This window comes from Pararge aegeria, chromosome 1 (genome assembly GCF_905163445.1).
Source record: "Pararge aegeria chromosome 1, ilParAegt1.1, whole genome shotgun sequence".
Classification (NCBI taxonomy): Eukaryota; Metazoa; Arthropoda; class Insecta; order Lepidoptera; family Nymphalidae; genus Pararge; species Pararge aegeria.
In genome coordinates, this window is record NC_053180.1 from 7225245 (window position 1) to 7357340 (window position 132096).

At 35.1% G+C, this 132096-nt stretch overlaps 1 protein-coding gene across 1 annotated transcript; it reads right to left on the reverse strand.

Moving 5' to 3' along the window:
* Positions 1-8236: 8236 nt before the first annotated feature.
* On the reverse strand, positions 8237-105246 carry LOC120626420 (transcription factor AP-2-epsilon). The gene is made up of 11 exons (XM_039893945.1): positions 105048-105246; positions 78024-78143; positions 29260-29403; positions 27671-27823; positions 22847-22963; positions 21386-21440; positions 19064-19253; positions 12697-12815; positions 12023-12165; positions 10878-11045; positions 8237-10203 (listed from the first exon to the last, which is right to left on the reverse strand). The coding sequence occupies exons 2-11, from the start codon at positions 78081-78083 to the stop codon at positions 10096-10098; spliced, it is 1257 nt and encodes a 418-aa protein (XP_039749879.1). The 5' UTR covers positions 78084-78143; positions 105048-105246; the 3' UTR covers positions 8237-10095.
* Positions 105247-132096: the final 26850 nt, after the last annotated feature.

Genomic DNA, 132096 nt, shown 5'->3' on the forward strand with positions numbered 1-132096 from the left:
TCGGTGAAACTAATGAAAAGTTAATTTTGAGTTTGTACCAAGAAATAGTTGTTATTAGCTAGTTAGCTCTTTAACCGAAGGCAGCACAGACAACACATGCATATATATCTAACACGGATATTTTTTGTACATTATACTTTAATTTTATTACTTACTATATATTTACATAAAAATCTACAATAAGGACTGAAAACAAACATTAAAAAACATTTAACACTCAAAGGACGGGGGACTTTGGGAGGAAGAACGTCATAGAGGGGATAGGTAAGTTTGGGACAGTTAAAAATAATATGAGTTATAGTGCCCTCATCCAAGCCACACTCACAGATGGAGTTGTCCCTTATCCGGAGTTTGGCCAGATGTACAGGTGTGCTAGCATGACCAAGACGCAATCGGGAAATTGTGGATGAAGTCCAGCGATTTGTACTTCGAGAGTGACAAAACCAGGGTTGTCTTGGTATGTTTTGTTGGATGGTAGCGTAAAACTTACCCTTAACCAATTTGGAATCATTCCAAAAAATTTTCCAGGCTGTTTCCATATATGTTTTGGCAAGAGTACATAGGTCCTGCGATGAATTTTTAGAAATGATCTAGAGAACCTGACTCAACAGCTGTTTTGGCACATGAGTCAGCAGTCTCGTTTCCTGGAATACCTGAGTGGCTTGGAATCCAAACCAGTAAGATGAATAGTCCTTTTTGATTGCAAGAGAGCAGAGCCTTCCGGATTTTTAAGATAATGGGAAATCGTGATTTGCTGCGAAAGGGGTTTTCTTTAATAGACATTAAACAGCTTAAAGAGTCAGTCAGAATAACCGTCTGTTGTACGTTATGGGACAGTGCAAACAGGATTGCTTCCAAAAGAGCAATGGCCTCTCCGGTAAACACAGAAGACTCGGGAGGGCATTTAAATTTTAAAACAATTCTGTAAACAGGAACCCAACATGCAGCACCAACACAACCTTCTGGAGACAGCTTTGAAGCATCAGTATATATAATAAGATGATTTGACCAATTTTGACTAATATGCTTTTCTAGTTTGATATTGGTATCTGGGGATCCTTTACTCAGACCTAGATCTGTGATGATGGAAGGGTTGTATATTAATGCTTTAAATGGGGTTGAATATAGTGGGTTGATTGTGAAAGATGTCAGGGGATTAGGAAGGCTGGTATACTTTAGGAAACTATCTAGCAAGTAGGAAGACGAGTTACGGGAGCAAGGTGCGTGTGATAGTTGACTTAGTCGGTGCCAAAGAGGATGGGATGACAGCTGTAACATCTTGCTGATAAAGCGGTCACATAGATATTGTCGACGGATGGATAGAGGAGGGTCAACGCATTCTACCTGCAAAGCATTAGTGGGGGAGGATTTCATTGCACCTAGAATAATTCTAAGGCATCTATACTGAATTTTATTCAACTTTTCAGCAGCTGATTTATTAAAAGGCTCTAAAACAAACATACAGTAATCCATGTGGCTACGTACTAAGGCATTATATAATAATTTTAAAGTATAGGGGTGAGCACCCCACCAAACTCCCGCTATTGCTCGTAGTACATTGATGCCTTTTTCACATTTTTTGATAATGTGTTCAGAATGAGCAATTCCATTCAGTCGTGTGTCTAAATAAACACCTAAAAATTTAGCTTTAACTGCAAGATTGATTGCTTGACCTTCAAATGAGATGTTGAGGTTCGGGAGGTATCTCTTCCTTGTATATACCACTGCCTGACATTTGCCCACTGATAGGGACAAGCCATGGTCAGACAGCCACTGGCCTAGATAATACAAAGCAGAATTGATACGACAGGATACTTCCTCTATACTGCCTGAGCTGTGATAGAGGACAATATCATCAGCATATTGTAAAATGGTACAAAAACTAGAAACAGACAATTCGAGGTCGTGGGTATATATGCTATAGAGCAGAGGACTGAGAACAGAGCCTTGAGGGAGGCCTTTCCAGATTAATCTGGGGGGAAGAGAATTATTCTGATGCTTTACCAGAACATATCTGCAAAACAGCAGATTACATATGAAATGAACCATCCTCGAGGGAACACTCAGCTTAAGTAGTTTCTGCCTGAGCACCGGAAGTAGGACATTATCATATGCAGAAGCAATATCAAGAAAAGCACCCACAAGGTACTCTCCTTTTGTAAAGGCTAATCTTATATCTGTTGTTAATACACTGAGACTGTCTGTTGTACTCATACCCTTCCGAAACCCAAATTGGGAGGAGGGGAGAATATTTCTACTTTCCATTAACCATTCCAGTCGGTTTTTAAGGAGATGTTCTGTAACTTTAGCTAAAGTAGATGACAAAGCTATGGGTCTATATGAATTTGAATTAAGGGGATTTTTATAAGGTTTAAGGATAGGAATAACAATTTGAGATTTCCAGGAGTTTGGGATAGAACCAGTTTCCAAACATTTATTGATTATTTTAAGGTAATAAATTTTAGCTTTGTCATTTAAGTTAACCAGGAATGAATATGGAACGCCATCTTCCCCTGGAGCTGTATCTTTTAGACCATTGAGAGCAATTTGAAGCTCAGAAAAGGAAAAGGGGGCATCCATTTCATCCGTAGCTGGAGCTGGCGTAGTAGTTAGAAATGAGTCCACATAGGGAACATAAGGTGGAGCTAATTTGTCTGCAAAGTTGTTAAGCCAGTCAGAAGGATTATTTGAGGAAGGATCAACGTGGCTCAGGGAGCGACGGAATCTCCTCATATTTTCCCACACAATGGTGGAGGGTGAACGAGGGCTAAGCGATTCACAGAACTGCGTCCAACTTGCTCTTTTCTTTTTGAAGACTAATCTTTTAATTTTAGCATCTAGTTTTTAGTAACTATTAAAGTTATCCTGAGTCATGCAGGCTGAGTATAATTCTTCTGCAGCAGATCTTTTACCAAATAAATCGCTGCATTCATCATCCCACCAAGGAGAGGAAAGCAGCGGATTTTTCACAGGGTGTTTTTTTGGAATATGGGAATCGGCCGAAGATATAAGAGATTTTAAAAAGAGATCATAGCATACCAGAATGTTTCCATCACTTTCCAAATCGGGCAGAGTGTCTACAATGCAATCAACTGATAGGGCATAATCTTCCCAATTTGCTTTTTTAAGTTTATACTTTAAAAGGGGATCATAGTTAGGGGTAGGTAAGGATTTATTATTTAATGTAACAATTATAGGAAAATGATCACTGCCACAGGTTGACTGTAGCACGTTCCAAGTCAGGCGCGATGCTAGGTTAGCCGAACATAGGGTGAGATCAACCGCTGATTTAGGGTTCTGATTGGGGTATACCCTTCGAGTAGGAGAACCGTCATTGAGGATGCAAAGACTGACATCATCAAGTAAATCAATCAGCAATGGAGAAAACCCGTCACTAGCATGGCACCCCCACATCGTGTGGTGGGTGTTAAAATCACCCATGGCTATGATAGGGCTGGGAAGGGACGACAAGATTGCTTGTAATTCGGGAATAATAGAAGATGAGGGATGAGGAATATACAGAGATACAAAAGATATGTCTAGGGTACGGACAGCAACAGCATTGATCTGTTGACTGTGGGAAGGAAGAGCGATTTGGGTGTAGGGGAGGGAGTGCCGTAGAAATACAGCACTGCCTGCATACCCATCACTCCTGTCATCCCTCAAACAGGAGAAGCCCGGCACCCGTAATCGTGAACCAGGCCTCAACCATGTCTCCGAGATGGCAAGAATGGTGGGATTATGAAGGTTAATCAGAGAGATTAACTCATGTTTCTTGGGACGTAAACTTTTACAGTTCCACTGTAGCAGGGTTATTGGGCCCATTTTGGAGTAGTTTAAAAAGTTGGCTTAAGTTTTTGGCAACGTTGGGCGGTAAGGGAATTTCACTACATGGAGCGACAATACTAAGTAGAAATTCGGAGATAAACTCAAGCATTTTACCTTGGGAGGGAGGGTTCTCAACATTGTTGTTGAGAGCGCATCCATTAGGAAGGGATGTTGAGTAATCACCGACAATAGTCTGAACAGCTTTTTTATCGTAGCCCTTTGCTAGAGGAGCTCGGGGACGAGGAGAGCGGAAAACTGTTTGCCGGTAGGAGGTTTTGGTGGAAGTTACATTAGTAGGAGTAAACATTTCTTTTGTTATCTCAGCATAGGACCTGCGGACAGGAGGAAACTGAGATGATGCTTCAATGTAAGATTTATTATTCTGAGACATGACCATTTTGATAGATTGCTGCCTGGAGAATTCTGGGCAGTCTTTATCAGTAGCAAAATGACTACCAGAGCAGTGTAAACATGTAGATAATTCCTTGATGACCAAACATGAGTCACCTGTATGGGGCTGAGCACATCTGTAGCATCTGGGCTTAGATCTGCAGATTGTTTTAATGTGGCCAAAACGGCAGCAGTTCTGGCACTGTATTGTTGGAAGTTTATATGTTTCAACTGGCAGTGAGGTGTGGTATGAATATACCTTAGCAGGAAGCATTTGCCCCCTGAAGGTTAGGACAACAGATTGGGTAGGCACCCAAGTGATGACACCCTCTGTGACAGATTTTCTGTTCAGTCGCCTTGATTTCAGAACCTCACCACAGCCAGGCGGGAGCTCTAGCGAATCAACAAGCTCGTCCATCGACCAGTCCACGGGAACTCCTTTCACCAGCCCCATTCTGGTTATGTTGTATGTGGGAATTATAGCTCTATATTTGCATAACTTCAAAACTGGACTAACCAGAAAGTTGTTGGCAGCTTGGGCAGAAGTAAACTCTACAGTAATTTTGTTGCGGCCTATATTTTTGACGCCGTCGTGGATAATTGAACCAATTTTGTGTTTGTGCAAGAATTGACCGAAATTTATAGCCCGTAATGACGCTCCAGAGGATGGGTCCTCCACTTCCCGTGAGACTTGGACGATAAAAGGCCCATTATCATCGTCAGAGTATGACTTGGCGCCTTCGGTGAAGGAAGGATGTATGTAAAGGCTTTGAACGGATGGGTTTACCTGAGTAGGATCAGTTATAGTTTTTTTGGCCGTATATACGTTGGTATCCTCTCCTTGTCGTTTGCGAGACGAGGCTGATGCCCCCGGGTCGGGCGGCTCAGGAGGTGTATCTAGATCCATTTTACTGGAAACACTATAACTACAGACACATAATAAATATTTAACCAACACTAAATACCGTTAGATTTATACGAATATCACCAATGACAACTATTTCTGCTGCTGTGTAAATTCACATAAAACACCGAAATTACACCGGAATCTCACTAACACGTGTGCACAAATTGACAGGCCAAGTTACAGTTCAATATAAACAACACCAAATCCTTTTCAAGACGAGTTTACAATAAAATCAAAGAAAAATTTGAAAAAACCGCGTCCGCCATGTACGAAGTTTCCCGCCGAACCTCGTCAACAGCTGTTAGTGAAGTGTGTTAATTGTCAAGTGTCACTTTTAACTGTCATTTTTTATTTTATTTTTTGTTTTACGGCTCCAGGCTTCTTGAGTTATGGCCCATCGCACTATGTTTAATGTCACGTCCACCTCGCCAAGTGCAAGCAAGTGCGAAGAGGTGCCGCTCGCCTCTACTCGTGCCCGCACACTCGCTTCACCTCGCCCAAGGAGGCGGTTCTTTGGAAATGATCGAAGTACGGCGGTTAGTGGTGAGTGCGAGCGGCCCTTCCAAATGCTCAATTTGACACGCTCGTGTTAAAATTTTGTAATTATAATGTATCTACATGGTATAACCACTTACATCAGTCAGACCAATAATGAAAAAGTATTCCTACCTACTTTAATTTACTTGTTTCAACATAATGTTGATAAACTGAAGGTTATAGAAAAGGGAATAGAAGTGGGAAGTAAAGGAAACAAAAATATCATGTCGATTTTTAAATATATTTGAATAATTTCAGTAACGTACATATTTACAAAAATTGTGTTAAAAATAATTTAATTTTTTAATTCGGATGTACCTATGTTGATACAATGTTGTTCTAAGTTATGGTAAGTACCTGTTTGTTTCCTGAATTAATTTATTGTTTGAGAATTAAAACGGTGTTAAAATAAACGGCGACTTTTTGATTTTAATTCGTGATCATGCAATCTGTTTTCAGCTTTAAGGTCATGCCATAGTTTAAGTTTGTAATGACACTCGCTGACTAGTATCGAAACATTTTAATCTTAATTTTGAAGGTCTAGTCTGCACGTACATTTTACGAACAAATTATGTCCATTTTACGTTAAAATGTTTCGATACTCCTTGGAGGAGAGTATGCAAGTGTAAAACTATTATATTGTTAGAATATAGCAGGTACTCGAATGGTTTTAGGCACCCAGACAGTAGTTTCTCAGGCCTAGGCTTAGGTGTTGATAAAGTCATTCATAAATAATAATTATTTCCATCATTACTTTTATAAAAAATACATTTGACTCAGTTACCAGTCTCGGCCACACACAAATGCAATTAAATTTAAAACTAATTGGCACACTTTCACAATGAATCACTAGCAAAACTATTCCTAAATATAAATTACGAACTAAAGAGGTTTCCGTGTTAAAACTAAGTTAAGATTGAATGTGAAAAGGCTAGTCTTTAATTGCTATATTAACTTTATATACAAATTTCAACAAACTTGATATGTGTCCCTTATTGCGGTGATGAAAAAATCTTCTAGCTTTTACTATTTAAACTCCTGACACAGTTCCTTAGATTTTCAATTTTAAAAAAAAACCCAATCCAAAATGTTTAGATGCCAGACTGAACTTTGCAGTGCTATACTTATCTAAAGTTAAGAATAAGAAAAGGATAGCTATATTTTTTTCAATCTGGCATCTAAATCTCATCCATCTGAAGATTTTGGATTAGATTGATTAATTTCGGAAGTAGTCTCTGTTCGCTTTATCATCATATGGAGGCCCATTTCTACTGAAGCCAGTAAGGGTTCTTTTTCGCATAGTTAGAGCACGAAAGCTTTATCCAGACGGCATCTGTCGTCGTCGGACCTATGTAAGACTATCCCTTGCTCTGTTTTACTATCAAGCATTTTAAATTGGCCTGCGAAAATTTTACCAATTTATGCGATCTCATCGGTCGGTTTTTCCAACGGATGTTTGCCTAATTTTGTGTCAGGAGCTTAAACACTGATAAAAGTATTTTTAGTTTTGATTTATTGTATAATAAATAAACTTTTGTCGTAACGTAAAGGAAAATATTTGATTAAATGCAAACAATACTATGGTCACTCACTGCAGTGTTTGCATAAAGGGAAGAACAAACTAATGCGTCTAATTTGCGTACGCGGTGGCGTACAACCGCGATGACCAGTCACAAGGCGGTCCGTTTATATAAATCTTGTGATTGGTCATTCAGGATACCAATTTTCACACCACCAAAGTTGCAAGTTGGACGTCTTAGTTTAGCCTACGCTTAAATAATCACCTATCTATAGACCTATATTTACAAAATTCTCACAATCTCGAGTATTTCATAATTGCACTTTATTTTAAATGAGTTATGTGTATCCATAAAATAACATTTACAAACTTCATTTACATTAGGAAGTTCATTTATCATCAACGTATGACTTAGGAGTTAAACGAAAGATAAAACGAACGAGCTATGACATTATAATTACATATGTTACAGTTACACAAAGAAAAAAAAAAATATTATCTGTAATAGTTTTATCTGTATAGTGGAAAAAATCTTGCTGTACCTACATTTATGTAACTTTTTATGGTACTACGCCACTCTTTTCCACGAGACTACGCGTTTTGTGTCAAAACAAACAATTATTTTGTATGCAAAACAAAAAAAAAATATCCGTATCCTGTACCTATTGGTAAAGGTATTCTGGGGGTATATTTATGATTTATTCCAGGTCTCAACGCATGTTGAGCCTATTAAAAAAAATGAGTTGTTTAAGCATAAATTAAATCAATATTTACAGTTGACCTGTATTGTCCTGTATTGGTGTTTACATTCAACACGCGTGTCGTCGCGAGGATTTTTTTCCAAAGAATACAAACATTAATGTGATTCTTAATCTTAACCATATTTCTGAATAAATGGTTATCGGAAAAAATTCTAAGCAGAATAAAAATTACAAAGTTAACTCTCACACCAATTTGCAGTATGATGTTCTTAGCTATTTATTAAGATTTTGGGATAAAATAAAATATTCTATAATCTAAGTAATCTCTACCTATATTTATATACTCTATTTATTTGTTATGTTTTATTTTGTGTAAGCAATTAAAAATGGCTAAACAAAGAAGCGTTTTAGGTATTTCAGTTTGCAAAGTTCTAAAAAATCGAATCCAGTTATGTCACGCTCTGTCACGAACTTCCAAATGTAAATAAGTACCTATTTGTACTGTATAATTTATATGTATCAATCCGCATGGCTAGCATGGGCAAGATACATTTTCTCTTCGGAGAAAGGACAAAATGTATATCTCCCAAAAGATTTATCACTCTCGTACGTGTGGAAATAATATGGTGAATATAATATAATTTCTCTTTTCCTCTGTTGTCGTGCTTTGGTAAGTGGACAAGTACATTTTATCCCCTGTGAGTGGATATAATTGAAGCGGAGGATACATTTTTGTCTCCTGCCTATGCTAGCTGTGTTGTATGGCAGAATTTTATTATTTACCTTGTAGCTCAAACAGTTGAAAATTCAGTGGTGTGTTTATAGATTCAACATCAGACAAACAAATTTTGTTCAGCTCTCGCACAACAAAACCCATCCCATTATACGTGTTGAGACGAATCAAATCGTAGTATTACTTACTAATATCCTAGAAAAGCGAAGGAATTAAAATCCATTTATTTTTAATAAGGGGATGATCTCAATAAGTTCTTTTAAAGGTTCTAGTTAAATATTTTTAACTATATTCTTTATAGTTCTTCTTCTCAATATTGACAACAATGAACAAATTGTCTAAGTTGACAGTTGTCAGAAAAGCACGATCACTTGGCCGGACGGCCAAAGTATCTTGCGTTATTAACTTAACGTATCATTATTATTAACGTATTGTTTGTAGGTGGTAAACTAAAAAGAAATGGCAAAGTTGTTAATATTATTTTTGCACCCCATAAATCACTTGAAAAAAATGAAAACCGACTTCAATAAATATATTATTTGTAAATATTCACAACTTCTAAAGCATTTGTAAGATGAAAGGTATTTTAATTTAAGGAAGTTTGCTTGGTTGAAGGTTGTTATTTAGATTTTTTTTTTTACAAATACTGCCACAAACCGAAACGTCACAGTTTACCTCGGGTGACTTTAGCCATAAAAGACTGATTTAATTTGACTTAACACGTACCGCGTGGCGTGGTCTCGAGTAGAGTGTTTTACAAAATATTTGTTTTGCTAAAGGGTTCATACACACAGATCACGTCTCAGAAACGTCACCGATCCCTCAAAAATTTTAAGGAATTCGCTGTCAGTTACACGTTTCCCAGTACGTCACGGCACGGCTCATACAAATTTTAACTGCCCAGTCACGTGACGAAGACCTGAATGATGTGTGTCCATGATCCTTAGAGGTTCATCGACACAAATCAGTATTGGATATTGGATAGAAGCAGGCGTTACTTCAGTCAAATCTCTAACAAAAGAAAGTAGTAGGGCATTCATTGATATTGCAATACACACGGTTAGAGCAACGCTGGCTAAGTGTCTACACTGATGGACTGCATTTTCGCAATTTTGCAGCTAGGGCGTGTTGTGTGTCTACACTAAGACTCGATCACTTATTATTATGACCTTTGTGGCTAAGATGCGCATAACGCGATAATTGTCTCTACCCATTATCCCATAGAATCCCATCCCATAGAAATAGGATGAGAAAATAGTAGAAATAGTTATCTCGTTGCGCGCATTCTAGCCACAGGTCACAATGTTGACTGATCGGTAACGTCACTGATGTGTTTGACTCCGGGGAATAATCAACAATCTCTATGTCATAGAACCTAGAAAATAGTGCCATTATAAAAAATGCAAGTTATTACTTAATTTATTATATCTCATAACTTTCGCGTTGCCTTGCGACGGACCACGCGGAGGTAGTGCATTTGTTACTTCTTGATGTCCGGATCCATTTTCGTCTTGTCCATCGACGATGACACCATGCCGCTTTGCGGGTACAATTTGTCTAAATGCTTTAATGACTCGTTGAGGAAATTCTGTAACAAGATTTTAGCTTTAGACACTGTTCGATATTGGATTGAGTCACTCCGCGGGAGTCCTTCGATTCAAAAGTAGTAAGTTTAAAATATAATAATTAGTAATAAAAGTAGGCTTAATGTATGTTTGAAACGTCAGGTCTGTATGTTTGTAGTGGCTCTACCACCGGTCCGGATGGTTGATTCTACCTAAAAGAAGCCGGCAAGAATCTCAGCACAACTGCTGAGTTTCTTGCCGGCTTCTTGGAAAATTGCAATTTTCCAACATTTGAATAGTTCTCAACATTTCGAAGTTCAGCTTCGAAGCTCTGGCTAACTGTAATCCTCATATTAAAGTATGCGAAGAGCTGACAACATTTGCTATTAAATGTCTTTCTTTTTATCAAATTTTGAGTTTTGTATGACTAAAGTTATGTAAAGTTAGTTAATAGGGCAGCTGGTCTAAGATGTCAACAACGCTTACGACAGGCGTAAATCTTTGCTGACAAACGTCCCACGTCAACGTTTTTTTTTTTTTTGCAAAAGTGACGTTTGACAGCAATGGTCGCTAGATTTACGCCCATCGCAAACTTGTTGTGAGATACGTAATCACCCTGTGGGACAAAAAACTTACGATTCGTAACAAGATACGATTACTGCGTTAGTAATCGTAGGTAGTGAGGGGGTCGTATTACCTGTATGGCGGTGAGCGCAGCGACGATGGCGGGCCCACCGAAGCCGTGCGAGATGAGCGAGAAGTGCGTGAGGTGTCGCTGGATGGCAGGTTCCAGCAAATGCGGCGGTCGAGTGTTGCACAGCGGCGACCGGTCCTGGTTCAGCAGATCCATTACCTCCTTCACCACCTGGACAAGGAGGTATTTATTTTAAAGGTGCTGGAACGGTGACCGTGCAATGTTTAACGTAGCGTTGTAAGGCTGCCTGTACATAGTCCATATTTACCAATCCTTCAACTCTACAATACACCCTGCAATAATCGCTACGTTGGTGATCGCAGTAGATGGTATTCTAATAGCACAGAGGACGTTGCTGACCGCTCTCCGTTGTATTGCCTAACAGGCCTGTTACGCCACTCGTGGGAACAGGATGGCTGGTGGCAGTAGTGTGTTGCAGCGGGGCGGACAACAGTGGGTAAGACAAAATTGTCAACTCAAGAATAATTGTAATTAGTACGTGTGTGTGCGTGTGAATGTGAATATATTTTTTTTAATGCCCAATAAATTAAAGCTTAATTTGCTGTTCTCCGCGAAAAGGAGGAGGATTTGAACAGTGTTATTTTTAATATTATAAATATAGATTTCTTTATATTTTATACGACACACTAAATATAAAAACAAAGTCAAATATATTTATATACAAATAGGCACAAAGACGGTATTTTGATGCGTACATTACATGTAAAATATGACATTTAGTTACCGCAATATACGCACGTTTCGCTCCGACATCGGAACATCTTGGGAGATATTGACTTTACAAGCCATCGTTTACTGTAAAGTATAGAGAGTACATTGCAGAAGATCTGTTAGGTGTGGAGTGTAAAATATCGCATACAGATTCTCATGCTATTACAGCAAATTAAGCTTAATATTCATATTCATTGTTTATCTTATATAATGTCATTCCGCAAAGTAATGCCTGATTCTATCCAATGTTTTTATATTATTATCTAGGACTTTAATCTTTTTTCTTTCGATAGACTACAGCCGTATCTTTGACCTTATAATACCGAACATAATTTCTATAAGAGAGAAAGCATTACCTAGCCCTGGGACATTGGTTAAGCAGATGATGATGACGTTTAGCACAACCCAGCTCTTACCTGCTTGGTGGCCTGCAGCAAGTCCCGGCGCCGTCGGGCATCGTGTTCCGCGTACTGCCGCGCGAGGTACTCCGCCAGGGCTCGCGCTGGGAACTCTGTTTCACACACGTAGCCGAAGTCTCGGGCTAAGTGCACTGCTTCAGCTGTGGAAAATAAACAATATATTTTGGTTATGTAACTATCTCATTCGTTGATTAATAAAATGAAGCAATTCTTGTATAATTTTATATATTTAAATATATTTATTTTATTTATTTATTTAAGTACATATACATTAGTAATACATTTAACCCACTTACAGCCAAGGTTATACAAATTAATTTATATACACGTAAAATTTTTACTTAAAAAGAATAATAGGCCATATGTTTGGGTGAATATTTGACTCCTAACTAGAAATCTGTGTTTAGGATATCATAATAAATCAACCACGAACTTTCGGCTTATAAGTACTTATACAAAAAATACACATAGTATTTTTTGTTGTAGATATAAATGGTCACTTATGAATAGACATTGGGATCACTCTTAATTAACATCGTTAAAGTTGTCATTTCAAATATTACTACCTACTTTATAGATTTATATGTATTTTTAATAGACGGCGTTCTTTAGATACCCTTCTTTTACTGTGCCATCAAATACAGTGTAAAATCGTAATATGTTTAACATACCTTCTACTAGCGAGGTAAGTAAGGTAACGTTGGCAGCTTTCCGTCTACCAGCTGGCAGGTTGAGACCGATTTTTTCTAATTTTTCCCGCAACAGTCGACCACCATTTTTGCTTTTAGCTCTGAAACAAAAACAAATCTTACAATGTTGTTACTAAAGCAGTTTTATGTCAAATATTTTAAATATGAAATTTTAACATTAGTATAATTAATTGGCGTTCATTATTTCCCCTTCGACTGCTCATTCGGAGAATAACAACCAAACAAAGGCATTGTTGGCTCAACAAATAGGTGAGTAGATATATAAAGAACTGTCAATTAGCTACGGTGTGGAACGGGTTAAGAATAACGGCCATTTTGTTTATTTGACAACTGATTAGTTAAGCATAATCACATAACCTAACGAGCGAGCAAAACGGGGATAGCAAACAACTGATAATTTGTATGTTTTTTGAATGGCGTTTTTAATTTTCTCTCATGTTGCCTCGTTAATAAAATTTCTTTGCAATCAAGACTCAATTTACGATGCATTGCGTAAGTATTTTGATAATTAAAAAGGACCCAGAAATAACGGATTGCTTATATTATGTTTATGTTAAGTTTTGACGGCCGATTGGAGCAGCCCACTGAGTCTAAGGCCGTGGGTTCGATTCTCACTACTGTATGTGTTTGTGTGGTGAACATTAATATTTTTCAGCGCACACACACTGTATATTAGAAGTATTTATATACATAATTCATAAAAATATTCGTCAGTCATTAGTATCCATAACACAAGCCACGCTTTATTTGGGATTAGATGGCGATGTGAGTATTGAAGAAGTATATTCATATTTACTTATTACGCTAAATGTAATTCAGGTATTGGACACCTATACGAGTATATGGATGTAACACAAGTCACGCAAAAAGGAAATAAAGCAATTTTTTTTTATATACCTACTATTTTTTTAATTTTTTTTGATTTGATAATTCATTCAAGAATTTAGCAAATTCAGTCATTATTTATGTAAGCATCTATTTTTTTTTATTTTAGGATCCAACCCACACATCAATTGATTGATTTCATCAATTGAGCCCCCGAAAATTTCACTCGCCAAAAATTTATCAAAACGCAGCATAAGCAGTTTCACTTCAAAAATAATAATTTAGAAGGTCAAAATATTATGTATTTAGTATTGCATTCAATCAATAAAGAGAAGCGTTTACGCGCTCCTGCTACCGACCGTCAGATCAAGCCACAGATAAGTTATCGATTACTGCTTGATTTTAATTCGTTTCTTGATTGACGTATAGAAAGTTTGGAATAACTTGATCATTTATAAAAAAATTAAGCCACCCACAATTCTACTACAAAAGAAATAGGGCTTAAATTAGAGTTACAATTTATAAATCTGTATTTATTTTTACGGTCTGTTTATTACTGAAATGAATTAAAATTGTTCGGTATCTAAAACTCTATAAAAACATATTTCTGAAACAAAAGCTATATAAAACAATTTTAGATTAAGTGTAACAAGCTAAAGCAGATTTGGTATTCCAAGTTTTCATTATGAGAATAATAACATATTTAAATTAAATCTATACGAGTGTTCCAAAGACTTTATTCTGAATTTAAAACATTCATTACCTACTATAATTTGGGAAGTAAAAAAAAATATTTCAGCATATCAAGTGACAAGCAATGTGTCAAAATTTCTTCTTGTATTAAGGTTGAGCATCGATTCAATAATGATTGATGGATGGCTGGATATGATGATATGGATATTGGTCATTAAATGAGTTATAATTGAAAATAATATTAATATCAATACTTAGTAACTTTTTTCGAATAAAATCATGGAATTAAGCTTTATACGATTTCTCCACGAGGGAGACCATTAAAAATTTTAAGCACTCGCCTAAAAGGGGATTTTGTTCATAATAAGCCCAATTTCGCAAACCGACGTCTGGTTGAAGCTCCCCTCGGTAACTTCGGTATGCGGATTCCCTTAGATGTAGGGGGTTTGATTTATAAATTGTTCATTAAAAGTTTTAGAGCCAACTCTATCAGAAAATCATTCCAGGAAAACCGCATTCTAAACGTTACTAGTTCTGGTGGGTAATAGAGTGATGGTGAATATACCACCTGGTGAGACTTTTTCTATTTCCAAATCGGCCATTTGGGACCAATAGGAATGGTGTTCCACCAACACCGTCACAAGATCTACCTTATTAACATTGCTTAAATAAGTTTTAATTTCATATCTATTGATATGTTAGGTTTCGGAATTATAATCCTTTTTTTAATAAATGACGTCAAAACAATACTGCTATAAGCGATGGTAGTAAGCTCCCAAGAAATGGTGACGGTATCAGTAACCCACGGAATATATTTTATTAGATAGTTGATAAAACAAGAATTCAAAGATTCGATTGAAGAACTCGAGTACAAACAGACAGAACACATTTTTATCTCTTTAACGTTTTAAATAACGGGTCTCAGTAAACTTGGCGAAAAATCCCACGAAACTACTTCTATGGTCACTTTTGTTCACTGATATTTTCACACGTCCGCTTAGCCATCGACAAAAGAATCTCAAATCATCCAAAGCTAACGAGCCAAACAATGATTTGAATTTGGAATCAATGGAAAACTAAATCGGATGAATCGACAGATTGAAAACTAATGGGCACCGAATAATCGGATATCGAGTATCGAATACTGTCCGATTAAAGATATCAATCATGTAATGTACTTACCCACTCATATTTGATTTCTTTTATAATAATTACATTGAGAAAGTTACCGTTTGCTTTGTTAATGTGCATTCAAGTTGCAACGTAGATTTATCTATGAAAAATATATAAATAAAATTCCGTGCCATAAGGTCGGAATAGTTAGGCAGTGTTGGGTCCACTTTGACAGCACCATTCAAATGTCTTAGAGTGAAAAAACAGCGTTACCACTCGAACGTTATACTATGTTTAATTGACAAGGGGCGAGAGATTTAAAATTCAAAAATAATGAATGAGCCCATCTTATTCAATTCATAAATATACAATACCTCTAAAAAGCTTCAACATTCAAAATATAATGCACTAGGTACCTATGTATGTTATGAGTCCAATGACCCCTGTCCAATACCTATTGATTGAAAACCAATACATATATCTGCGTGTTGAGGCGATAGCTGTACCTACATCCATCAATAACACGTGGTTCATTACGTCTATATGAGAGTTCCATTAGAAATTAGAATACCACAATCAAGCTGTATTGTGCGGTTAAAACAAAGAAACGAATAGCTTTTATAATATATCTCGAAGTAGTGGATCGTATTTTTATTTAAATGTTACAGAACAGACGACTGGCGCAGTGGGCAGCGACCATGCTTTCTGAGCCCAAGCCCGTGGGTTCCATTCACGTTAGTGTGATGTTTTTCAGTGTCTTGGTGTTTATCTTTATATTATAAGTATTTATGTATATTATTCATAAAATTATTCATCATCTTAGTACCCATAACAGAAGCGACGCTTACTTTAGGGCTAGATGGATGTGTCTGTATTGTCGTAGAAAATTAATTTGTTTATTTATTATATTGTTTATTTATTTATTTCACGATGTAGTGGATTGTATTTTATTTAAACTCTTTATTTGCACTTGAAGTTAGGAATATGAATTTTACAGTAGGTAACTCTGTCTTAGAGGCTACCAACACCCCAAAAGCGTACTTCTGAATATTGGCAAGCCGCACTTGAATACAAAATGCCAATTGTCCCCACACCTATTTAATTTATCGCTTTAGATTTACTGATACCTACTTATTAGCTACCTAGTCTAGTTTATAGTACATATCACTGATAGTAATCCTAGCTCGGAATGCCGTATCTAAATGACCATACGATACTCATTACAATTTCTTTTGTAGAATAATTGGATTTTTAAGACGTGATCGGGCCACTGCTAAAATAAATTAGCACTCGTTGATATAAAAACGGGTATGAAAAGTACTTAATTATTGATACTGGTGTGTAATAGGTTTTTTTCTAGAAATTCACACTTCACGCCTATACCAGCTTAGGCTGATTAGTCTAGTGAGGCACAGTCGAAAAGGTGTTTGTATTTTCTTTGAGCAGAGTTTTTGGTACTATGTTTTTTAACTATTTCTTATGCAAAGTAAGATTCAATGGAATGACTACATTTCAGCTTACACAAGATCCAAAGAAATTATATGGTAAAGAGGGGCACTTTAACAACCCCTATTTATTTTTTAATCTTATCTGTCATAGTTTAATTTATAATCATTAAAAAAAATATTATGAAATATTGTTTTTTATCTGTCATTCCGAATTAAAAATTGTAATGATAGATAATCATCAAGACCGAGATAACATAGACAGAGTGTTTCTATGCTCTCTGGCCCAGATTTCTCTAGCAGTTTCCTACATACGCATGCATTAGAAGTGCTTAGATATCAAATAACATAGGATAAACGTGTAATGACTTACGGGAAATTTGAGTTTTTTACGACCCGATACGTTACCGCACGTAAAAAATGTCATATACCTAACCGCAGATTAAAACGGTCAGATTCTATAAAACTCAAGCAAGTAAGTAGACTTGACTGTATACTGTTTACCACATACCTACCTACCGTATAGAGTTGGGCGCAAAAAAATGTAATAAATACACGAGTTGTAGGGCTGTCGCAACCACATTATGTTTTATTGTTGTCTGTAAGGTCTTAAAATTTAACTACAACTATAGAATGTGAGACGATGGGACTAATCTAAAGACAGCCGTTTATTTATCTCGAATCTCTTATACCTATATAATAATAAAATGTTTGCGGGGAATTAATGTTTAGGTACTAACCTGACTACTATTAAAAATTTGCCTGAGGTTTTATGGTTGAAGAACTAGAGGTGATTAATATTGATGCCATCATCATCATCACTAACCTAATTAATGCCTTCCCCTTTTTTGGAAGAGTGGGATGTAGAGCTAGAACTACCACGCGTCTTAAATACTGGTTTACGAGGCTATAGAAATCCAAACATAAAAACTATTAATTCAAATTATAACAATGTGCCAACCCTAACGACGTAAAACGGGAGTAGGTAATTTCTAAATGATCGGCGAGATGAATGAGTAATATAAAAGCTGCCGTTTTCTAACGCGTAATTATAAAAAATGGTTCGCTTAGAATATTGTAACATTTAAACTGGTTACGCGATCTAAATAAGTGCAACGTAACCACAGAGAATAGGTACCTGCCTACTTTAAAAACCTAGTGTGGTGTGGTTAAAGCTTTCAAAGTGCTTGCTAATTTTTTAAACGGACCAACTAACCACTGAATCTTTAAGTAAAATAATTTGAGTTGGAATCAGTAGTACTAGTAGAGGTATTTGTGACACAAATTGAACTGTTATTTCTGCCGCCAAGCAGAACTTATTGTTGCAATGCTGTGTTTTGGTCTGAAGAGTGTGGCTGCCGACCTACTTACGGGTACCTACATGATGCTTAAAATCTACACCTCAAGTTAATGGGCACGGGGTGCAAGTAGGTTATATTCCTAGCGCTCCCTGAGAAGTGTTGCTCAATTTACTCTCTTTATAGGCGAATGTTTGTCATTTACTGTCAACTACTATAAAAAAAAAAACAGAAAAAGGAGCTTTTTCCCTTCACAAACTTCAAAAATAGGTACCCTAATAAATACCTAGCGCTGCAAAATGAAAAAAACTTTTACCTGAAAAGCTACGTTACGTCATTTATCAAGTCATATTAAATCCATTACCCTAATCTGTTTCTACGCGGTACGGTTTTGTCGGTAGGGTAGAAACTAGCCACGGCCGAAACCTCCCACCAGACCTAACCATGTTTTCTGGTCAGGTCTGATGGGAGGTTAATATTTATAAATTCTTTATAAATCCACTTGGGGTTGGGAGTTTTTCTTTTATTCTACTACAGGTCACCTTGGTTGAAATCTCACCTGGTGGTAAGTCATACCCCTTATCGCTTCTACGCGACATCGCACCGCAACACTAAATCGCTTAGCGGCACGTCTTTGTCGATAAGGTGGTAACGAGCCACGGCCAAAGCCTTCCACAAGACAGAAAGAGGGAGTGATTAAAAACGCTCTGTACTTTGGCTACCGTCAATTTAAATAATCCGGTTTTTTAGGTATACATTATTAGTATCACTGTTCATTGAACTTTCTTTAATTTACCTTCGGAGCACGCGTCCTAATTTTGAACTGATGCAATTAGAGACTCCGGTAGCGACAACCATCCCTGTTCTTTAGACACCGTCATTTTAAAAAAGCTGGTTTCTCAACTATACTTTATTAGTATCACTTTTCATTGAATTTTCGTCACATTAACTTACCTTCTGAGCACGCCTCCTAATAATGATGCATTTAAACACTCCGGTGGCGATAACCGCCTCTGTACTTCCGCCACTGTCACTTTGTATTTGCTGGTTGAAGACAGAAGAGATAGTCTTCCAGGCACAGAGCAGAACACGTCGTTTGGCGCGCACGTACCCGCGCCTCCCAATCCGTCTCGACCTTTCATCGCTGTTGAAAAATATAGAGTTACGACTTTTTTTTCTTGTAAATCTTGAACAGATTTATAAATGGCAGTCAATATTGCGCTATTTAATTCGCACAATATTCCCACTCACGTATTATGTGCGAAAGAGATAGGTACCGCCTTTTATAAATGTATTTTTAATGGCGCGGGTAATACCTGGGCACTTCTAAATTAAACGCCTCTAACTTACGTTAGTAAGATAGGAAAATAAGTACCTACACTTATAAATTTACAGAGGCCCTACATTCACATAATATTCCTACACCCGTATATACTGCGAAATCTCATATTGCCTTGTATAAATCTATTGTAGGTTATAATAGCGTGGGTTATTCTTCAAAATTAAAGACGTTTGAATTATGTTTCAGTAATTTAATAAAGTGTAAAATAATTTATAGTCAATTATGTCATTTAAATATGAATTTATAGTTATCGAGATACATCCATGAACAGTAAAGATACATCTATGGTTTGTTCGTAAAGTAACACGTGCTTTTGTCCCAATAATAAAAATTAAAAACATCTAGGACGATTGGAAGTCGCGGCAGTCACTAGGAGCGCCAAAAATACGGGTGTTTTTCAATTCCCGCTGTTGAATATTAACAATAGCTCTTGACTACACACTACAGCCACGCCCCAAACATGCGCGCAGCGTGAACTCATTGGCATTACAATATTTTTTCTATGCCCGACCTAATACAATAAACATTACTGTGTCATTAGCTGTGCACCATGCTGGCTAGTTAACACCGCGCCTTTCGAAAATTTTAAAAAGGAATATTAGCACGGGCAACTTTTTTATATAACATTGTTAGCGGCCAGTGACATTATTCTGTTAGAAAAGTATTTTATTCGAAATCAGATATTTTTGTGAAATAAATAAAGATTTGGTATTTACCAAAAAATGTGTATTTATTATACTTATTACTTACACATACAAACAGCGCCATTTGTTACCTCTCGCGAGATTCATTAGGTAAGTATACTTAAATAATAATTATATAGGTATATTTGTATTTATGAATTTGTAGTAGAAAAATATACGGGTGTAGGAATATTGTGTGACACACGCTGACGCTTCTGGAAATATATAAATGTAGGTACTTATTTTAATATCTTACCCATTTAAGTCAGAGGCCTTTAATTTAGAAGTCCGTACCTATAACCCACGCCATTAAAGAATAAATATTCATAAAAAGGTGCTACCTATCTCTTTCAAACATAATACGAATTCAAATAGACATACCTATATTTTTAGTTGCTTTTAAATTTAATAATAATAGCATCACAATTATATTGGTCGGGTCGGGTTGGGTTGGAATATCACAAGATATTCTCTAATCGAAATAAATAAAATCACATCGTAACAGATAAATATCAATTAGAAAGAGCTTTTTGAGTGATTAGAAAAATGAAAAACAAAACAACTGCAAACTAAAGTGTTTCACTTCAATTATGCGTCACAATAAAACGAGCTACTATCTAAACAAGTCGCATCTCATTTCCGTATCCGACCTACGCTATTTAAATATCGGATGATTGATCGATACTTTTATTTCTCTGAATCGATTTATTCGTTCGTATGAGATGAGAGGTTCTTTTTTGAAAAATCGATACACCTATCCGATAACTGAACGGGGCCTAATTATTGCTTATCTGTCAGGTCATCGTTAAGAAAATGATAAGTTAATAACGTGTTTTGATTTGTGATTGTCTCAGTACCATCTAAAGTGTTCATACGGACGGTAAGAATGCGAGTGACAGACATTGTACAAGTGTAATTATAGAAGATAAAACGATTTTGCCGCTTGTGTTTTTAAATTGTTTAGATAGCAAGACCTCTTTGTATTTGTAATACCTGTACTAAAAGCTGCAGGGTTTTTCAGAACTAGGCCCATGTACCGTAGCATCTGATAGTAACCCCGTCATCTTACTTTAAAGCAGCTTGGGGTGTCTAAGCCGTATATCATCTTTAACCAACCGTGGGACTTAATAATGATGCAGCCACCTCAAGCCTAAAAGGACTATATTTCTATGTCCAAGGACCATATTGCTTGATCATTCTCACCAGCTTTAACTACACACGGCCTGCACTGTACGTATAAAAAAAACTCACTTTTTAATAATGGAAGGTCTGTCATGAACCCTGTCGTGTCATCCATGCCTGCATTCTGAAAAGAAAACAAATTTAGTTGTGGGCATTATTATTAGAGGTCAGTGAAATGACCGCGTAATGCATTTTTTTTTTTAAAAGTTTGTTTATTTGTGAGTGCTAATCTCAGCAATTCCAAGGGATTTTCATTTAACATAGCTTTACCCCGCGTGAGGTCTATTACTGAAAACTTTTACCCCCTTGTTAATAAACGTGGAGTAGTTATTACGTAGAGTGGTTAAGTCATTATTTTAGTGTCCACTTCATACTAAAGTAGGCACGCTTGTTCATCACTACGCTTCATACTAAAGTTACAACAGGTCCTTTTCCTATTTTTGAACGACAAAACTGTTTAAATATTGTGACTTTAAGCCACGTTTAGGTATTAACAACGGGATTAAGGCTTGATTTGCCAGTATCCCAGATAACTTGGCTAGTAGCCGACTTAATCAAAAGTTATCACACCATTGATCAGTCAATTTGCATGAAAGTTTAATAAATTAGAGGTAAATTTTTTGCAGGCCTTCATGGATCTGGAGGCTTTTTGGATCATTGGTGGACACTGAAAAATTAAATAAGAGAACTGGCGGAGAATTACTTATCTAAATATACTAGAATAAGTACATTGTTAAGTCTCAAGGTACTACAGCCTGTTCACAATATTTGTAGTGGATAAATGATATAACATTGTTTAGATTGTCAATAATTTAGATTAGTTTAGATATTCCTGTGATGGATTTACATAAAATTCCTGTGAAATTATTTTGACGAACATTATAAAATAAAGTATTTTAGAGTTTTTTTAATTGAGCATTTCTTTTTATGTTTACCTACACATACAATATGGACAAACAAACACGCCCGTAGCTCTGATGGTTACTGTGGGAAAAAATCCTAAGCACACGAGAAAACAGAAACTGGACGGTAGAAAGAAGATATTCTAAAAAGAAAGCTCACAAAAAAATTCAACGTCCCGGATCGTATCTGACGTAGGGATTTTAATTTATCAAGCTTATTATGAAATTCCGATTCGCCGGCAGACATATTTGTCGATATTCGATATCGATGAAAAAGTTGATGGGTGCTGTATTAACTTAAGTATTTAATAAAGTCGTTGCAATGTTTTTAAACTGAGAATACTGACGCGCTTATTGAATAATCGTGAAAATGAGTAGGCACGTATTGGTACAATATCGTAATAAAACATTACTGCTCTATAGTGAAGAAGATACTGTACATGCGTCTGACTACGGTCGCTTAAAGCAGTCTAAATCTAATATTGTTATGTTATATTTTTGAACAGGAGTAGACCAATGAAAAATGTTATAAAAAATCTGCGGCACAATATTTCGATCTTCTAAGGTTAATTCATACAGCGACGAACTCTGGGGAACGCTAGTGTCTTATATAGTCTGTCTAGCTGACCTGCGTGTCGTCTGTGGAGTGGAGCGCGTGGTGGAGTGCCAATTCGTGCTGCTCCCGAGCGCCGTAGTCCGCCCGCCTGTCACCGCCCGCTCCGTAGCTGAACCCACCGTGTGATAACTGCACAAAAGAGCAATTCATTAATTTTAGTAGTAGTAGGACTTTTTGTGACAAGAGCTCGTTCAGGAAGTACTACCGCCGCGCTTATATGCCGTTATGCAGCATTGTTGGATTGATTTGTTCCGGTCTGAAGGACGTGGTTGCCAGTGTAGTTACGGGCACATCGGGCTAAAGCTAAGGCACTAACGCCTCAGGTTGATGAATAATACAGGGCAGCACGTTGCACAACGTGTTTCAGGCCTGACCTGCGAAGTCGCTTGTAAAAAATAAATTGTGCTATGTGTTGTGTGATTGTCTGTGTTTTTTTTAAAGCTAAACGTATAATTACATTTAGCTTTACAAAAACACAGACAATCCATTTTAGTGAGGGCACTAGAAAGGATTGTCTGTGATTTTTGTCTTAAATCTGTTATAGCTTATGAGAAGACTTAGTAGTGTTCTTCATACAGCATCCTATACTTATATACTATTTCTGTAGGAGATTTTATAACGGCCTATCAAATCATAAGACATGTTTCCGTTATAAGTGTGTGCCACCAACAGCCCTCGGCATGCATGTACGCAGAGAAATACCAACATACATGCTGCTGGAATCAGTGGCGTGCACTGGGTTTCTTAACAGGGTATGCATACAGTAGGAAAATTGCATAAAACGGCAGAAATTCCCCTCCAACACGACTTATATAAATTAATTTGGGTATGCACTGCTTTTGTGCATGTATTAAGTGCACGCCACTGGCTGGAATGCATATGCTTGAATGTGAAAACTCCTCGGCAGCCTGATGTCCTTGGCTTGTGATACGAGCTTAGATTGTCATACAGCATACTTACCGCGTAGGTTTTAATATAACAACTAATACCCTTAACTGGTTAGCCCGCTTCCATCATAGACGGCAGCATTACTTAGCACCACGTGAAATTCAGTCTAAAGGGCTAACTTGTAGTGAAGTAAAAATTTGATATTAATTAAATGGATCAATAACCAATAATTAAATGGAGTCTTAAAAAAACTTGTGTGTTCTTATGTACACGCGTTAGAAGTTATACTAAATAAAAATCTTTTTAGAAATTTTACCCTTCGCCTTATTCTACGTTTGTAGAAAAAATTAAACAATAGAAAAAAGAAATTTCATACATTGAAAGTTTATTATAACGCACTATCTAGTTAAACAAAGTTTATTTAAATATCACAAATAATATTTCTACATAATTAAAGATGTGGACATAATAAACATAATTAAATTTGGAACACTAATAGACAGTTAGTTATCGGAAAACCAATTTCACTAAATATTAAAATTCGAGATTTTTGTACAATTAAACCAATTATATCACCGGAATGAGCCCGCAGACTTTGACAATTCAAAGTGTACACTGTCAAACCTTATAGCTAACTTCAGGGTGGTTTTTGTGACGGTGTGCGCGCGCAACGTAAAAATTTACCCTCATAATTTTTCCCTAACGCGCCAAAAGAGGTATAACTTCAAAAAATGCCGCGACAGCAATTATTATAACAGACTTTAAAAAAGGATTATCAATAAATATACTACGAAAGTACACACATCACCATATAGCCCCAAAGTAAGCATAGCTAGTGAAATGGGATTATGGAACTATGATAACTGATGAATATTTTTATGAATATAATATACATAAATAATTATAATATACAGATAAACACTCGGACACTGAAATACATTCATGTTCATCACACAAACATTTTCCAATTGTGGGAATCGACCCACGGGCTTGGACTCAGAAAGCAGAGTCGCTACCCACTGCGCCATTCCGCTGTTATAATTTACACATTTTTTTTGTTCTAATAGACACTGTTCTTTTTCTTCTAGTGCCATTTCATTGGTTAGCAAACATAAGAGCTAACTGAATTTTATCAACCTCTGCTCTAAACAGTGTTTAAGTGCTTACTGTTTAGATCACCATTGACTGACACCAGTGCATAACACTTATAAGCACATTCCTATCAATAAGCAACGCAGTTTGTCTACTATTCTACTGTCTACTACAAATAGCGTTGGTAGTAGCTATATAGTATTACGTATCATTGAAAAGGGGAACATTAACAATAGGCATAGTAAACTTTCAAAAGCTAACGGCAACTTCTGTGGGGTGAAACGAGATTTTGTTGTGTATTGAGAAAGTAAATTTTCACTAATAGTTGCACAGATATTAAAAGCCTTTCTATAAAATCAAAGTATTTATTGAATTAGAAAATATTTCAAAACTCTATAGTTTAATACAAAGTAAAGTTACGAGATTTTCCGGAAATTCCCGGCTTTCCGCTGTCCGCTCTTTTATACGAGCTATTGAAAACTAATCTTCTTAAGTGATCGTTTCTTGTAAAAAGGCATTTTTCAGTGAAAAGAAAATAATGTCAATATGTAGGAAACCACTTTTAGAAAGTTTATTATACGAGTAGCTACCGAAAATATAGAGCGGAATTCTAAATATTCGGGACATTTTGATTAAGGAAACAGTAGGGTAACATTTTTTTTAATGTTTCGGTACCTACCCAATGAAATTATATTTCAGCATTCTCATCATCCTCTGTATACTAGTGTTATTTATTCCACTGCAAATTATCCCGCGAGTGTAATCTTCCCTGTTAGAGCTATGGCCGACATATTAAACCCCTAATAGGTTCCGGTACGATGGAACCTATTAGGGGTCGGATAGGAACGCTTAATCGCTTAGCGGCTTGTTGAGGCCGGAGCCTCCCAGACCAAACCAAAGAAATTCAGGAATTATTAAATTTCCAAATAGTCCCTGTCGGGTATCAAACCTGTTCCAGTTTTCCACTTATATGAGCGCAGACCTTTCCACTGCGCCAAGAAGGTCACCATAAATTTTATTATTACTAAGGAAAGAGCGATGTAGAACTGGAGGGTCTCCACGCTATTTCATTTGGATTGGCGGGCTTTTACAATTTTTATCACACGAGCTTTAGCACGCGTTCTTCGTCCAAAAAGGTTTTAATATTTTTTGTCCGATCCGAATCCCAGCACGGACCTAGAACTTTTCAAAGTTAGAGGTGCTGGCGTTCTCGCATTTTAAGTATTTAAAACATCACTTGCTTCAACGGTGAAGGAAAACATCATGAGGAAACCTGCATAGTGATGAAAGAGTTCTCTATAGTGTTCTTAATGGCACGTGGAGTCCACTAATCCGCACTGGGCCAGCGTGGTGGACAAAGCCTGTAGTGCCCACTACAAAGCCCACTGCCCACTTCAATTTAATAGAAAATGAATCAGTTATTTCTGTTTATTTTCAATAACTTTATTTAACGGAAATTAAAAAAGGCATTATAAAAGTTTAATTTGTGCCAAATTATTCTCAGATACTTACTCGTAGTTCATAACATTGTTCCCGCTAGAATCTCGATTGAAACAGGATCGAAGGGATATTTTAATAACATAATTATTTAGGGATGGAGGGTTGTCGAAGTATGTGAAGACTTCGGCAAAGGCACGCAGCAGGGTGAATAGCTCACGAACGATGCAGTCTTAAATCTTAATCGATATTAAGATTATGGACAACTATGATGTATTCGTAATGCTGCAGAGAATTTGTACTTTTGAAATAAGAATACAAAAACTATTGCTCAATGGTACACAGCTTGTTTTTTTTTATTATTCTGTTGGCCGCGTTCTTCTTTTACGCAATGAATATTCAAAAGTAAGCTAAACTAATAAATGTAAATATAAAATACTAGTTGTTCACCGCTGTTAATATATTGTAGATTACTACTATAAGTTAGGCTAAATTTAAATTGGTAGTCTTAATAATAATAAAAAAAAACAGCAAAAACTTTTATCCCCTATTTTACCACCCTTAAGAGCGATTTTCTAAAATAATTTATGTAGATTTTATAATTTAAAGCTGATAACTCAAGATTTTGTAATTAAAAGATTTAGGTTATTATATACATCGATTATTTTCCTAGGATAAATGGTATGTTACAATATAATATGTTACGTCTTTTCAACTGACTCTTTGCATAAAATCAAGTCAATTGGTTGCTTAGTTATGGCGTGAAAGAAATACAAACGTAGGCGCCCGAGGAACCGTTACATGTATATCGGATGAGCCTTGGGATTTTTTTTATTTCACTACAAGTTAGCCCTTGACTGCAATCTTAACACAAGAAATGATGCAGTCTACATTGGCAGCGAGCTAACCTGTTAGGGATATTAAACACATACTCCTAATCGGTTTCTACAAGTACTGAAACGCTAAAACGTTTAGCGTTACGTCTTTGTCGGTAGGGTGGTAACGGCCGTAGCCTCCTACAATACAAAAAGGTTAGAAGATCCTGGGGTTTTCAAATAAGAGGCTAGCGAGTGGGTATTAGGGGGTAAGAATTCCACATAACCCAAGATTTTTACCCAGGTTGGGTATCTCACCAGAAGAATACCTCCGTAATAAAAAAAGGCAGGCATTTCCGCATTTGCATCTTAATGGGCAAATAATATTTCTGCGATGAACAAGAATGTTTTTTAGTTTCATGGTCTGAGTGTTTGTCTATATAATAAGTATTTAAGTATTTATTCATAAATATGATTTATCAGTTATTTCAGTACCCATACCACAAGCTACGCTTACTTCGGAGCTAAATGGCGATGTGTCATGTGTGTATTGTCGTAATATATGTATATATTATTTTTATTTATCTAAAAATAGTGTACTTACATGGTGCGAGTGTATGTCGTGGTGGTCACGGTGGTGCCGTAGATGTGCGTGCGGCTCGTGGTGTCCGTGGTGACGAGGCAACAGCTGCTGGGGGGCATAGTGCTGCGCGTATTCCGGCCCACCACTGCCACCACTGTATTCCATGCCATGGCCCTGGGGAAGTAAATAGTACATCGATACAAAAATATCTACAATATCATTGACAATCCCTACTAATATTATAAATGTCAATGTAAGTTTGTGTGTTACGCTTACACGCAAAAACTACTTAACCGATCCTCATGTAACTTTGTACACATATTCTTGGAAGTGTTAGTGTTGGATACTTTTTATATAACCGACATTAAGCTCGGATCCGTTGGGAGAGAGAATGAGTGTTTGACGATTTAACACCATAACTCCGACAAATTATAACCGACTTTAATAATTATTTTTGTACTGTAGAGGTTATAATATGTGTTTAATTTCGCCCAAACTGTGATTAGAGATAGAGGACAGAACTCCTCACCGGACAGCAGCAAACCCCTAATTTAAGGCTTAGCGATACTGAATACTTTATTTTTTTTTAGATCTACAACTAAAATGAATGCCACATCAAAAAACAAAATCAAAAGCAGACGAAGTCGCGGGAAACAGCTAGTAATCAACAATAGCCGCAGTCCAATGGACTAAAGGCCTCTTCCAAGGGGATTTGCCCATAATCATCACGGCTGGTGAGCGCAGTCGATGGTAGTAGTAGTACAGAGAGCGCTGTTATAGGTTGTTACAGGTTGAGGGCAAAATGGAATTTGTTGTCTTACTTTTTGAGTCGTAACATAGTATTCACCATAAACTAAGCGTTGTTATTTACAAGTTTGTTTTATTTATTAAACTATCTTTCAAGACTGATTGAAACAATAAATTTACGCTACGTACTTTTTTTTCTGTTACCAACCAAAGTTAGATCTTCCATTTTGCCCGTCCTTCCCCTACTCGGTTATATTCCCTTAGCCGCCTCATACGACACCCGCAGAAAGGAGGTGGATTCTGATCCGCTGTAACCTCATGGCATATAGGTACTATACTAATAATACTAATCTCTGAAACTTTTTAATTAAACTTCCATTACAAGTCGCCTCTTGACTGCAATGTCTGCAATGTGACTGATAAGTAGTTACTAGTTAGTGATATTGCCGTTTGGAAGGTAGTGGGCTAAATTAAACCTATACCTCTAAATTCTAATTAGTTCCTACGCGGGATTGTACCGGATTGCTAAATCGGTTGAAGGAACGTTTTAGTCAGAATGGTGGCCACTAGCCACGAGAGCTTTTTATGACCGAGCTCGTCCAGATAAGTACTAGCGCCATGCCTATTTCTGCCGCCAAGCAGCATTGTTTAGTTCCGGTTTGAAGAACTTGGTCGCCGGTGTATTTACAGATGGTTGATGGACCCTCTTCGTAGGACGTATTCCTTGCATACCTTTGCAAAGTGTTGATTTGTTTTTAAGCGATGGTTTTCCACGTGGGCCATCTGCTTAGTCTGACAATTATAAATCAAGTGAAAAAAGGCAGACCGAAGTACTAGGCTATCATAATTCCCTAAGATGTTACCTGTTGCTGGTGGTGCGGACTAGCAGGATGTGCTGAGGGCGCGAAGGGCGGCGGGAAGTAGGGCGGCTGGAAATCGGCGAGCGAGGGCTGCGCGCCGCGGAACCCTCCGCCGCCCAACCCCAGCCCGCCGCCGCCGAGGCGCTCCTGGGGTACAAAACACCTCCGTTAACATCACTAGATCAGATAGTATGACTGCAGACACGGGTTGTTCGCGAATGAATAAAATAAGTTACTTCATTTCGCAAAATAAATCTTCTTTCATGCTTCTCTTGGGTTGTCTGGAGGAGATCGCTTAAAGCGATAAGACCGCCTTTGCGCATCTTATATATATATATTTTTTATTGTTTTGTTATTTCTTGTTTTCGCTTTTAATTTGTGCAATAAAGACTTTATCTATCTATCTATCTACTTCTTTTAATTTCTAATTCAGCCTGCCCAGGTACACACAAGAACTTTATGCCAAGAATAAATTCTTCGTCCGAAAGTCGTCGTCGAATATAATTGACGTGTCCGCATGCCAAAGCACAGAAACAGGAAGAGTGGGAAATTTACCTCCGATTTATATTACATGTATATTATTTGTATATTTTTTCACACGTGTGTGTGTGACTAAATATACAAATAATATACATGTTATACACAAATACTACATTTTGTCTTTTCCCTTGGAGAATGTCGAAGCTAGCCGTGAACAGAGAAAAGAGAAAGAAAGGATTGTGAAAATCCATACCAATGACCTGTGTCCAAATTGGATATACTTATTGGAATTAAGAGTGTGTGTATATACAAATTTTATCCTCTGTTTTCTTTATGCCTTTATCCCACGTAATTTTAGCACAACATGTTTTCTTTATATTTGAAGACAGACTTGTTGTTTTAGTTTAAAGTATAAATTAATACTAAGCATAAATTAAAATGTTTAATAATCCATTTTACTACGGTATTATCGCTAGAGCTTTTCAACGGCACAATAAAAATTAATCAAGAATAATTAAATTGCGTCTAACGCCTACGAGCCTACGAGCGTCCATTAGCTGCATTTGATTGATGTTATTGACTAATTATCAAATCAACAGCTTCATTTCTGTGCTGAGACTGTTTCTGATCATTTTGCCATTGTGTTGTACAAATTAAACGTCGAATTACCTAATGGGTAATAGAGACCGCGTAGAGGTATTTCAACGGGTTAATTACGACTGAGATAATTTTGTACACTTCCTTTATCATTTGAATAGCTACATAGGATATCATTTATTTATTTGCTACTTAACAGTTTATTTGGAGATATGGATAAACCAGTCTGTTTGAGTAAATCCTTGCATTAGTTAGTAGCCAATTAATTGAGGAGCGCATGTTATGTTTAACTATCTGGAATTAAGCTCTCATCTTTTGTTTATCCAGGTGAAACCGCAGCGAATATCTTGTGAAATTGATCCAGTTCATGATAAAATCGTCTCACTCCGTGTATTTGGATATTGCCGGCAATATGTGTATCTAAATAGATACACATATTTGTGATTAATGATAGTATAAGCTCAAAAGGTATATCAATTACTTTATAATGATACAATATAATGTAATTGCTTGCGCACGCGATGTTTGAATTATTATAAATTCGAACGCCTAAAATTCTTATGACTTGCATTTGTTTTATTAAATTGAATTACGTTGTTAAAGTTGAATTTCTTTATTAACATACTTCAAGAAAACCTGATAGGATAAAAGTGAGTCCATACCATGTAACAAACGCCATGAAACAAAGTTGCTCAACATTTTTTTTAAAAGTGGATGCAATAACATTTTATTTTTCGTTCTTCGTCCGCGTTTATTACGGTTTTTATAAATCCTGAAAACCCATTTGTTTTTCCGAGAAAAAGTAGCCTCTACCACTGACCATCTTTTCAACTAATTGTGTGCAATAAATCAAGATAATTTGTCGCTTAGAAAGGGCGTGTAGGAAGGACAAATCAACGAATAAATAAATAAACAAACACTTTCGTTTTTATAATATTATTTGTCCACATTTAAAAAATAGTGTTAAATAACACATATAATTAAATTTCTCAATATTTTAATGTGTACTTCAAGTAGCCGATAGTATAAATAAACCTGTGTGAAAGACATTAAATTAATTATATTTGGAACGATACGATTACAGCGCAACGATGTATGCGTTGCTCTCTATATGCTGTTAAAAAAGTAGCTCGCAATTTAAAAAAGATTTATGCTCTCAACCATCAACGCCTTAATTTATATTAGACCCAACATTATGTGTAATAAACAAAGTATCGAATTTAGATCGATTGCCAAATATCCAGTTACGGACATTTTTTACAAGACAGTCTTGCGACAAGACAATCTTGATTTATATCTATATGAATGTATTACTGCGGTACTAACTTGCAGTTTATTTAATTTAATTTGCAATTTATGGTTGCTTTTGATTTGTTACTATTTTTCAATATCTATACAGTTTAAGTAGCATAGCACGTTAATTTACGATAAAATTTCTGAACGATATTTTTTTATATTACCTTTAACGGCCTAGTTAGAGTCCAGTGGCGAGGAATCCTAGCACGCAACACTAATTTTTCCTCGTCATGCGCGTTTTGAGTTACTAAAATATCACTTGCTTCAACGGTGAACGAAAACATGGTGAGGAAACTTGCATGCCTTAGAGTTCTCCACAAAGTTCTCAAAAGCGCGTGAAGTCTTCCAATCCGCACTACGCCTAAACCCTTCTCATTGTGGAAGTGGATCTGTGCTGTAGTGGGCCCGTAATGGGTTAATATGATGATAATGATGACATATTAAGATAAACCAACTTATGTCTCATTATATCTTGTCGATTTTTATTTACTTCACAATTACTTCGCGAGTAACTCAACTAACTTTAACGTAACTTTTTTTTTTATTTCCGGTTTTGAAGCTATATTATTTTGTTCAAATTAAGGTATTTGGCCGTCCATATTGAAAATTTCAGATTTACGTTTGCGTTTTACGTTACCTTAAATGTAAGTGTTTTCAAGAAAATTTATGCTAAGCTATTCGATTTTTTTTCTCTCATCAAAGTCGAAAATTAAAGTCAAAAAAATATTTATTCAAGTAGGCCCCATAGGTGACACTTTTGATGCGTACATTATATGAGAATTACACGGTAGTGAGATGATGGCGATAACCATATTCGTAAACTTAAAACTAAAGCTAAGAGGGTTTTTTAATCGAGATTGGGAACTTGTTTCTAATATCTGTAATAGGTGGTATACTTTGTCTTCTTGTTTTGCTTCATTCCTTTAGTGAATTGCATTGTTGTCCAACAGATTACAATGCAATTCACTAAAGTCGAGTAGCTTGGATAAGGTCGGAAGAAGATTGGGATATTATTTAATATGATAATATTTTCACAATCCTACTATCCTACTAATATTATAAATGTAAATGTGTGGATGTTTTTTACTCAAGCACGCAAAAACGCCAGAACGGATTTGGATGAAATTTGGCATGCACGTAGCCTTTGACATATAAAAAAACATAGGCCACCTTTTATCCCGGGAAATAAGAGAATTCCTGCGGAAATAAAAAACCTTAATTCACGCGAACGCCAACGCGGGTATCAGGTTTAAATCATAGGTTTTGAATGAAGTATTTATTACTTTTATGTTAAACCGAATATTATAGTAACTAGAATGTAGTTTTATTTAAACCAAAAAAAATGTTTGCGTTACACTTCAATATACCGTGCGCATGTTTTGAAAACGTCTCAAGTTTGCGTCTCTATTAATTACTGTCGATCCAGTTTTTTTATATAATTTATGCGATAGCCACCGGACGTACGGTGAAAACTAAGAAGGCTGTGACATTGCGGTGAGATTTGTTGCCGAAATAATCAATGAGATGTTGATTAGAGATTATGCACAGACATTTTTTTATCCATGAATCTAATAGTACCTAAGTATTGGTTGCGTCACGTAAAAAGCTTTGACGATCGATCGTAGACAATTATTTAAATTGCACGCGAATATATTAGTTCCTACTACCTACAGAGATTATAAGTTACTATCTTTTGCCCGGGGCTTGGCACACGCTAAGTTCATGTTTTATACATATTTGAAACATTAATTATGGAGTGAATTTTCAAAATTCCTTTAGTGGACGCCTATGTTATATAATAATAAAAAATAAATATACTACGTCAATACACACATCGCCACCTAACCCCCAAAGTAAGCGTAGCTTTTGTTATGGTTACTCAGTTGACTGATGACTATTTTTATGAATAATATACATAAATAAATAGCAATATACATATAAACACCCAGACACGGCAAACTGCGCCAATCGGCCGTCGCGCCAATATGCTAATTTCTTAATCAGTTTTTTTAGTAGAGCTGTAAAATGACAGAAGACACAGATATTTTAAACTATCACGAATAGGTGCCGAAAAGTAAACTTGATTTTATTCCAGGTATACAACGGGTTCCCCGGGCGTCTAAAAAAGCCAACAAGAGGGACATGCCGAGGTCGTTTTTAGTTTGGGTATACCCCCTTAAGGCTTAAATTATTGTATTTCTAGGTTTATATTTTAGTTTACTTTAATTTTAATTTGACATTGTAAATTAATTTCAAAAATTTTTGATACCTTAATTTTCTGACATTTTGTATAAATTGGAAAAATAATTTTATAATTAAGGTGTTATTATAATTTGCATGCCATAGAATGGCAGATTGTAGCACGTAACGTTATGTTTTATTTTAAGACCAAATTTGTTAACCTGCAATCACGCAAATAAAGATTTGAATTTGAATTTGAAGAAGAGGGGAGTCCCACATTACCTCTTTTCTGCCCAAGGGCCGGAGGTAGCAATAAAGCTTTTCCACCAAGCCAATAAAAAAAGCCCCTTACTGCAAGCGATTATGTAATTTTAAATGGTAGCGGGATGCTATTGGTAATGCTTAATCGATTGCCGGCGCATATTTGACGGTAGGGTTATAACTAGCCAACCACTAGACTGGCCCAGATAACCCGTGACTTCAACGCCAACCACCATAACTCTCCATTCCAGGTCGTCGGAAACCACTTTACGAAATAGAAATATTATCATAGTGATACCACGCGATATGTAGAAAATAAAGTGAATTACTATAATTAATGTTGTAAAATTGAATTTATGGACAAAACCAATGACATAATTTCGAAATTACAAACGCACATTAAATATATATATTACTTCATTAACCTTTTGAATGATATTGCATATCAATTTTTACTATTAATTATGTTTAATCTGTGCCAATGCGCCAGTGTCCAGTAATTAGATAGATTGAAAATTTATAAAATAGATAGATTGAGTTGAGTACCACGTATACAATATGTAAAGGTATGTTTTATAAACACAATGCGTCTGACAGATAAACGTGGCATACCTTCGGAATGATTATGCGGCGTTTTGCCATACAGCAGCGTTCACATGACTTTATTCCACGCTTATTATTTTGTAATGCCCAATATTTATATATGTAACTAAAACATCGATGTGTCGCAATATGTTTAAATGCAATACGCACAAGGTAAGCATATAGAAAAGTCCTAATATACTTTATAGGATTACTTAAAAGCTTGTGTATTTTTTATTGCTCCTACTTTGTTGTAGTTTTCACCACCATGCCACTATCATATTTGTATGTACGCATTGAATGTGCCTTCTGTACTTCTGTTATACAATATTTTTTTATTTTTTTATTTATTAGCCTTTCAATGAAAACAACCAGTACTATTACACATCATAGTATTGCCGTATTCTTATATCACATAAACCAATGAAGTTTCCACAATTTATTAATAATAATAATTTTGAGTTAATTTTTGTTCTGTTCTTGGATAAAAAATGGTAGTCTATTGTGATCGACATTGAATACTTAATACATTTCCTGAGTTGCGTGATAAAAGATAAGACTACAATGGACAATCGTCAATACGGCGTTAAATGAAGCATTTAAATGTGTAGTCTTCGAAATAGTCTTTGCGACGTGTCTTAATTATATTTTTTACTTTCTAAAATGTACCTTAATTCAAACCAGAGCACTTACACAACTAGTGTTATATGACTTGTTTAGAAATTACGTTCTTTTATAAGTTCGTCGTTTTTAATCGTTGATTACTTAATTATAATAATTACACTGTTATAAACAAAAAAAATAAATGCTATTAGCAAAAAAAATAACTCAGGCTGAGTTGCCTGTTACAGACTGACCGGATATACAAGAAAAAACAAAATGTTTTAAATAAGAATAAGAATTTTTAAGCGGACCTTCAACATTATTGTTGGAAATCATTTTTTAGTTTCCGCGGAACATAAGCAGTATCGATAAAGAGTAAACAGAACTTGAATAGGCTACAGGGCTACGATACAGGCTTGCCTTCTGTTTATAAAAGTTTATCGTTTTGTCATTGATCGACCAATCAGACCCAGAAATGTAACTCTTTCTCTTCTTAATCTTGCACTTTTGGCAGAGTGATCGGGGCTGCTGAGATGAATTCCATGGTGTTAGGCATCATTAGATTGCACGGCTTTCCGCGCGAGTCTTTTCCACTTTTGGCGGTTAGTAGCTTGTCGAAAGCATTCCACCACAGTTTTCTGGGTCAACGATTTTACCGTATCGGTCCAACGAGTAGGTGACCGCCCTCTTGCCCTTTCTCCTTCAACCTGTCCATGCACCACCAATCGTTCAATCGACCCCTCATTCCTTAAGATGTGGTCAACAAACTTGAATATACGTAACTGCACCCTCGACGAAAGTCGTTTCTTGATATCCAGTTCTTTTGAAATGAAATTGTTGATGCGGAATGCAGTAAACATATACTATAAATTATGCCATAGTGAGGTTTGTAAGTCCTTCCTTCTAGCCCTAACTAAGCAATAAATTGACTTTGATTTTTGGTACAGAGCTAGTTAGGCGGACGGAGAGTAACTTAGGCTACTTTTTATTTCAGGAAATAAAAACGATAACCATTTTTTTTTTTAAACTCGGACGAAGAATGTGGGCATCAGAGAGTAATAATACCAGAATAGAATTTAAAAAAAGGTTCATACTGCGGGCATACTGCGTGTGCCCAAGTCGCGTTTCATTGCCCGTAGAGCGGCGCCTACGAGAGCTGGTTGCGTAGCAAGCTAGAATATAATAAACTACCGGATGACATATTAGAGATGTCTCTCGATAACTTCAAAGTTTTTACGGAACGGAAGCCTATAAAAGTATCTATCTCAGAAAATATTCGTCAGGTTTTAAAATATTTTTTTCTCATTTTATAGCCCAGTTCAGGAGAAAGGTTATAAATTACTTTAATCTTTTATTTTAATTTTTAAATGCATTTCTCGATATTTTAACATTGAGTTACTACACTTTAACTTTTGCATATTTACCCCCTAATAGTAGGGGATTATTTATTTTATTTATTATCGAAAGCATTATTGAATGCTGCTTGGTTATGTACAGTAATGTTAATTACAGTACCTCACAAGCGGTCGCCCCATATTTTTTATTAGCTTGTTTAATGATATCCCTCCATAAAATAATAGAATTCTAAAAAAACACTATTATTTAAGGAATAAAAAGTATTAGAAAACAGCATCAGGCAAAAGCAGCAGGCAAATATAACATATTCAAACAATATCGATGTTTGAGTTGTCACCTCGTTTAAATAGGTAAATCAGTCATATCCCAACTTGCAATAAGTATGTGTCTTGTTATTGATCGATACGTAATTAGTAAGTATGACATTTAACCGGTTTATCAATAAAACGGATTGAAAATTTTAACTATTTCATTAAGTCCTCTGTTTTTTGAGTTTATGAGCAGTATGCAAACACAGTTCACTGATTTAACTATCGAACTTTTACACGTTTATGATGATTTTAAGGCGCGTGCTCGATCTTACTAAATACTGTAGCATCTCAATAGGTAGGCATTATACAAAAGCGATCGACGTTCTATCGATATTTCAAAAGTCATTTCATTTACTGTTATACATCTTTACTTTTAAATCAATCAATCAATCGAGGAATGCGTAATAGGTGTATCTCTATTACAATGCAATATAAATTGATCGGTATGTACGTCTCATTAACATACGAAATGGGCCAAGACCATTCGTTAGCGGTGTGTAAATCGGTGTTCTGTGATAAAGTAATGATGTCTACATTTAATTTATGATAGCTTATTACTTTGTAATTGTGTGTATGATACAGCATTATTTCACAGGTGTTAATGAAAATAATAGTACAAATAGAAATAATGAACCATCTGGCTATCAAGCACTATTTATGCTGGTCCATACACTGTGTCAAGATGATACTCGAATCACAGAACAACAATCGTCTTGTTCTTCGCAAGAATAACTTTACATTTATCGCCCACATTGCGTTCCGCCAGATAGTAAGTAGGAAGGTAAGGTACCTATTACTATTTTTATATATATTTATATATTATTATTATTATTATTATATTATTCCTTTGAAACTCAAAAGTAATTTAATTTGCGAATATAAATTGCTACGTCATCTTTATATATTATACTAGCTGTTGCCCGCGACTTCGTCTGCGTTTTTTTGTTTTTCGAAATACATGTGGCATTGAATTTAGGTGTAATTCTACTGTAAATTTTAAGTTGTGTATTCTTATATTAAAAAAAAGTAAGTAAGTAATTATTTAAATCGGTTATCATTTGACGGCGTTATGGTGTAAAATCGTCAAAAACTTTCATCCCCTCTCCCAAAGGAACCGAGCTTAATGTCGGGATAAAAAGTATCCTATATTACTTCTAACACTTCCAAGAATATGTGTACAAAATTTCATGAGGATCGGTTAAGTAGTTTTGCGTGAAAGCGTAACAAATAAACATACATTGACATTTATAATATTAGTAGGGATAGGGATATATCTTAAGATATAAACTTATTAATGAAAAATATCCCGTTTCAGGCCAAAGCTGAATTTTATAAGCTTAGGCTTAGAATACCTATGTTTGTGATTATTTGCACACTTATTTCTTTTCTGCGTAATTTTTTTTGATCGGATCGAAGTTATATAGTATATTTACATTGATTTAGTGTTTTTAATAGTAAGAATATTTCCTAAACTGTAATTACTATGCCACTTAAGGCAAAGGAAAAGAAGACATGGAGAGAGCTGGGGGAGGCCTACGCCAAAGAGGCAACTGCTACCGTAACCGTACCTAACGGAAAAACTTAAATAACAGATACCTAACTACAACTATATACATATTATTTCTAAGTAATTTAAATTTGTTAGTATAGATGCTATAAGTTAGTGCATGCTTTTAAGGATTGTATTTGTGTTTAATGTTTAGAAATAAGCTGTGAATCAAAATGAAGGAATAAATAAATTAATAAAAATGTTATATAATGACAATATGTAATACTAACATTAATATTAATCTTAACCAAAGCTAAATCATAATTATGGTATTAGAATAAATGGCTTTTTATTTTTATTTTATTTATTTATTTAATTACTACGCCACTTATTTTTTTTCTTGGAGTCAGATATTTTTTTAAACTTAAGGTAACCTAGGTTAATTTTTCGTTTGCACGTTATTCGCATTCAAACAGCATTAATTTATGAATATTATAATTCTTTACAACACTACGTGTGTAGCTATTTTCCATTTAACTGATTCCAACTGAGTTAAAGATTTGTTACACATATCAGGGTAGATATAGATTCCATCTTCTCATTAATGTCCAATCACGTTTATGAACAGTTTTATATTAGTCTACACTTTATTGCTTTTGCGAATCTAAATTCTTAATTAAGAGCCGTGTTTGATACCGTTAAGGACTATATTAAAGAGCTGAATGATTTATAAAAACTCCTCATTAACAGTAGATTTGATCAATTCATCATTTTTATATTACGTTTATTTTATAAATAAATGGCACTTGTCAATTTTATGGGATCGTTTGCATATATAACAAACATTGATCGTATTAATGTAATTTACTACTTCTTCTGTATATTTTGAATGATTTCTTGTGTTGAACTTTTTATGTTGAATATCTGTAAACCTTATACCATATAACACCTTTTTTCCCTTATTTAAAACTACTCTAATAAGTTTTAAGCGAATCGTAGGTATAGTTGGTATTCATCGTTTGGCTTTTTATATTTTTTCCGATTTTTTTTCAACAACAAGTTGGCTCATGAGTGCAATCCCACCTGATGTTAAGTGAAAATGCAGTCTAAGATAGTAGCGGGCTAACCTGTTAGGGAGTATGCCAGTTATATTGAAACCATACCCTTAATCGGTTTCTAAGCGACGTCGTATACGTATAATTTTATATGAATGATGCCGTAAATAATGTTATAAAATTAAATACATCTTATTACCTGCACCTCAATCACGCTGGATAGATCCACGTACGCCACCGCCACTGTTTCGATGTCACCACACAAAATAATTGTTTTTTGCTTATACACACTCAAACTTTATCTTATCATTTAATCGAAACTCACTGTAATTATTCATAAACCGTTTGATTATTATTAAAAAGAATTTTCCGCACAACACTTGTGAAAGGCGAACTTTTTAAAAAGGAAATAAAATTAATAATAATCTGTACAAATATGATCGATACAAAAATTTTAATATAACATACAATCTGTATTCGAAAATTCGATAATTACTGGCCCCTTAAAAGGCGGACGATTCCGGCAACGATCAGTAAGTGATTACTTCTTAAATTACCACCTTTCGTTCAAGGCGCGCGTCGACCTACTCAGACTACCGGATTTGATTTTATAACAACAATTTACTCTCATTGAATAATCGATTAAATTATAAAGCATTTTAACACACGTGTCCACTACATGTCCCAATTAAAAAATATTAAAACAAGTAAATTGGTAAAGCCAATATGTATTTTTATTACAGAATAGGTTTATTTATCGATAAAGGCAATTAGACGTCGGAACATCTCTAATGTTTATTAAAAAAATTATTATGCAAATAACGTCATAAAATTGATTCTGCACGGCTATTAGGGCCATTACTCTAGAATGGAGAGTAAAATATATTTTATTTTAAAACAGTTTAGGCGTTACTGTGGTTCAGACGGAAGGTTTTTTATTGTATTCATTAAACTCGTGCGTATTTCTCTTAATTGACTTTTTTATTGTGATTACTCGGTTACTATATACCGTTACAATGTCGAGTGATTAAAGATGCTTAGATAAAGCATATCCAGTATGATAATTTTATAATAACAAAAGAAGGCTTTGTTCTATATGCACCTACGTCTTATAGAATTTTTAAACTTTTCCATAAGATAAAATCGTTTATAACTAACATAGTTAGTTAATTGATGACGTTTGCGTGTCTCGTGATTTAAGTCATTGGTTTAATTTATTGATTTTTTATAAACGCATTAAGGAATATTGTAGTTTAAGATTTGTTTGGAGTTAACATTAATATTTACTTATGAAATATTTTTTTACACTTAGGCGTAGTTTACATTACGCACATAAGCAATAACTGACGACTAAAATACGTTAATATCGTGGAGTAATATAAATCCTTGAATGACAATTTATCCATTAATTGTTTATTTATCCACAGAACTGTGGCCGGGTTTAAATAGTTGTAAAACCTATACTAATGTTTTAATCTGAAAGTGTGTCTGTTTGTTTGTATGTTAATTATATTCGTCTCAACAATTACAATGATTTTTATGAAATTTCGCAGGTATAAGTAGCTTCAGTGGCGTGCATAGAGGGTATGCAGATGATATAAAATAAAGAAAATCTCCAGTACGAGCTATAAATACTTATGGGTAGGCTTTTATATAACTCTTACAATTAAGTAATCCTTAAGTTTTTTATATCTATTACTGGAAATTTTCTTCATTTTATATTATCTGCATACCCTGTGCATACTATGCACGCCACTGGGTAGCTTACACCTTGGACTTGGATATAGTATACTCTTTATCCCGCAACAACACCAGGATTTCGTTTCCGGAATGATAAAGAAGACTTTGAAGCACAGCTGCATAGCCGAACTGATAACTTGGATCCTGAAGGTCTAATAATAAGTATCACGTGGCGCAAATCTTACCCTTACTGAAAACGTACAATTTTAATATTGGAAAACATACGCGTCTTACGGGATTAAAAAAAAAAACGGAAAAAGTGCTGGAAAATTAGCAACAGCTAATTTTATATAGTAACATTAATAATCGCGACAGTAATGTTTACGTTAATTCTCACTACGTATGACCTTGCAACGATCGCGCGCGTCGCGTGTTCACGTCTGACTGCCGAGGGCGGTCCGCCCTGAGGGTATGGGCTTACTACGAGCTCTCGATTGACCCTCTTTTAAATGACGTTACTATTTGACTTTATGCGATTCTTTTTCTTTTTAGTGTTCCGTACCCGGAACGTGCAAACGAAATAAGCAAGCCTCTATCTGTCCGTCTGTCAGCGGGTATCTCATGAACCGTAATAATAATGACATTATTCAAGCTTTATCCGTAATCAGTAAACATTGAACATTAACCGAAAAATTTATAAATCAAATGAAATTATATATATATAATATATATCATTTCATTTGATTTATAAATTTTTCAATGTCCAAAATATTTAAAATACAATAAAATCAAAGTTAAAAATTAAATTTACAAAAAACTAAAATAAAAATAAAAATATTCCTTAGTGTTTAAACACACTATACCGAAAATACGCGACCGAAGTTCCATGGCTGATTTTACGTTCCAACGCATTCGGCTGATATGACACACGATAAGAGCCGAAATTACGCGGCAGAAATTCAGTTGTGTAACTTTGTGTGGTGGGTATTCAGTGTCTCAAGCGTTGTCGTGGCGTCGTGCCGTGTTATCTACACAGTACGCAAAACGAAGTGATCTTCTTAAGGTTCCGTTGTTATTTTTGAGGTGCGAAACCCGAAAAATGGACTATTTTACAGCTATTATGCTCGACCGAAGTTCGGCTGTACGTTATAACGCGACGTGATTTCGGTTTGGTGTGTCATCAGTTAATAAAATACATTGCAGGCGTAGTCACGCTGAGCTTCGGTCGCGTATTTTCGGTATAGTGTGTTTAAACACTTAAAGCTGTCTCTGCGGCATTGAATTTAGAATACACAGAATCCTGATTCAGCCATTATTGTATGCAGTGCATTGTGTCCAACAACTCGCAGAATGTTGCCATCTCACAACACTCACACGCTTTTTTCCCATTTTCCCATTTTATGGTGAACGCTTAGAACATTAGAGGTAAAATAATTACTGTAAATTGCTAAGTGGTATAGTGAAAGTAACTCCCGAACCTGTGGTAGACTAAAAGACAGTTTTCCGTTTCAAAAGAGTAAGCAAATTTGTAATAAATGCTTACTATTTTGCATTTTTCAATAAAGAAATAAAATGAATGGATTTTCAAACAAAAAACGTGTTATATTTATTATTTTTATCTCGATCTTAATAATTCTGATACTATGTAGTGTTCTATATTGCCCCTTGGTATAGAAATAATGGATATACACTATTGAAGGAATTTAGTATCTTCATGTGATCTAACGTTAGGAGAAATATGGAGATACGTAAAATAATAAAGTTATATGCTCTATAAAATACTAGTGATGGCACCCGAAGATCCTGGAATAGCGACTTCTACCGGGAAAACGTAGCTTTGGTAAGAAGGAGCCACTAGATATAGACATTCGTTTTCGGAATTTGGAAAATCCTGAAGAGATGTATGTTCTGCAGGACGTCCATCGGTTAATATGATGATGCCTTCATAATTACATTAAAAAAAAAACCGTTTATTAATATCGCGTGAGTTACTATCGAGAACCCGTATTAGGACTAAACCCCACCCCGAGGCGATCGCTAATTAATAGGCAGTGCGAACGCACTCCGATTGGTGATCATTCAAGTGTGCATTGAACTTTACGCTCAATACACCTCGATCGCATAGTACAACTCTTGCAAAATAACCCTTAACGTGAAAGACTTAAGTACTACCGAATGCAGGGGGGGTTGCGAAAATAAAGATGTGCACTTGACCAAGCGGAAAATTGAATATTAACAAAGTGGCTGGTTGTTACAGAGCGATGAATGTATGTAATCGCATGTCTGTGATTAAATAATAAAGAGCGTAATTAAATGAGGCGAATTGTATATTCAAAAGAGTCCAATATGTAATTTGGAAAATGTACTTTATATATTTGATTTATTCGCAATTGTGTGATATCCGGATTACACTTTGTACACTCAGTAAAATTCGATATTTAGTATGATAAAAATGATAAAAAAATTCCAACGGTACCGCATTGGTCAAGTGGTTATAATTAATGATTATAGATTAGACGATCCATTGTTCGATTCCAGGGTTGCTTGGAATTACCGCAATTGTCGTGCTCTACCCTCGTGCCTGGGAGAGCACGTTAAACCATCGATCTCTGTTATAATTACTAATAATAAATAAATAAAAAAAATATACTAGGATACAATATACACATCGTCATCTAGATCCAAAGTAAGCGTAGCTTGTGTTATGGTTACTAAGATGACTGATGAATATTTTAATGAATAATATGCTTAAATACTAACAATCACACAAACTTTTCCAGTGGTGGGAATCGAACCCACGGCCTCGGACTCAGAAAGCAGGGTCGCTGCCCACTGCGCCAATCGACTGTCAACGATTAACAACGATACGATAATCTCAAAGATCACCAACCCAATGCGTAGAGCTAAGAGCGTAGTAGCTCGAGGTCTTTCTCTCTCTAAGAGAGTTGGAGGCCCTGCCCTGCATTGGGACTTTTATACTAGGCTGAGGTTGATTTATATTTTAAGGATAACATTGGTCTTCCAATGAAATTTTCATTTCAATTCGGTGTTTGATTCATAAATCATTAAAATCGGATATACATAACGTGTAAATAAATAAATATACTACGACAATACACACATCACCATCTAGCCCAAAAGTAACCTTAGCTTGTGTTATGAGAACTAAGATGACTGACAGATATTTTTATGAGTAATATACATAAATACTTAGAATATACATATAAACACCCAGACACTGAAAAATATTCACGCTCATCACGCAAACATTTTCCAGTAGTGGGATTCGAACCCACGCCCTTGGACTCAGAAAGCAGGGTCGCTGCAAACTGCGCTAATCGGCCGTCAAATGTAAATACATAACAAAATTAACCAAAAACCAGCTTCCTTAATATAATAGTTTTCAAAAAACTCAAATGATGAAATGACGCGTCTACGAAATACGAGTCTTTCGTATATCAGACTTAGCCAGATCGCAGTGTGGCCGGGTTCAGCTAATTCGAAATACAAAAATCTATATTTGTTACTTACTCGGCCCAATATTCTTAATGCCAGTTGCGTATGGCAAACGAATTTCCTGACACGTTCACTTTTGTTAAATATCCGTTATTAGTCACCCTTCTGTAGATGTGCACTTCGCCTCGGGGCAAAGAGGCTATATATACATTATGCGTATAGGTATGTTCTAATAAATATGAGGAAGGGATCATTAATAGACTTTACCCGACTTTAAAAACAGAAGGGCCTTTCTAGTACTATAGATTTATCTAATTCTAAGGTTGTCTGGTTGGACCGTCTGCTTGGTCAGTCAATAATTTTTACTTTGAAAAAGAGTTCAATACTAAACTATAACTGCCCTTTGTATACTCCTTCCTTAGTGAATATGTTTGTCTTATATATGTCTTTATATTTTAAAAATAAAGAGTAAAAATATATAATATATAGAAAATATTTTGAAGGGCAATCTATAACAATTTCTATTACAATTGCAATAAATTCAGCATAATGTTACATTTGTAAACCAATATTTCAAATAAATTTAATTATATAATGTAACGTACAAACAGTTTGGGCGCCGCCATTTTTAAAAATTAAATAATTTTAACCGATACTGAACCCAAAACAGCATTTTTTCTCCAATCGTGTCTGTCTATCTGTCTCGGGCTGCGAATCACGCTGAAACTACTGACTGAATTTAAATGAAACTTGCACGATTTTAGTTCATACTACGAGGTAGGACATAGGATACTTTTTTCCCGACATTCGGCTCAGTTCTTTCAGGAGAGGGGATGAGGGGAAGTGTTTGTAGTGAAAAAAAAACCTTTATGATATCTGTTTCATTGAGGTAGGTGAAGCGTAGCAGTACGCTGTGTCTCTTTATTTATAAATAATTCGAAGAACTAAAGGAAAAGAAAGTAATAATAATATTTTAGTATTTAAAAATGCCTTATTATTAATTATTTATGAGACTGTACTATACATGTGCCAGCAATGTATCAGTAGTCTGACATATGGTATAGTGTATATGGTAAAATAAAATTTGAGTTTATAAAACTATAATGAATATAAAGATTAAGAACGTTAATAAAACTTATCCAAAGATTAGAATAACTTTGTAGCTAACGTTAATTCTGTTCCAATAATAAATGAAAGAGCTGCCCAATTAATAAAGCACAATGCAAAAATGTAAATGAATGGAATAATAAAATTCGTTGTGCCCGTAGTTTCTTTTCGAATATACGCTCGCCAATTGGTCCTATCGCCCGAGGCTTAATGGCGGGGCGCCTATATTGCTAGCCTCTCGTCCGGAAATATGGAATTTTATTTGTCTAATCACGTTCCGATTCGACTAAAAAACATTTTGTGTTTTGTATTTTTTACTTTGCATACACATTTTTTGATTAATTTTATTATGTTTTCACAAAATATATTTTACGTTCGTACCTTTCTTTATCATAATTCAAAAAAAATAAGTTTTATTCATGTAGACCTTATAACTGGCACTTATGAAGCGTTCATACATTTAACATGCTACACTAATGTTAGTGATGGTGAGAACTGCATTCGTTAACTTAAAACTAAAGCTGGGTTCCAAACGCGCCCTGGTCTAAGAAGAGCCCACAACAAACTTAGCCGATTTTTTTTTTTTTTATCACCATCTCACAGTCTAGTTAATGTTGATCTATGAAGTTAGAGCAATTCATACCCAAGCTTTTTTATCATACCTGTAATCCTTAATATTATAATAGGACTTTTCTATTTACATTAAATGTGTGTGTATAATGATCTGTTCATCGGACAATCTCATATACTTAATCAATTTACGATTACGTAGGTATATCGACAGTCGACTCAAAACTAACAACAAATCTATCCACTACTTATATATATAGCATAGCATGTTTACTGCGATCTCAAATAGCTAAGTGTGACATTATTCTCCAACTAATTAAATCTTTCTGTAACTGTAGGAAGGCTTTTTTTTCACTACAAGTTAGTCCTTTACTGCAATGTGGTAGCGAATGATACAATCTAAAATGGTAGCAGGCAAACCCGTCAGGGGTAGATTAAAAACATACCCCTAATCGGTTTCTTCGCGGCAGCGTGCCAACGCATACATATAAATTGGCTAACTAACACGGCCGAAGCCTTCCCATGGAAAAATTCTGTTTTTTTTTGCCAAATTGCATTAGCCGGGAATCGAACCTAGGATTTACAGCAATAAAACGACTGCGCTCACTACTGTACCAGAGACCAATTCAGCTGAGCTACTATGAATTTAAAATCATTTTAGTGCCATACGCTAGTATTGTAAGAAAGACTTAAAGATATTCAGGCGTTGAGGTATTGATGACGAGTTTAGAATTACTTTAAAAATGCCTTACGGTCCAGCTTCGTAAATGATTCAATAATACTTATGAGCAAATGTGTTCATAAATTGATATTAACCAAGAACTATGACAGATAATCGCTTAATATTTCAGGAATTACAATTGGTAGAGTCAAATCCACTTTCTTTAAATGTCTTTCCGTATTATTATGTTGTTTAGTCGGTATCTATGAGTTTTGTACCTCATTTATTGCAAAGCAGGTAAGTTTAAGTGATAAATCATGCAAAACGACGGTGAAAGGCTGTTTCATTCCCTTTTGTGTGTTATCAGTAGTCAACACGTACAATGGTAGCTAGGTCCAAGGGTCCTTGGGTCACTGGGATAATCGTGCACGCACGTGCGCTTAGCTCCAGTCCATTATTGCTCATATACATAAGTACTAATTTGATGGGAATGGAAGGCTTATAACTTTATATCTTACTCTCCGTTAATGCTAAAATAACTTAGGTTAGGATATAACATAGTCGTAAGTAGTGCACTACTTTGACTGCAGCCTGACTTGATTTGTCGGTTAAAACTACTATACTTTAAAGCCATTACCCAAATTGGTTTCTGCGCGTTTTTGCATCCCGTGGCAGCATGTCTTTTTCGGTTATATGCCACAGTACACTACAAAGATAAATTCTCCAACACAACCAGAACAGATGAATTCGTTATACCCAAAATTTTCTTTGCCCAGAACCTTCCAATAGCGGTTATCACTGCGCCAGGGAGGTCAAGGGCAAAAAGAAGGGAAGAATAAGGGAGGTCAGAATACCTAGATATAAAATAACCAGAAACTTTTAACTAAAATTATTATCATAATATTTACGTATTGGCAAAATGTATTTGCTAAAGACTGATTGTGGTCAAGCACAAATCTGTAAATTGAAATAAATATAAAACCGACGCGACGTATACATATAAAAACGTCATATATATGTATGACAGCAGCTTCAGTGTTTTTACCACAGTAGATATATAATATATAAGCACAAAAATATATATTGTACATCTAGGTACCTGCGGATAATATGATTTGAGGTTAAAGTTCAGATCGTAACTGTTAAAGCTGGCCGCAAACTATCACCTGAGCCAAAAGTTTACTTGGACTTTAATTTGTATAAGCTTGTAAATTCTATACTTGTGAGCTTTTGTTTTCATCTTTAAAATCAACACTTCTAAACAAAATATATAAGCGTCAGTTTGAAAAAAGGTTGAAAGGTTGTTTAGTAAGGTTCTCACAGCGCAATCAATTGAGCTGGCTAAGCAACGGTGGCTAAATCGGCGCCTTGCAACTTTGCCTCAGATAACTTTCTGTTTTCCTGATTATTATCACATGTCAATAATTAATCATAACCTAATAGTCTGATAGAAGCGTGGGTAACAGGCCAATGCAAGGATGGCAGGGTTTAGTATGGCCACGCACAATATATGCTTCAGTGTCTATAAAGACGCCAGTTCTATAAAGACGCCTAGTAGTTTGTCGCTAATTCTATAAGTAAATAGTATAGTAGTTCGAACGAATGAATGGTCGCATAACTGAGCCCTTCGGCAATCCAGAAGTCCTTAATTAAAACGACTAGCAATTCGGTATGTTACTATACTTTATCGAAATATACAATAATCAAGTAGGTATGTTACCATACTTTATCGAAATAAAGATGCTAATGTGCGGTCATCCTTAATTAAAAGACGCTACTGCCTACTTGATCTGTGAACTTTAGAGATTAAAATAAATTATTTTTTTTTAAATCTATCTACTTAAAATTGAAATGCTATTAGTTATTATATTGTTATGGTGCATATTGTAAAAAAATATTAATAGGAATATTTATATGGTAACAGTAGTTTATTTCTATTCACTCCGGGCAAAGGTTAATAGCTGCAGGCACGTATTGTTATAGATGTAGTTTTATTTTTAATTTTTGTCTGGTTTTACCAAAAATATATTGAGATCAGGAAATTTAGGTATACAGGAAAAATAATAAGAAACACGTCTATAGTTCCTTTTTTATAGTAATAATCGACGGAACATCTTGGTGTTCCACGATAAGTGGAAAATCATCGTCTATAAACGGATCAACACTTCGCAGGGCGGAGTCGTGGGTTTTAAGCTTTATGTGCCTGTTATTACACCGGAGCCAACGCCCGTCAGACCGGAATACAGTATTGCAACAATACTGCTTCGCGGCAGAAATAAGCATGGTGACAGTTCTTCCCCGGACGAGCTTCTGTCTTAATTAAAAAGACTAACCTTCTGAAAAAAACGTGCCTCCAACCGATCCGGTACAATTCCGTTGTATCGCATTGGTTAACTAATTAGAGGTATGGGTTTAATCTACCCCTAAAAGGTTAGCCCACTGCTATATTAATTCCATTACAGTGAAATATTAAAAAGGTAAAATTTTAACGAAACGTAGGCTGTACAGTGTGATACTTTGGCCTGTTTTTCATTAAGGAAAAAATAATTAAACACCTACCTAGAGTAAAAGTAAGAAAGAGTTTAGTTTAGCAATTCGGTGTTGTCCTCAGAACAATATCGTCGAATGAGGAAACTTAATATCATGAGTTTGACGGACGTTACTCATCGGGAGCATTTGCTTGGTAAAATTATTGTAAGCGAGCATTCGCTGCGCGAGGTTTTTCAAATTCTTTTGCGAATTAATAATTCTTGACGCAAACCAGGCATGCGTTCGCGGCAGGTGTTTGGACAAACGTGTCACGCAGGTATCTAGTATCTATTCACCAAACTGTTCTGTTTGCGAGAAAAATATGCCCTTGCACAAAGAAACGTTCGCGCAACAAATGCTCGGACAAGAACAGCAAACGCTTGCGGTGCGTGTTCAAATTTGTATTGACTATTTGCAACGATGGTGAAAATATTCGTTACTAAATGGGATTGTAGGTATATATTCTAGTAGTTAGATTACTAATAGGAACATAATTAAACAAATACAATACTAGTACGCCGCAGTATTTGTTACTGCGTTTACTGGTATGGCTGCGGTATCTTTTCGGAGAATTCAAGGAAATATTTTATTAGACTTAACTGAGTAACTATTCTTTTTCTAAACCCATTTAGTTTTTTTAATTATCAAAATGTTTCGCAAAGCAAATATTACATCCTACACGTATGTACTATAAAATAATGCCGATTGCAAAAAAAAAGTTAATTATAAAAAAGAAAGTACAAAGATGCCGGTTTGTGCCCGTTATGTTCTTGGAAGAGATTGATTCTGTAAGGCCATTGTGGTCAGATATTCTTGCTATTATTAACCAACAGCTCTACCATAGAGCAACAAACCGTTTTCAATCATATGCCTTTGGGATATGATTGAGATCACGTTGCATGGCAACCGGTTAGTTGAAGTCATTTCGTTCAGAGAAGGTTGACCACAGAGCTAATATTATACAAATATGAGCGCGAAACTATACATTATTTCCTTTATTATTCTATAAAATTATGGGAATTACTTCGCCATTGGTTAGAAAATAAAGGAATTTAAGGTAGGATGTTTGATCAACATGATTTTGTAGTTATTTATTTCTTGGTACTTCAATAAACTGCTATTTGATAATACAACAAATTGTTACTCTAATAAATAGTTTCTTATTATTAATTTATTTTCTTTATATAGGTATATTAATATTAGATTCATTGAGTATAATATGCAATCAAAGCAGAGAAAATCAAAATGAGAAATGTAGTAGTTACTAGATAGGTGACATTCACTTCGACCTCCTCCTGGAGGTTCGAAGTGCATCCGCTGAAGCGGGCCTCATTACAAGATAGATACTAGATAGGTAGACCAGGTCAGGGATGTTTTTTTTACCTGACCGTAGAAAATTTAGAAATTATAAATTCCCAAAAATTGCCTCGGCCGGGGATAGAACCCGTCCCGGGTTATATAAGACCACATCGCTCACCCCTGCGCTATGGAGGTCATCAAAATAAAAGATTAGGTAAAAAATTATTCACGCTTGTATTCCCCTTTAGTAGTTATAGAGATTTAAGTAACTTTGAAGTGTTTGATGATCGTAGGTTAATTTACCTCAAGTAACTTTCTATAGAAACGAGCCTACTGTATGTTTAATAATCATAAACATTATATATGCAAAGCGTACCCACACCGTTTAAACCGTAATAAAATGCAAAATCATATTATTATGAAAGGTATGCAATGATATTAGTTAGGGTTGTCGAGTCACTCGGCTTTGGAATTTCCGTTTCTTTATTTTTTCGATAGAATTTGTCTATCACCATCATCAACACTATCAACTCATTCAAATTCAAAATTCATTTATTTCAAGTAGGCCTAATTAATAAGCACTTTTGAACGTCAATTCAGTCTGTTTATAGTGTCTCTACCAGCCCATGCCGCTTTGCCGTGTGGTGACGGCAGGTTAGAATACAGCTGTCACCACCCCTCCTCCTCCCGCGACTAAGGAAATATAACCGATTACGGGCAGCAGCAGTCCTCTGTGCTACTACTACCTTTTACAACAATAATTACTAAACTTACCTACAATTTTTTAATAACTTTTAGGAAACAATACAGCTGCTTTACACCACATGTATATTAATGTTTCATCATTTCGTAAGTACACTTTTAAATGATAGCACCAATCCTAAAAAAAAATTCACTTTCCAAAAATAACCTATTTGTAGCCCTAATTTCACTAATACACAGCAACCAGTGGCGTGCTCGTGCAGCGGGTTTTTCACCAGAGTATGCATAAAGAAGGAAGGTGCCATAAAATGGGAAAATCCTACGCATTCATGAGTCATACGAAAATTTCAGGGTATGCAGTGCTTTTGTGCATGTATAGCGTGTACGCCACTGACAGTAACCGATTCCGATCGGTCGAATTACAATTGCACCGTCCCACTTTACTATAGTTAATTATTATTACTAAATCAATCCAATTAAAGAGACAAGTACGCGAGTCGTGAACAACCATAATAGGATACGAGTTAATACTTTAACATCGCTCCTATTCATGACGTGAAAGTGCATGAGTAAAATTTGAGAGATTGAGTGTCACTTGACACTTCTAGTTATCTTATTCACTTTTTGTCATAAAAATTGTTCGTGAAATTAATAACACATGTAATTGGGTAGGCGCAGTGCATTAGTAGACTGTACTTATTGTTCTAGATTCATTTTCACGTCTAGTCAGGTGACATCTCGAAAATAAATAAGTATAGGTAATTCGTTAATTGATAAAACGAGTTCTTTAGAGTCAGGATCGAATGGACGTTGAACCTTTGAACTAACGTTGCTTGGCGACAAAATTATTGTTTACTAGCTGCGCGACTTCGTTTGCATGGATTAAGGTTTTTTTTGTTCCGGCGGGAACTTTCTTGTTTCCCGGGATAAAAGGTAGCCTATATTATTTTCCATGTCAAAGGCTACATGCATGCCAAATTTCATCCAAATCCGTTCAGCCGTTTTTGTGTTGAGTAACAAACATCCATACTTTCACATTTAAAATATTAGTTGGATTTGTCCTACTAAGGAATGAATTATCATTAAAAATTATATCAAGTTAAAAAATTATAATTTTGCGTTAAATTTAAAGCTTATGAAACGGGAAAGCAATTTTTTAAAGTTCTCACTGTGCATTTACACGTTAAAGGAAGTTCGTCACCCCGTTCTGCGTTACCCTTTCTTGTGGATTCGTGATGGGGCCTGCTATACATTATTGAGTCAAACTTGCGGGAGTGTGGTGACTACGCAAGTGTATCCCGAATACTCTGGCCTTTAGGTTCTTCGAAGGACACGCAGAGTTTTTAATAGGTTCAAGCCTTACATAACCACTGCGTTCCCCCCAACGAAGTGGCATGCGTTAGACATTATTTTCGAGCACCGACAGTCCCTTTCCATCCATCCGACCTGCAGGATTTTTAAAGCAATATTCATAACAATTGAACTGTACTATAACCGGTGATAAATATAATTAAAACATTAATTTCTAATTAGAAATTTTGAAGCACCTGCTCAAATTAATTATTGCTAACCTTAATTTGATCTTCATTTGAAATTCTATTTTCTGCTTCTTGAATTCCAACCACAATTGATTGAATTGATACCGCTGTCGAACCGCGCCCCTGACACTCGATATAGGATTTTACGAACAAACTAATAATTTCATTTCCCGTTACCACACAGTACAGATACAGATTAAATGGGTTACTGATGTTAGACGAAAAAAAAAAGTCACCGTGTACTAGGACGTAGCTTAAAATTCTTTACAACATAATCTTCACAATGCTTAATAGTGCTAATATATTAACAAAGTAGTAAACAACACATTCAACTGTTTGATATATGGGTTTATAAATCCAACATATTTTCCTGTCGTAAAAAAACTTGTTTTCCCAAATGTCTATTGCAAGTTCTCTTGTAATGGTGCGGGGTCGAACGAGATTGAGGCGAGCTATTTATCAAATACGTGCCTATGTGTTAAAAATACAATGGTAATACAAAATGAAGTGGCCATATATTATTGTTAGTTGCCTGATAGTCTAATGTAAAAGGTACTATTTGTTCTCGATTTAGTTTCGCATTTCAAATTATCCATAACTTTAGAAAGGAACGTTGTTTGCGATTTGGTTGATTTATAGTAAAACTTTTATGATCTAAGCTAGAAAGCAGATTTAAGGTTCTTTGACAGTGTGAATCGATCTTCTAATTCACAAAAAAATAAGTTTTCGGTGTCCTAATTAGCATATAATTTTTAACAATGTACAAATTGCTCTTATACAGATAATAGATTGTTATTCTTATTAAGTAAGCAATTAAATAACGAAGATCAATGTTTAATTATATAGGTAAATTTTATCTGTCCACCAGTCTATCAGTACTCTTTCTGGTTGTCCGCCTAAAACGACTACTCCTTCGGACCTTCCGGATACCACTAACAACTCATACTACAAACCTATAAAACCATTATATCTTGTTTCTCCATAATACAATAGGTACTTATCACACCCGTTATAAGATAGATTACGTCAATATTTAAAAAAAATTAACGTGTTTAATAGCGTGTCATAATAATCATCGGCTTCTGACGCATGGTCATTTTTGGAAATAGATCTTTTGTAGATTCCAAACTTCACAGTCATCCGTCGATTGTGTCTAACGACTCAACATCTATTCTTAAATTAAAAAAAAGTGTGAGCCGTCACGGGACGCCTGGCAGATGTGAAACATCGAAATTGTTTTCTGTAAGTTATTGCAGATATTGCATAATGAAAAGATAAAGCATTACAAATTGGTTCCACAAATAAAATAAAAAATCAACCAAATGGATAACCACTCCTTTTGTAAGTCGTTTAATAATGACTGTTTTATTACAGAATTAATATTCATTTTTATCGTTACATACGAAATACAAAAATTCAATCATATAGCGTGGCGAAGTGTCGCCACGCCAAAAATCAGGTTTCCCCTTCGCCTATAGATGTTTCACATCAAAAATGACATCGAGAAACCATAGTAACGGCCAGACTAACTGTTTTGAAACGTATTACAAACTATAGGCGTGCACGCGTGGGTGGTATCCAGCGTAACTCGACCTTTCCTTACTAATGCACTGTATGACAAGTGATCTAGAACCATTGTTACGAAATGTGTGATAGACGATTTTAGTTGTCTATATGATGTGCGCGATAAAATCTTGTGATCGAAAGTCACTATGCCAGGTACTGTTTATTATTATAAGTATATTTGTGTTTGGTATTTTTTTTTGTAGTTTTAATTCTCAAACTTATTTCCTATAAACATAGCAACACTTTGCAGTATATATATGCAAGGATCACAACTTACAAATAGTATCCGCAGTGTCCCCATCAATGTGAGGCTTGGGTTTTAAGCCCACATAAGCTCAAGTCCCATGTAATTATACCGGCAACCACGCCCTTCATACCGGAACACAGAAATGCTGCTTTGCGGCTGAAATAAGCATGGTAGTAAAAACAACTTCTCCGGAAGCGCTCTGTCACGAAAATCTGTACTGCAACAGACACTCTATTTGTAGGTACGTAAAAATTGTATTGATAGTCCATTGTTGCAAATTGTTATATAGGAAATGAGATGTGCTCGCGGTTACATACTTTTTTATTTTCCGACCGATATATGAACAAAATACACCGAAACCTTATCACAGCACATCACCGAAAATCATTTGTAAATTGATTTAGCCATTGTAGCGTGCACAAATGTACAGTCAAACACACAAAATTTCTATAAAGTGGATCTTAATAATGTGTTTTAGGTAGTATCGAATCAAGATGCGACGTCAAAAAACTGGATCCTGATTGGTGGAGAAATAAAAGTTACATTGACGGAGTGATTTAGCACTCATGACGAATACGTTTGACTTTAATCTTAACAGTTGTATTTAAAGGCGTCTATCTGTGGCCACAAAAGTATTTCATACGCATTGTCGACTTCAATATGCGACGTCAAAAAACTGGATCCTGATTGGTGGAGAAATAAAAGTTACATTGACGGAGTGATTTAGCACTCATGACGAATATTTGTGACGTTAATCTTATCAGTTGTATTTAAAAGGCGTCTATGTGTGGCCACAAAAGTATTTCATACGCATTGTCGACTTAAAGACATACATAATCAAGGTCCTCGCTTGATAACATATTTCAAAACAGGTTATAAGTAACCAAAGCTTAACATAGGACATAAGTTACTTTACGAGCAAAAAAAAACTGTCCCATCAACTTACGCTTGACACATATTCGAGACGACAGGGCGTTCAACTCTGACCGGCAGAAATTTTTTTGGTAGTTGCGTAAAGGCTACTTGTAGGCAGTCAGATTGTAGGGCTTACGTAAATCTTTTATGGATCGATGAAAATTTTGTTGAGAGGCCATTTTAGCAATTTATGTTTCCTTCTTCATTTCGGATATTCTTTTTCGAAAAATGTTATAGAGTAGCTAAGTACGTCGTTTCCCTCGACATTAAGTTCACTTCAATAATACCGTCATCATCAGTTCATATGAAGGAAAAACAGCGTGAGGAATCCTGCATGAGAGTTAGCCATAATGTACTTACTCAAAGACGCGTGACGTTCACCAATCCTATAGTGGTGGATTACGGCCTAAACCCTGATTGTGGGGGGAGACCCTGTAGTGGGTCGGTAATTGGTTGATATGATGAAGTTGAAGTTAAAATGTTTTGATACTCGAAAACGTGTCAACCACGACGGTTGCGAATGGATATATCTTGCACTTACTTTTACAGGTTATATTCAGTCAAGCAATATCAGGGGAAAACTATTAACGCTATATTATTATTCTTTTAGAATTACTATTAAATAGAAAAATAAAAATAATTAAGACAAAGAAATTCTAGGTAAGTCATATAAAACTGTCACATTAAAATTACTCGTAATATTTAAAAAATCTGAATTGGAACCTTACTATAAACTATAAATCCTTCTAACTATGTCACGCGTTAGAAAGTGTGAATTCCGTTAAATCCCTATGGCGAAAAATAATGAAATGTGTTTTTAAGCGCGGTGGCACAAAAGCCATAAACTGTACACGTTCGCAAGGTGTTAACAAAAAACTTAGCTTATCTTGACGTGGGTAGGCCGAATAAAGTCAAGATAAATGTCGTTATATGGTAAGGTAAGGTAGGCACACGTTGAAAAAAAAAAATAGTAGAAGCTGTTACGAACTGGGCTTTCGTTACCGATTGATTTTTTTATAAGAATTAGTTGAAAGAGCAGATAACCTACGTACGCATAGTAGTACATAGAAACGATGGAGAACAAAAAAAAAGTTATAAAACAAGTTACTTGATTTAAATAATAGATGTTAAGTTTAAATAAGAACAGATTCGTTTTGAAGCAGTTGATTGTAGGTATACCAAATCGAAAATCAAGTCATTTTATTTATAATTACAAGGGTTTCAATAATATTTAAGTCGGGGAAAAAATGGATTTTATTCAAAAAGTAGTAGTCACACAGCTTTTCACTTCGATTACGAGGAAATGTTACAGATGTTGCAAGTTTTTTTAATATTTTACATAAAAACCTTGCGCATTTTTGTCTCTTTTGCCATCATATTGTGGTTTTACCATTTTTATGCGCTAGTGCAGCAGAAATGGAATTGGACTCCGTTTACACTTTGCATAAACCAGAAGTTTTAACTTCCGAGGCATTTCCGACTTTATGCGAGGCGTATTTTATATTATCAGAAATAGTATGGAGTGCCAAGAAGGACCCAAGTTAAACTTTTGTCCCGTTTTGTCGAGGTACGTCTACACGTAGCTTTAACAGTCAATTAATATGGAAAAAGCTTCAAGATAATTTTGCTTTGTGAGTAAGCGAGATAGGAGGCATGAAATTCAAGATTTTCGATACAGGTGCGTGCGGAATTCTTTTAAGATAAGGTTGCCAACCACCATACTGGATATAAGCTTTTAAAAACAAGAAACAATATCAATTAACATTGTTGGTTACCGCGTAAGATCTTAGAAAATATAAGAGTAGAATGATTTATAACCAACGCCCCTTTTTTTGTCTAACGTGAACATCTCAAAACACTTTAAGGTATTTATTTAAGAGTAGTTAGTTGCTAGACCAAGCTTTTTCATTTAAATGATTAGAGCTTAAAAAAATAGAAACAATATTTTTTTAAAGAAATTTGTAGCATCGTATATATATATAATTTGTTATTATGGCATAAGTTTATTTATAAGACTGACTGATCTTAAACCATTTGACCATTAGATGGATCGGAAATGAAATTTGGCATACAGATAGGTATTAAAACGTAGACATCTGCTTATAGATACGTATATAGAACTTAAAGTAAGCTGCGGCAAAAGGTAGTCCAATATGAGACATATACAAATCTGATGGATCTTACCAGTATATCAACATTTATATATAAATGTTTGGCAAAAAAGGTGTGGTATAAATATACATACGTTTGGCAGCCCTGCCCTAAAATATTTGTTGAAAGTTCCCAGTCAACAATGAGTCACTTTTAAATATTTTTATATACTAAAATTATATGCTTAACATGCTTTTTTATGTTTAATTATAATTTTGACTTGATTATTACGTTGTTCTTTTATTGCGGAGTGGAATTTTGAAATATTTGTAAGATTTGTTACTTAAGTATAAAAGTGCTTGTAATTTATATAGTTAGTAGCACTAAGTCCGCTGGTAACTTATGAAACAGTGTTGTGACTTTTAAATGACTGATTCATAGCCAATCCTTAAAAAAGAAAGACATGAATTTTGGTCAATTTACTTATCCAAATTACCGATATAAAGAATGCATATCACCTATGATAGCCTAGTATGAGGGGGGACCGAATGCGGCATATGTCTATTTAAATGCAGTCAGAGTTGCAAGCTTTATTATGAACTAGCTGGAGCCCGCGACTTCGTCCGCGATTATTTTTGGTTTTAAAGCATCTCGTAGGAACTGTTTATTTGGGCGATGTGTGGCATTCAATTAAGCTACAGAAATTTATAAGTTCTTATTTTTAAAAGAGCTATTTCTATTAAGTGTATCCCTAAAAATAACTGTTTTGATTAGGTTAGATTATGTGTTGTGTGATTAAAAACTAACTACTAACCTTACATTTTTTAAACTCGCGATTACTTCTAAATTAAATGTCCAATCGGAATGAATTAAAAAGTATTTTACTGCTACATAAATACCCTTGACGGTAAAACTATTTATTTAAATAAGAATAATAAACTATTTATTTTAATACGATACTAATGTGAAGCACTTTTTTCCATCGGCTATTTAAGAAATTTTTCGAACACAAAACTTCAGTATGATAGTTTACACCCTCCAAAACTTTTTTGTAGGTAATAATGAATACTTTAATCATAACTGTATTCTGATCCGCTGTCACCACATGGCAAACACAAAAAAAAAAATCTATGTAATTCGTTTTTACAAGATATTAGTTATGAATTTAAATAACGATATTATAAACTGTTAAAAAGTATACTGAGACTGTGTGCTCAACTTTGCCCCGTAAGCTGCGAGACCATTCGACCCAGATTCGGCCACCTTTGTGCTCAGTATCGCGGCAAATCCACTTCGATACTTGTTGCACACATATTATACTTACACATTGGTTATATGCTGCTTCAGTCACAATGAACAAACTCGTCGACTCGGCGAAAGGTTTTGAATACTCTTTTTAGAAATACTCTACATTTGATTCGTAGAAGACTTTAAATGATATCAACATTTCAATTTGCAACAATATGTACATATACCTGCGTGGGTTAGTGTTTTTTTTCAAGTTTGATTCACGACATTCACATTTTCAGGTGTTAAAAAAATGGCCTACAATTCAAAAATGAACACCAAGCTTAATTTTATGTCTAACTCGTTAATAACTGAGCTTCAGCGTGTTCATATAGCTAAGTTGAATATTGTTGCACAGTCTGGTCACCATACATTAAAATTTATATTAAGAGGATTGAAAGAGTACAAGAACGATTTTTGCGACTGCTCTCTTATAGATTCAATAGAAATCTTCATAATTATACAGATAGGCTTATTTATTTTAAAAAGCAAAGTCTTGAACATAGACGACAGCTGTTGTCAATGACATTCTTATTTAATTTGTTTAACAATGGCGTTGATTGTCCTGAACTGATACACAGATTTGCGATCAGAACACCGCGCACAAACACACCTCGGGTTCCTTGTAATTTGTTGTATCACAGGCCTTATAGAACGAAGTTGGGTAAATATTCTCCCTTACCAAGAATATCCGACATTTATAACGATTACGTAAAAAAACAAAAAGAAATAGACTTATTTCATAATAAATTCACTGACTTTAGGCGTAAAATTATTGACACTTTTAATTGTTCTATCTGACATTTCAAGATAAAAATAAAATAAAATAAATACTTGACTTCTTATGTTATCAAATATTCAAAATTTATAAGCTTAAACTTGGACATTGATGTAATTTTTTTTTTTTAAATTTAATTCTTAGCTTAATATGATTTTTAATTTTAATTCTATTTATATTTTTAACATTATTAATTATTAAAATATTTTTAGACATTTATTTTGTAATGCAATTATATATAAAATGTAATTAATTTTGAAATTATTTGTAAACGTTGTGAAAACCTGTAATAAGCTGAACATTCACTTAGCTCGCAACGTAAAAACTTGGACATGAAAAAATGTATTAGCGGTTGGTTTTCCTAAATAAATAAATAAATAAATAAATATACTCATTGAAGTATATCAATGGTTATAAATATCAGTATCTATGAGAGCTGTCCTATGGTGTCGATACCCATTGTTCTTAGTTCGATACATCAGGTGGAAAGCTCCCTTAATGTATGTAAACAATATAGATTCACTTTGTACAGTGTACACACTATTAACAGACATTCATTACAATGATATCCATTTGTATCGTATATCGGACGGCCGACTGGTGCAGTGGGCAGTGACCCTGCTTTCTGAGTCCAAGGCTGTGGGTGCGGTTCCCATAACTGCAAAATGTTTGTATGATGGACATGAACGTTCTTCAGTGTCTGAATGTTTATTTGTATATTATAAGTATTTATGTGCATAATTAAAAAAATATATATACATCAGTCGTCGTACGTATAACACAAGCTACACATACTTTGGGGCTAGATGGCGATGTTTATATTGTCGTAGTGTATTTATTACTTAATTATTTATCAAGGAAAGAAATGTAAAACTATAATATAAAATTCGAATGATACAGGGCAATGTTTAAACCCCTTTACACGCAAAAAAAATAAAAATTAATATTTAGCAAAATCAGTCTATTAAGCGTACAATAAGTTACACAGAAAAAGTCAATTACTTTAATATGACTGACTCCTTAATTTAATAAATTTATTTCTAAACAGACCTGTTTTAAACGTAGGAGTAAGAACGTCGTATCAATGCAGTGGAAATTCGTTTAATTAATCAGTAGCCTAAATTATACAAACGAGTTAAATGAGTATAAAAACCGCTCACTGCCATCCGAATTAAATTAGCGTAAACAAAGTGTAAACATATTTACGCATGTTGTATGCACGCACCTAAATACCGCCAGATTTCGAGAAAACGTCCGTAAAAATAAACTGCTTCATTCTTATCGACTATCATCGCAAATTAGTGCCAGTTAATTACCCGCGCGATTTATGTTGATATTAACCTGAATTATACGCTGTATAAACATGTAGTGGACAAGTTTTCCGGGTACCTTCAACATCTCTATATTAGTGAGTGACATTTTAGTAACAACTATAAATTATGATCACCAGGTCATTTCGTTAGTACCACTTAAATAACGCCATCTATTGAAAATAATTCAAAGTAAGCAATTCCTTAAATATATTAAATGCCGATCTAGATTTATTTTGTTTTTCTTTCTGTACTTATTTATGATTTATTTGGTGTTTATAAATATACTACCACAATTCACACATCGCCATGTAGCCCTAAAGTAAGCGTAGCTTGTGTTATGGGTACTAAGATGAATATTTTTATGAATAATATACATAAATACTTATAATATACAAATAAACACCCACACAGAAAAACATTCGTGCTCATCACCCAAACATGTTCCAGTTGTGGACTCAGAAAGCAGGGTCGCTGCCCACTGCGCCAGTCGGCCGTCAAATGCTATGCCAAGCATAAAGAAATTAAATGTATTTTTTATATGAATATGTGATAAAATGTTCTTAACAAAATAAAAAGTCGCAACATATCCGATCAGGCAACCCCAACATACAAAAATAAAGAATAACAGTAATTAAAAAAAATGGAGGGAAATTGGAATTCGGGGTACATTTATTGGGTCAAATCCACATTCTAAAGGGGATCATTTTTCTCGATCTTTGATTGGTTTCTTTGAGATTTTAAAAGACATAGGACATTAGAAATAAAAAAAAGCCTGCGTATAATAATTACTTATTACCTGTTCAGTATTCATTATGTACCTTCGGTACCTTGAATTTATGAAGTGTATAAATCTACACACCATTTTGATCCCTATTTGTGTGTAATGTTCTTGCAATTAATGTTAAGATATGTTAAGATAAACACAGGTTACTTAGACAAAAAGCCGCAATAACGGTAATACTATGTAGGAATACAGATCAAAGACTTACAAGACAAGATTATTGCTGTTAAGGTATTTATATAAATATCAATAATAGTGAAACAAATCCTAGGCATAGTATGGCGAGATTTTTGTTGAATTACTCATATAGGTAAATATATAAGTTCGCTACGCGATCGAATGAGGAGTTCGGTAGAAGAACTAGAGTTACCGACATAGCTTAGTGAGTAGCGAAGCTTAAGTGGTAATGGGCGGGCCACGTAGCTCAGAGAAGCGATGGTCGTTGAGGTCCTAAGGTGCTGGAATGGCGACCCCGGCCCAGGACTGTACTATGAGTATCTTCAAATCAAGAGTAAATGGGCTCTTCTAGGCAAGCGCGCTCCACCTTAGGCTGCATCATCGCTTACCATCAGGTGTGATTGCAGTCAAGCGTTCGTCTATAAACAAAAATTAAAAAAAAAAAAAAATCGTCCCGCTTGGACATCTCATTCAGGACCTCGTGATTCGCAGTTTACAACTCCAACCGCTAATAACTTGTATTATTATATAGCGGGGGACCAAGTTCAATCTCCGGCACGCCATCGCCATCGCTCTATATTTTCGGAGTTTCGTTTTTAAATTTAACACTATTTTAACAATATCACTTGCTGAAACGGCGATAGCTGGTTACGATTTCGGCGTCACTTTGGGGGGCCGAGCTCGAATCCCAGCACGCACCTCTAACTTTTCTAAATAATGCGTTCTATGCAATTAAAATATCTTTAAACTATTAAGGTAAGTTTCTATTATACGTTAACTACCTAAATATAGCCCAGACATAGTAACCTAACAGTAAATACTTTTTCTTTGTGACATAATTTATGTAACTGTAAGATTTTGTTGCGTAAAAAATAAACAGTTATTTACCTTTAACTAAAGTTACGAAAAATTTTGATGGCCATCACATAAACGCATTGCCGTCCTTTAAAACGAGATTAAATTGTGCGTAGTTATTACCACAAGTTTATATATTTTAAATATAACTTTTATCTTATTTAATATTGTAAGTACTCATATATTTAAGTGATGAGCACTTAAATATATGTGATATACTGATATTATTGTTACATAATTCTATCGAGAAGAAGCCGGCAAGAGTTCAGCTTTTGTATTTACTTCTTTTGTACATATTCTGTAATTATTAACAGTAACAGTAATTAAAGTAAGAGAATCATTTATTTCTTTCATTATAAGCTCTACCCACCTATCTACAAGAAAACCGTGAACCCGTCAAGTCAACCTTTTTTTTTTATTTTTAAATTGATCAGTAACTACTACAGTTAGGGAATTGTATACATAAAATTGACACTTGTTGTTCATATTTCTTATAGGCATAGGTAATTGTATTCCTAGATAGAGGTACCCTTATTAAATCCATGCTACATTTGTATGAATAGTGAATACATAAAATCAAACTACTCAAAGATTAAAACTAATAGTTCGTGACATACTGACTAAGAACAATAACTCATTCTGCACTCGCACTGTGACAGATTGTCAGATTGACATGACGCGTTGCGGCACACGACTGTCAATTGTTTTGTAATACATATTGAAAGGTGTTGCGAACTGTTGCTAATAGGTATTTCTAGCCAGGGACGAGTACTGTTTTAATTTACGGATCATTAAGATTACAAGATAATAAAATAACTATAAGTTTATCATCATCTTCATCAACCTACCACTGACCTCATAAATGGTACGGGTCTCCTCGAAGAATGAGAAAGGTTTAGGCTGCGGATTGGTGCTCCTTTGAGAACATTACCTAGGGAGAACTCTAAGGCACGTAGGCACGGTTTCCTCACGATGTGCTGCTTCAGTGTGGAAGCAAGTGATATTTTAATTGCATAAAATGCACATTACTTAAAAAAGTTAGAGGAGCGTGCTGGGATTCGAGCTCGGCTCCCCGAAGTGACGCCGAAATAAAACATACCCTTTAGGTACGGAACCCTAGAAAAAGACTCGGAATTTCAGGTGACCATGCGCTGAGTTAAATAGGAACATCAATGTTGACAATGCTATCTTGTAGAAAATAAAGTTGCCGACGTTGAACTAATTGGTCGTCGCGCCGTACCAACTCTTAAACTACTTTCTAAATGGTGTATTAACGAAATTAACTAAACAGAATTATCAACAATGTGACAGTTATAAATTATACAGGCGTGCGTGGGTTATGCTTTTATATCTGGTATAGTAACGACCTTAAGCATTGAATAGTAGATAGCGTTTTATTAGTTAATTAAAAGCTATTTCATATCTGATTAAGACTGAAAATTAATGTTGGTTAACTTGACGTTTAATACGTAATGATGGTACATAATTCTATATCATACAATATGATCAGCTTTTAAGAGTTAAGCTTCAAAAATGAGGGCCAGGTTTTTTAACACTGGTCGACGTGGAATGGCTGTTTCAGGAATTGGTTAAATTTATTATGTCAGCAATCAGATTTATGGTTATCTATCAAATATTATAATGGCCTTCTTCTTAAGAAGTACCTGTTTTAGGATCTTCTTTTCTTTAGTTATCAGTAAACAAATACGCTAATAACCAAACTTTAAATCTCATTAAAAAAAACTAAGAGAAGCGTAAGTATAGGAGAAACCTTCTCCGATACTTAAAGTATCCTACGTGATCAAAACTGAAATTTTTCTACTTCAAAAGAGCTAGAATCACTGACATACCGAAACGTAGATATTTCAATAGGTACACGGAAGATATAGAAAGTAGAAGTCGCATGGATTCCCTGGATATAAGCTGTACAAGACCTTGTTTTTGGTAAAATAATAAATTAGATGATAATGACGACAATAGAATCCTACTGATTCAGTCAAAAGTACACATAAAATAAAATCTGTAGAAAATATATTTTGTCATAAGTAAAATTGTAGATGTCGTATTTGCAGGCTTAAAAGGAAAATATACCTGTAAAGCCGAATGAGATTTTCGATACTCAACTTGTTGCAACTACCATTCACCTACTCACGCTAAACGGTGAACACCAAGGAGTTTTCCTTGAGCACTGATGTGTTCACCTAAAACAACACTACACTCACTGGGCTATGTCAACTAACAAAAAGGTAAATAAAGGCATTCCCCAGCGTAGAAAAAAAAGAAAAACTTGTTGCAACTGCTGAAGTCGATGTCGGTTTTTTCAATTATATCGACAACATATTTGTGGTTATTTGGAAATAACTAGGTGTTACGATTTCAACAGAAAACTATAAAGCTGGCTATACACCTGAGATATCAGAAGATAAGCGGTATGGAATATTAACCAAGTTTTGTTTGTAGCCTTTTTTAGGTAAACTTATTTCTGTCCTAAAATATGGCCTACAGTCAAGTTTAGAAGTGTATGAATAAACTTAACTTAATAAGTAAATTTGAGTTGTCTTCTTAAACTATGTTTTACGCCATTGGTTGCCTGAACTAGGTAGATATTTAGCGATAAGGCCGCCAAATTACGTGCATTGTGCAAATTTACAATTTTCCTGTATTTTTATGTTGTGTACGATGAAATTGTATTCATTAATAAATTCATTTAACTCTTATCGCTTACTATAAGAAATGTCTGTCAGTATTTCTGTCCTATATTGGTCCAAATATGTTCTTTATATTTATTCGTCTTCTATATTTCAAACACTTTTTATTATACTAGCCATACTCTAAGACACTTGGCGTATCTCGTAGGTCTTGCTTTAGAATTAGTTAAACAGTCGAAATGAGTTAAACTAAAGTATTCTTTTATCGTTTTTGTTATCCTGCCGAGATTGTTATAAACAGAGCGAATTATTTATTCATCTTCCAAAATCACTATGTACAATTACAAATAATACCTACATATTCCAGGAATATTATTTCTTTATTACTAAGCTTACAACTTTCCCTGACCGATTTCAAAAGCGGTGTTATTATTATTTACATACAATATTCCAAATACGCGCGAGATGTAATAGTGCACAAGTGTGTACGCAAACACGCATTTGCACTCTCTATCCCCTTACTCATAGTCCAGCCCGGAAAGAGTTCAAGCGCAGGGCCGACAGTTTAACGTTATATAGGTACGACTTCCGTGGGTGAATCTTCGCAAATTTCAAAAACAAGATTTATTAATAGAAAAAAACCCAATACTATTAATTGTAGCTGCTCGATGTAACCCACTACCCAGGACCTGTAGTCGAAAGTGCTCACCACTTTACAAACAACGCAGTGAAAAAGTACAACATAGTACAGTGGATAGATAGCAGAGTTACGCCTAAAAGTTAAAAAAAAAATGCGTTACAGCGCGTCTTACAGCGGATCGAAAAAAGCTTAATTAAATTATATGCCAGATTCACGTTTTTAATCTATAATGTATTATGTATGTTAGTTCCGCGCCATTTCTCTGTAAACGTTCGAGAGGTCGGCTGGTCTGCACCGATCCTTATCTCGTAACGGATCTGCGGCTAATCTGTTACATCTACACGATCGGTTATGAAACCCATAAGAGTAAGTAGACTTTGAAATTGGATTCTTTTTAAAATATATTACAGATAACGGCAAAGATAAGCTGATTATTGTAAACATATTTCGTTGTATTTTACTGCAAACGTATTATTTTTCCAAACGTAATATACCTAATATGCAGATCTAAAATAAAACGTTATGCGTCGCAGTCTTAAAATATTCCTACTTAAAAAAATTACTACAATCGAAAATATTACAACACAGCGGTTTATAAAACTTTAGTTTTATTTATTTCAAGCACCGCCAAGAGAATCACATGTAATCCATTGATATAATTATGGGAATAGCCTAACATAATTATGGTAAGAAATATTCAAGTTGACGCTAAATGAAGATGGACACTATAACATGAAAAGAAATTGTAAAAAAGAAAAAACACCGTGGGGTTTTAGGCGGTACAAGTCCGGTGTAACCACCCTCGCACGTCCATCCATGACTATTAGATGCCCTTTTTTCCCAAAAAAAAAGGGCATCTAATATTAGGTATATAATATATAGTCAAAATAACGTAAACAAGTTAAAAATCTGTGTATTATAATTTGTTTTATAAGTAAATCATAAAAGATATTAATTAAAATACTTGAATAAATCTTTTGTTTTCCATTCTCCTGACGAAGCATGTGTATCTATTTCATTCGGTATGCGCGGTGAGATCAAAGCTTTGACCTTATGTTCAATCTAACCTTTCCACCGGCGGCCTGTTAAGGCTTCTGTAATGTATACTAGATACTCCTTAGCAGTAGTTACAGTTTCGATTAACTTGAGATGCATATCGAGGGCTACTCAACATCATCTTATGGATTAGATACAGATCACGATCAATAAAATATTTTTTAGAGATTCAGCGTACAATGATAAAAAATATTACCCTGGTGACATCGCACCGGAGCACTTAATCGCTTTCCGGCGCGTCTCTGTCGGTAGGGTGGTAACTAGTCACGGCCAGACGGAACCAGGGAAAAATCATAAATTATAAATTCCCAAGTAGCCCCTGCCGGGAACCCGGGACTTTCTACTTAAATTCACAGAGCTCACCGTTGTGCCAGGGATGTCGTCTTTAACCTATGTACAAGTATATTTAAGCCACAAAACCCCGAAAAAGATGTTATTCCGATATCAGAAGTGTGATCAGGATCATACTTCTGATATCTTCTGATAAGCATAATTCTAATAACACAAAACATCATATTACTTACGATATTAATAAAAGCCAGCACCAGTAGGATTATTCCTATTGAGATTATACAGCGTATTCTCATAGAGCTGCAGTTATAAGCATTTTTTGAAGTAATACTTGGCGGATCAAGCAGATGGCCCACCAAATGGTATTCGGTAAACCATCGCTTATAAACATAGCAGCCAGCTATCGTAAGGTATGCTAGGAACCCGTCCAACATAGTGGCGCCCTGTGCCCAACAACACAAGGCGTAGGTGTTGTGCCTCATGCAACCGTAATTGACGGCCGACTGGCGCAGTGGGCAGCGACCCTGCTTTCTGAGTCCAAGGCCGTGGGTTCGATTCCCACAACTGGAAAATGTTTGTGTGATGAGCAATAAGTGGTTTTCAGTGTCTGGGTGTTCATATGTATTTTCTAAGTATTTATGTATATATAATTCATAAAAATATTCATCAGTCATCTTAGTACCCATAACACAAGCTACGCTAACTTTGGGGCTAGGTGGCGATGTGTGTATTGTCGTAGTATATTTATTATTATTTATTTAATTAAACCTGCAATCATGGTCTTTAGACCGCAACAATTCGATAAATAAGCATAGTAGTGGCGCAGCTTGTAGAGATCCTGCTTTCTGAGTCCAAGGCGTGGTTTCGATATTCCCACAGCTTAAAAATGTTTGTGCGATGAACATGAAAGTCATTGTCTGGGTGTTTATCTGAATATTATAAGTATTTATGTATATTATTTATAAAAAACTATCATTAGTCATCTTAGTACCCATATCACAAGTTACGCTTACTTTGGGGTTAGATGGCCATGTGTGTATTGTACTAATATATTTATTTATTTATTTATATCCTCGGACGAGCTCTGTCACAAAAAGCTCTTCTTCTAATATAGGCAAAATTATAGTCAATATAGTATTTAAAAAATATATATATATATAAATATCACCCATGAACGTCTGCAGCACAAGGAGAGTCACCGTTGCCGGCTTTTGAAGAATTAGTTTATCAGCCCAAAAACGATTTTTTTGAGGGAACACAATAATGAAGGATTGTTCCACAATCTGCAAATGTGCGCCAGAAATGATCTGGTATTTCAATTGGTAGTGTTTGTATGAAATCTATTTCTACGGCGTGAGGATCGGTCATAGATAAGAGATATTGGATCGATGCAAACAACTCATAAGAACACTCCCTCGTATAAAATCGATAATTTACATAGGCACACCGCCCAAGCAATATCGTTGATAATAATCTAAATATTATATTATAATAATATTGAAGGATTATAGTATTGATCAAAATTAATGTCAATTTAAATTTATTGACAATTATATGGCGTCCGTGTGGAGCTGACAGCTCCCATAGATTACGCGTGACCTATGTGATAACATAAAATGTGCCAAATAAACTTTATTTGTAATGCTGCCAAGCCCGTATTCTGTTGCATCGCTGTCAGTACATGAACCAGTTGCGCTTTTTTGTACCGTACACCACAGAAAGGCCACGGCCGGGTCATATATTTTGTTGCAACGTTGACAGGAAACAACCTGGTCATGTTTTTGTTGCACTGCTGACATAATATGAAACGTCATGTCTTTTGTTCTACCACAGATTCTCGATACCAGATTATCGAACATGAAAATGCATAATTCTACCTGTTTAAATGTATCTTCAATTTTCCATAATTCAATTTGGAACACGTGTCCCTTGAAAAGATATTTTTTTAATAAGAACAAGTTTCGAATTGTTTCATAAGAAATTCTGTTAAGTAATTATAATTAGTATGCTCTACTCTCGAATCATATATCAGTTGAGTCCGACGGTAATTTCGAGCGCGCATTGCGTTTTCGATAAATTACGTTTATGTTAACTTTTACCTTTACACTTTTAGCTTTAAAAGGCTTAGTAAAACTAAAGCCATGAGCCATAAGTTAAAAAAATTATCAAAATTTAGTTCTAAATACGTACTTTGTTGTCTCCTTCGTTTCCATTTACAAAATCCTCATTTTGTACATTTACATCTTCGTTAGTGCCCTCTTCACTGTCTAAACTCGAGGTATGTTTCATAGAATAGCCGTTTCGACAGTCATTTCCAAGTGCCAATACTTCGCCATTTTCCTCATCATTTATTTTATAATCTGTGATCACACATTGGTTATCTGGATGCCGTAACTCTAGCCTTATGGTCTGATCAGAATATTTGTCTATGGTTATGTTTATGTTTGGCTGGACAAATTTTTCTGTATCATAATTTGTATTGGATTCAAGTGGTTTTGTTTTTCTTTTCAGAAATGTCTGGTCGATAACTTTTATGTTATTGGGCGTTTTATTTGTTGTTTTCGCTTCGTCTATAGCAGTGTAATGTGCCTTTTTGATTTTGGTGATCATGTTTTCGTTAAAAATATCTTCGACTGTTAGGTTTTCTTGCTCCGTCATGTCGAGCAGGTTGGTTTCGTTAATTTTGGTCATGTTGCCGACAAATTTAATTGGTCACATTGTATTGAACGGCTGGGGGTTATCGCGCGCCATTGTCAGTTTAACACGGCGTAAATCATCGACAGATCATTATCTGTACCGAGATGACCGCTATTTACAACTAACGTACTTTGACCCCCGATTTTAGATATCAGCTCCAATTGTATAAGATTTGCTCAAGCTCAACCTTCGCTGGCCGGTTTATTGTTACCGCGTTAGGCAATCGTGAACATTTACACGATTATTGGTACCATAACGATTCGTATGAGAATTCTATTTTCTTTGAAAAGATGACTATCTCCATCCTCGTCTAGTGTATACGCTCGTCTCCTTCCAGCTAATGATGTTATTGTTTACTCATCCGTTATTCGTATTAGAAACAGATATCCATCCAATAAGTCATTAGCATTACGTCTCGAAACAAAAAAAACGAGACAACACGCGACTGATTTTATTATATCGTATCACTTAATCTTAATACAAACAATCTAATATAGGAATGAAAACGATCACTCATACACGATTCGGTAATATATAAAAACTTATTTTGAATCTGCGACACGATAGACCACTGTTCATTCACAAAAAAAAAGTTGCTCGAAAAAGTAATTATTCCAAATTCAAATTTCCCGCGTATCGAGCCACGTGAGGCGCGCGTCGCTCGAGGCTATCACATGGAGTGGGCGCAACGCTCGCGCCGCCACCAGACATGATAAAGATGGGGATTGAACAGTATAGGGCAGGGAATGCGATAAATTTCTCGATTGACCATCGCGACAGCTTAATAGTTGTAATAAAACATATCCATTCTGTATAGTTTACACTGAATGGTATATGGTTAACTACTTTTATATACACACGCTATTTATTTACAGTCTATCAGGTTGTAAAATCACAATAAAAATAAACTAAATAAAGAGCCTTTTCCGATTGCAAGCATATCAATTATGATTAAATTAATGTGAGATATTTTTGAGTAATGTTCCGTTTGGGTACTGTCGACGTCATTGTCGTCAACTGTGCTGCAAGTGTCAAGTGCATCACGTGCTGTTTGATTTTAAAATATCTTCCGGTGTACTTTTACAATGTACAATTGTTAGATATATGAACCACCGATAAAAATATCCGATTTTATAGATGACAGGGCCCTGATTTTTAGTGGCATTTGAATTTTAACTTCATAAAGAAAACTGCCTCGTCGTGTCGCAAATTTGGAGACCCTTTTGACAAAATAAATAATAAATCTAACTTTTACAAAAAATGTATTGATTTTGAAATAGACAATTATTAGCACCAGGAGATAATTGGCTTCCCATTTTCTCGTCTTATCTTATGGAAATAGGACGAAAAAACTGTAGACATAATTATGCCGCGGTGCACATGTTAACCTGTAATGTAATGAAGAACCCATATAAGTAATCCCGAAAAAACAGAGCTTTTGGTTACCTAAAAGATTTTATCTGAGCTTTTCGCATGGCCCGCACAAAAAGCTTCCTCCTCACACCACGTCGCGAATCTATAACATTACTCCTTTCATATTATATCCAGTTTGATTTCGCTGCGTGTGTGTGTGCAAGTAGGTCGAGTAATACCACTTGTGTGTGCGTGTGAAATGATTGCGTACATATTTTGACGCTGGTACATCGGACGGTGGTCAGTTTTGTTTTTTTTTTTTAATTGGTTATTTTTTGTTGAATGTCTTATCATTATCGTGCTCAGACCATTAATGCCCAGCAGCTGGGCGCAGCTCTTTTTGTAGCATAGACCCACCACGCTACTCCAATTCTGGCTGATAGACGTTAATGATTGTGATAATGACTAAGAAACCGTAAGGTGCCATCGTTATCTCATACAAGACTGAAGAGAATCGAAAATGCACTCGTATTTATATCAAAATACCGGCACAATGTTGTGAACATTGGCTATTTATCAAGTATAATTCGATTTATTTATACTCTTTATTTGCACACTAAAAGTTAAACAGAAGAAGAATAAAAAAAAACACGGAGAGAAGCACTATACAAAAGGCAGCCTTGTCGCTTAGTAGTGATCTCTGCCAGGCGACCTTAGGATAAGGTAGTGCATATTTAAAAATAAAATACATATGAAAAACTACATACTATTACTTGAACTAGATTAAACAAATAAAATAATACATAATATAATAAATACTAAAATTGTATATTATAAACTAATATACTGTATATAACATTAAAGAGAATCCACAGGCATGCTAGTTATCGCACAGTATTTTCCTTCATCACTAAGCAAGTGATATTAAATTGCTTAAAACGCACAAATCTTCGAAAAGTTAGAGGTTTTCTTCATCTAAAATATTAAAATTGAATACATATATATATATATATATATATATATATATATATATATATTTATATTCAAATTATATTGGGCCGATATCACAAATAACTGTTACATCATGTCTATAGCTTTATTTATTCCAGTTTTCAAATTTATATATATATAATGAAAATGGTGTTCCTTTGAGGCTCAATCACGCTTAAACCACTGATCGTATCGACATGAAACTACCACCATTCGATGCGAAATTTTTCCTACATGGTTTATGGCTATTTATTTTTCGAATTCTAACGTTCCTTCATTTTTTTATTGCTGTTTTACTTTTATGAACATTTATCCCGCTAATAAAAACGTTTTCTCTTGATTCTTTTGTTTTCATGGATTTCAACGGAGTTTACTGAACGGATAATGTTCTTTTACATTCAGCTAAGAATCTACTCACGGTAGTGGAGAACGGCTTTTTTTTATCTTCAGAATTGTCAGGAGAAAGTTTTGTATGTAAGAAAATTTTAAAAAAGCCCGATAAAAAGTTTAAAATTTCGATGATAATCGAAGAATTCCCATCTATATAGTCACTGACCACGAAATCTCGGGAACCATAAGACTTAGAAACGTGAAACTTGGTAGGAATATTACTTTTGCTATGTAGACGTCAGCTATGAATAGATTTTAAGAAATTCATTCCCCAAAGGGGATGGCGGGGGCGTTAACAATGAACAATCCCCGTTTTTAAACTATAGCTCCTATAGACTTCAAATTTGGTAGGAATCTTCTGTAAGAGGTGTAGAAATAGGCTATGAACGAATTTTACGATAGCTCACCCCACAGGGGGTTGCGGGGGTGGGTATTAACAATTAATATTTTTAATTTTCCAGCTAAAGCTCCTACAAGCTCCAAATTTTGTAGGAATTTTCTATAAGTGATGTAAAAATGATTTATGAACAAATTTTACGATATCCCACCCCAAAGAAGATTGCGGGGGCGTTAACAATGAAAATGTTCAATTTCCAAGCGATAGCTCCTATAGACTCCAAATTTAGTGAGAGTGTTCTATATGTAATATAAAAATGATCTTCGAGCGGATTTTACAATGAATCACCTCCAATAAGGTTCGCGGGGGTGGGTGTTAACAATAAAAAATTTCAATTTCGAAATATAGCTTCTAAAAATTCTAAATATGGTAGGAATCTTTTATTATTCACATAAAGAACATCTCAAAATGGATTTCAATAAAGTCTACTTCCGACAGGAATTGCGGGGGTGGGTGTTAAAATCTAAAATTTTTATTTCTAACCTGTAACTTCTACAGACTCCAAATTTGGTGGGGATCTTCGTGTATGTAGGGATATTCGTGTATTTCCTTACAACAATCGTCTTTTTGGCAGCGGAGAAAAAGTCATTGAGAGGTTTCAAAAACTTAACTTTACATGTAGCTATCCAATCAACGGACTAAGAATTTTACATTCATTTTACTTTTGCAGACTACATAACCGACGAATTCTTTTATTGCGGGATCGCGGAAATGTAACAGATTAAAATGAATGCATTTTCCAAGCACATGAGATGTGGAAAAGAAATTTAGTTACTCATTCCAAAAGAATTCATAAAAAACATGCACAATTAATTTTCTATAAAAAATTGATGTCACGGAGAAAATTTTAGTTAACAGAAAATTCGTCGCACTTGAACCTAGACAGATTTCAACTTCACATATGAGACTTGCAATGACTTTAACTTAAACTTTCAATGCTCATTTCAATTTTTTTTCTTCATGTCAATTATTATTAATTTTTGGAAGAAAGGCACGGAAATGTTATAATGATTGCACATTGAAAGTTACAATGAATATTAGTGAGAAAAATCACCTGGATGAAAGATACAGGCTAAATCGATGGAATTTGGAATTTGAGTAAGTCTAAACAATATCGATGCTTACAGTTCTATCCGCGGGGCCTATTTATGTTCATACAAAAATAAAAAAAAAGGAGAATAATAAAAATATGAAAAAAATAAATAAAAATGAAACATAAAATGTAATTTATTTCCTTTTTCAATTCGCCCAGCGAAGCGGGCTGGAAACGGCTAGTATATTTATATTTTGAGATGTAGCAAATCTCTTAACCCCTTAGGAGGTTATCGGCAAGTGTCCTTCCGAAAAAGCAAAAAAAAGCTCTCTTACTTCTTTAAAAAGACTTCAACGAGATTCAATCTAAATTTTATTAAGACTTTATTAAGAGAAAATGGTTATAGGAAATGTTATTCAGATTTTTCTAAATTATAATATTTATACAATGTACCTAGCTTGCCTTATTCTAGTATATTTAATTATTTTCCAAGACCTAAAACTTTTATAAATTCATTCCGTCCATTAGTTTACTAAATGAAATGAAATCAATTATTATTCCTGTTCAAAGTGCATACGTGGGAGGCTAACGCTCGTAGGGCTAAGAAGAACGCCAGAAAAATGTAATAAAGCATTAAGATCTTGGTGAAACATTACATTTTTCCGTTCTTATTTTTTAAAATTTCCAGGAAATATACATATAATGACATGTTTTGTAGCGGTGATTTGGACTTCGGTTACACTTTTGGGGGACCGAGTTCGAATCCCAGCGCTCTAACTGTTCTTAGTTATGTGCGTTAAAAAGGTTAAGCAATTAAAATATCATTTTCTTCAACGGTAAAGGAAAACATCGTAAAGAAACCCGTATGCCTGTGAGTTCTCCACAATGTTCTCAAAGACGAGTGGAGTCCACCAATCTACACTGGGCCAGCGTGGTGGACTACGGCTTAAAGCCTTCTCATTTTGAGAGGAGACCCATGTCCTGTAGTGGCCCGTTAATGGGTTGATATGATACCTATGTTGCTATGCTATACGGAACTATTCGAAAGAAGTTTTTCTATGTGGTAAAGGAAAGTCTATACTAGTATGGTTTTTAGGGGTCCTTACCCAAAGGGTAAAATATTAGTAAGACTTCGCCGTCCGTCCTAGTGTCCGTTCATCTGTCACCAGGATGTATCTCATGAACCGTGTTATTTAGACTGTTTTCGCCGTTTTTATAATGGTACGGACCCTTCTTGAGCGAGTCCGACTCGCATTGGCCGGTTTTTATTTTTAAGATTGCGCAAGCTTTGTAAAAGTATATAGAGCCTTTAACATCGCTTTACGATACTTAGGAGCTGAGAAATATAAAAAAGAACAGAAATAACTCTTAAGTGGAAACGATATGATAGTACTCATGCGTGATGACAAGCGGTAGGACTAGATATAGTGTGTAGAAGAGTGGATGAGCGTTTGTATGGGAAACGGACGGACTAAGTCACTAATGCTGTTATAAAGGCTCTTAAAAAAAGTTGTTTGGAAGTAGGTACGTGAAAACCGGTAAAAATCTCGAAAATCAAACAATTCGTGGGTGGAGGTCATATTTTACATTTGGCTTATTGACATGTCAACAGGTCTTCGCGGGTCAACGACATAACTCATAAAACAACAATACATTCGTGTAGTTTGTCTAACGATATTTTACGCCTACATAAAGTACTCGTACCTAGGCAGGTACTTCACTTTATACCGAGCTTCTACTTGACCCCCTTGGCAAATAAAGTGAGTTTAAATATGTGCTCTATGACATTAAAATTGGAACTACGTACGAAGTGAATTTTCTGTAGAATGCGGACTTGTGGCCACACCTGCATTATTGCGTATTTATTAGTAGAAATGCGATCAATTTGACGGGTGGATTATCACTGACACGCGCTTTGAACTTTTAAGAGTTATGTGCGTTGGATGAATAAATGAATTAATATACTTTTATTGCACACCACAAAAAGTACATAAAAAAGATAAGTATAACAGAACAAAGTTTACAGTTTTACAATTTTGCGGCCTTATCGCTTCACATCGATTTCTTCCGGGCAACAAATGGCGAAGAAAACAAGTACAGAAAATAGGTAGGTGATGCATATATACCCATTAAAAATATTTCATTATTTAAATAAATATATATAATACATGAACAACAATAATTGTAATCAAATACAAATAAGTTACTACCGATATAAATATAATATATTAAAATGATATTTACTTAAAAATAATATAATAAATTAAATATTAATTATTGCATAAATTTTATGGAAATAAAGGAAAAGAGTGTGAAGTCTGCCAATACGCATTGGGCCAGCGTAGTCCACCACGCTGATCATGATATTACTGATAAACACAAACAGCAAAAAACACGCAGAACAGTCCCGCCGAAGTTTTTGCGTCCTGCGCCGTTCACAAACCAAATCACAGCGAATCCAAAGTGTGACGCGCATTGGTGGAGAAGAAATGTAAGCCGAAAAGGAATAAACGGGGTACAGCGCCTGCGGGAAAGACGCATAAAGCGGCGATGCCTGTTACATGTCGATGATGAGGTTGAAGTTCAGATGACCCTCCTTCCTTTTTTTTCCTGGCCTATAGCATAGTTTAACGACGCTTTAAGGAAGCGCAGCTAAAATCCGGCTTTGGTTTAATTTATTTTTATATTGATTTCAGGTTGTATTTACAATTATTTTCGTACATTGGACAGTGTTGTTTTATAAGGGGCAACTAGTTTCCTGAATAAAAAAAATATGTAAATAAAAAAAGCGATATTTCAAACCATGTGTGACTTTCAAGTATTTATTCATATTTGTCACACCGATAATTTTTCTACACCTCTTATCACTTGTTACCTAGATCAACCAGTAAGGTGAAATAAACATTAACCACATTTTAACATAATGCTAAGTTTTATTTCATAAAACCCTAAGTAGAAAACTTAGCGTTAGATTTTAGACATCAAGATGATCTCTGCGGAAAATGACCCATTCCTACATAGGTACATACCATTCCCGTACCTATTCGATGATGATGCGACGATGTAATCTTAACGTTATCCGGCGTTACCTTGCGTTAATCCGGAAACCTAAAGTTTCGTGGTATAAGTTTGTTGTCACTATTTAAAGATGAATACCATATTATTATAATATTAAGCTTTACGAACAATTTGTGTTTATTTAAATAAATCCGAAGTTTCGAAAGGTGTCGCCATCTACATGGGAGTAGAGCTGTTGATAAGCTGTCGGTGTAATCTTTAGTACTATATAACACCCACAGATGTCGCTCAATTCAAGGTAGAAAGTAAAATTACCAATAAACTAAATACTGTTATAAAATAAAGGTAAATCATGTTGCTTGGATAATTTATATCATAATTTATCAGTTTTAAGTTTATTCTTATATATGAATATTAAATTTTTTTCTTATTATAACACCATCTAGTGGGCGATAGCGTAACGTCTACTAAAATGTTTCACGCAAACTTACCCAGGTGGCGTTACTGTCGTTAGACACAGTTTGAAATGCGGGCACACAACGAAAAGTCATTTTCTTCGGAAAGTTTCCTTATTTCGGTCATCAATTAGAAGATTTCTTCTAGCAGCTTACCTGTTTGCAAAGTAAAATAACTTTTAGAGCCACAAAAGTTTCTGATTTATCTATTGTTAACTTTGAGTTGATAATTATTTACTCCTCATCAATTATCTAAACCGTAGATGACATGTTAAATTTAGTAATAAAATTAGTCAGTTAAAAAAATAATAATTTTAAGTACCTAATTTGAGTAATAAAGCGAAAATTTATCCGACCTATTGTCTGTATTGCCGGTTTAATGTCCACCGATTAAATCCATTCTTAGCATTTGCTGGCAATCGATTGACTTGAAATTTGACATATTATATCTTTGTCAGTTCACAATGCAAAAAAGGAACCTATATAGCCACCGTATATAGTACATGGAGGTTGCCTGATTTAATGAGTTTAATGGCAAGGCACCATTCTTTACTACGATTGGGCATATTGGAGACAATTCCAGGTCTCAATCGAGATTAAAGGTCGGTTCTTAATTGGTTGAAAGATGATGATAAATATGCCTTTGTTATCTATAGACGCAGCGACGTGCGCTTTATACATACACAAAAGCACTGCCTCCCCTGAAACTTTGATATTACACGTCGAGGAGAACTGTTTTCCCATTTTATGCCATCTTTCTTCTTTATACCCTGGTCAAAAACAACTGTATACAAGGGTGCAAAGCTAAAGCGATTTTTGCTTAGCTTGAATCCTAGAGATGCTAGATACTTTTAAGACCGTTAAAACTAAATTGTTTGTAGAGTAATTATAGTCACATGAGGCTTAACACCTACGCCATTATTCGATGGACACACGGTGGCATGTTTCACGACGTGAACCTTGCATTCCCTATGACGTGTTGCTTTGTTTATAGGCAATCAAAGTCAAAAGTCAAAGTGAAAAATATCTTTATTATATCTTTACGATACGCTACGAGGGTTCCAAACGCGTCCTGGTCTAAGAAGAAGCAAACAACAAACTTAGCCGGGTGTTTTTGTTTCGTTATCACCATCTCACATTGTCATTTAAAATTAATAGAACAGCAACCTGGTTAGACCAATAATTCACACCCAAGCTTTGTAATCGATTACGTAGTCCTTTATACTATAAAAGGACTTTTCTATTAGCTCACGTTTTATACATATTTTGAACTTTTTAAGAGACATCTCCAAGATGTCGTAATTATCTACCTATTACGACATCTTGGAGATGTCTCTTAAAAAGTTCAAAATATGTAAGTGAATATTGTAGAATTGTATGCAATTTCCGAACGAATTATTAATTTTATGTAACCTAGTATATTGCACTGTTAGTTTATTCTTACTTCTAATGTTTAAATTATTGCAGTCACATTTTATCTTAAATTTAAAAATGTTTTTATGGACATACACTTAATTTTCAAATATCTACTGACTATACACTGTCATTATTTTAAAATCTTTAAATTTATCTCTCAATCGTTTTCCACTTACCATCAGGTGTGCCATCTGCTTGGTCCGTCAATTATTACTATAAAAGTCAAAGTCAAAGTTAAATATTTCTTTATTCAAATAGGCACATAGATGGCACTTTTGATGCGTTATTAAAAAGAAAGAAGAAGAAGAAACACTTTATTGCACGTATAACATACAGGAAAAGAAACAGTAAGGAGCATACAGTACACAATGTAGACATGCAAAGGCGGCCTTATTGCTGCAAGCAATCTCTTACAGGCAACCTTTGTAGATAGGACTTACAGCAAGAGAACGGGATAGTGCCAAGAGTGTTGATAGATATACATAAACACCAAGATGTAAAGATACAAATACATAGATAAGTTAAATAAATATACTTAATATATAAATATAAAACTAGCTGACCCGTGCAACTTCGTCTGCACCAAATCGGTTATTACCGGAAAACACGAATAAAATGACATTTTCTAAAAATGAATCCTAGCTAGCTCGATTTATCGCCCCCAAAACCCCCTGTATACTAAATTTCATAAAAATCGTTGACGCCGATTCCGAGATTCCAATTAAATACACATAAGAATTGCTCCTTTAAAGATATAAGATAAGATATACATAATACTAGCTGTTGCCCGCGACTTCGTCTGCGTTTGATTTTGTATTTTTAAAGCATTCAGTATCGCTAAGCCTTAAATTAGTATAGTAGTATTATATATATATAACATGTGAATGTCAATTAATTATAGAAAAATTATTTGCAATAAAATAAAATTGCGACTATAATTAAAAATCTAAACTATCCTATCTCTTAAGTTGGAACAGACTGCTCACGGTGTGCCAATTTAATTTAAAATCGGTTAAGTAGTTTAGGAGTCCATCGCGGGCAAACATCGTGACAAGAGATTTATATATATTAAGATATATAGGTAAATTTAATAAGAATAATATGAAGAAAAGTTTATAAAATATTAATAATAGCTAGAGCGGTCGGTAAGGCTTATTTTGGGATAGCTTAAAAAGTGATTCACGGCCACGTGTGATGTAACAGAGTACAGGCACGGGCGATGATTGATAGCGGGTTGTATTGACGAGATAATTGCCGCGTATTATGCCTTGGATGGGTCAGTACCTGTATAGTTTGAGTGGTTGGGCTTTATTTTGATAGTTTTATATTTTTGACCTCTTTGATCCAGTGGTGAGTGCCGTGATCCTTTAAGTGGAGGTTTCGAGATCGAGCCCCGTAGCTATTTGGAATTTTATAATTTCCGAATTTCCTCAGGTCTACTCTGGTAGTCGAAAGCGATTTAGCGGTCCGGTACGAAGCCGATTGGGGTGCCATACCTCTAACAGTAAACCCGCTACCATCTTCATTCATTCATTCACTGCCGCGTGCGGCAACAGCGACTGGTTCTGTTTTTTTTTTTAGATTAGATTACATGTAAGGGCTTTGCTCATGCGCCCTGATGTGACTTATATATCCTTGTAGTTCAGGGGGTGAGCAATTTTTGAGGCACCTTTTCTAGCCTCCTCCCCAGTTAACAGGTGAGTTACCGCGTTGGTCTTGTGGTTAACAGGTTCAACTACGGATCACGAGGTCCTGAATTTGAATCCCGGGTCACGTCAAAAATTGGTAAACATTGTGGTTTTTCCTGTTGATTAGAATTTTAGTACCCGCCTGGAGTGAGGAAAGCGTTGGTTTCAATTCCCGTGCCCCGGAGAGTTAAGCGAGGCAACGGTGCGAATTTTCCATAAAAACTCGAAACTGGTACTGATAATTTCTCATCTAACAATTTTTCGATAATAAGACCCGGACAGCGAACCTAATACCTTGTGATCCGTAGTCGACCATGCGAACCTTTTTGTAACCAAAACAATACTAGTAAATAATGTTAGTGCATGGTATTTGGATGTAAAGGCGGCCTTATAACTTGAAGTAATCCACGCAATCTGAACGTAAACAATAGTTCTATATTTTGCTATTGTTATTGTAAAAATATGTAAAGAAGGCATTAATTACATCTCAACTGAGCTTTATAAATACAAATAGCTCTTCACAATTGCTGTAAAGGAGTCGTAGATATACCCTCCTTAACAAAAGTATGAAAACGATTCAAGAGATATTGTTACCAAGTTGGGATGGTCTGCATATTATTCTAACTAGCTTCGTCTGCACCAAATCGGTTATTACCGGAAAACACAAATAAAATGACATGTTCTAAAAATGAATCCTAGCTAGATTGATTTATCGCCCCCGAAACCCCCTGTATACTAAATTTCAAAAAAATCGTTGGAGCCGATTCCGAGATTCCAATTATGTAAATACAAGAATTGCTCGTTTAAAGATATAAGATAGGTTATTGAAAGACAGTCCACCAATCCACACTGGGCCAGCGTGATGGTATGGATGTAGTTTCAACAAGGTTTAGATTTAATTATTTTTCAGCCGTCCTAAACTACGTCCTAAGCTTCAATATCCAAATATTTTTCAGGCCCCAACTCATCTATTTGGCCCAGGATATATATTTCAATGCCTTTTATTTTTCTTATATTGCTAAGGAAAAACATATTTACAATACCTAACTCCTAATAAAATACTAACAGTTATATAACTATTACTTACTAAACCTTTTTAACATTAGATCTTTTTAACCGTCTCATAAAAACAGGTATTTTATTGACAGTTATTTTTAACCTGCACCGAACACAGATTATGTTAAGATTTCTAGGCATTCCACCGGCCCGTGCCAAGCCTCAGGCGTTCGCCCAGCAACATTGAAAAAAAAAACTCCAATTCCATACAACTCTCGACTTTATGGTACCGAGATTCGGCTGCTTTTCGATTGTCAAAACAGTTTTTTATACGCGTTGCATTTCGTAAACGTTTTATGGTTCATTGTAGCAACAGTTATGATTTAAGCGTCTTTATTTGTAATTTTCACCCTGAAATGAATGTGAAATGTAATAAGTTGGCTGCATTGACAGAGGTTGTAATCAGACCTGGGTCCTGTTTCTCTAGGGCGTCGAAATCTTAAGTGTGCACGAAAGGTTTTTTAAGATGTCAATTTTGGCACCTCTTAGTACAAATAGGGTCGGTTTTTTTTTCTGTTACTGTATTTGAATTCTTTAAATGAACACTTATCCAGTGTTAAATTATTGATTCTGTATGTAAATAAGCATGATGACGGTAACAAAGAATCGCTAAAATATTTTATTTCTCAGTTAATCAAAAGATTCAACGCGCTCTTGGACAGCAATGCTCAATGGGATCTATTCCATGGTGGACAGCATTGTTCCGTGAATTGTAGAGGTACTCTGAGAACATAAAAAGATCTTTATTTCAATTTCGCAGAGTACAATTATAGTACACTATATTAATATCATTTCTTTTATAATACTTAACGCCATCTTCCATTCATTTGTATTATATTTATCAAAAAAAAAATGTAGACCTATCTAGTTAATGTTGGTGGCCCTGCCGGTCAATTACAGCTTCTTTATAAACATAATAAATATTTTGTGCATCTTGAACTTCAATATTATCTGCACTTATTTACCAAAATATATCGAGTTCACAAAATACCAATGCCCAAATATAAAAAAAAAAAATGTCTGCAAAATTAAGATAATTTGGAAATAGTACCTAAACACTTCTGAAAAAACATCATGTCTACTGTTTATGTTTGAAAAGAGCAACTGCTTACTATTTCCCAACTCCGTAGAATCTGCCTTCGAAAGTACTGTACGACATATCGATTTTTTTTTTTGTATTTTGTTTTATAGATATCTCTATTTAAAAAACGAGAGTTAGTAGAAGTTTAGTGCAAAATTTGTCGTAAAACATAAAAACAGAAGACTCCATGGGTCTTTTCCACAGCCGTTATGACAAGCTAAGTCACTACAGATATTATAATATTATATTGAGTTTTAGAAGTTCTATTAACAAATTCCAAAATTAACTAACACAATTCCCGACAACGTAAGCTTACAATACGTTCGTAATTTATGTAAAAACGGAAGTCAATAAGCGTTCCAATTTAATTAAAAACAGTCTTAAATCCTTGATGATTTTAAAGGAAAGTGGATTTTATCGCCTAAAAAATAGTGGTTGTTTTTGACGGTAATTTTCTAAATGCGTATTAAAAATTGGTAGCTCCGTTCATTTCAACATTCCATCCCGCCTGTTCTTTTTTTGAATACGGGCTTGTATTAAATTGCCAGAGATTTGTTATTTTTTTTAGTACCTACATAAAGTATTCGGACGTAGGTACACAAAATGGTCCAAACAGAAAAACGAAAATAAATTTTTGGTGAAATAAATTATTTATTTAAAAATATTGAAGTTGCCTATTATTTATTACTTACTATTTATTGCTTAATAACACCTACTCAGTTTAAATATGTGTATGGAATATATTATTTTACACGTAGCCCGAACTGGAACAGCGTCATATATATTATGTTACACATAATAATAATATATTTGATATGATTTGATACATACAGTATCTGATACATATTGCAGTGTATTGAACCTAGCTCCGCTATGCCTATAGGGAATGCCTTAACTTAGCACTGGAACCATAAATATGATGATGATGGTGTTTATCATTCTAAAAGACTTCTATTAGACTGCGCTGGACTGGAAATAAACATCTCCATACTGAAGCCATTTGATTTTGAGCATTTTTGCGCTGATTGCAATGGTGAAGGTTCTCAGAACTTACTATAGTGATGCTACAGTTTTAAAAAATCGATTGATATAAGACTTCTGCTATTAAATGTATTAAATTGCTCTTGAACGCAAAATCAACGACTTCTTCTTTATCTTTTCTAGGGCATTGAATCGTAAAATATATACGGACATGCATGATTATTATTTCGTTCCATTTAAGTTTCATATAGATCTGATGATGAGTTGTACATTAAAGATTAATATATTGCATTACGTACAATGAAGTGAGTTTTATATTGTTTTTCAAATCCTATTATTAATTTTATTTAACGAGAATGGGAAGATTTGATAATATTGACAGGAATGGATATTGAATTAAAAACCAGTAAATATATAAAAGTGGCTATAAAAATTATCAGATCAAAGTTTCTTTAAAACGATCTTGCAATCTCCAAGATCATGGAACAAGGTTGAAAGTTGCATCATTCATTTTGTCTGTCACAACCCTACAACAACTCATTAAATTTATATAAAATATGTACCACTATATTTTATATAAATTTAATAAATTGTTGCAGGGTGAACTATGAGACCACAGAGAAGCAGACAGACAAAACATTTATTACAAAACTACCAATAAAATACAGCCGCTTTATTATTATTGCCAAGGAATATTTCGCAGCCATAATGATTTCAATGTAGTAATGGAAACCTGTAACAATCGGTACTTCAACATTTTGCAATTTGATAAATCTTAAAAGAAATTTTTCGATCAGTACTATCGACAAAGTACTGGGCACAGCCCATTTGAAGCGTTGATGAGAGTACTACGATAGTAGTACTCTCATCAACGCTTCAAATCGGCACAATTTTGAGTTGTCACTTTGTATGGTAAAGCCTGTCCAGCGTTGGTTCGCTATTTATTATATTAGTATAATAGAGGTCAGTGCCTGAACCTTAATTTTGTTTTTAAATTGAATAAGTATTTAGTACAAAAAACACTGGTAGATCATAATAAAATGGCAATTTACTTATTATAAATTATATCTTCATAAATTTTAAGCATTTATAAGAATAGGTAAGTTCGTTGATATTCATGATATCTTACTTATTTACTGAGAACAAAAGAATGTTGTTTGAAGTAAAAGAACGTTGTTTTACGTAAAACCTTGGCCTTTGGCATTTGTTTTAATTATAACAATTTCAATGAAGTGGTTATAATTGAACTAATATTTTTTTAAGTTCATTGTTTCACTAGTAACAACATTCTAAATGCTTTTAAGATGGTTTTAGATTTTAATCATCGGGCCGCGGTTAAGCGTTGCCGAGGGCGTGGCTGTATGATGGATGCCTTTGCCTCTCCGAGATCGAGTGCTGTGGTTGACGTAGACGTGTAGTGTTGCCAGGTGTCCCAATTTTATCCGGACGTTCCAAATTTAAAAGGGTGTCATTAGACCATCTTAATTAACTCTTCTTCAAATACCTAAAATTAATTTTAAGAGTTTAACTTAGAGGTACAATACAATCATTAGTCGGTTACATCAATGATTTTTAGATTGGTACCTATTAATTATATTACGTGTTCGTTCGTTCATTCAACCCATCGGCGGCCGACTAAAGTGCACGGATCTCCGAACGGCTAGGCCGTTCTTTCCTTAATTCGTTCTAAATGCATTTCTTCGGATCACAAGGTCCTCGGTTCGTTTTCTCATGGACAAAAAAAAGTTTCAATTGCCGGCTCGCCAAAACTCAGCTCCAATGTGGCACATCCAACTTAGATCGCTATTAAAGTTACAATATCACTGTCGTATGATTACGATTAGTATCACGTGATAGTAATCGTGTAGATTCGATACGACTCCTACTTTTCGTAGCAATGTGCCTTTTTAATTTAGGCAATTAAATATCACTGGCTTATGCGGCAAAGGCGAACATCGTGAGAAAACTTGCATCCCTGATAGTTCTGCGCAATGGTCACTAAGGGGTGTTAAGTCTACCAATTTAATTCTTAGAGGAGACCCTTAATATGTAAAAAGTGAGCGTTGGGCCCGAAAATGTAGAGTCCCGTAGTGACCAAAATTCACGTAACTGAGTCAAAATATCGACATATATCGTGGAATGTACCCGCTTACTGTTTATAAATATATTGATCACTTAGTTTTAGTTTAGATGATTATGACTTGATTGATTGATAGATTAAAATCTACAGTTATATTTAAGTATTTATGTATATTATTCATATAAATATAGGTACATCAGTCATCTACGCTTACTTTGGGGCTAGATGGCGATGTGTGTATTGTCGTAGTCTATTTATTTATATACTAGCTGGCCCCAGCGCCATCTGTCGGGCGGATTTGTGAATCTAAACCATCCAGAGTACTACCAAAACGTATACCGAAAAATTCATTCAAATCGGTCCAGCCGTCTAGGAGGAGTTTAGTGACATACACACGCACACAAGAAATATATATATAAAGATTATTTACAGAGGGATATGTAGAGTCCTACCTTGAACGTCGTCTAAGTAACTGGGTAAAAATGTTACATATAATTATTGTCGTGGTATATACCCGCCAATTTGATTACCCACGCAAAAACATGTTGATAATCCACGCAAAATTTAGTTTTAAATCTAGTTACTAACCGGACAGGCCGTGCACTTCATAAATGCACAAAAGTACTGCCTACCCTAAAATTTATATACAACTCGTATAAGTAATTTTTTCAGTGTCTGGGTGTCTATATGTATATTCTAAGTATTATAAAATATTCATCAGTCATCTTAGTACCCATAACACAAGTTAGGCTTAAATTGGGGCTAGGTGGCGATGTGTGTATTGTCGTAGTATATTTATTTATTTATATCTAAGAACACTTCCGACTAATTCATCTATCAAAAAAAAAACAAAATCGAAATCGGTTAAGCTTTTTTTGGAGCTACTATGCTACAGACAGACACAGACACTTCAAACTAATAACGTTATTCCCGACTCTTTACTTCATAACTTGGAGATACCTCAGAGCAAGTCTGGCGGTAACATCGATTATCGTTAGCTACCGTATAAACGATAACGATAATACCCAGCAGGAATTTCACTTTAATTACAAATACGTGAGGTTACCGCGTTACGGGGAGGCGGGGCGAGCGCTCGTGCGCCGGTCACGACCCGACTTGCGAAGCGTACAAACAATATGTGGAACTTTGATGGAAAATCGGACATTTTTTTTTTATTCCACAGCAATTTAGCCCCTTGACTAGAATCTCAGCAGCACGGCAAGAGACAAAACTGCCAAATCACGGCAACAGGAAATTAATAACATTAATATATAAATATACCACCACAATACACACATCGCCATCTAGCCCTGACTGATGGGTATTTATTATAAATGACTAGCTTTCCCAGTGAACTTCGTACCTCGGATCTTTTTTTTTTGATGAATGTTATATTTTAATACTTATTATCCTATTCCAGTCTAAGAGAAATCCAAAAAATCAAATATAATAAAAATTGGTTCCGAGTTATAAATGGTGTAACTAACACAACTTTCTTTTATATATATAGATATACATAAATAGTTATAATATACAAATAAACATCCAGACACTGAAACACTTTCATGTTCATCACAAAAACATTTTCCAGTTGTGGGAATCGAACCAGCCTTGTACTCAGAAAACAGAGTCGCTGCCTACTGCGCCAATCAGCCGTCTAGAATTAATACAAGTAGGATAAGTTTACGCCTGTTTATTATTCATCATCATCATCATCATCGTATGGTATCATCGTATCCATCAACAATGAGTAGGTGTTAAGGCCTAAGTCCACCAAGCTGGCCCAGTGCGGATTGATGGACTCCACACATCTTTGAGAACTTTATGTAGTTTTCCCACAATGTTTTCCTTTACCATTGAAGCAAGTGATATTTTAATTTCTTAAAATGAACATAACTTAAAGAAGTTAGAGGTGCGTGTGCTGGGATTCGAACTCGGCCCCCCGAAAGTGTTGCCGAAGTCCTATCCAATAAGCTACCACCGCATCCGTTTATTATTACACGTGTATTATTTGGATATTATTTCCACTTATGGCTCTCGGCTCGGAGACTTGATAAAGCTGTGGGAGAAGATCATTCATTTTATCCTTTCTCGGGAGAAAAAATGTGTCTGTGCTTGTGGTTATGAAATGATGCTGCAGCAGCTGTGGTGTCGGTTTCTTTTACATACTTGGACTCAGTGGCGTGCACTTCATACATGCACAAAAGCTCTGCCTACCCTAAAATTTGTGTATGACTCATAAATGCGAAGGATTTTTCCATTTTATGGCATCTTCCTTTTTTTGCGTGCACGCCACTGCTTTGACTTACTTAAAATCCTTAATGATATTTGCAAAAGTGTATTTGCTTATTTGTCCTTTCTTCATGATCTAACTTAGCAACCAACCAATCAATAGTTAGATGAAAGGACGGAGAGTAACATACTTTTTATCCCAGGAACTCAAAACGGTTCCCACGGTATTTGTAAAAAAACGTAATAAACGTGAAACTAGTACCTACCTAAGAAATATAATTTCGCTACCAAACGTCAATTATCTTAAAATAGTACTTTCTATTTAAACGCCAATTGTTAATTTTTTTTTTTTCGCCCACAGTTTTCAATATCACTGATCCATCTTACAATCTCAACCTTTGAAGTACCTACTTATTGTAGGCGGGAAACTCGTAGGAGAATAAAGGCTACTATTTTTTATCTAAAAACAAGAAAATATCTTATAAGTTGACGTTTTCTTGACTTATAAATACATAATAAACAAATAAGAAATTCTACCGACTTCGATGGCTCTCAGTTGAGTCGCTTAGATTTGATTTGATTTGAGAGAGTTCAACAAACTTCGACATAGCTAGAGGATCTTGCTCTATTTCGATAGATAATTTCATACTTACTTATAAGTCGAAATATCTAATAATTTGTTACTACGTTATAATAAGAGAGCTGATCCCGTCAACAAACTGTTTTACTACAGTTTTACAGATTGTTTATTTATCAAACAGTACCTAATTGATACTGAAAAAAAAAACAAAATCTTGACTTAATTGGCGAGCACCTCGAGACCCTTAGATATGTGAAACAAAACAAAAAATCAGTACACCGTTTCAGATGCACATGAAAAGAAAGGGACAAAACTATCATAACGGAGACAGACATAATATATTCTATTATGTTAATCATCGGTTTTGAATCTAAAGGTGTCATGGTTTCCGGTCTGGGATAGAATTAAAGAGTTAAAAGTGAAACGTCAATTTGATATAATACAATTAGTACTTGCACTAAACGAACAAAGAAATGTGGACATGTAGGTAGGTACTAACATTTAGTTAATTTATTTATTTATAGAACTTTCATACTATCACCATCATATCAACCCATTATCGGCAAACTACAGGGCACGGGTCTCTTCCCAAAATAAAAAGGGTTTAGCCCGTAGTCCACCACGGTGGACCAGGGCGGATTGGTGGACTCCACACATCTTTGAGAACTTAATGGAGAATGCTTAGGGAAGCTGGTTTCCTCATGATGGATTCCTTCATCGTTAAATAAACTGATATTTTAATTGCTAAAAACGCACAAAACTTAGAAAAATTAGAGGTGCATGCTGGTATTCGAACTCGGCCCCCGTAACCACTTCTAGGCCTCAGTAACAGACGCAATCTGAAACTGCGATTTAAAAATAATAATGTCATTTATAATCCCAATAAGGTTGGATGTGCGCACGATATACAAATTAAAAAACGACGTGTTCGAAATTTGAAACATTTAAATTACACGTTATTGCTACCGTGCACGCTGTTGAATCCGATTCTTTTTCCAAATTCCATTCGCAGGTTGTTATTATCTGTGCCGATTTGCTCATCATTTGGTGTTGCCAAATAAAAATTCTTAGACTGATTCGTGAGAGTTGAAATTTTGTTTAGCGTGAGAAAAGATTTTGAAGGAATTTAGGGGAAACTTCAAAATCATATAGCATAGGATAATTGAGTGGAGGATTAGAGGCAATTTATTTAATCTTTAGTTGCGAGAGCGTTTCTCGGAGGTCATGACTAGGATCGCAAATCAATGGTTGCTAAGCTACGGTACGTATTAAATGGTTCGGCGTAAGTATACTGCTGATAAAAGTTTTATGGCTATCTGTACTTAATGGTTGGTTTCATTTAATGACTGGTTTATATAAAAATAAATAAATGTTCATTGCGTTGGGTAATCAAATGTAACCTTAGTAGGAAACTGGATGGCGCGGCTGGAAAAGCACGTTACGCGCTGGCCAAGGGACGCGCGACGCGCCCTGGCAGTAGGTATCTAGTGACTGGAAAAAAGTATGTAAATATACCAAGCATGCAACCCATACACTTCAAAAAATTCCTTTAACGCGATTTATCCTGTGGACAGCACAGCATGCTTTTGTTTTGGCACCCGTCAGGTACGGTACCCTAAAAACTACAGTTCTTCATAATTTATAGTGTCTATATTTCATTAAAGATGAATCTTATTCAGTATTTCAATAAATAAACGAATGGAGTTAAAGGTGTATACGTTAAGCAACATCATTAAATAAGAGAGCGCGGAAAGTAAATTAAATTGAGATAATTTAAAATCCGAACGGTTGCTCCAGCGACCCGCTGCGAGGTCGCACTTCAAAAAAAGAACGCCGTCAACCGAACTGTCAGTGCGAGACCGAGAATGAGAAATGTTGCCAGACTAAAAAAACAACTATTCATTCATAAAACACTGGCCACTCGCATTTAGAAATTAGTTTATTTTAATTACTCGGTAAGCGTAGTGCTATATTAATTATTGTTCGGTCGATTGTCAGACCTGGACAATATATTTTATTGTCTCACCCGTGATTTATACATCTAGTTAGTAAGTTATTCGATTTTTAATTTAGACGAGTTTTAATGGGGTTCGTTTGAATGGACTTCTAATTAGGAAAACAACCGGACGGGAACATATGAATAATGTCAGATATAAATTCCGTTTATGGGTTAGAAAAGCGATATGCCCGACCTCATTGGACGCACAATGGCTTTGTGCTTGTAACAAATTGCTTTTAGAAAAAGTTGAGTATGAAAAATGGCTAAATGTATTCCTATGATGATTTTTTAAGACAAACACCGTTATTGTGTTGATTTATGTTGTTAAATAAACATGGCCCTTTATTAAAAATTTCTTTCTGGTTTTGGTTAAAGCTGTTGATAAAATGCCTCGTTGGTTAAGTGAAAATCCCCATTTCACCAACTCTTAGGTGATGACTATTGTTGGACGGTTGATGTATTCCTAGGAATCTACTTAGATTAGGCGTTACTTTCTTGGGCATTTCCTTGTTCTCCGTTAGCGAAAACGGGCATAAATTTCTTTCTTTTGAAGCTGAGTTTGCTTTCTAGCAATGGGACATTAATTAGACTTAGCCAGATATTTTATTCAATTACCAAGCCGCTGTCAACATTTTAACATGTTTAACCTGTCTATGGCAGTTATGTTAAACCTTTACCTTAATCTATACCCATGATGGCTTTTAACGCGGTATCATACCAAAACGCAAAACATTTGGGTCGACGGTAGGATATATACCTATAGGCCACAGCTGAAGAGAAAATTCAGAAATGAGCGAGGAAGCTTTTAATCATTTTGAGCTCAAAGATATTAGATACTAAGGAGCACTTGAACCCGAAATCACTTTTAAGGCTCACCGCCTGCTTAGCCTCACATTGCAACTTAAATCCAAATTTAAATTCAAACTTCAACTTACAATTCTAACAGCTAGAGACTAATAAAAAACTGTCACTAACACACATAATATGCCTTACATTCTAACCAAACACTTAAACTATTTTTAAAAATATTTCCTTAGGCGTAAGACCAAATCCATCTAAAAGCCAAGCTAGTTTTCACGGAGCATGTCAAAAACAACCCTGTATATTTTCAATGCAATATAGTTGAAGATCTCGTTGAGGTTATTATGTAGGATGCCTACTATTATTAAAATGGTTCCGTTACTGTGGGTATGTATTTATAGGGAGCCCATAAACTATTCTTATAATTATTACCAGCCGTAAGAAGAATCCGTATAAAGTATTGCATCGTAGCTCAACCTGTGACATTACTCATTTAATAACTGCCGTTCCCAATCGTCGCTTGTAAATCAAAAATCGAAAAAACAACCACACACTAATTTGATCCCGTGCCGCTTCTTTATTCTCATTTAGGTAACAAAAACAATGTACTCGTATACTTGCACTTCGTGTTTTCTTAAATTCCTATTCATTTTTGAAAGGTTTCCGTACCTATCATGAACTTTATATTATATTTCACGATAGCCATTTTAAAGTAAGGCCCGTAATTTATACCTAATTGGAACATTACATACGTTGAACTCAAAATAAATAGGTTGATAATAATAACGATCTGACATCATCCATTTTTATTACATTTATTAATGAGTATCTTATAATAAATTACCTTCTGTAATAGATTTTGTCAAAAATAAATGCGACATGTCTTACAGTGCCCGCCCACAAATCGATTTGTAATTATTCAAACAACAAGCTTAATTGGTTGTTCCAGAATACAATTTTAAATGGATATTGCAAGGAATTTTTAAGAACAAGAATGATAGTTTATGAGTTATTCTTATTTACTGCTTGATTATAACCTATTAAATAGATACAGGGACGAAACAAAAGCCTCTTAAAAGTATCTGCAAGAAGTGGAAATAGGTTTGAAGCTTTTTGGAATTCGTGGCATTTGGATGTTCGTGGAGTTTGAATGAGGCTACTTTTTACTGTCTCGAGTTCTACTTTACTTGATGAGACCAAGACCTACGCACGACCTGATGATTATACATTAGTTGATTATTTAGAACATCTCATAATATATAAAAAATTACATTATTCGTAAAGGAAAAAGTAAAATCTATAGCTACTACTTATCTCTATATCTCTAAAATTGTGTAGGAATATCCTTGCACCTACGTATCTATCAATAATTCCATACGGACAGCAGTGTTAAAAATGTAGACGTATATTTTTTTGTCTTTCTTTCACAGAGCCACCGAACAATGGATTAAAGTGATTTGGTGGATATATATACTTTATAGGTCTAAGGGTGCCTTGTACTTTTCTTTATAAGGAAAGATTAAAAAAAAAGAAAAACTACTTTTTGTGTTTCTCTTAGTGAATTCACGCAGCAATTATAAATTTAATTTATATTAGGTATTAGTAGGAACCGGGGCACAGTCAAAACCGCGCTTAGATATTGTAAATAATAAAAAATGTTATAAATTTTTGCACAAAATCAATTTCCTAAGATCGCGTTCACCAAAAGCGTGTGGTCGCGCTACGTCACTGTATTCGTGGCAACACCGCTCCCGTTCCAAATTCAAAATTCGAAATTAATGGCCGATTTGACAGGAGCGTTATTGTGCGGCTAATTTTTATTTTTTTTAATCTTATCAACGCGATGACAGCGACTTAATGGGATCGCACCGGTTGTTTTAAAAGAATCCTTTTCATTTCATTTGAGATTATGGTATTTTTTTAATTTCCTTTGAGACGAAGTGGCAATGGCGGACAGGTATCCTATTATTTTACAACAATGTAAAGTCAAGTACAAAATTGGATTGTGGTAGGCATTTTTATTTTAACTTTGAATCTCTTTTTGAATAATGTTGGCCAATTATCTTAATGGATGATATTAATGAGTTAATATAGGACTGTTGGGGATTCCAATCTTTTTCCTGCCTTGTCGATTATAACCTCCATCGAAAAGGGGATTGAAATGATAACAAGTTTGTACGTTTGTTGGTCTGTCTGTCTATAAATCTGTTTGTCTACAATTTTCAATCTTAACCTACCACAATATTTTTAATTTCTTTTACTTTTTGCGTACTCCACTTATCTAGTAGGCTTGAAATTTAGTATAGTATACCTACTATGTAATCGTGCTTCGTAGGCTCCAGGTTCGATTCCTGAGTTGAGCAAAAAGCCGACTTGAGTAATGGGTTTTTGGGGATTCGTGTCGAGAAGTTCTAAACTGTGATATAGCAGATAGAACCGCCAACCCGGTTATAACTCTTGTTATAAAGGCAGTCCGTGTTCATCGGTGGGATATTGATTGGTTAATGATACTTAATGGTTGATATTGAATAAAATTGGTGTGTGTCTTATATCCCATCTTGGGATCGATTTCCGGCATTTCTAAATTATCTCTGGTCTAGGATTCGATCGAGGCAAGATACCATTCTACCGATATAGAGATGCCGCCAACCTTTTTAACGAGTTTCAGTACTATCACGTAAAGGCCGATAAGAGGTAATAATTTAATAGAACTGCAATACCTACCCCAAACTGGTTAGCCAACTTTCATTTTAGACTGCACAAACACTTACCAGTAAATAGGTGAGAATTAATATAAGGGCTTCCTTTTAGGGCAAATATAATCTTTAGGCTCTTTGATTCATACCCAGTGGCGTGCATAGAGGGTATGCACAGGGTATGCAGGTGATATAAAATGTAGAGAATGTCCAGTGCGAGTTATAAATACTTAAGGGTAGGCTTTTATAACACTTAAAATGACTATCCTTTGGTATTTATAACGAGTATATACCGTTTATACTAAGTTATAAATTCTTAGTTTATGCACTACACACTTGTTGAACCCACCCCCACTCTAGCGGAGTTTTGCGTCATCTATTTAGGTACATTAATAAAATACCTACTTTTTACTTGTTTCTATTGTCATCAAAATTAAATTATAAGTTCTCGACTTGACCACGACTATGTGACCCCCCCCCCCCCCCCCCCCCTGGCGCCAAAGCTTGATCCGCCCTGGCTCGTACTGGAGATTTTCTTCATTTTATTTCATCTGCATACCCTGTGCATATCCTTCTATGCACGCCACTGTTCATACCTATAACATCAATGCCTATTTTCACTAACGGCCAACAAGGCAATGCCTAAATAAGTAACGCCTAATCAAATAGGATTCCTAGGCATGCATTTTCCTTTCACCAATCGATTTTCACTAGGTAACTCATATAACCTAACTTGTCTATGATTGTTGCCACAAGATGTGGTATTTTGTGTTTGTATTATCATATTTTTGATTTTTCGTATGGATTTAAGGTTATTTAAATAAACGACTTTATATTTTTGATGTGAAACATCTAGAGGCGGTGGGGAGGGTACACCTGATTTTTGGCGTGGCGACACAGGCCGTGGCGACGCATTGCCACGCTGAACTGTATGATTGAATTTTTGTATTTCGTATTTAATAACAAAAATGATTATTAATTTTGTAATAAACCTTCATTAATAACCGACTTACAAAAAGGAGAGGTCCTCAATTCTTTTTATTTTATTTTTTTATTTTTGGAACAAATTTGTCTTTGTCTTTATCTTTTTATTATGCAATATATGATTCCTGTCGTAATCTGTTAATATAACTTATAGAAGATAATTTCGATGTTTCACATCTGCCAGGCGTCCCGTAACGGCTCACACATTTTTGTTTTCATCTGTCAAGTGTCAGTTTACCAGTTTCCAAAACCGCCGAATCGGTGGTGTTACTTTAGATTACGCCATACGTCGTTGGTCGTAATCCAAGAGTAGGTGAATCGTTTTTATTCTCTACGGATCATCCAAATCTTTAGACGCGTTCTTTTAAACGTTTCCTACGTTGAGTGAAAAGTTAAAAACGGCATAAGTCCCCCCTTACTTACCGAACCAAAGTATAAGTACTTATTACATTTAATACATTGAATTAATATCATACAGCATTCATCAGCCATTTTTGTACGCAGTGCATTCTGTCCAAAAACAGTGAAAACGCCCCGCGCACGTCTCCCTTTAGGTACACTCGTGAAATATTGCAACTTAGCTCAATTTTTTTTTTTTTTTTTTCCCATTTTATTTTGAACGCTTAGAACATAAGAGGTAACATAATTACTGTCAACTGGTAAATGGTATGAAGTGACCCGTATGTTCGAGAAACCGTTCTATAGTGGAGTGGTTTTTGCTTCAATAATAGTCGTGTACGGTTTCTGTATGTTCTAAGTTCTGTGATTCTATACCGATGGGTACCACTAGCTGTTCGCCGCGGTTTCATATGCGTTAACTATATAAATCTAACATAGCCTATTTGACTTCTGGATAAAATAGCTTCTTATTGGTAAAAAAATTATTAAAATCGGTCTCGTAGTTTCGGAGCCTATTCGGTACAAACAAACAAAAAAACTCATTACAATCCTTTAAGTAAAGTATAGAATTAAAGATATATATATAAAACATAAAACCAATAAACTAATTACCCGTATTAGATTACAATTGTCTGTAACTGACAGTAGGTAAATGTCAACATAGATACCTAATTCAAAACTAAAATTGAATTCTGCTAAACTCTTGTCTTGAAATCAATTATGATTGTAATTTGTATGCTGGCTTTACAATTTCTTCGTCACTGCCTGTCATAATGTAATGTTAATAAATAACAAAATTAAGTGTGGGTAATTGGTAGATACGATTGGACGGCCGAGTGGCGCAGTGGGCAGCGACCCTACTTTCAGCCCAATCCGATCAGTTCGATTCCCACAACTGGAAAATGTTTGTGTGATAAACATGTTTTTTTTTTGTGTCTGGGTGTTCTGTATATGTTTATTTATATGTATTTGTGTATGTTATTCATAAAAATATTCAACAGTCATCTTAGTACCTATAACACAAGCTACGCTTACTTTGGGGCTAGATGGCTATGTGTGCATTGTCGTAGTATATTTAAAACTTAAATATAGCTAAACATTCATGTTCATCACACAAATATTGTCCAGTTGTGGGAATCGAACCCACGGCCTGAATGAAGCCATAGGCCATATATGAAGCAAAGATGAACCGTGAGAAGAAATAACTAATATACGACCCTATAACTAAGCTAACTCAGTCAGTAAATTGTTCCTTATGAACCGAAATAGATAGAATATTAAAACACTCACAGAGTGTGTTGATACCCAATTCCATTGACGCTATATATTGTTGTCACAAATAATAAAAATAAAATAATGTCTAACCATCGAGATCGGTGCTGCGCAGTGGCGTGCAATTCATACATGCGTAAAAGTACTGCCTACCCTAAAATTTGTATATAATTCGTATTGGATTAGGGTTTTTGCCGTTTTATACAATTTTCCCGCTGTACGCATACCCTGGTAAGAAACTTAGTGCACGCCACTGATGCTGCGGTTAATCCAAACTATTGGTAACAAACACACTTTCATAATATTAATATGTTGGAAAAGAAGGATTTCCTTACAAACTTTCATTTCCAATTTTAGCCATTATGGGTATTTTTAAAAACTGAGCTACGTTTTTCTTATTTTCTTAACCCAAATCTCAAAAGTTTCATAAATATTACTTGAATGACAGATTTTCATAAAAACTTTCTTTCATTTACCCTATAGGTAACAGTTAGTAGGTACCGACTAGGGTGCTCAGAGAATAATCTTTCGAAATTTTAAATTTCTACGTTTAGCTTTTGGGTCGTAGATTGTATGTCAGTCAGTATGGGCAAATCCTTTTATAGTTATTGATAATTTTTTATGGTGTTGGTATACCTACCTTATCGTATATTTTTAAAACGTAGAGCTACATATTATACACACATATATTATCAACTAAAAAGTAATAAACAATTTGTTTACATTGTACATTGTTAGATTTACAAAAAAATGAACGTCATCATGCCTGAAGCACATACGAGTAAGTAAGAGTACTGAACCTAACCAACTAATACTGAATTTCCAAAAACCACTCCACTTTAGTATTGTTTCTCGAAAAGGTGGTAAAGCCTGTTTAGCATTGAATAGAAATTATTTTACCTCTAATGTTCGTTCTTCTCGCTATGGTATTTACCATAAAATGGGGAAAATGGGAAAGTTTGTGAACTAGCAACATTCCGCGTTTTTACTGTTTTTGGACCGAATGCACTGCAGGCTGAATGAGGGTTTTGTATGTTCTTAATTCTGTGGCCGTAAGCTAAAACGTGCGACCGGTTTCGGAAGCCTAGATGCCTAGTAATGGTCTCAACCGATTCTAGGGCTAATAGAGTTTAAAAATCGCACTGCAGGAAAAGTGGGACAAGTTAACAAAATTATTAACGTAGTCATTTAGCTAATGTTTTAAGAGAATACTTTTTGAGCTTTCCAGGGTCCGAATTAAGTATGTACAAAAACAGATTTTTCTAGTATTTAGGTGCGCCTTTCGTATTTTGAGTTTTGTTTTCTTTTTATTTTGCCTGTAGGTACCTACCTGCTCTCTGGAGACTGTCAAAGGCGTGGCGGGAAAATTTCTTAATCAAATATTCTATTCGGATGAAATAGCTGGCATCGGCTAGTCTTACTTCCTATATCCACCTAATGCTACTGATATTATAAATTCAAAAGTTTTTATGGATAAATGGATGTTCGTTCACTTTTCACGCAAAAAACAACTGTAGCAACAACTGTGGCAACATTTAGGTTCTATTTTGTAGATTGGCGGATGTGCAAAATAGTTTAGTCAAGTAATCAATTATTTATTGAGTTTTTTAATGGTAGGGTAAAAGAAATGTAGATAAAAAACAAATAAACATAAAGAAATCAGACATTTTTTTTGGATTAAATATACTTGTGACATGCCGCCAAATCCTGGGCCTGTCCATGGGCAATGTCCTTTGGAAAGGAAACATATTTGAACCTGGCTTTACACATAGGTTATTTTTCAAAAAAATCAACGCACAAACGATTTATGAGAAAAAAAAACGCGGACAGCAGCTAGTCTATTATAAAAAGATTATCGAAATGAAAGGCAAACTTTCGCGTCAAACTGATACCGCGGTAGCGTGAAACTATGCGTCCTTAGATCGGCAAGGCTTGTTGCCCACACGACGCGAATATGCACGCCACCTGAGGTGCAAATTGGACGATTAATTTGTTTGGCTTGGCACTGGAGAAGCTGTATTGTAATAGCAAAGCCACAGCCAAAAGCTTCTACAGAATTAAGAAAAGATTTGGACTGTTTACATGGTTTGGTACAAGAAATATTGCGCCAACAAACCTATCATTTAGTCTAGTTTATTACTTGTCTTAAGATGTGAAAATATTTTGTTACCCTTTAGGGTAAAGCTATAAAAACATACTTACATAAAGAAAATATCTTTTAAATTTGTTTGTTTTTATTTATTTTATATTACTTGTTTACATAGGTATTTAAACATACTTTATAATAATAATTAATGAAAACGTTGTTTGTATTGCAAGACAAGTTACAAAAAATGGATTGTATAAAGTCGTTGATATTCGTCGAGTCGTTGGGTCTGAAACCCCACTCGATCTACTGTGCTTTTTTGTGTGCGTATGTTTTCAAACAAACAAATAAACATGAAAAGATATAAAACGTGTAATTGCAATCTAGGCAAATATTATGCCAAGCAGCGAATTAATGTAACTTATTAGGTTATGAATCTTCAGGTAAGTTGGTAAATATTATGTTTGCAATATTTGTACAGCATCTACAGATATAAATGTACAAGTTTTGAGTTATTATTAAGGTTTTGAACGAGCTGTTATAAGTATATTCCACGTATTAAGTGACTTGTGACAGCCCTTATGTCCAAAAAATGAAGCCACAACATATTCATCCATATCTAAATAGTCACAATAAATTAAAAAAATATATAAAAATTGGTAAAATTATCAAAAAAACTCTAAATTTAATTAAAAACCAGCAAGCAAGTACCAAAAACCTGGCATTAAGGAAAGAAAGGGTATTATTATTGAATAAGTTAAAAAGCTATTGTTTCTCACTTCAAAAAACAACAGCAAAATATGATACAGATGTCCAAAACTTGAATGATCAAATTAAACAGTTGGAAGATTCCTTGACAACTGTCACTTCCAAATATGAGCTGTCACAAAAGCAGATCCATGAGCAAATCCAGGCAGCTGATGAGTTGTTAGCCCTAGGAACGTATAATATGGCTCGTTTTGAGTCTTTAACAAATAAATGTCAATGTACTCATGACATACCTATACCTAGTCAAGACTGTAGTAATATATTCACTGACAATTTGGATATTTGCCCAGAGAGGTCTGGAAATGCAACACATGTTCCTGTATCCTTAAATTCTACTTTATCCGCTAAACCTAAAAAACAAAGTATAGTAATATCTGACAAAATAGGTAGAGGTTTAGGTCCTATTATGAATTGTTACCTAAACCACTCAGTGACAAATATATGTTCACCGGGGGCTAGTTTTGATTGTGTCATTAATAGCCTAAATGAAAAAAATCTAGATAGGCATACAAATGTTGTCTTATTGTTAGGGGACAGTTTCAATGTCAAAAAGCATCAGATTATAAGATGCATTGAAAAATTACTGCTTTTAAATAACAAAACTAAATGTAAGTTTGTAATGTGTGCCTTTCCTTATTGTGGCACTCTAAACTCAAAACAAAATGAACATATTTATAAATTAAACTTATTAATCTATAATTTGACATACCGTCATAGCGACGCAATTTTTTATTTTGACATTAATAAATTCACGTCATCATTTGTAATGACAAGAGATAAATTGTATCTGCCTAAAAAGTGTAAGCAGCAGATAGCGTTTTTACTAGCTTATAATTTAAATGATACTGTTACAACTGTTGTAACAAAGTCTATTGACACTTTTACAAATTGTACTTCAAGTACTTCTATTTCTATTACTGACCCTAGTACTTGCGCTAGTACTATTAAGAAATTTAATAATGATTTAAACTAGTTAATAAGACAACGGAGGAGCTCTGCCATATGAACATTGTACACCAAAATATACAGAGCTTCACCGGCAAAGAATTAGAAATAGAGCTGTTTGTGGAGAAACTCAATGTACATATTTTGTGTATAACTGAGCACTGGCTCACTGGTACACAAGTAGCAGTAAACATCGATAACTTTATATTGTCAAGTGCGTTCTTCAGAAGGACTGCAATTCACGGTGGATCTTTAATTTTTGTACGTAATAATATAATTTGTAAAGAACGAAAAGACATAGTTGGTCTTTCTGTTGAACGCATTGCAGAACTGTCTTGTGTGGAGCTGGAGCGATTTATAATAGTGAGTGTATACCGACCCCCTTCAGGTGATTTTAGCGATTTCGAGAATGTCATGGAGGATGTACTAAAGCGTTTGTGTCTTTCTACTAAAAAAGTAATTGTATGTGGCGATTTCAATGTCGACATTTTACTAGAAAATGCAGCAACTGCTAGATTGCTTAACTTATTTAAATGTTTTAATTTGTGTCATACTTTTAGTGAACCTACTAGAGTAACTGCAACTTCAGCATCCTGCTTAGATAATATTTTTTTCAATTGTGACATTTTAGATAAAAGAATAATTAATAATTTAAGGTCAGATCATTGTGGTCAACTTATTACTGTTTTAAATACTATCAATAAAAGCAGACAGATTATAAAGTGTAGGCCAATAACTAAGACTAAATTAATGAGATTCAAACGTGAAATTACTGCGAAAATCCCTGGTATTGCGTGCGAACATTTTCATCCGGACAGTCTTTATAGTGCACTATTTAATACTATAAACAACGAATTTAATAGAGTATTCAACTTTAAGCACATCAATGTCAGTAATAAATTAAAATTTAGTGACTGGGCTACTGTAGGTATATATAAAAGTAGGGAGAAGTTGTATGAGCTGTATGATGAAAAACAATTTAATCATACTCCAACTTTCGTAGAACACGTAAAAAAATACTCTAAAATATTTAAGAATGTTTGCACTAATGCGAAATCGCTACACATTAAATATAGTATAATGAAATCTGATAACAAAATACAAACAACCTGGAAAATAGTTAATTACGAGTCAGGAAAAACTAAATCTCGTGATGTGGATTTTGAACTTATTGTTGATAACAATAAAGTGACGTCTGACAGGGAGGTTGCTAATACTTTCGAAAACTTCTTTCAGAATGTTCCCATTTTGTTAACAGATTCTCTAAGCTCTTCACCAATAGCAGCTCAGCGTATATTGAGAGATAATGTTAAAGAGTGCAATGTTTTATTTAATTTTAAACATATATCTGCAATAGATATTGTAAAGAATTTCAGGTTATTAAAGTTGAAAAAAACCGGTGATCTGTGGGGTATGTCGGTGATGGTCATTTCTAACATTATTGACGTTATTGCTCCTTATCTAGCTGTAATTTTTAATGAATGTGTTGATATGGGTATTTTTCCGAACCTAATGAAATGTAGTAAATTAATACCCCTTTTTAAATCCGGTCATAAAAATAACCTTAACAATTACAGGCCTATTTCAATCTTGCCAACTCTTAGTAAGGTCTTTGAAAAAATTATACTTTATCAACTTTTAAATCATTTTAATGTAAATAACTTACTTCATCCGGAGCAGTACGGCTTCACTAAAGAAAAATAATGTGGGGTATACCGTTAAAAACATACATACGAATGACTAAATATTAATACATAAACCACTCTACACACATACAACAATACACATACACAATAAAAAATAAATAAACTAATATATTTAGCATACCATAAAAACTTAAATATGAGTAAATAAATATAAGTTGCCTTTATTTAGCGAGACGATGAAGCTTAACAGCATTTTTAAATATGCCCAGTGACTTATTTTGATTCGAAGTGCATTCCACAATTCAATATCATTGACATTGAACCAATGCTTTTAAAACTTCGTTTTGCTATTATTGCAAAATCTAAACGAGATATAAACTTAAATAATAGTTGTAGTAAGTAGTAAGAATTGATCCATCAATTAGTGTTAAATTAACTGAGAGACTATGAATAAAGTATCATCTTTCAGTATTAATAAATAAGCTGTTAATCTTAACGTCGAGGACATATCCATACTCACCTTAAGTATAATCTTTCACAAAAGTTTGTCTCCCATGTAATTTGCCGGGCCGGTAATTATAAAGTTTAAAATAGGTATATCCGTCCACGAAGGACCGTAATTATAGGCTGTAGGGGTATTATAAACACGGCTACATTTCTTTCGATTTTTAGCTGTTCTTCTGTCCTTAAGAAAAAGGTATCTTACCTAAGCTTATCCGAGGGTTGCGTAGCTTCATTAATCAGCTGATAGCCTTAGATAAGTAACGATAACCCAACGTTGTCTATAACCAGGGATTTCAGCCACGCTGGTCTCCGAAAAGATATTTTCCAATTACGCGCGAGAGAGAAGCAATGCAGCATAACCATATCACGACAATCGTGAGCTGGCACTTATTCAGAGCAAAAGTCGCATAAAGAAGGTCTCTGACACCATGTCAGAGGATAACTGAGTGCGAAAAAAAGAAAATAATGCGTGAGATATTATATAATAATAATAATAAATAAATATACCTACTACATCGCAATCTAGCCCTAAAGTAAGCGTAGCTTGTGGTATGGGTACTAAGATGACTGATGAATATTTTATGAATAATATACATAAATACTTTGAATATACAGATAAACACCCAGACACTGAAAAACATTCATGCTCATCACACAAACATTTTCCAGTAGTGGGAATCGAACCCAAGGCCTTGGACTCAGAAAGCAGGCTCGCTGCAAACTGTGCCAATTGGCCGTCAAAGTATAAGAGTTAGAGCACAAGTGTGTGTGCAAACACTGGTGTACTCTCTGTTTCCTCACTCTCAAAGTCCGATGATTCAGGCAGCGCCGACACGACTAGAAAGAGACCAGGCGCAAGACAGCTTTACGTGCTCTCCGAGGCACGGGGATGACTCACCGCCAAGTTCCTAACCCCGGGCTGGCACTAAGAATTTCTTGTTAGAAAAACCCAATACTATACATTGTGTCCCGACCGAGGGTTGAACCCAGGAAGTCATGATCTGCAGTCGAACATGGTAATTTTCGGAGTCTAAGATGCGAATGCCATTTGGGTAGGTTTTGATTGACTGATGTACAACTGTATTCCTAACAGGTGATTAGGTTTTGAATGTTTTTAATTAAAGCTAACTTCAATTATAAACTATACAAGTCTCATGTCCACGTGGAATGGAAGGGCAGAAGGCTATTCTTTCTATTAAAATGTGGGACTGCGGATTATTAAATGACCATAGATTATTAGAATTTTTTCTAAACATTATAGGTTTAACCCAATTTAACCCTAAAATCCATAGTTGCATTACCGTATACCATGAAGTGTAGGTACTGGTAAATTCGTAGGTACAGAGCAAGTTCATTTAAAATGTAACCGGGTCTCACCTTAATCTTCAAGCAAAGATAACTTAAATATTTACTTACAGACGGATTTATTGTTTAGTTTGGAGAGGAAGACCTGATAGAAATTAGCAAAGCGTTGAAACCGCAGCTACGCTTCGCGCGGCCGCTCTCGTCTAATTCAGCGTTTATCATTGCATCAACTTTTTTATAAAACACCGGTTTCTGCGTTTTATACTGGCATGATAAAATTATACTGGCAGTTTTTATACTAAATAGTCTCCAAAAAAATACCCCAGTACCTCATAAGATAAGTTTTTAAGTTTATATTGACCAATCGAAAAACACGATAAGTCATAATACATTACATTACAATACATAATATAACTAATGCAACAATCAAACTGATTCCTCGATTGAAATTGTAAAAAGTTTGGTAGGCTCGGAACTTATCGATGAGACATAATAACTATACAGACCGCATAAATATCTTTTATAAACATAACACTCATACCTCACGATGGCACTGCATGTAAAGGTTCATGCCGTATTATATCTATACTAAGGCAAACATATCACAGAACGCACAGTCTATCACAAGTGAGTCAGAGTCTATGGCACCACCACGCATCGCTATCGATTCGGCAACGCCCGGGGCAGAGATCACAGAATCACGCGTACGAAATGTAATAATAATCGACCATCCCGCGGGCTTATCGGTAAACGACTGGAGGCGAAAAGGTTTTCGCTGGGGGCGAAACACCGTGCGTAGCTGGAGGCTCCGCCCCGGGCTAGCGTCATTGGCCCGAGAGCCCCGCACGGCGACTACACCGTCTCCTCATTGGGTAGCGAGCCCCGCCGTGGGGGCACTGTGTCCGCGGACAATATTTTGACGTTTTTGTACCGCGGTGGCATTTCTCATTGAGGCGATTAATTGTAATTCTCCACGGCTATTGTAGGGTTAAGTGAGCAGCGTGATGTTTGTCGAGTGATTTTTTTTCAAGTGTCAGATTTTCGTAATGTTTGAAAAGCTTTTTTTCATGTTTGCATAGGTACGAGCGACGTTAAATTCGTAACGCTTACGGTGCGCGGGAATCACCTGTATGGATTTCAATGGTTCCTCTATCCGTAAAGAGGTTGCATTAATTGTATTCCTTGCTAAATAAATTTGATATCACAATGGTTAAGAATGGATAGCAAAAAGCATTTTAACCGTGTTGCAATTTTTTTGTATTAAAAATCTTTTTGTTCCGTTTTTGTGATGAAGTGGTTAAAAGTTCCAGGATGCGAAGTACAAAAAGGACCTTTTTTCGTAATGTTCATATTAATTGTTTCCGTCAGTGGAACCCACGACGCCTGGAGGCACGACATGCGATGTTCGTTCCTACATACAGACAGTATGTCGCCTTTATTTTAATTCGTCTGTTACACAAGACATTTAAAAATTTATTTTTAAAATAAAATGTTTTAACGGCCTCTTTTATTCTGGTTTATTAATTCATGATTCAAAAATAGGTTAACAGGTGTTTAGTTTTAGATTAGCTAGTTACCAACCTTCATTGTGCTTAATTGTGCTTCATAAGTTTTGAGTAAAATGTAGAGTTTGCGTTGCGAAGTTGTAGAGAACTGAATAGATTCTGTAGATACAACTTTCTCATTACAATTTTCTTTAACAACAGTACCTACTATGTAAGGTCATACACCTATCTATTATCTAAATCTATCTAGGATCAGACCTTTGATATTAAAATCTGAGAAAGAATTATACAGTACATAGGCACTAGTAGTTACGAAGGTTCCTACCTACTAGTCTTTAAGGAAGTAGGTATGAACTTAGTAGCTGAACTAGTAGCTAGATACCTTCCCTCCGTCCCGGATGGCTATCTAGCATAAAAAGGATTTTATCAAATCGATCTGGTATGACGTATCTTATACTTTTTAACCAGATTACCTACCCTTTTTTACAGGTACCTAATGGAACTCGTAGTCCTAAAAATGAAAAATAAAATAGCGTTTTTTTAGGAACCTTGATCAACAGTGCACCTCACATGTACGTAAATGCACTGCCTATCAACATCTTGGTTATACACTTTAAACTGTGGTATATTTTCTTAGCTTCTACCTATAAGTATATACCTACTAATAGAGAACAGAACTTAAGGACACAGGAACAGTATTTAAGGACACTTCTGAAACAATGTTATTTATCTTTGTATTAACCGCTAAGGTATGTGAACGTGCCACGTATAGCGGTAGTCCTTTATACTATAATAGAACTTTTCTATAAGCTTACGTTTAAACAGTAGATGGTACGGAGTACGCTGCTGCTCGTTGTCCTAGTCGCCTCGAACGACACCGCGTGCTAAAGAGGTGTGGTGACAACTGTATTCTGATCTGATCACTTTCATTACTATTTAACTTTTTTTTATTCCACTAGGTACAAGTTAGCCCTTGACTGCCATCTCTGATGCAGTAGGTGTAGGATGGTAACGGGCTAACCTGTTAGGGGTATGGCAGTTATATTAAACATTTACCTCTAATTGGTTGTAACACGACGTTGTACTGGAACGCCAAATCGCTTTCGACAGCGGTACGCCTTTGTCAGTAGGGTAACTAGCCACGGCAGAAGCCTCCCATCAGACAAATTGTTGTTTATTTCGTACGGTGACATCATAATCATCATCATGTAGCGGTCTCCACATTACAGAACTAAATGGCGCCACAAAAATCCTGCATCGCGCTAGCGAAGTGTTCACTAAGAATGCCTATATATACAACTTCGGACCTCGTTAACCGAGTACGATCATCCGCTCGGTAGAAGATCTTCCTATTGGTTGAGCGTATCACCATAGCTACCGTACAATCATATTATGAAGCCATTGCCGGTCCACTACAGGGCACGGGTCTCCTCCCACAATGAGGGGTTGAGGCCGTAGTCAACCAAGTTGGCCCAGTGGAGATTTCTAGACTCCACGCATCTTTGAACTCTCAGGCATGCAGGTTTCCTCACGATGTACGTAATCCTTCACCGTTTAAGCAAGTGATATTTAAATTTAGAACGCACATAACTCAGAAGAGTGCGAGGTGCGTGCCGGGATTCGAACTCGCTATCAAGACATTCAGTGTAACTGACTCGAAATAAAAGTTAAACCGTCAATGACAGCCACAATCCAAAAACCAAAATACACAAGTTATTTTATTACCCCATAATTATTTAACGCTACGTACATTCACCGCAAATGAAGGATAAAGCGAAAACTTTTGAAGTCATAAACGCCAAACTTTTTCACATCGACCAAATGGCTGACACCTCGGGGTACGCACCTATTAATAAAAGTATTATTTGCGGAATCGCGGGCGTTTCCACAAAAATTTAATGACGTGCAATTATTTGGGAAAGTTCGCTTTTCAATGGACGGGGTAACCGCTAATTTCGACCGCACAAAGGGTTTATACAGATGTTACTTCAATGCTTTGTTTTCGATGCTTATCAGCCTACGCAGATTGGCGCAGTGGGAAGCGACCCTGCTGTCTGAGCTTAAAGCCTTGGGTTCGATTCCCACAACTGGAAGATGTTTGAGTGATGAACATGAATGTTTTCAGTGTCTGGGTGTTTATCTGTAGGTATATTATAAGTTTTTATGTATATCTTCTTTTTTATATACATAAAAGAGAAAGTGTGTGGGTATGTTCCGTATAGGCTCCGAAGCTGGACCGATTTCAATGAAACTTTCAGGGAATCTCCTGATTGACCTGGCGAGTAATCCTGTAAAGTTTGCTGACGATCTGAGCACTCTTATTTTTGAACTGTCAAATACAGCTTTTATTTACTATGATGATATTCTATTATTGGGTGTACATGGGTGTAGATAATGATCTTCACCCGCTCGAGAAGAGAATAGAAGAGAGAAGAGAACAGAATTTTATCCCGAAATTAAGCTCGGTTTCTTTGGGAGAGGGAATGGAAGTGTTTGACGATTTTACACCATAACTCCGACAAATTATAACTGATTTAAATAATTATTTTTGTGCTTTAGAGGTTATAATATGTGTTTAATTTTGCCCAAACTGTAGTTGGAGATAGAGGACAGAACTCCTTAGCGGACAGCAGCCGACCCCTCATTTAAGGCTATAGCGATACGGAATACTTTAATTTTTTTTAGAACTACAACTAAATTCAATGCAACATCAAAAAACTAAATCGAACGAAGACGAAGTCGCGGGCAACAGCTAGTATAATATTTTTCTAGGTGTAAAATAAGTAAGTATAAATACATAATACCTACGTTCTCTTGTAATGAATGCCTTTAAATTATTTAACTTTTCTTTCCTTCAAGTAGATAATAGGTTGGTTAATTCTGTCGAATTTTTACGGTTTACGAAATCGGCATAACGCATTAACAGTTCATTTGTCAATAATTCACCACGGTGACCCACACCGGCATCTATTAAAAAACTAATAAAAAAAAACCCAAAAATGTCAGTTCCATTTGATAAATTCACACTTTTTGTCTCGGGAACGCCTTTGTTTTACGCCGACCGATTTGTCATACCGTTATTTCGAATTTGAAAACGGAACTAACGGATTTTCTAAATGGAGAATCACATTACGTTTTTGTGGTTTGCAATTTTGTTTTTTTTTTATATTAAGAACTCCAACTATCTACTATTCGAACCGGCTTAGTTTGCATTTACGATTTTTTTCTCCAAAGTAGTACTATCTAATATTAGAACCGTCTTGGTTTGCAATTTAGTTTTTTTTTAAATCTATCATTCCAAAGCGTACTAAGTATTATGGAGGGTAGAGGTAAGGAGAGTCATCTGTGTATATGAAAAAGTGTCGTAAAAATGTATTAAATTAGGATGGCGCCACATTTGCATCAGGGTAACTCTTAAAAGAAGCGCCAAATATAAATATTGTTAGAGTAGGCTTGAAAAATAAACAAGGAAGTATGGAGATACAAGGAAGTAAGGTTATATTTACCACAGTATTTTGTACAACGTAAGTTGTTGAAATTCTCAATAATTAACTACTTTAGTCGATAATGACATTAAATTTTTTAACTCTGCATACTTCATTTCATCTACGATTGCTACATTCATACCATACCCTGTGCATCCACCAGCGCTATTGTGGAGGATTTTTGAACTGTTATTTAGCGCAACAACTGGACACTTTTTCAACTTTTCTCCCATATAAGATGACTCTCCTTACCTCTACCCTCCATACTAAGTATCTACCATTCGAAACGGCTTAGTTTGCATTTAAGTTTATTTTTTCCAAAGTGGTACTATCTAATATCCGAACCGTCAATACGTCCGTCAACATTTTTTTTTTACCGGCATTGTGTGGTTGTGATTTTTATTTTCAGAACAAACAATTTAACACAATAATATATTTCTCGGTGTAAAATACGTAACGTACGTACGTTTAATATGATCGGTCGGTAAGTCGGTTAATGATTTTTTTTTTTTTTTCATACGAGTTTTTCTGTGACATACTAGTAGCTCGTCCGGTGAAGTAGATACTACCGCCATTGATATTAGTGCCGCCAAGCAGAATCCCTGTTTTTCTGAAGGATGAGGACGCCTCGGGTTGATGGAGACAGGAAGGTAATGTATAGGACGTTTTCCTTGCATGCCCTACGAAGTGTTAGAACTTTTAAACTAAGCAACGGTTTAATGGAGTTTTCAGCAATAGATACACTGATTCAAGAGAAAGGTTTATATAATGTAAGAAATCATGCTTGTTGTAGTAGAGAAATGCATAGAAATTGAAAGATTTGTAATGTGATGTTGTAACCAACGTTATAAAAACCAGTTATAAAAACGTAGGGGTAGGCTTTTTATAATTCTTAAAAAGCCTATACTTAAGTTTTTATGAATCGTACTGGAGATTTTTTTTTAATTTTATATTATCTGTCTGCTTAGTGCATTCCCTGTGCATAGCCTGTATGCATGCCACTGGTGTCTGGTAGTAAGGTGGTGGTGATTCTACCAACAAGAATTTCTACCGTCAATCAGACGGTAAAAAACGCCAAAATCAAACAAGTTAAGTTTAAAGTATGGCCGTTTTTTATATGCTACAACAATACACACATCACATCACACATCTTGCCCCAAAGTAAGCGTAGCATGTTTTACGGGAAGGTATACAGGTATACTAATATTATAACTGGTGAAATTTTTTATGAATAATATACATAAATACTCATAATATATCTCATAAAATATATACAGATAACACTGAAAAACATTCATGTTCATCGCACAAAAATTTCAAAATTGTGGGAATCGAACCCACGGCATTGGACTCAGAAAACAGAGTCGCTGCTCACTGCGCCAATCGGCCGTAGACATTAGATTATACATAAAATATTGTACATGATATATGGGGATAAGTACATTCATAAACTCAAAACAAGAGCTACGAGTGTACAAAAAACTTAGACGGGGAATTTTTAACGTGTAAAATGTGTGTTGGGTTTAACTCGTTTTAAATGTAGAGGGGTCAATCAAATTTATTTTTTTAGCTTAGTTTTATAAAATAAATTATTCTTAAAGTATTTATTGAAAATCTATCCTTAAAAAAAATTTACCCTGATTTAGCATTTCTAACCTTTAAGGTATCCTTTGGCGAGCGATACGATTGACCTAAAGATCCAAGTCGATGCTCTAGCAAATATTTATGTTAAGCCTAGTAAATTTATACGGACTGCATTAAAATTAGTCTTCATTAAATGCGTGTAAAATACATGCCTAATGTGCATAATTGTATGTTATGTGTAGAAATTAATGTTGCCCATTATAATGATAATTAGCGTGTTAAAGCGATTGCATAAATTATATGCATAGCAGATGTTTTTCTCATAAGAGACATTTTTATTTTTTTTAATCAACTACAAGTTAGGAACTGGACTGCAATCTGACCTGGTGATAAGCGGTGCAGCCAAGATGGTTGCGCTGTTTGGGTCAGTCAGGTCAGTTATATGAGATACTCCTAATCGGTTTCTATACTGCATCGCACCGAACGCTAAACGCTTTGATATCTTGGAGATGTCTCTGAAAAAGTTCAAAGTTTGTATTAAACGTAAGCTTAGGTATAGAAAAGTCCTATTATAGTATTAAGGACTAAGTACGTCAACGATAAAAATGCTTGGGTGTAAATTATTGCTCTAACCAGGCTGCTTCTTTAATAGTTTTTAAATGACAATGTGATATGGTGATAAAAAAAAATAACAACCGGCTAAGTTTGTTGTGGGCTTCTTCTTAGACCAGGGCGCGTTTGGAAGGCTCGTAGCTTTAGTTTTAAGTTTTTAGTTATTTATTTATCGCCATCAGCTTACTCCTATGTCATATTTTACATGTAATGTACGCATCAAAAGTGCCATCTATGTGCATTGTGCCTATTTGAATAAAGAAATATTTGACTTTGACTTTGACTACATCGATTGTCGGCACGGCTTGTCGGTTTTGTGGTACACATTTATATAAATTCAAATTATATTTGGCTGTATTTAAATGTGTATTTATTTAAGACTATATATGTCTTAAATAGTATATGACTATATATGTATAAAAAAATACAAAAATGTTGTGTTAATTAGTTTTACCTGCATCATGCATTAGGATGTTTTATGTAGCAGGAAAACAAAAAGCACTCGTGTAACAAAGAATAACTTACCGCACGCTAAACACAATGAAAATAATCTATTGAGCAAATGTTTTAAAGAACTACCTAAAAATATAGGTATCTATAAAGTTACTGTTATATCTAATTCGTGTTACTCAAACTCCGTTGAAAATGTCCGAATGACCGAGGAACCCTGAGCACTAAATGGCGGCCATAAAGCAACAAATGACTATGTTCGAGCTACAATTAGAGGACCACTAATACGGGGTTCCGCACCTTACAATTATAAAGTATTTTGATATTATACACATCAGTTTTTGTGTACGGATACTCTTTGGGAACATCAAATAATTTTATATATAAAAAATATTTTCTTAGCACAGGGTTGCACATGTGAGCTCAGTTTCTTATAAGCGGAGGTCCCGGGTTCGATCCCTGGCAGTTGGGAATTTGGGAATTTTTATCTTCCTAATTCTCTCTGGTCGGGTCCATTGGGAGGCTTCGGCGGTGGCTGGTTACCATCTTACCACCCTACCGACAAAGTCGTGCTGCCAAGCGCTTTAGCGTTCCGGGTCACGTACAAACCCATGAGTGGTATGGGTTAAGTGCCCCTAACAGGTAAGCCACAATCTTAGACTGCATTATTATTTACCGCCAGGTGAGATTCCAGTCACAGACTCACTAGTAAATAAATGGAGGACACCTGACATTGGCTAATCTCTGTAAAGCCAGAAGAGAGGAAAAAAAAAAAAATGGAGAACTCCCAGGCTCCCTTTTTTTCTCACGATGTTTTTACCGTTAAAGCAAGTGATATGAAATTGCATTAGTACCTAAATGTAAAACGCCAAAAAGTTAGGGCTGCGTCATTTATTGACTCGTTTGGAAAGTAGAAAGTAGCGGTGAAAAACTTTTCTTACTCTTCCCTGTAGCTTTGGATATCACCATCGAACTCAGATATCACTACATAATGAAAACGATTTTTTATTGAAAATCGGAAATTAGTTTATGTCTTAACTTCATAATTTTCTATACCTACTAGTAGATGAAATGAATATAATGAATAACTCTCTTGTCTTATGCTTTGCTCGACCATACAAAATTACACATTAACGCAAAAATTAATGTCACAGGGCTTTAGTGTTTGTACATAATAGATTAAAGCAAATTTAAATGTTCCATTGTATAAATTCCCGTGTTATCCGGTCCATACAAAATTACAGATTAATGCAAACTCCAACGGTACATTATTTAAAGCATTTGCCATTTTATACAAAACGCTGGATTTACTTCAATGTGACATGACTTTAGGGTTAGCACGTCCCATACAAAATGACACATTAACGAAAACTCCAATATCATATTGAATAAATGGTTTTACCGACCATACAAATTGACAGATTAGCGCAAACTTCAATTTCATATTATTTATCGCATATGCCCGTCCAAACAAATCCTTATGTCAGGTAAACTATTAGGCACCGAATCACAAAGATAGTCGCATCTTCAAAAGTTGATAAAATATTTGGTATCGTATACTATAATTTGGTAGTGACTAACTATATGAGTGAGGTACCAAATTACGCTGAGGCCAGTAATTTGGGAAATATTCCAAGCATTTGTCCGTCTATCACAATTACCTAGCTATGTCTACGACAGCACGCGAGTCTAATGTTATTACCATGTAATTTTCTTTATTTAAGTGCATCGTCTAATTTGTGCTGACTCTATACATGGGGTTTAATTTATTTTATATTAGAAAACAGTGAATGATAAAACATTTGTTCGCTGTTGGTGAAAATAGGATAGGTAATAAATATAAATCTATAAAAATGTTCAATTACATTGTTAAGAATTTTAGAACGATATTCGACGTCAGTGGTGACAGCTGTCATGATCGAAAATAGACGTAACTCCGAAAAGATACTGGTAATTTCCGGAACTCTGTCTTACCTAAAGGGATGTCGAAGCTCTTACTACTAGGCTATCACCGCTATTGTATACTATAGTGATATTAGAAATGTTTTGATTAAATTGTTAAGATTGGGTAACGACCTTTTTGGTGACTTTTATAAGAACAATCACAACATCAGACTTTTTAAACCGCTCTAATTTCAACATAATAATATCCTTGTGATTAAGAGTTTTCATGCTGGGGAAATGACGCAGGAGTTTTTCTAAGCTGCCTTGGACCTTAGAGCTTCCGATTACATGTTTTAATTAATTACGTGATCGCATGTGATTATGATTTTTAAAGCCCACCAACCCACATTGGATCATCTTGTTGGGTTTATGCTAACCCTTTCTCCTATGAGCAAGGAGGCCCGAGCCTATTAGTGGCATTAATAGTGATGATGATGATGAGATATAAAGTTAGCTATTATTTTTTTGTGAAATGTTCAGTATATATACTATACAATAAGCACCTATCTCTTCTTATCGACTTGCAAAAGAACCAACGCGTTTCTTACAAAATATCAAATAGTATTTTTTCTATTTATTATACTCATGTGAAGTAGCAGCATAACATACCTTCGTAATTTGAGTGTTAACCTACTCATCTTTTACATATTAAAGATCGATTTCATGACGTTTTGGTATATATGGTATGCGATGATTGTATACCTTCGCGATATAAGAATGTTGTGATTAAATTATTAAAAGACGCCATTCTACAAGGGTTCATATCAACGGGAATAGATCTGGTTAGATCTCATTTCTGATTCGTTATTTTTTTTCGTACTAAATTAAACGGATATGGAGACAACGCGACATTTTTTTTTTTATAAAAATAACCTGGTTGGATGGTTTAAATAAGAGAGAGCAACACTCCGAACGACATGCAAGGACCACGTCCAGCCACTTGCAGCCTCGTGTTCATCAACCTGAGGCGAAGAAGTGAAGCCTTTTTTTTTTAAATATATAGACAAGTGCTTGACTGCAATCACACCTGATGGTGATGATGCAGCCTAAGATGAAGCGCGCTTGCCTAGAAGATGCCTATTCACTCTTGATTTGAAGGCACCCAGATTATAGGTATCGGGGAAGACGGAAGAAGCCTCATGTTACACCGGCAGCCACGACCTTCAGACTGGAACACAGCATCACAACAATGCTGCTTAGCGGCAGGAATAAGCACGTTGGTAGTATTTCCCCGGACGAGCTCTGTCACAAAAGGATCTAATACTACTGAAAACTCCACTACTACAAACAAATGCGTGTGATGGTATATGAAGCAACTTCGTTAGAAGAAACCAATTACCAGCCGAAATTATTATTATTAATAATGTCAGCACGATATGAAAATTGCTTGGTTGATCCCTGACTTCTCTCCGTCTTCTTTCGCTTTTCTCATTTGATTTTAGGTCGGGCTTCTTTTTCGCATGCGTCAAGTCTTTTTCAAAACTTTTCCCTCTCGACATATTGGTTGAAGCAGGCGTTACTTTGCGGATCGCTAAAAAGGTTATAATAATAATGATAATAATAATTTTCATAATGTTCCTCTCGACAATGGACCATCGTTTCTCTGGCAGTCTCTTGACAGCCGATAAGCGCTGTGTGCAGCGACCCTGCTTTCTGAGTCCAAGTCTATGAGTTCCATTTCCAAAACTGGAAAATGTTTTCATCAATGAACATTATAGGGGTTAGAATGACATGAAAAACAATGTAAAGTCTATTGTACTCGTAAAAATTTTTTCATCATCATCATCTCAATTAATTCACGTCCACTGCTGGACATAGGTCTTTTGTAGAGAGTTCCACAATGCACGGTGCTGGGCCGCTTGCCTCCAGCGGCTCCCAGCTACTCGCCTGATGAAAATCTTTGTATGGATGGAGAAAAGAAAGCCACAATTTTTTTTTGATGAATATTAATTTATTACTAATGTTTTTTTATATAATTTTACATTTTTTTTGTCGCGAATGAATGATTGATTTAACTATAAATGCATTACGTAGTATATGAAAAGATCATCTTAATTAAATTATTATCTAAATTGCAGTGAGTTTCGATTTTAAAGCCAACCCGCTGCCCTTATGCAGGTTTAAGGGTTTTAAAGGTCTGTCGTCGTCTGAAAGGCATACCTAAATTTTGTCACACACTAGTACTGATAATAGATAGCCTGTTGGTGCTGTGGGTAGCGTCCCTGCTTTCTGCGTCCAAGGTCGTGGGTTCACACACAAGTTTCTCAGTGTCTGAGTATTTACCTGTAAATTATAACTATTTATGTACTATATTCATAAAAATATTCATCAATTATCTTAATACCCATAACACAAGTTGCAGATGTGTGTATGGTCGTAGTATAACTATTTATTAATAGTATCTCTCCTACATGGTTCCGGTGGAGTACTTGGTTCTTTTTTCCCTGTAGCCTCCGTTTCTTTTCATTTCATGGCCGTACCACCGTAGCTTATTCTCTTTTGAGTTCATACTTTACGGTGGTCCAGCACTACAGACCGTGGCGTGGATTGCAGGTCTGACCGCAGTTTTGTACATATTTTTATTAAGTATATTAAGATGGAGCGCGCTTGTCTACAACATGCCTATTCACTGTTGATTTTAAGGAATCCATATTAAAAGAATCGGGGAAGACACAAGGCTGAAGGGCAAACCAGATCTTTACGGTGCGTATTAGGAAGGGGGAAGCAAAACGCTTTGTTCGAGTCCATGAGATACGTATCAACTAAGTACGTAACGGTGCAGATTCTTACGATGCCTTATAGCCCGATAGTAGAAAGATGAGATGTAGAATACCGAAAGACAGGCTACTTTGCGACTGTGTTGCAAACTTTGGGGTTCCCTCATCACCGATCACGGCGATCCACTGTATATTTTGCTTATATTGTTTTTATGGGGATTTTGCTATCATAGAGTACACCTTATAAGAAACGTTATTCTATTACAACCAGGTTTTACTCGATAGCTTTTAACGATAGTAGTCAGCCCTTAGGTTATCACCTCCAATTTTGATATGATTATGATAATTTACCAGCCTTTTGATTATGATAGGCCAAATCAATCACAATTTGCTTTCCAGTGAAACCACTATTACTTTACACTATAAACGATAGATGGCAACACGAAGGAAAATTATTATAATTTGACTTAAGGATCATATGGGCTAATCCGATAATCGTTTGATTCGACCCTTTTATTTCGGAATTTCTTTTTAACGTTGATGTTTCCAGTCACGAAGGTAGAATTTATCAATTAAATGTTAAAACTAAAATTATCGATGATGAAGGTATGCCTCAAAATAGCGGTCAATTGTCATCAATAGCCTTTAGCAGTCTACTGCTGAACTAAAGACTTCTCCCAACTAGAGGGGCCCACAATCACCACGGAAGACGGATTGATGATCACAGTAGATATTAGTAGTAGCAGATTTATTTATCGTGCAATAGCAACCTATAGTCATTTTTCTTCCATTAAAAAAAAAAGTCTTGGTTAGTTAGTCTAGGTTAGTCTTGGACATGGACTTTACACATTTCCGACGTTTGTTTTCACTACCTAAAAAGTGTCAGAGAGAACAAATTGAAGGAACTAGAACTATCTTTAAGAAACCAAAACAAAGTCACGGGCAACAGCTATTTTAATCATACGCGGCATTTGTCTTAATTTATCTATAAATACTTAAGGTTATCTGTATAGAGCGTTTACAGCAATTTAAGCGGAGTACACATCATTGGGGTCTCGGGACAATTTGGAGCGATCTCTAAGACAATATAATTTGACTGATTGATTGCCGCGACGGACACGCGAGCGTTCGAAATTCGAAACGAGAACAAAGGAATTTTAAAATTTTTGAATTTGGAACGGGATTTATTGCCACATAAATTATTTTATTTCTTTTAAAAGCATAGTTTTAAATTAATATCCTTTTTTTATTGATGATTGAAATGCCTTCAATTAAACTGGCAAGTTATTCTACATAATGCTAACTCCAAAAAAACGGCGTTCTTAATGTTTTAACGTGCTTTTCATTAACTATCAGAGCCCTAGATCTTTGGGTCATAGTATTTTCGAGCTTCTAACCCTGAATATGTCAAGCTATACTTATTATTCTTTTAATAACTGTTTTTTTTATTTAGATTATCACGAAAAATATTTACTTATATTGTAATTATATTATTATTTCACTATAGTAATACACAGGCCTGGGCTATAGTGGAGTGAATGCCTCTTTCTTAATTTTCTTTTTTATTTGTCTCTTTCAGCCGAACATCGCTGAAGCGAATCATTTTAAGTGTGTAATTTGAATTATTTATATTTCATACAAATTGAGGATGTTATATGTTATATATTTATATAGATATTTATGTTATATATTTTATTTGTATTTAAATGTAATATATTTATATATATATATTATAGTTATATTTATATATATTTTATTTGTATTTATATATTTGTATAATTTTTAAATCTTATTTATTGCACCACCTACCTCTTTTTTTACTTTTACGCCATTGGTTGCCTGGAAGAAATCGCTATGTAGCGATAAGGCCACCAAATTGTACTCTCTTGTTATGTATTTATATCTTTGTAACTACTTTTTTTTTTCTTTGGTGTACAATAAAAGTGTATTCATTCATTCATTCAATGCCATTCCGTACCAGAAAAGCAGATAAACTTCAGTTCCACCACAGAGTGCGGATAGGCATGCAGAGGTCCGACGAAACGGGACCGTTAATGCAGGGCGGTGCGGGGCGAGTACCCTTACTAATCTCTGTAGCAAGGGACCTACATACTCTGTATACATTTCTGTATAGATATCTGGATTTGCCTTGAAATCAAAAGTTAATATATTATTCATACTATAGTTTCACAGCGATTTTAAAATTAGTAAACGATTAAAAAGATACCATAGACCATAGATAACATCATCAAGCTAAAACCCTATGCACTTATTTTCTATCATTACTATTTCTCTTACAAAATACCTACCGAAATACTCAAATAAATTTCGGCTGAACTGGAGAAAATTTCGTAATCAAAACTTGTGATTTATTGCAATGCATTAGGTTGCATCAAAGTTTGTAAAGTTTAATGGAGGTTATTTCGCACAATCAACATTATTCCGTGATTTATAGGCGAACGCGAAAACATAATGGCTCAAAAAAAGTTGTTTTCTTTCCAATTTACCTTGCTTAGTTTGTTGTGGCCCACTTCGTAGTACCTACTCTTAGTCAAATAATAGCTGCTAGACTCAGTTTTCCAAATTTAAAAATACAAGCTAGGCTAAACGACACAAGCTTAAATTATTTGACAAACTTTTAAAAATACTGAGAAAATAGACCTATGCCCAGCTGTGGGATGCTCAATAGACTAAGGAAGGTTACAAGTTAACCATTTATACATACGAGTAAATTTGTAAAATAAATCTAACGGCCGATTGGTGCAGTTTGCAGCGACCCTGCTTTCTGAGTCCAAGGCCGTAGGTTCGATTCCCACTGCTGGAAAATATTTTGTGTGATGAGCATGAATGTCTTTCAGTGGCTGGGTGTTTATATGTAAGTAATTTAATCTAAGTATTTATGGATATTATTCATAAAAATATTCCAATAATTTCAGTCATCTTAGTACCCATAACACAAGCTACGCTTACTTTGGGGCTAGATGGCGATTTGTGTATTGTCGTAGTATATTTATTTATTTATTTTATTACTTCCATTGTTTAAGCTATTTATTCATTGAAGCGAAAAGATGTCTTAGAATTAAGTTTAATTTGGCTGAAGGGTAGCTTAAAGCTTGGGCCGTATTTATAAATGAATAGATATGATCCCGGGGCAAATTTTTCATAAATAAACTAGCGCCATATCTTGAATATTATATACGAACTCATGGAACACGTCACAATCATCTATATCGTTTATGAGTAGGTAAGAAAATACGGCTTATCCTTGTTAAAACGGTTACGTATCCTTATAGTATAGTTTTTTGTGATAGAACTACTCTGGGAAAGTACCTACTCCCACCACCGTGCTTATTTTTGTCGCTAAGCAGCATTATTTTATTTATTTAAGTATACACTTTATTTGTACACCACAAAAAGAAAAAAACTATGGACACAATAAGAGAAAATTTAAAAATTAGGATACAAAAGGCGGCCTTTAAATGAATTATTGTTAAGTTAAGGTAAGTCAACATCTCCTGAAGATGCTCCGGTATCGGAGCGAAACGTGCGTAGAGGGTACATTGCCGAGAATCTGTTTGGTGTGGAGTATAAGGATTGAAGAAATTATAAATAGCACCATACAGATTCTCCTGCTGTTTGCGGAGTAGGTATAGTATTTTAAGCTTAATTTTCATAATATACTAGCTGCCCCGGCGAACTTCGTAACGCGGATAATTTTTTTTTATGAATTTTATATTTTAATACTTATTATCCTATTCCGGTCTAAGAGGAATCCATAAAATCAAATATCATAAAAATTGGTCTAGCCGTTCTTGAGTTATAAATGGTGTAACTAGCTAGCGCAACTTTCTTTCATATGGATTTCCGCAAAGAAACGCCTGCTTCTGTCCAAAATCGTTTCAACCCATTAACGGCCCTCTACCAGCGGTACAGGTCTCCTTCCACAATTAGAAGGGTATAGTCCGTAGTCCACCACGCTGACCCCCTGCAGATTGGTGAACTCCACACGGCATGCAGGTTTTCAGCTATCACTGAATTATAGTATAATGTAATTATGATATCAGGGTAAGTTTACCAAATTAAAAAAAAAAAATAGTTTATTTCGGTAAGAAGCAACGTGGTTTCAATATATCGCTGAAGTCTTCTTTTAAGTGTAGTGTTGAACCACCAAATGAACTGTCTTTGAAAAAATGATTTAGTATATGTATTTTTGCTCACTGATTTTTAATATGAAAATACCTACTGTTTTTAGCAATGCAAGTAGATCCCCTGTGTTTTAAGATGGTAAAAAAGTTTTAGTATATTTTAGCTGCCTAAACAGATATTTAATATACGTAGGTTGAAAACTTAAGATACCCATATTGTACCTACGTCGCATTTCGAATTCATGATGCATCAATTATATGCAAATCGATTCTGAATAATCGGGAACAGGTGCATGCATCGATGTTTCCGATAAGGCCAAACGGCGGACGTCTAGATATTCCTAAAAACTTTCAACAATTTTGAATAAGGTATTCAAATTTTAGTTTGCATTTCAAATTAGATGAAATTAGTCTTAAGATTTTCAGGTTCATCTAGATCATCATCGAAACATAACCGGCCCACTAAAGGGCACGGGAGAAGGTGAGAAGGGTTTAGGCCGTAGTCCACTATGCTGGCCCAGTGCGGATTGGTGGACTTCAAACGCATTTGAGAACATTATGGAGAACTCTAAGGCTTGCAGGTTTCCTCACGATGTTTTCCTTCACCGTTGAAACAAGTGATATTTTAATTTCTTAAAACATACATAGGATTGCGTGCTAGGATTCGAACTCGGCCTCCCGGAAGTGAAACCGGAGTCCTTACTACTAGGCTATCACCGCTTTATTTCTTAGCTGAATTAAAAGATTGTCAATTTGCGGGTTTTTCTCGTAAAAAACCTGTTGGTAAGTTGATGGGCATTCTAAGATGTTAGCCGACCTAGCCTAACCTGCTAAGGGTACTGCAGTTATATTATAGCTATACCCTAATCGGTGTATATGCAGCATCGTAGCGGAACGGTAAATCGCTTGACGGGACGGCACGTCTTTGTAGGTATAGGTTGGTAACTAACTTTGCACATCCCTAAAAACGATCCTACCTACTTTGCAGTAATTAACAACAATGAAAGTTCCTATGAAAAATTAATATTTAATTAAAAACAAACTTCACCTACTCATTGAATAAGTTGGATTACTTTTCTTTAATCTTTATAAGAACTAAAAGCATAGTTAATTTAAAAAACCGACGACGACACACTATGTGAGATATGCTTGGCTTATGTCAAAAACAAACTAAAAAGTTTTTATCTCCACAGATTGCACTATAGATCAAAGATTTCGTGCAAATCTGCTCGAATTGAGAACGGAATGCAATTTCAGGCATCGATTCCCGCCAATTCTCGCCCCCGTATGCCATGCGCAGGGAATAACAACTCATATTTTAAAGATGAGAACACATTTATGCATACTGTTAAGATATACTTGCTTTTTGTTTTTTTTTTCTCAAAAAATTAATTCTTTTTGAAAAGGTTTCGGTGCCTCGGAACTCCTTATATTAAATGCAAAATATATCTAAGAACTTGACATGTACCGAATGTTTTATGATACCGAAAACGGAGGTCGTGTCAAGTTACTATTTGATTTGTATACCTTATCTACTTTATAACTCCTGCCGTATACGAGTAAGCTACTTTGTGCATCTTAATCTACTGCGTCAAGTGGGATCACGTTATTTTAATTTATCACATTATTATATCTAACTTCATAATGCTGTCGTAAATTTAAACAAAATAGAATAAACAGGGGTTTATACCTAAATTGTTTTCAACTAAATTGTTTCATGTAGGTATGTATCATAGTTAAAAGAGGCACTAAATTCAACTTTAAGTCGTACAAATTAAAAAGTCTTACAAAATTCTTCTCCTATATTATAATACCGATCATAGTTATCATGAATAGCATATAAGACCTCCCCCAGCGGGAGGGTTTGCCCATATTCACCTCGCTGGATCGACAGGTTGGCGAGTAGATAGTAATAAGTACAACTAAATAGTAATAAGTAGAAAGTACGGAGGACGCTCTGATAAATTTGATTAAAGATATTTGAATTTGGTCCCATAAATTGACAACTTTTGTTTCAGCCGAAAAAATTGTCTCTCATATTATCTTAAAAACACGCCAAAGAAAAGTATCATTTCAAAAATGCATACATTGAACATGAAGGAGAGCATGGAACTTATTAATTTTAAAGTGCATAATTAATGGCAGTTACAAGTAAAAAAGCCTGTCTTTTTATAGCTATTTAAGGTTGCAGACTTGGTGAATGGCCTACTCTGTATCGATATAAAGGATGGGCAACCATGTAATTAAAGGCATAGTAGGTTGGCACATAGAAGAAAACGCCCATTTTATCATACATATTATGTTCGTAAAAAATCGAATGCATGTACCTATTGCATTATTTTTTAATGAGCACAAATATAGTTTAAAATATGCAATGAATACTTAGGTATCAAACTTATAACTTTGTATTCATTAATAAATAATTATTTACAGGAACATTTGCCGTAGCCTGTTTAGTTAAGAATAGCGGAAAATTAATAAAATATTGTCAACTCATATTATATAAAAGTTTATACCTTAGTGAGCACACATCCTAAGATGCGAACGTGGCATTCGAAATTCAAATTCAAATTGAAGTGGCAGGTGGCGTGGCGCGTGTCTTATTTTTCCAAGTAAGTACCGACTAAAGGTAATATTGGCGCGAAAATGATTTTGAAATTTAGAATATTTTCTTCTTTGCATAAAAATCTAAATCTCGTTTTTGGTATGAAATTACAATGAGCAGCATTCAAACTTCATTGAGCAAATCGGAACTCTTTCCGTAGAGAAAGCACGAGGCATTAGGTTGAGATAAAGTGGTATACCAAAAAGTTTAGTACTTTATTCGTTCTTTCGTGTTTCCAACTGAAATAAATGAACAAAGTAAAATAACTTAATTGCATAACATATCATAGGTGGGTATATCGTACTAACCAATGGTAGATTGACTTTTTAGTCAGTAACCAACTTACTGACTAAAAAGTTACACACAGATCACAAGGTCCTGAATTCGCTTCCCGGATCAAGCCAAAAACTGTTCATCAGTATAATTATTGTATTTCGCAATCAAGTTGTTCTAATCCATAGCCCGAAGAGTAATTACGTTGCAAAATTTTAAAATTTCATTAAAATTAATATTATTTGATATTTAATAATATTTTTCTCGTTTGCCGTCATATTCTAAATCGTTTGCACAAAAACACGTGAATACACACTTTTTCACTTACATTTCGAATGAATAAAACATGAGAACATGTAAAAAAATATTTTATACTTCAAACAAATTTTACAATAATGCTAATATGGTTAACTGAATGGTTACTTTTTACATTCACGTATTCATTGAATTAACAGTTACCAATATCAAATTATCGCATTTTCTCAGGTCCTCCACGTATTATGATACCCTGCCAACAATACGCACTCATGGAGTCACGCGGCGCCTATTAGAGGGTGGGTAGGGGGTAAAAAATTGCTCTTTGTGCGCCACGTGGCCACTCGATGCCACTACTTTATTAATTTTGACATTGGCTTGTTAGTGTTGAAAACTAATATACCTTTTTAATTAATCATATTGAAACAGATATATATCTACCTACAGTGGCGTGCATAGAGGGTATAACATGAAGAAAATTTCCAGTTAGAGCTATAAAAAAACATATTAAGGATAGGCATTGTAAGAATTATGAAAGCCTACCCTCCAGTATTTATAGCTCTAAGTTTTTTTTTTTCATTTTATATCATCTGCATACCCTGTATGCACGTCTACCTACGAGTAACTTAGAATCCCAGAGATAAGGTTGCCTGGCAGAGATAGCTACTTAGCGATAAGGCCGCCTTTTGTATCCTGCTTCATTCTTCATGTGTTTGTTCTTTTTTTTTGTCTCGTTTTTCTGAGTGGTGTCCAAATAATAATAATAAATAAATATACTACGACACACATCACCATCTAGCCCCAAAGTAAGCGTAGCTTGTGTTATGGGTACTAAGATAGCAGTTGAATATCTTTATGAATATAATACATATAAATACTTATAATATACAGATAAATACCCAGACACTGAAAAACAATCATGTTCATCACACAAAAATTTTCCAGTTGTGGGAATCGAACCCACAGCCTTGGACTCAGAAAGCAGGGTCGCTGCCCACTGCGCCAATCGGCCGTCAAATAAAGAGTATAAATAAATAAATAAATTCCTAGACGTCTTCTTAACTCGCGAACCTTGGAAATCCCTTTTTTGGACGGAACGAAATTTCATACCGCATCGTTTTAAAAATCGTGTAAATGATTTTTTTTTCTGGGCTGGGGTCTGTTGGTGGAATTTGGAAATTCCTCCAACAGACCCCAGCCCAGTAGGTACGTCAACAGCTGCTGTCGTGATACAATAGAATTTTTGACCTCGATAATCCAACGTTAGTCCAACAAGGTAACCGCTCAGAGCAGTGTTGAATGACCAATAATAAAGACTAGACTATATATGATAGGATTTGTGTTAAGGGACAATATTTTACAGCGTATAGTGTGTAGATGCTCTTACAATTAAACTTCAAACCCAAATCATTAAAGCCATTAAACTAATTGTACGGTTGCACAGTGCACTGCGGGAGGCTGTTAACACGTTGGCACACTCATTCTCGCGATGACACGACTCCATTTTGATTGTTTATGGTCATCGTTTTTTTTCCTATTTGACAGGTAAAAGATTTTACCGAAGTGTTTTATTCCACCATAAAGCATTAGGCATACAGTACTTTATCATTATGATCAATTAAGACTTAAAATAAGTTACTTCATTTTGATCTAAGCTTATTAGTTGCAATTAAGATGTAGTCAAATTACTCAGTTTTCTTTGATGACCCCAGTATCAAACTATGATTTAAAAGTACGTACAATTGTTATCACGTGATCTTTATACAAAAAATAGCACAAATCTAGGTTTACTCACTTCACTGATCGTCACTGCAGCTATTCATTATCTTTCATCATTATCAGCCCTTTATCGGCTCACTACAGGGCATTGGTATCTCAGTATGAGAAGGGTTTACACCGTATTTAATCACGCTGCCCCAGTGCGGATTGGTAGACTTCACACATAATTGAGACGATTGTAAAAAAGTCTCAGGTAAAACTGCATAGTTTTCCATGCGACAATTTCCTTCACTCTTGAAGTACCTAATGTGAAAACGCATAAATTGTAAAAGCACATAACACCAATATGTTAGTATGGTAAGTGCATGCCGAGGTTCGAACTCAGTCCCGCTGAAAGGGAGGCCAGAGTGTTAATCTAGACGATACAGCGCTTCATCACTGTATGATAAATACAGCCAAAAATCACTATGACACTGTTCGACACAAAGGATAAAAACCCAAAGTAATAGATCTCTTACGTTCCGAGATGAATCCCGTCATTAGTTATATTAGATTTGTGGCCGATATGGGGCATGATAAAAAACCCGATAGGGTTCCGTAATTATAGTCGGTCGGTCAGCGTAATTTAGGGGTCTGTGACGCTCGCTAGGGTTCGCTTTGTGAATGTTTTTTGCTAAGCTTGATGGCGATAAATACGTGTTTTGTTATTGTTTATTCATTGTATTAGGAATTTTTATAATCAGGTAATAGGTGCACTACGGTATATTTTTAAGAGTATTTTAAATAATTTCGTAAGCACATTCTTTTATAGGTTTTCCAAAGATTTTTTATAATGGTTTATTAAGTAAATATCTACACTATGTCCTGTGTTTGTGAAATCTTTTCCTTTTAATTACTGGTTGGAAACCCATACCCTTAATATTCAGAAGTAAATATGGCATTACATTAATTTGTCTGTAGTGAATTATATTATTTTTGTGCCACTATGTTTCAAAGCAAAGCTGCGATATACCTAACCACAGAGTAGGTAATATAATAGTATGAAATGTCAAAACAAAAGGGATTCCAGCTCCACATAAAAAGAAAGATATAAAAACTTATTTATCATAGCAAGCTGGTAAGAAGGTCATCGTGTTCGTTTTTCGAACTTGAAAAAGAATAAAAAGGTCTTTTCAAGAGTGCGGTCCGGTGAAATTGTCTATGGGCGGCAGGGCTGGGTCATTTATCGTGACAGCCCGAGGCCTGTGCTTACGTTCTGCGACTCGGCCGACTATTGGACTATTACCTCGAATGGCCTGAACGTGGAGTAAAGTATACCTTACTTTTGTTTTATCTGTACCTACTTGTATCTGCAAATTGTGCACTGCTTCAGTTGAATCTGGAAATCACAATGAAATATAATGGCTTATGAATCTAGAGTTTTTATCATTCGTTTCATTTCAATTAACTAATGATTTAGAATAACGTTAAATCTTAAAATTAGGCGCTAAACTTCCCACAAGAAGTGGCGGTTTTGCGTTTGTGTAAATACTTTGAGACTTTTATGAGCGTTAATTTGAATGCATAAATGCGTAAAATAAAAATACATTTCTTATAAAAACATTTGTTGCGTCTAGGTATTTATCCACCTATAAACAGGTTTAAGTAAAAAAAATGTATAATGTGTACATATTCCAAGATCTTAAATTAAATCTTAGCAAAATTCGTTTACATTAAAATCCGTCCAGCATTGAAGATTATTAAAAGATCCATCCCAAAATGGTTCACTGTTCTTTCAATAAATTATCTCTACGCAAAAATCACTTCAATCCGGGGATGGGCCTCAAAACCGACAAACACACGTTAGTGTAACGTATTTATAATAGTTATTAGAAGGGATTCCCCTATTTACATTGTTCGATCCTTTTTGTCTTAGTAGCCGCCTTCCCTTACGCCACGAAGATCGATGTTGATATTGATTTGATACGTGCAACGAGCAAAATTATATAGCTGTAGTTTGACACTCCATCTAACCTCACGTATTATTCTCCTTATTTACTGTCCTCCCAACAGCTGCCATCATTCAGGCGATTCAATAAAGGCTGCTTTTAAAACAAAAGCGGTGCGTAGAAAAGCGCTCGTGATAGCTTCAGGCTGTACAATCTGCCACTTCGGTAACTCTGCGCTACAGGGTAGTCAAAGATTATGGTGAAACGTAGACACGACAGAACTTAATTTACTGAGCGAAGCTAGGTCTCAGGGTTTACTTGGTCGAAATTGTACTTTGAAATTTATTGACATTATTTTTGTCGTCTGTCAACCCTTTTTTGTTTTTTATTATTACATAATGGAAATCTAAAATAATTGGCCTTCATAATAGATGATGGTGCATATGAAACTTTCTTAGTTTATGTTTTACATTATTTTTTTATTTATACACTTTATTTGTACACCACAAATAGGAAAAAAAAAACAATGGACACAACAAAAATAAACTTAAAAGTAGGATACAAAGGGCGGCGATAACGCTTAATAGCCATCTCTTCCAGGCAACCTTAGGATTAGAAAATCCAAGGGAAACCGATTGGTTTATTATTATTATATACATACTTACGAACTATTACATTACCTTCATGTGTTCAAATCAGTTAGTCCCGACAGCTCATAATTATGCAATAAAATCGTTTATAAGTAGTACTCAGGGAATATCATAGGATTACTTTTTTAATAAAACCTAGGCATTGGGCCGCAATAATTTTTAAGCCAGTCTAAAAAAAATATATTTGGAACTTCACTATTAGCAAGCATCATCTTTACAGATAGCTCTGTAAAGATGATGTTTGCTAATAGTGAAGTTACAAAAATATATTTTTTTTTAAATTCATCGAAAAAAAAACTTTCATATTAAACAATAGGCATTTTTATACTTCTTGATGATACCAGAATACTCTTTGATCTTTCCATGGCTGAAGCAAAATACTTGAGTAATCAACATTAATCTCTACTTTACCTTTATAACATAAACATAAGGTATAAAATCCCCTAACAAGTATGCATTAAGCTGCAGTTATAAATTGTGAAAAATATTGTAGGCGTGATTTGAATGGCAGGTGTGTGGTATTCAATGCTATACCTACGCAGCTCTTCCAGCTTGTAATGGTATAATAAGATATAGGGAAATGAATGCTGGATACATTATAAGTTTATCTGCCTACATATTTTAGTACATACCATAGACCATAATTTAAAAAGTAATCGTTTCAGACATGGCACCACTTAATACTCTAGGAAAGCGGTTTTAAAATTGTTCCCAATAAAAAATTCAAATGCTATGTGTTCGTGTTTATATTATTTTGTTTCTAACTTTTCTATTATGGGTGACTGCACAAGTTTCATGAAAATTTTTCACTCATCATTTCAAAAGTTATTTTGTTGAATTGAAAACTTCTTTAGCCGCGTTGAGCGACTTTTGGTTGAGGCAAATTTTATGGGGTCACCAGACCGACATGTGACGTGTTACGCGAGAGTGGCGACGCGCAAAAGCCTGTGTACATATATAATTCATTATACTGAATGAATATTATATATATAATATACTACCACACTACAAAAAATAAATAAAAAACACAAACTAAACTGAACCAGACAATTATATTTTCATTCAGTTTCACGTTTTCGACAATTAAATCGTAACAAAACAAATGATTTAATGTATTCACCCTTTAAATTAAACAAACAACATTTAAAAAAACACTACGATAAAGAACTCATTTACACGCCATATTAGCCGGGAAATGAGACGTAAAAAGAACTTTTACTGAATGTACTCGGTGAAAACGATTTTGAACTCTATCTCTCAGAGAACTCAGTTTAATTAATACGCAAATTGTTATGTTTGTATTGGAACGATAGGCAATTTGAACAAATGTCACCCGTCATGGAGATTGCAATTGAGCTGCCTGATTTGGAGGGAAATAATCACAACTGTACATTATGCGAAATTTAATTTCCTATCTGTGGTTTTAGCAATTTATTATTTAAATGTAGTTCTGCACAGTTGTGTTTAATATCCATACCCACCTTTTTCTATTTTCTAAATAGGTAAACTTTGAATTAAATTATAAGGGCGTTATAATACCTACTCGAACATAAGTATTAATATTTCATAGTGATTTATTATTATTTAGGGACCGGTATTGCCATCAACATAATCTTTAATATCCTTTAGTCACTACAATGATCATCATCATTACTTTAACCGATTGACGACCCTGCTGGACATTGGTCTTTTGTAGGGAGTTCCAAAATCCACGGTACTGGGGCTCGTTGGGGGCGACCAACGCTGCGTTAACCGGACCCCAGCGTCCTGTAGTTCTCCGAGCGATGTGCCGGCCATTGCCACTTCAGCTTCGCGACTCGTTGATCTATATCAGTACCTCTAGTAGGTACTTCTTCTGATCGCCTCAATTTGATTTGATTTAGCAGGGATTAACATAGGAGGGTACCATAGCTCTCTCCGCGCGACTTTGAGACTTCTTATGAGGCCCACAGTAAGCGACCACAACAAAAAATCAAAGGATATACGGATAGGGAGATACAGAGCTTTAACCCACCACGCTCACTTTGATCCTCTTGTTCCAATCTTGCTTAACGAGCGCTATTTACTGATAATGCGTTTATTGAACTGTCTTTTTTTTCAAAAATTAAATAAGGAAAATTATTAATAATCACATGCGAAAATAATTATTATAGACTTATATCCATATAAATAATATATATTTATAAAGTTATAAAGTTTCAATTACAGTGTCTAATTACCAATTGGCTGGTAAACCGAAACACAAAAAGCGCGGCTTTTAATTTATAATTTAAATGACTCTATCGTCGACTAAACGAACGCACCAGAGAGGGTCCGAACTCATTTCGCGCCCAATTTGAGCGCGATTAAAAACAAATTTCTATCAGAATGCATTCGTGTTTTAATAGGGCTGCAATAATTTATGATGACGTTAGTTATCGATAAAAACATCCGATGATTTACGCACTAATCTGTGTAGCCTTCATTCACGAATTTTATAATTGTAATAAATTGGTTTATCCACATAAATTAGTCCTTTGACCGCCGCGATAATGAATTACTCTATATCTTACTGTTTATAGAATAAACTACCGATATTATATTAATTAACTGCTGTACTAGATGGTCAACGAGATATTTAATTATATTAATTATGTAATGCACGTAAATAACTTTTATCTTAGTCATATTTTTACGATCGCTTGAGGCGCTTTTAGCTGCGATTAGTTTAAAGCTTTCGTTATTTATCTAAAGTTAGATTTTTAAATTAGTAGTAGTGTAGTATTCAGTGTTAAAATAAATCATAAAAATATAATAATTCAAAATTCATTTATATCATGCCTAATATAAGCACTTTTGAAACGTCAAGTCTGTGTGTTCGTAGTGACTCTACCACCAGTTCGGAAGGCCGTTTCTACCGAGAAGGAGCCGGCAAGAAACTCAGCAGTAAATTATATTCTTGTATATTTCCTAATATATAAAATATATATAAAGACATGTCAGTAATAACAATCGAAGTAGATCTTAACATAACTTAGGTAGGTATTTAAGTATATACAATGTACAAAAAGAAAAAAAATAAGTAGATCTTCTTAAGAGACTATTGCAATAACCATAAACATTCTTACTTATGGTACCTCTTCTAGCTTCCGAGAAGAAGACACTCTTTAAAATATTTAACCCTTAGTGGGAGTCCCCTAATTGTTGAATATTTAAAATATCGACGATAGCTTTTGGGTTATCACAACACTAATCTCGCATCAATGCTTTGACATATTGCGTCGGCCATACAGTCGGCACTTGATGCTCTTTGATGACATGTTTGAATACGCGGTCACCCTTTTAGCCCTTTGCGTTGCGAAACGCCTTTCTACAAACCTTTAGACCGTGGTGACATATTTAAAAAAGCTTTGAATATGATGACTAGATGAGGAAAGGCATAAATCTTTTTTTTGCATCTGCTATGCTTGGTCGGGTTTGTACTTTCTTTGGAGGTTTCATAGCTGAATTGCGAATACAAAGTACCTACCTATTTATAAAACCTTAGATAGTGAAATTAGGTATTTAGTAACTTAGTACCTTCCTTAATTGGCATTTTTGTCTAATTTATTTTAGATTATTTTTTTATTTTTATGTTTAACTAGCTGTTGCCCGCGACTTCGTTTCCTTTTGATTTTGTTTTTTTATGTGGCATTAAATTTAGTTGTAGATCTAAAAAAATTTAAAGTATTCAGTATCG

Excerpts from the sequence above, each read along its gene's own strand:
- LOC120626420 (XM_039893945.1), bottom strand. The coding sequence starts at position 78,083 with ATGACTTTTCGTTGTGTGCCCGCATTTCAAACTGTGTCTAACGACAGT. Across the intron at positions 27,824-29,259 it reads GTCCGCACCACCAGCAACAG|GGCCATGGCATGGAATACAG; the intron begins GTAACATCTTAG and ends TTACTTCCCCAG. Across the intron at positions 12,166-12,696 it reads ACTTACCTCGCTAGTAGAAG|CTGAAGCAGTGCACTTAGCC; the intron begins GTATGTTAAACA and ends TATTTTCCACAG.